The sequence below is a fragment of the Gadus morhua genome, chromosome 15 (assembly GCF_902167405.1).
Source record: "Gadus morhua chromosome 15, gadMor3.0, whole genome shotgun sequence".
In the NCBI taxonomy this organism is placed as follows: Eukaryota; Metazoa; Chordata; class Actinopteri; order Gadiformes; family Gadidae; genus Gadus; species Gadus morhua.
The window spans coordinates 2,632,931-2,776,361 of record NC_044062.1 but is presented as its reverse complement, the minus strand read 5'-3'; the positions used below and the strand labels follow the sequence as shown (position 1 = coordinate 2,776,361).

Genomic DNA, 143,431 nt, shown 5'->3' with positions numbered 1-143,431 from the left:
CTCAACTGTGCTACACCCAGTCACTGACCTGCTCAAGAAGGACAGTGCGTGGGCATGGGGTGACCTCCAGGAGAGAGCGATGCAGAAAGCCAAAGACATGCTCTCATCAGCCCCAACACTGGCCTACTACGACTCCAACCGCCGCACCGTCGTCAGCGCTGACGCCAGCAGCTACGGCCTGGGCGCCACACTACTTCAGGAGTACAGCGGTGAGTTGAGACCTGTTGCATTCTGCTCACGCACACTCACAGAATCAGAGAAACGTTACTCCCAAATAGAAAAGGAGTGCTTGGCAGCGGTGTGGTCGTGTGAACGATTTGTACGCTATGTACAGGGGCTAGACAGTTTTTGCCTCCAGACAGACCACAAGCCGCTTGTCCCATTGATTAATGCATGCGACCTGGACAAAGCGCCGGTGCGGTGCCAGAGACTGTTAATGCGCATGATGCGGTTCAATGTTACAGCTGTGCATGTTCCAGGAAAACAGCTGATCGTGGCAGATGCGCTGTCCAGGAGCCCTCTGACTCAGGCCGGGTCAGAGACGGAGCGCCACATCGAGGCGTATGTCGATGCGGTGGTGACAAACAAGCCCATGTCATCAGAGAAGTTGGAGGAGATAAGAGGAGTAACGCAGACTGATCCAGACCTTCTGGCGGTCATCTCCAGCGTGCAGAACGGCTGGCGTAAGACTCACAACTTTCCCTCTTTCTCTGCATTCTACTCTGCCAGGCATCACCTCTCTGAAGCGAGGGGCCTAGTTCTGTATGACGACAGAATTGTGATTCCTAAAATACTGAGAGCAGACATTCTGAAGAAAATTCATGCTGGTCACCAAGGACTGACAAAGTGCCGCGAGAGAGCCAAGCTCTCCGTCTGGTGGCCCGGCATTGGTGGCGACATCAAGGCAACAGTGTCGCAGTGCAAGTTCTGCATAGAACACAAGCCCAAGCAGAGGCATGAGCCTCTCATCACAACAGCCCTACCGGGGGGGCCTTGGCAGAGGATCGCTGCTGACCTATGCGAGCTGGAAGGGAAGCAGTATCTAGTGGTTGTGGACTACTATTCCAGGTATGTCGAAATGGCACACTTACCTTCTACATCAAGCTTGCAGGTCATCACGCGTCTCAAAGCCATCTTCAGCAGATGGGGAGTACCTCTCGAACTAGTCAGCGACAACGGTCTGCAGTTCACTTCAGCAGAATTCACTGACTTTTGCAAAGAGTACGGGTTCACACATGCAACCTCAAGCCCCCACTACCCCCAGGCAAACGGGGCAGCAGAGAGAGCAGTCCAGACTGCTAAAAGACTGCTGAAACAGCCAGACCCGTACCTTGCTCTGATGAGCTACCTGGCCACGCCCATTGCTGCAACGGGAGCTAGTCCAGCTCAACTCATGCTGGGACGACAAATTCGCACCACAGTCCCCACATTGGAGCAAAGCTTGCAAAAGACTCCAATAAGCCCTGAACAAGTAAGAGTAAATGACTCTAATGCAAAAAAATCCTACGAGTACTTCTACAACCGCCGACACTCCACCCTCCGTCTCCCAGAGCTGCCGACAGGTCAGGCAGTCCGTGTCAAGCTGGACACAGACAAGGGGTGGAAGACCCCTGCGCAGGTGGTGGCGAGAGCAGAACAACCCAGATCCTACATGGTCAAGATGGACAACGGCACAGTGTTGCGGCGCAACAGGAGACACCTCCAGGCTGTTCCTGAGACCACCGGGCCTACAGAACCACAGCTACAGCCCGGGACCAGCCCAGCACGTCCCGTCAGCAGTCCACTTCCTGGTATGGTCACCAGGGGCCAAAGAGCATCACCAGGGCCCTCTGCACCAGAGGCTACACAGACACCGGCACGGCCTACTCTGTCTGGTGACACAGCCAGACTGACCTCCAGGGGCCGGGAAATCCGACCACCTCTCCGGTTCAGACTCAATGATTGATTTTTGACTGTTTTACTGCTAATGCCTAACCATTTTTTTTTTTTTCTAGGTTTCGTTACTGTCTTAACAGTGGGCTGATTTAGTTGAAAGAAAAAAAAATATCCTGACGAGAGTAAAAAAAAAAAAAAAAAAAAAAAAGAGGGGAAAGGAGAAGGATAAGGGAAAAACTGTTCCTGCGTTAATGTTGGTAATGCACTTACTGTGTTATGTTATGTGAATGTGTTACACATACTACAGTACAGTAGTATGGAGGTTGTGAGGTTTATGGGGGAAAAGAAGAGGAAATGCTTTTGGTAAAAATAGATTTAATTTTGAATAAGAAAAAGTTTGCTTACCTGAATCTGCAATTAGAGTAGGTATTGTTTATCCGAATGTATGTTTAGGATTCTCTGGATGGACTCAATACAGGTAAAGGTTACTTTTAGTTTATTGTCTTAAAAGGGGAGATGTAATGTGATTATGTATGGACGTATCAGTATATTACGGAGTGACGTAGTTCCGGTCACGGGTGGATGAGTCGAACCAGTTATGAAGACGCGCTCGAATGAGCCCTGTATTAAGATCTGTTAACCTTCTAATAAATACCACGACAAGTGACACAACGTGTGCGTATCGTGACAGGGGGCATCTTGCTCCATAGGATAAATCAGGTTAGGCTGCAGACATTGGGGATCAAACCCAGAACCTTTCAGCTTGGAGTTGAACTCGCTCACCACTACACACACAGGCATAGACACACACACACACACACACACACACACACACACACACACACACACACACACACACACACACACACACACACACACACACACACATACACACACACAATGTTGTGCCTTAATTATCCAATGTTGAAACATACCAACATTTATTGTATCTTCTTGTTATGAGTAGAACCTACCGATTTGCATGCGTTAACCTCTAAATCTCGTGGCCCTCTAGCGACCTGAGACTGCCACCTACTGTCATGCATATGTAATAGCCGATCTATGCACACACAACACAACCCAGTATAACGGTAGTGTTTTCCCCAAAGTGCATTCCGAGAGCGTTATCACAAAATGCTGCTGCAACTTAATCAATGCATTATATAGATTGGTTAGTGATATCATGATTTCTAATATTAATCCGGCTGCTATCTCTCTATCGAACTCATTCCGGAAAAAACGGCGTCACTGCCCCCAAGTGGCCTGCCTTGGACAGTTCCCGTTATTTTTTTATAATTATGACACTGATCTTTTTTTTCGGATGACAGAAGATGGAAAAATATTTAAGGTCTTTATTTTTCTTTCGAATTCGTTCTTTCTCTTATTTTTTGCATGCTTTTCTAGGGACATGTGTGGACAGCATGAATAAACTACCTCATGTGATCAAATATGAAACAATTACACCTCAAAAACGATATAAACTATCTCAAACAAGTACAGAACCTGTTTTGTTGTTGTTCACATTGTGTTTGTGACTGTTTAAAGCATACACGATGGCATCTGCCATAGTATATATTATACCACCAGGTGTGAGTGTGATTAGCCGTTACAAGCCGATTTGAAAATCTGCCCCATTCCAATATTTATCACACTCTTCTGAAAACACTGACACAACTCCCCTTGTTGTGCAACATTGTTATTTCAAAAGGCTTTTCTTGGTTATTTTTTTTCATGGCTTGTGCAGTGAACATGAAAACTAGACCAAAACAACCATACATGTGCAACTTTCATTTCATTATTTAGAAAAGCTCTGAGCAGATGAAGTTTCAGATCAGCAGAACCAGAACAGTGGATTGGTTCTGGTGGTGGACCATGCAGAGGTATGGTCGCTGTTCCTAACGTATTCTCATATCACTGTGATTATAACGGGTCACCCTCAATATTCATTCACGTTTTGTGCTTCATTTCTAGTACAAGAAGTACGGCAGCAGGAAGACTGTGGCAGCGAGGATGCTTGCGGTGGTGAACCACGTGGACGAGGTACCAGCTGGGGGCAGCAGGGCCCTCCGGCCCAGACCGTATGAGGGGCTTTCTACTGTTCACTGTGTAGTTGTTGACAGTTATTAATCCACAGCGTCTTACAGTAAATTCAGAAACGGGATTATGGATTGACTTGAACTACAAGTAAACTGGCGTCCGGGGGCTGCTGGTTGAGGAGGTGGACCGGTAACCGGAGGGTGACCAGGTCGAGTCCCGACCGGTAGGTGAGCTATGTGGATGGGGGGAGTAGTTGTGCAGCACTCTCCTACGTCCTCGTCCACGGATGAGGTGCCCTTCAGCAAGGCACCTGAAGCCCCCACCTGCTCCCCGGGTGCTGCACCACGGCTGCCCACTGCTCCGGAGTGCCGGTGTACCCCCATGTGTGTACCCCCATGTGTGTGGACCTCTGTGTGCGCCCCCATTTGTGTACCCCCATGTGTGTGCCCCCATGTGTGTACCCCCATGTGTGTACCCCCATGTGTGTGTATGTGTTCACCGGCTACCCGGATGGGTCAAAAGCAGCGAAGAATTTCCCCCTGAAAGGGTTGGGATAACTTAACTTAACTTAACTTAACTTAAACCAAAGGAAAGTGGTCAGAAAATGGCCCCTAAAGCAGTACATGAAGACGTTCACATTCAGCCTGGGGCAGAATTACAGCCTCTATGAGCCAGTCCCACAGTGAGCTCTCCACAAGCCGTTTTTAGAGGCGGGTCAAGGTGGAGGGTGGGGGGGGTGGAGGGTGGGGGTGGGGGTGGAGGATGGGGGTGTGGAGGGTGGGGGTGTGGCCCTGAGCAGCTTGAGGCCCCGGGACCATGCGCTCTGTTTACAGTGGATGGATCTTAATGGCGAGGCGCACCCAGCCTTTGGCCGTGTTCTGTAAATATTCTAGAACACTCCGGGTGCTCCGGCGGGAGTCCAGGAGCTCTATATCTAAATAATATCATTATACATAGATATCTATATCATATGATATATATTATCACGGCCAATAGCTGTGTGCGGCTAAAGACGATATTATGGATCTCAAACGACTGCCGAGGCACCACCGCCTCCGAAGCGGGCAGCGGGCAGCGCCGAGGCACCACCAACACCACCACCACCACCGCCGTGGTGGAGGTGGTGGTGGTGGTGGTGGTGGTGGTGGTGGTGGTGGTGGTGGTGGTGGTGCCTCGCGGGCAGCGCTGAAAACCAATCCATGGTTTTCATAGCAGAAGTGCAGTCAGGATTTCCACTGCTATTTACTTTACATGGCTAATAATTATCCAAAAGGTTGCACTTTAATTTATGCAAGATGTTAAAATTCTTCTCAATAGTAGGATATTAATATTAGCGGCAAAACGCTTAGCAATTTGGAATATAGGCGGTTTAGATTCTGCCTGCTTGTGGCATTATTTATAAAAATATGCAGTGCTTGGCCTTTCATGTTGGACACAAATAGCCTCAAAACATTTAGATTTCAAGCCTCAGGTTTTGCGAAGGTGTTTAACGGGGGCCTCAGAGGTCAGGTGGGGGTCCGCTCTGACCCCGAGGTGGGGGCCTGAGGAGGAGGGGTGGATGTCGGGGCCGCAGAAGGTGGTGCTGGTGACGGTGGGTGACCGGGTCGGGCGTGGAGGGCCAACAAGGATGGCTTCCGTTCTGGAGCTATTGAGCTGCAGGAGGTGAGCTGTCATCCAGGCCTTTGTCTCCTCCAGGCCGGCGCAGAGTGTGGATAGGGCCGCAGAGGGGGGGGGCTTTGTTTTGACGTGGAGTTGGGTGTCATCAGCGTAGCAGTCGAAAGACATTCAATGCCGACGTGCGCGTCCGATTCATGGAGACGCGGCGGTAGTTGGCAGGTGCTGCGGGGTCAGAGCTGGGCTTTCTGGGTAGTGGCCTGATGGAAGGAGTTCTCAGAGGCGTGGGGTCACGGCCGGGCCGGAGGGACTGGTTGATGGTTTGGGGGATCATGGGACTCATTGCAGTGACTTCCTATCAGGGCTGAGGGAGAGGGGTCCAGGTCCCAGGGGGAGGGCTTCGTCTTCCTTAGGACGGGTGAGGGTTCGGGTTCTGAGTGATGTCCGTGGAACAGCAAAGGAGCTGAGTGGTCCCGGACTGAGGGTCTGCGGATGAGACTGGAGATGTAGGAGGGGGGGAGGGGGGGGCTGGGGAGAGGAGGGGGGGGGGGGGGGGTAGAGGGGAGGCCTACAGCGAGCCCCTCAGTGACACACGGCCCCGGTTCTACCCCCACATGATCATCCACAGCCCTGGTGACTCCAAGCAGCTTTTCTCACCCGTAAATCGTCTCCTCAAACCTCAGCCCCCTACAGTCAGCGACAGGGCCTTCTTCTGAGGCTTTGTCTGCTGTGCTCGTCAGAAACACATGTACTGGAGGCCCTCATTCAGGCTCAGATGAAAGCCTCTTCTTTATATCCAACACAAACCAGTCCACCTCTGGCCACACCATCCTCCATGGCGGCATTATTGGATATACCACTGTTGGACTAAGCTTCAATTCACCCACACCAAACTCTTTCGCTATATCATTCCCCACCCGACCAAAATGATTCCTCTCACACTTCCCATAAACCCAGCACTCTTTCAACACTCCTTTTGTAGGGTGAGACTCACTGTGCCCTCGCAGATTAGCCCAATAGTTCCCCATCAATTGTTTCCTTCTCAACTCCAGTGGCATGTCCCCCATGTCTACCTGCAGAGCAGGCACTGGTGATGGTTTAAAGCCCCGCTGCATACCCTTAATGCCTTGGCCTGGATCACGTCCAGCTGTCTCAAGAGAGACACTGTGGCTGAACCATACACTATACACCCATAATCAAACACAGATCTGATCATAGCTACATATATGGTCTTAAAGCTGAACAGCTCGCTCCCCAACCCCTACCAGTCAAACATCTCATCACATTCATTACCTTTTTGCATTTATCCTCTATCTTCCTAATATGGTCTGCCCATGTTACCCTAGAATCAAAAATAACTCCCAAATATTTAAATGAGCCAACTCTTTCCAACTCTTTCCCATACATCCTCAATTTCATCCCATCCTCAATTCTTTTCCTGGTGAAAAATACAGTTTGAGTTTTCTCTACCGAAAATCTGCACCCCCAGTCAAATCCCCACTCTGTCACCCCATCAATGGCAGACTGGACTTTACTAATAATATGCATCACATTTCTTCCCCTTTTCCACAAAGCCCCATCGTCTGCAAACAGAGAACTTCCTGTATCCTCTGGTACCTTTGAAAAAACATCATTTATCATTTTATAAACAATAAAGGACTAATTACACTTCCTTGGGGAGTGCCATTCCCCACCATATACTTATTTGACAATTCAGACCCAATCCGGACTTGTATTTTTCTGTCAAACAAAAAAATCTTTATCCAGTTAAAAACCCTTCCACCTACCCCCATCTTGTACAACTTAATTAACAAACCTTCCTTCCACATCATGTCATATGCTTTTTCGATATCAAAAAACACTACCACCACCGACTCTTTGTTTGCCTGTGCTTTCCGTATCTCATTTTCAAGCCTTACCACTGCATCCATTGTATGTCTCCCTTTTCTGAAACCACTTTGACCACTTGTCAACAACCCTTTCTTCTCAAGCTCATACGTTAACCTTTCTGTCACCAATCTCTCCATTATTTTACATACGTTCGACGTTAACGCTATTGGCCTATAACTAGAAGGTTTACCTGGATCTTTCCCTGGTCTCCTAATCTGAATCACCACCGCTTCCTTCCATACACTTGGTAACTTTCCCTCCACCCACACTCTATGATATAGTTCTAACAGTTCTTCCATTCCTCTTTCTCCTAAATGTTTTAACATTACATAGCTCACCTGATCTCCCCCTGGAGCTGAGGGCTTTGCTTTTTTAATTGCTCTCACAAGCTCTGCCATTGTAAATCCATCATCTATTTTCTCCCTAGTATCTACTCTCCTAACTAGCACATCAGGATAATTACTCAAAGTATCTTCTCTTCTCCTTCTCCCTTCCACTGTCAACTGATCAACACTATGCACCTCAGCAAAAGACTTGGCCATCAAATCAGCCTTATCTTTATCCCATATTGCAGTTTGCTCCTCTAACGTAATCACTGGGTACTCCCACTCTCTTCTATCTCCTCCCATCTTCCTCATCATTCCCCACACTTCTCCTATCAGTGTAGTTCTTCCTATCTTACCACTAAACGGTCTCCAGCTGTCCCTCTGTGTTCTCTTAGTAGCTCTCTTTACCAGTGCCTGTGCCCTCTGATACTCCACCACACTTACCACTAAACTGTCTCCAGCTTACCCTCTGTGTTCTCTTAGTAACTCTCTTTACCAGTGCCTGTGCCCTCTGATACTCCACCACACTTTGTGTATTATGCTCTCTTTTAACTTTCTTAAATGCTTTGTTTCGGGCTTTAACTGCCTTGGATCACTCCTCTGTCCACCAAGGAACTAACTTCCTATCCCTTCTACTTTTACTTCTTGGAATGGATTTACTTGCTGCAGCAATAATTGCTGATGTAACACTGTTATTTACTGTATCTATATCTCCACTAGTAACAACTGAAACCATAACTTCTTCACTGACCAACTTAAATGTATCCCATTCTGCTTTACTATACACCCATTTCTGAATTCCATTTCCAACATTCACTTCTCCTCTTCCTCCTACTGAACAAACTAACACATCGTGGTCACTACCTAAAGATTTACCTGTCAAAACCTCCCAGTTACTGATCCCTGCCAAACTTACTGACACCAATGTCAGATCCAACACTGACTCATTACTTGTTCTTATATCCATCCTTGTCCCCCTCCCATCATTCAAACAAACAAGATTCTTGTCCTCCATTAACTCTTCAATCACTTTTCCATTCGTGTCTGTGTGATTCCCTCCCCACATTGTGTTATGAGCTTTGAAGTCTGCACACCATATTATCCTGTGCCTATCTATACCTTTAATCTTAACTAGTTTATCATTCTCTAACCTTTGACCTGGATTATAGTAATTAACAACAACAAACTCCTCCCCCCCTCCCATACCTCCACCACTACACACTCTTGTTCCGTTCCAATATCTAATACCCTGTATGATATACCTCGCTTAATAAATGTTACCCACCCTCCACCAACCCCTTCACCTTCACTCCTGTCTCTTCTTATACCTACATATCCATATATAACAAAATCTAACACTGGTTTCAAAAACGTTTCTTGAATGCATATTACTTGTGGTTTTCCTTTCATTTGACTTAAAAAATATTTAACCTCCCGGCCATTTGCCACCCAGCTCCTAGCATTCCACTGTAGAGTTCTCACCATGGTTATGTTTTCTCACCGGCTCCTGACTACTCTGTGTATTTATCTCGGCTACCAAAGCCTCCCATTTTAACCCTTCCATCCCCAAATAATCCTTGGCTGCCTTAGCTATCGTCTGTATGCTCGTTGTCCTTGATGTGGAGTCTCTAGTTGAGTTTTTCACTGCTGCAACAAACATCACCACCTGCTTCTTATCTCCCCACACTTTATTCCTATCGTGCTGCTCTCCCACAGACTCCCTTGTCACTTCCCTTCCGCCCCCCCAGGCTGCTACCAACCCCTGACTCTTAGCACCTTGCCTCTGTTTAGCCACTTTCACTGCTTCTGCATAGGTCCCTTAGTCCAACACTTTTACCTTCTGAACTGCAACTTCCTCTTTCATTATTTCACAGCCTCCAAAAGTGACGACATGTTCACCCCCACAACTACAACATTTTAACTTGGCCCCCTCACACTTCCCATACTCATGATCCCCTGAGCATTTCGCACACCTCCTCTTTTCCTTACAGATTTTAGCGATGTGCCCAAATCTTTGACACTGAAAGCACCTCATTGGCTTAGGAATGTAAGCCCTCACATAGAAACACAGGAACCCTAGAAATACTCTATCTGGTAATACTTCTCATTTAAGCTCCAACAATACAGATTCACACTCATTTCCTGTTCAGGGCCCCTTGTCATCCTCTTAATACTAATCACTTCTATGCCTTTGGCCACCAAGTTCTCTTTAATCTCCTGCTCCTCAATATCCAGAGAGATTCCTGTTATCACCCCTTTGCAACGTTTCTCTCTCTGCAATCCAACCTGCACCACCTTCACCACTTTGTTAACACCAACCATCGTTAGTTGCTTTGTCAGAACTATGAAGCTCATCCGAGCAACCAATCAACAGATTTCCATCTCCTAAAACCCTAGCAAACTTTATATCACCGCACTTTCCTGTCAACTCCTTTGTTAGCTTTAACGGGTTCATTTTCCCTATACCTCCCTCCTCAGCAAACCGGACTATCATTTTGACATCTACCTTTTTCTCAACCCCCTCCTCCTCACTTGAGTCACTCACCATCTCCGTTTCGATACCATCTACACTATTAAATGTTCTCGCTCTTTTAACATCTTTTCCTTCTCTTCCCTGAATCTCCTCTTCTCTTCCTTCCTCGCTACTACTACTGCCTCTTCCCCTACACTGCCCCTTTTCTCCTACCTCCCTTTCCTCCCTCCCCCTACCTTTACTCCCTTTAGTCATCCGATAGAAAAGACGGGAACAATTATAAAAGAGAAAGAAAAGAAACGGGCACCTTTCCGGACACAGGTCGTCGGTCGGAACCCGCCTCTAGAAGACCACCTAACTCTAACCCCCACCCAGTCATACCCTTTTCCTTTATTTCCTATGAACCACAATCACACAAGTGCAACAAAAAAGCTCAAAAAAGTTTGTCTCTACAACCGGAGCAGCAGGTTCTCGAGCAGCGACCGACCGCGTTCCCCCCCCCCCCCAACAATCGTTCCGGACCCCCCCCCCCCCCCCGTCAACAATCGTTCCGGACCCCCCCCCCCCCCCCCCCCCCCCCGTCAACAATCTGGCGCAGGGGGTCCATCAGTACCGATAGTATAGGGGCCCAGGATTTGGTGCTACGGCCCTGGGGGTGACCTTTGACATTGTCGTACATCACTTAATGCATAATGTACGACAATAATGAACACAATCCTAGATGAGCTAGAGAGGAGAGCAGAGAAGACAAAGTCACAGTGCTCACACACACGGGGAGTATCTTTACATGTAGTCACTGTGACCTTTGTGTAAGTGTGTAACACATGGTGGGTTGTTGTGTATTGGAGATTAATTTACTGGTTCATCAACAACAAACTTACATTTCTTCAATGATTTAAAACGTTCCATCAATCTCGAAATAATCAAAACAAGGGTTTTAGAAATAAACAATTTTATTTTTTGTATCACACTTATTTTTACAGAAACAGCATTTATACTGAACACTATTTGACTGGAATGTATCTATTCCCCTGAAATGATCCATTACAATGATAATGTAGGCCTACGCATTATAATATTTGCCTTTTCTATTTATTAAAATCACAAGTGCAAGAACATTGAATTGTTTTGTCATTCAATATTCAGAAGTTAAAACCAATAGAAATGTTAAAAAATATTATTATTTATAAATGTTTATCCTCTAAACATGTTCTACATAACTGCAACTAATTTTATATCTTTAATCTTTTATATCTTTAAGAGTAAAATAAATAAAGGGAAAACAGACACATAAATGCAGTGTAATATAACCCTTTATAAAGGGTTATGTTACACAACAACAGGGTTAATTCTTAAAGATATTCTTCTCGTTAAATGACAGCAGTATGACATTAATGCAGTTCTCTCAGATCTCACATAGTAGAGATTCTAATTCTATTCTCATTCAGGAAACAACACAAGTTGTTTTGGTCGTTTGATTGACAGGTGAGATGATCAGGGGGGCAGAGTTTCTACCTTCTTTATGTAAATCTGTGCTGAGGATTGGATGGAGAGGCTCAGTGAAGGTGCAGCCAGTAGCAGAGTAGATATGAACCCTGGCTTCCACATCATAGAAGGAGACCAGACCCTCATCATAATCAACAAACACCCCCACCTTCTGGAGCCCAGCTCTCCGAGGGAGACGGACAGAAGGGTTATCTTTAAATACCAACACATCATTGTTATAGGAAAGAGTCCAGTAACCCATCTCAGGGGTCCACACTGTCAGACCTTTTCTGTCGATGGACTCTCTGGCCACTCCTAAACCCCATGCAGTCTTGTCTTTAACCTGGACCTCAAAGTAAAATCTCCATGAGGAGAAGCTCTGCCTCGTGAGAACAAATGTATACCTTGTAAATCTCTTAGGGTTGTCTGGGAGTTTCTTCCTCACACCTCCATCATGTACTTGTTTCCCATCCTTAGACAGGATGAGCTGGGGATGAGCTGTATCAGGATCCAGAGTCACATCTACTTCATACTGCTGGACCCTCTTCAGTTCAGCATCATCACGCAGCTTCTTCATCTCCATGTTCAGTGTCTCCTCCAGCTGATCCAGGGATCTCCTCAAGGTCCCTAGGTACGACGGAGGACGGACCTCCACTGTGGTCCAGTCCCTGGTGGGTGGAGGATCCTTCAGGGATCTGAAGGCCTGGAGGAAGTGGAGGTGGTCTTCAGTGTGTGAGAGCCGCTTCACCTCTGAGCTTCTATTGGTCAGATCTTCTATTTCCTGCTCCAGCTCTTTGATGAGGTCTTCAGCTCGTTTCACTGTGGATTTCAGTTTCTCTTTAACCGTTTGGTTGAATTCATACCGGCCCTTTCTAACACAGCTTATCAGAGCAGTGAAGACCTTCCCACCAATGGCTATCTCTCTGTCTGCGTCTTTGTTGCTCAGTTCTACTCTGTCTTTGATCTCCTTAATCTTTAGTTTTCTCTCCTGGATCATCTGCGGAACTTCAGCCTCTATCTTCCCCAGCTGGGCCGTCTTCACTTCATATTCCTCCTTTAGAGGTACAACAGGATGGGACTTGTGATCTGCCTCTGTGCAGAACTGACACACACACACCTGTTCAGTCTGGCAGAAGAGCTCCAGAAGTCGTTCGTGTTTCTTACACATCCTGTCTTCCAGACGGTTCATAGGCTCGACCAGCCGATGTTTCTGCAGGTGAGCGACTACCTGATGTGGCTCCAGGTGGGTTTGGCAGTAAGAGGCAAAACACATTAGGCAGGACTTCACAGCCTTCTGCTGGGTCCCAGTACAGAAGTCACAGGGAACTTCTGCTGGTTCAACACAAGGCTGCTCTTTTACTCGTACAGTTGTTCTAATCTGAGCAGCCAGCTCTGATAAGAAGGTATTGACCCGTAAATCAGGTCTTGTATGGAAAATCTCATTGCAAACAGGACATTTGTACTGGACTTGTTCATCCCAGAACTTTGTAATACAGGTTCTGCAGAAGTTGTGTCCACATGCGGTGGTAACTGGACTGCTGAACACATCCAGACAGATGGAACATGAAAAGTTCTCTTCAGACCAGGAAGTGTTAGCACAGGCCATTCCTAGACACAGACGACAAGGTTTATGTATTGAGCAATTATACATTTCTAATTCAATAACAGGAAGAGACGTTTTAACTACTCCTAAAAGTTGTGTGCTTTTACTTACCTAGTTGTTACTGTCTGTCAGACTATTTTTTACAAAAATGCGTTTTATTTTTCTCCTGAAGAGAGAACTGCTTCCACGTCGGTTGGCTTTGGTCTCTATGAACCGTAAGTTTCGTTTCCTCAACATGACGTCCTCTCCTCTCCTTCCCTAACACCTGGCTCCTCCCCTAACACCTGGCTCCTCCCCTAACAACTGGCTCCGCCCCCACGGTACACACCCTGAATGTTGAAGCATTCTGTAAAGGCTGCGTTGATACGTTCTCTTCTTTGCAGCATTCAAATATGTTCAACCTTAAAAAGACTGGACACAGTGAGTCCGGGAAAAAAAATAAGTTTGTGGGTTATTTCATATTAAGTTAACACTGGTAGTGATATAAGGCTTCTCTCTCAGATTCTACCGTCATAAAACCTCTGAGTCATGTGACTCGGGGTATAGGGCAGACGAACCAGACCGACGAGTTCACCTTCACGCCTAGTTTCCACATACGTATGTTTTTCGTGTCCGTGCTTCCGTAAATTTACGGAAGGAGTCGCTAGTGTTTTACGTACGGGCATGAATTTATTTACGGACAAAAGATGTTAGGAGAAATCAGCGGATTGCTTACTCCGGGTAGGAAATGAGTGCCCAAATGAAGGAGTTCAAGTACCTCGGGGTCTTGTTCGCGAGTGAGGGTACTATGGAGCGTGAGATTGGCCGGAGAATCGGAGCAGCGGGGGCGGTATTGCGTTCGCTTTACCGCACCGTTGTGACGAAAAGAGAGCTGAGCCGCAAGGCAAAGCTCTCGATCTACCGGTCGATCTTCGTTCCTATCCTCACCTATGGTCATGAGGGCTGGGTGATGACCGAAAGGACGAGATCGCGGGTACAAGCGGCCGAGATGAGTTTTCTCAGAAGGGTGGCTGGCGTCTCCCTAACTCGGATTAGAGCCGCTGCTCCTTTACTTAGAAAGGAGTCAGCTGAGGTGGTTCGGGTATCTGGCAGAGCTATAGAGAGAGAGAGTTGCGACACGCTATGATCTCGCAGACAGGGTGGTCACGTGGTTGTCACGTGGTTCATGTAAGCCTCAATAGTTCCAAACACGCCGCGCTTTCAATGTTATTCTATGGGACGACAGCAGAGATTTCAATATTAAATGGTAAATATGAATGAAAAAATCACATACAAGTATTTGTCTGACTGTTATTGCATTATTGCATATTTGTAAATGTCAGGGTAACACTTTATAATAAGGTGCCATAATAAATAGCAAACTAGTCATTACCTAACCCTTTATTAATATTTGTTAATTATTACAAAAATATCTATTTGCCACTAGTTAATCGTTTTTTTCCACTGACCGCAGAGTGTCGCGGTTAGGGTTAGGGTTAGGGCTGTGTGTTAGGGTTAGGGCCGTGTGTTAGGGTTAGGGTTAGGGTCGTGTGTTAGGGTTAGCGTTAGGGTTAGGGTCGTGTGTTAGCGTTGGGTTAGGGTTATGCAAACAACTAATATTTAATTAATGATGAAAAAACTATTAACTTGTGCCAAATAGATATTTTAGTAACAATTAACAAATATTAATAAAGGGTTAGGTAATGACTTAGGGTTAGGCTGTTTATTATGGCACCTTATTATAAAGTGTTACCAATGTCAGTTTTACATTTAGAGCGGTAGGGGGGCAACTGAAAGCTATCTATAAGTACTATTACTTAGATACGTTTTTAAGTTTTGGAGGGAAAGCTTCACGTTCGTGTTAGCATACTGGCCTAACCTTAACTTTTACCTTACATCTGTGTTGAAATCAAAGTATTCAAGATGTTCTACCATGATCATTTAAAGATATAAGCCACACAAAGTATCAAATATGAAAGAATAACAACTCATTACGCCTGGATGAATGAAATTGTATTTTTTTTTATTAAACAATTAGTGTGACAAGAACAAGTGATTGCGATTGTGTGAACAGATTCAACAATGGACACAGCAGGGAACACTATATACTTAGGGCAAACCATTAACACATAACGTTGCAAATATACTATACTTTATGCCATTACAATACTTAGAATAGCCCTGAGCAAATTCAAAATGGGTTTAGGAGGGAGGATCCTCGTTTGGTCATGAACTCTGACCTCTAACCTATTCTCAAAAGTCGGGGCATAAGTGGTTGAGGAACAGTTGTTACCCGCTCTGTGATCTTCAATGGTGTCATGGTTCATTGGTTACAACTAACATTTTATAGATCAATGGTCATACCATGGTTGGCTGTGCAGCATTTGGATGCTCCAATCGGTCCGAGAAGGGTTATCACATGTACGGCTTCCCCAAGGACCAAGAGCGCAGGGAGAAATGGATGGCAATGGTCAGCCGTCAAAACTTATTAACAGTCAGCAACAGTCAAAAACGATGTAACGTAATGTTCAGATCACTTGCTAGCATTTCAAAGGGCATAATAATTCTAAGTGTAGAGAATTATGACTTTCCAATGATATTTGAAGTGCAATGGAAACTGATCTTACAAGCCTACCTACAGGTACACTTTGAAAATGACCAATTCAAAGCCACAAAAGTAGATAGGATGTTGAAGTTGAGGCCCGATGCAGGCCCAACAGTTTTCATCCATCGCCCTAAACCGAAGAGGAGGAAACCCCCTTCTGTGAGGGTGCCTCCGGAACCAAGTGCAACGGACCACACATATTGCGCCCAATTAAACTTCGGTATGATCCATGCAGCTAACAATATTCCCCATTTCATTTAATTCAAGGATAGACTACACTCCTAATGAGATTAAATAATTAATATTTGTACATTCAGTTTAAAAAACAACCAGAAGGCAGGGATTCTCTGAGGATTTGCACACAATGTAGATAATCGACACATTTAACAATTGCCGGTAGATCCATTTATAAATTGTATTGGTTTCTGATTGTGGCAGAAGATTTAATTCACATTACATAAATGTTCTGCTTTAATTCATTTTCTTACATTGGAGATGACAGTAGTTGCAAATGCAAAGGCAAAATACATATAACAGCAACATTACCTTGTAATTGTTACAGAGATTGAGGGAGAAATTTAGGTGGATTTCAAGAGCGTTGAAAAGGACATCACAGGAGACAGAGAGAGCAATCAAGAGGCCACATTGCCAGGGGCAGGTGATTCAGGGGCAGGTGATCCAGTGGCGGGTGATCCAGGGATTTGTGTGCCGAGGGCCAGTCAGTCAGGGGTCAACAGTGAAGGAATAACTTTTGCCAGGGCCAGCTGCTCCAGGGACCAGACTGCCAGGGACTGATGGGGCGACTGTGGAGGACCTAATAGGCCTATGTCACGGAACAATTGAAGACCGGAAGAAGCTCGCGGAGTAGGGTAACTGCTCTTCCGCTTAGCTTAGCTAAGCTGTTTACCATGGCGGAGGCAGATCGATGCCTTTGGACCAAGTCTCTCCAACCTTCCTAAATTGTCCTACGACGACGTCCTAAGGATAGTAAATCAGCACTTACGTGTCGAAACATCTAAACTACGCAAAGGATATAAGTTATTCTGGGAGAAGTACATTTTTAATTACATAGGTAAGTGTTTCAAATCTGTTGACACTGTGTAGCTTGACTGTGACAGATAGCATTAAGTGTAATACATGTCAGTTAAAACGTATCCTTTTTAATTAATCGCAAAATATTATTTACACTGGTAGGAATACATATTTAGTTTGAGTGTCTCTGAAACTTTGCCTGACGAACCCCAAGAGGTTTGGTATAGGTAGGTAGCCACTGCCTACCGTACATGTAAGTGTCGATAGTATGTCAGATTAGCTCCAGGCTACTGTCAGAACATAGTGGCTGGGTGGCTGTGATAAGCTACCAATGCCCATACATTTTGGTGTATGGTGTGTTAATCTTTCCCTCTCTTACTGCAGTGTCAGATTTAGTTAATTTGGAAGTAGCAGTTCGGGCGAACTGCTACTGTTCCCAGAAGAAAAACGCTTTTCATAGTCTTTTGTGAATCAATGGGACTGTTACTTAGGCCTACCTTTCTGACCACTTTAATTAGATTTACATTTTGTGATTCAAACAACAGGCCCGCCTCGTAATATGTAGCATAATGGATAGCCTAGAGCATGGTTTCAGACCTTCAGATTTAGTTTTATGTTCAGTCTGTGTGTGTTTTTATTATTATGGTTTCTTGTTGCTGTTCCAAAATGCTCTCTCTTTCTCCAGATCTGCTGTTGCAGATGATAATGTTTTGTTTCATGTCTGCTGTTGCAGACACATGACTACCAATTCACAGGGGAGAAAAGCGTGCCATCACCTCTGTCGTGCACCAGTGTTCTGCAGTCGTGAACCAAGGACACAGGTTTATGTGTATACCTCAGGTCTAGCCAAACATCCTGTATAGTCTACTCAATAATAGCATTCGAAGTTCTTGTATATAGACAGACGCGACTAACACTGACTTAAGTGTTGCTACACTGACAATATGATTTATGTGCTGACATATTTTTTCTTTTTGCTCCAGGGGATTCGCCCGGAACCCATTGACCAACTTGTGGTCAGGAAACCTAAGGTTTGGGTTAGGTGTTTTATTTTAGCACATACATGGACACATACCTCCTGAATGCCAAGTAAATATGGCCGAGGGATACACACACCCCATTCCATTTATTTATTTCTGTTAAATGTATACATGTAAATATTTTAATCAAAGAATTGGAAACGAACATTCCTGAACATTTGTTTAAGGTAACACACTCTGAGCACCTTTAAAACAAGCCTGAAGACTTTCATGTTTGCATTAGCTTTCTGCTACATCTTAAATACATTGCACTTTCTAAAAAGCTTTTTTAACTTTGCCTTTATTTTCTATTTTAATACTAAAATGCCTTTAACTTTCTATTTTACTCATTTCTCTGCATATGTTTTCTTTTACTTATCTATTTTATTGTATGACAATGTTTATATGTGAAGCACTTTGAGTCTTCCCTTGTGTATGAAAAGTGCTATATAAATAAAGTTGCCTTGCCTAACACACACAGAACATTTCATTTCTTTCTGTTAAATATGTATATATGTAAATTTATATTTAAAAAAAGAACTGGAAACGAACATTAAATAAACATTTGAAAAGGACGGACGGACACAAACACACCATTTTAATTTCTTTCTGCTAAATGTAAACAAAGAACATTAATAAACATTTGAAAATAGTCATGTGATGTCATGTGTGTTTTAATGTGTAACACTGGGACATCACCCTTAACATCTAAAGGACCTTGATAGTTAGACATCAAGCAACAATTTACCCACAGCTGATTGACGGAGCCTGAAAGAGTCAGAGGAATGGTCGGGTCCCAGATATGATATTCTTTGACCCTTCTGATGGCCCTCTCCACCAAGATTCTAAATTGGGCGATACTCACTGGTTAACCTAGCGCCTCTTTTAAATGGCGGCATTATGAGGGTGGCCCCAACTTCAGAAAGAATCTTGTCGATACCAAAGCCTTTGCCAGCCATGCATGCATCTCCTGGCTGAAGTAGACTAAGGATTCCTGACTGCTGTGTGATTTCTCTATCTGATATGGAACCAGTGTACAGCTTAGAAATTAAGGTGATAACTCCACATGAAGCAATGCCAATCAGACCTTTGAAGGTGTTGGTATTCTTGTAGTGGGAGAATGTTTCAGACTGGAGGGTGAGTGATGAGGGTGCCTCACACCTGATTTCTGCGCAGTCTAGAATCACTCGCACGTTAGGACAGTACTGGGCAAAAAATTATCTAAACCAAGATTTATTTTGTCCTTCGGGAAAGCGTGGAAGCTGAGGTATGGCTGTATACGTCCTGATGCAGAGCAACACGGTACACTACAAGAACAACTGCGAACGGGAGCTGCCATTGTTGTTGCTGCTAGACGCGACCGGAAGTTGGATTACCCTACTACGCGTTCCGGAAGCAGGAAGTGTGACATAGGCCTATAAGGCAACTAGAAAAGGAAAAATTAATGAGAAGGAGAGCAGAGAGGGCTATTGCAAAACAAAAAAGAATCAATTTGGCACTAAGAAAGAGAAACAATTCAGTCAACAAGAAGTTAAAACGAAAAAGCCATACAGGTTAAATTGACCGCCCATCATAATCAGCATTGTTGAATCGGCGGCATCTGTAGGGCTTCATGTGCTGAACATCACCCTTTCCAGGATATAATTAAACAAACACTGTTATTTCTACTAGCTATCGCATCATAAAACCTGTCCTTAAATCAACCTAAATTATCCTAGTAATCCAACATAAATAACTAACTAAATAAAAGTTAGATTCACTAGTACTGAACTTTGTAATTGTTGGTGTAGATACCATCACATGGTGCAGTCGAGCTAACAAACTAGCAGGCAATCGGTCGTCTACCAAGATAAAAATATATATAATTACGCTGTGCATATACAAATAAATATCAATATATGCATCATAAAGGTCCTGATACAATATAGACAGTTGACAATTCAAAAGAGGTAGCTATTTAATCAATTTACCCCTGGAGATACCTTCACAGGTGGTGAAGTTGAGCTAACAAACTAGCAAGCAATCTGTCGTCTACCAAGATAAATATATATATAATTACGCTGTGCATTTACAAATAAAGATCAGTATATGCATCATAAAGGGCCTCTGATACAATATAGACAGTTGACAATTCAAAAGAGGTTGCTATTTAATCAATTTACCTCAGAAGTTACTCGGCGGCCAGCAATGGAAATGAACGGTCTCCTACGCCGTAAAATGGTTGTTTGGAACTATTCGAGGCTCCATACCCCGGAAGTAGGCGCTACAACGGAGTCCAATGGAAGTGTCGCAACTCTCTCTCTCTATAGCTCTGGTATCTGGTAAGGATGCCCACTGGGTGCCTTCCTTGGGAGGTGTTTCAGGCACGTCCAGTGGGGAGGAGACCTCGGGGAAGACCCAGGACTAGTTGGAGAGATTATATCTCAACACTGGCCTGGGAACGCCTCGGGATCCCCCCGTCAGAGTTGGTCAATGTGGCCCGGTAAAGGGAAGTCTGGGGCCCCCTGCATGAGCTGCTCCCCCCGCGACCCGACCCCGGATAAGCGGATAGGAGACCGGTACTTTGGAACATGAGGATCGACATATACAGAGATAAAAACAAAACCAACAGGCTTGGAAAGAGATCGCTGAGGAGTTTGGCCTGCAAGGTACTTAGCCTACAAGTTTTGTGAAAAACATAAAAACTTTCATACGGTATCTCCGTAAAACGACGGCGAAAGTTAAATTTTTTGAACGTATATTACGGACATACCGGACAGAAATTTTACGGAGGGGAGGAGTCTCGGAGGAAAAACGGACATTACGGAGAATCACATACGAATGAATGGACTTTCGGTCGGAGACGGTTGGATCGCATGCGAGAATGTACGTATGTGGAAACGAGGCGTCAGTCAGAGCCAACTAACGCTTGCAGCCGTGCGGCAGTTAATTCCACTGAATTAAAAATAGGTTTACCTAGAAAATTTTCAAATTATAAGGAGGGCAGGCCCCCCCCTTCCTGCCCTCGGGGTCCGACCGGGCCAAGTTTCGGTGTGGAGGTCCCAGTTAGGCCCTAGAATAAGGTATTAAAATTTCAGGACGGTAGGACCTTCCTATCTCAAAAACTGTTTTTCCACCACATTCTGAACCATTAGGTCTTGCAGGCTACACTTCTGAGGGGCTTTGTCAAAATGACACTCCATTTGGGAAACTTTTTTTCTCTAAGGGCTAGAACTCCAAATCTCGGATATGTCGTTCACGGGGCCCCGGGAAATGTGTGTAAACATTTTAGCATCCCTAGCTATCTCGAAAAGGTCGGCAAAGAGGCGTGACCTCCAACAGTACAGTACATGTACATAAGACAGAGGTTAGTTTCTAGTCCCCATTTTTTGTGGGATGGAGGTGTACATTCGTGGCTAAAGGTGTGTAGACACAGCTGGCCTGTGGCCACGTTTTTGAAGTCGGGGGTCAAAAGGTCAAAAGGAAAAGGCACCACGCCGCTTATGAGATAACAAAAAGTTAATGTGTGTTTCTCTCATAACTTTTTGTCATTATTAAAGAGAGGCCTGATTCTCAGATATGCATGTTGGATGGCTAGGGTGTAGGTCTGGGAAGAACTTCAGGCCAAAATCTTGCAAGCGAGCCGCTGGGTGAGTTGCAACGAGATGGAGCACTTGCTGAGTCATTTCCTGTAGTGCTGGAGCCACAGGTTGAGCGTATGCGTCCTTTGAGACCCCCTTTGATATATAAGAGACGCTATACAGCTTACTTAAATGTTGTCGACTCAGTCACCTATTGCATCACTTCCTTTAGGGCTTCGGCCTCCTAATTGATCATTGCAGTAGGCTATAATCGAATGCCCTCCTTCATATATATATGATACCTCCACCACTGGGACGTGGCAACAATTCTCCAAATCCATATGGGGAGGGGGGGGATGCTTGTAAATAGGAAGTAAAATCAGGAGAAGGAATGACCTCTCACAAATATTTATTGAATAAATTGTTTCAAATAACCCTCCCTCGTTAAATCAATGAGCTTGGTGTTTTGCTTTCAAAAAATAGTTATAGAAGAAGTCTAAACTGCAGAAAATAAACACATCCAAGCTGCCTTTTAAGGATACCTTGGAATATCTGTCTATTTTTCAACCATCGGACCCTAGTTTACGACAAAAACAACCCAATTGACGGCAGCTCCTTTGCCGCGTGGTTTTTAGAGTTATTAGAGGGGGAGGTCGATAGCAACCACCATAGCAACCATGACGGTCAAGTGACTGGATTCAGCCCCGTTGAAAAAAATAGAATACCTCCCTACACACTCAGTAGATTAATGATATTGAAATTATTATGACCATGACCAAGTCTTTATTTGCATGGGTTTACATTTCGTTGTGTAGCATGGAAAAATCGGAGAAACACTCCCATTCAGAATGCATTGGTTTACACTTCGTTCTTTGGAGCACGGTTATTTTTATTTATTTATTTATTTTCCGTTTTTGAGGAGTTGAGGATTTTTCTGCAATAATCCAAAATCCAATGGAAAACCCGTTGGCTTTTTGTCAAGGGAACCGAGGGCGACGCTCACTTCCGGGTTTGATGACATACGTCATCCCTCTCCACCACTCTATACTGTAAAAACACATGTTCAAGTTGAATGATAATGCATGAATTTATTCCTTATTCTGCCATAGTAACACGGTAAATAAATGGCAAAAATAGGCTGAGAACGAATTCGTATTTACGATATTGTAGCGACCCTGGGACAGTTAAATTGTTTGTGTGTTATGTGTTGCATTGTATTTCGTTGTCCGTTATGCCAGTTGTTCTGTGTGCATGTATTGTAATGTTCTTCTTGTCAATCAGTTGCCCCTTTCACACCGCCGCAAAATCGGGGCCGGTTCCGGGCCAGTTCGGAGCTAGGGCCAGGGCTTTGGTTTCACACCGCCAAAGAACCGGCTCCGGCCCCTAAAAACCGGTTCAACTCTGGCCCCACTTTAGAGCTGGGCTAGAACTAGAACCGCTTTTACGCCGGGGGCAGGGGGCGGAGTTATCCGTACCTTCATAAACAGGAAGACCAACGAAGACCGGCATTTTTTAAAACACCGAAGTAAACAATGGACGTGAATCCGTGTATGGTTCTTTTGTTTTTTCTGATTTTGTTTTAAATCGGAATATTCAAAGAACGAACCATACACGGATTGAATCGAAGACGAAATTGTTGTTGTTGTGTTTGAAACTGGCGCAAGGGTTCTTCTGCGCGCCTATTGTGTGGTGGTTCAACGCGTCAACGCGCAACGGAGCGTTCCCTCTTCGTCATAACTATCAAACCAAACATCCTTCACATTCACCGAGCGAACATTATGAAAGTAAAATGCACATTTCTCGCTAAAAATGTTTCCATAAACGCATTTGATGGCGTTACTATGTTACTATTTCCACCCAGAATAAAGAAAGATGTCGGCCGTATGCTTCTGTCCAAGCTCACTAGCCGAGACGTTTGCAGTGACGTCATGACGTTGCTCACGCCGGCTCCATGGCTGGCTCTGGCCGGTGTGAAACCAACCGGTTCTTAACTGGGGTAAGGCTGGAACCAGTTTGGAACTGGCCCTAGCACCAGCCCGGAACTGGCTCTCGGTTCTTTTTGGTGTGAAAGCGGCAAGTGTGGGGGCGAATCATTAGGTCAGCTGGGGGGAGGGCCTTGGAAGAACACGAGGGTGGGGGCCTGCACGTGAGTGAGACCGTGTTGGGGGTTGCCGGGGTAACCGGGGTTTGTTTTGGGTGGGATTTCTGCCGTTGGTTACGGGTTTCAGTGATCTGGTTTTGGTCCATTAAAAGTTCATTCAATTACTAATGACTCGACGTCGTTATGTCACCGGCGAGGTCATTACAATATGTTCAATAAAACGTAATCACGGACAAAATAAGTTTTTTAGACAAACGTAATTGAGAATGCCGAATAGTTCTCTGGGAACGTAATTTTGATGAGAAAGGGTTGCCCGCACATGTAGAGGGCCTCGTTCGCTCGTTTTGGATAAATTCCAATGGGTCGTAATCTGTGGCGGAACAAACCACCTACGTGGTCTTATTTTCCGAGAGGACAGACTGATACTGGACATTGATTGTTTTGTAGGTGGGCGTGAGTCTGACGTCACCGTTCACCGGTATAGCCTTCATGAATGAATGAAGAAACGTGTGAACATAATTTCCTGCAGCTCAGTTCAAGCAGCCGCCCAGACAACGCACACTTCCCGCTTTGACCACAGCTATAGCCCTAGATAAAGAAATCAACAAAGCAACCCCCGCTCCTACAGTTACCCCGTCAGCAGCTAATTTCTCCTCTTGTGACATGTTGATATAACGTTGGACTATTAACATTACAATCAAACGTACGCTTCCCCGAGAGGTAGACCTATGCCTATATGCTGACAATAATGTGTTATCGAAATTTAACGTAGCCTATTAAGGATACGTTTCAATTAAATGTAGCCTATGTAATCCAAGAGGTAGCTTAAATAAAGAACAACAAAAATGTTGAGAACGAACCTATTTGCAATATGTTCAATAAGACGTAATCAGGGACAAAATAACGTTAAATGAAACGTTTCCCGAAAGGGAAATATGCCTTAATGACAATAATGTGCTACACGTTGACATTTAACATATTTGGGATACGTTTCAACCAAACATAATCCTAGAGGTAAATGAATGGCAAAAAATAGGTTGACAACGAACGTATTTGCGATATGTTCAATAACACGTATCCACAGCCAAGATACGTTTTTCAGACAAAATACGTTAAATGAAACGTTCCCTGAAAGGGAGATATGCCTTAATGACAATAATGTGCTATACGTTGACATTTAACCTATCTGGGATACGTTTCAACCAAACATAATCCTAGAGGTTAATAAATGGCAAAACAATAGGCTGACAACGAACGCATTTGCGATATGTTCAATAACACGTATCCACAGCCAAGATACGTTTTTCAGACAAAATACGTTAAATGAAACGTTCCCTGAAAGGAAGATATGCCTTAATGACAATAATGTGCTATACGTTGACATTTAACCTATCTGGGATACGTTTCAACCAAACATAACCCTAGAGGTTAATAAATGGCAAAAAATAGGCTGAGGACGAACGTATTTGCAATACGTTCAATAACACGTAATCGCGGACAAAATACGTTTTAGGACAAACGTAATTGAGAACGCCGAATAGTTCTCTGGGAACGTAATTTTGACGAGACAGGGTTGCTCATAGAGGCTGTAATTCTGCACCAAGGCTGAATGTGAACGTCTTCATGTACTGCTTTAGGGGCCATTTTCTGACCACTTTCCTTTGGTGTAAGTTAAGTTAAGTTAAGTTATCCCAACCCTTTCAGGGGGAAATTCTTCGCTGCTTTTGACCCATCCGGGTAGCCGGTGAACACATTGTTACGTATTTTAAGAATCTAAGCTACCCACACATAGACCCAATGATGCAGGACCAAACATATAAGCTGCGTTACCCTCACATAGCCACAAGGGGAGCATGATGTTATTGAAGGCTGCTCCCTCTTCATCTTTAATTAAGTGAAGAAGCCGAAGCCATAACGTCAACCCGGCCACGCCCACTAGGCAACGCCCACTGCATAGGCCACACCCACTTGACGTCCTGTACGGAGGACGTCGAGTGAACAGGCCAGAGATCAATAGGTAGACGGCGCAGCAAGCCACCCGGGCCTTAGCCCGGGGGGCTTGAAGTAGATCACGGTATTTTCCTCTCACTCGCGTTAGAAACAATTCCCTCCGTATAGCTTCAGTTACCATACCGAAACATGCCGACGACTTTATAATAAATGAAGTGAGTTAAAGCAACCCGGGATTGGACAACTTTCTTCGAGAATATGCAACAAGATGGTGACCACCGACGTTTGGAAGAAAGTCCCTAGATTCCCGGCGGGCGCGACGCTAAAACAACTTCAACAGGCCACACACGTCTGAGGTAAGTATAAATCATTGTTTTAAAGATTAAATCTGAAATAGGATTGGTTATAAGAACACTTAGGTGTAAGTTTGTTTTAGCCACCAAAGATGCTGCTGCAGAGGCCTAGCATAACAGCACGTGTAGATCAATGGTTGCAAGGAACTCTGAAAACCCAACCTCCCCCCTTCATAACACTTGAGTTGTTTTGAGTACTCGTCGTTAACGATCATTCTTGGTAGGCTACTGGTTGAGAGGTGAAGCCCTCCACTATCGGTCTCTGTATAGATCGGGCCAAAATAGTATATTAACAAGTTATCTTTAACTTCTCCGCTGAGGCCGGCACGGTCTGCGTCCACCATAGCGGACGTTCGGAGTGTATACTATCTTATCTGCCGATCCGCTAAATGCCACCCAAGACTGCATGCTTCATTTTACATTCAAGTCTATTGGTATTTTGTTATTAAAGACGATGAATTATTAAGGTAAAATACCCCCTGACCCCCTGGACACGTGAAGTCCCCCCCCCCCCCCCCCCCCCCTCTCCCCATCCCTTTGTTTACCTGGGCGCTCCTGGCTGTTTGATAAGGCAATGGTAGCCTGCACAAAGGGACCCCCGGTGTGTTATGTCTGTCTGTCTCTGTCTCTGTCTGTCTCTGTCTCTGTGTCTGTCTGTACCTCAGGTAATACGTGGGAGAAGTTGTACCTGTGTTTTTTGTTTTATATGATGAATGTCTCGAAGTTAAGCCGAGACCATCATAAGGTAATTGGTGAATGTCTCGAAGTTAAGCCGAGACCATCATAAGGTAAATAGTGAAAGCGCCGAAGTTAAGCCGGGCCACTATAAGGTTTATTTATTACCGGCCACAAACTTCCAAACTCTTTACGGTGGGGGGAGGAAAGGTCAGGTTTTTAACGTTAATCTAGCTTAGTTGCATATTAAAACGGAGGCTTGGCCAAGGAGTTCAAATTGGATTGATTCCTCCCGGTTCATTTCAAATCTAATGTGCAATTTTGATTAGTATACAACGCAGCCGTAGAGTGTAACCACGTGGTGTTAAAGAGACGGCGCGTCTTCGTGACGTGGGTTTCCTTTGTCCAGACGTCCGCCATCTTGGGTCTTGCAGAGACCAAGAGCAGCGGGGAGCCTAACTACAGTGTTACATTCTCTCCCACCCTCCCTCTCTCTCCCTCTCTCTCCCCCCCCCCCTCTCTCTCCCTCCTCCTCCCCCCCCCTCTCTCTCCCCCTCCACCCCCCCCCTCTCCCTCCCCCCCTCTCCCCCCCCCCCCCCCCCCCCCTCTCCCTAGAAGATCCTATCGTGAAACTCCCCCACTCCCTTTGTCCAAGTCTTCACAGGTCCAGTAGTCAGACCCCCCCCATCCCCCTGTCCACAGGTCCAGTCGTTGGATCCTCCCCTCCCCACCCTTTGTCCCTGCAAACATTCTCTTCCCCTACCCTTCCTTATTCACATTGCTTAAAGAAGATCGGGAACGGTGGGACGGGGGCTTCGATTTAACTAACAATAGAGAGGCAAGTGGCCTCGCTGTTGTTGGTTGGGTTGAGGTTCTTGGTTGGGTTGAGGGGGGCAAGGGGAAGTTCTTTCTTCCCCTTGCCCCCTCCCACCCTCACACCTAGCCATGTGTTGGAGGCAGGATGTAAATTTAGTGTTTGTATATTTGAGGGTCTGTGTGTCTAGGTGCTGAAATACAGAGAGCCACTCCCTAGTTGATATCGGCAAAACACGCAAATGTTTGTGTGGGTTGTAATCAATGTTTTTTGATTCACCAACATTAATAGTTTAAACGATCTGTAAATGTTCACATTTGTACTAAATTTGTTCTTCCTCTTCAGGCCTTTGCAACCCAAGCAGTGATGGATGCCCGGCATTCATGGTTTTAACCGGTGCCCAAGGCGGGAGTTAGCTCAACTGCTGTAGTTCAATTACAATAACATTTGTTTCATCCGATAACTTCTGAATTTTTCTTTTAGGTTCAGTTTTTGTTTTTTTATAGAATATCACCATATATTTGATACCCAGATGTGCATAATTGTTGTAGGTTTGGATGACTCTTTGTTCTGCCTAGTTTAGACGGTTTTGATTGACCTAGCTCAAGATTCACCGGGTGTCAGACGTAGGATTGTGGCACTTCCTGGGAGCCTCCTCCAAGCCACACGTTAATCGACTAATCGTTCCTGCAGTGTTCTGAGGTGGTAACGATGGGGCTCATGGGGAGGCCCCGGGAGAGTTGTCATTCGCGGGCTCACACGGGGAGAAATCGGGTAGGTCGGTAAGTCAGAAGGATGAATTAATGTATCGATTTGATGTTGACCAACCAAAAACTAGATAATTATAATAATAAATACTGTTCATGTAATGGTATAGTTAGGTCTGGGACCTGCGTAGCTAAAAAAACTGTTTTGGAAATAGTAATGAACGTGTCCGGGACATGTGTAGCTATAAAATAAGTAAAGATAAAACTGAGTTTTACTTTACTTCACTTTGCTAAGACATATTCACGTTTGATGTGGTATGCAGAAAGTGGCGCAATAGGATATTGTGCAGAGAATAAGGCGTATTCACGTTTGATGTGGTATGCGATGTACATAGGAGTGAATCAAAGTGTGGACAACATCAAATGCGAGCAATAGGTAGAATAAATGAAGATTAGGTCATCCAATATGCATAGTTAGTGTAGGACAATCGGGTAGTATGATGAAGGTAACTGTTATTATGAGATACGGTTAACACAGAAGTGATATTGAACATGCAAATTTTAACATTGTTAATTCCCTTTTACATCTTTTTGGTTATAGCAACTTGGTTGAACTACGGTGTTTTTAACTTTGGTTGTCATTAATGCACATGGCTGAAGCAATGCGCAAGGAGGGATGTAGTGTGAAATTAAATCAAAGTAGATCTGTAAAACAATTAAAATTAGAATTAATGGAAATATGTTTTTGAACAACTAACTGCTGTACATGAGTTTGTATTTCTGCAATAGAAACAAAAGTTCCAGAACCAGATGCAGACACACCCGGAGCCTACAAACTACCACCGCCGAGCAAGGACTAACAGTCACATGAGGAGATCAAATAACAGCAGGATTTGAATCGGTTCTGTTTTGGTTGTCCACCATTAGAAACAAATTTTAAAACAACCATATCAGACTATGTTTGTTCTGAATCGCTGCATACAGTTGATCTTTGAGACGGTTGTTTTACAGGCCACCTGTTACTGACACGACGACGACGGAGAACCTGTTTGGAGGCTCCCATGATGTAGGAGTAACCTCTCTGAGTTAAGCCCTTGACAAGGAGGGACGAGTCTTGGGTTCATGAATTACAGGCCCGACGGCGACAGAAGAAACAATGGCTACGATAATAACAACGCCCAAAACCACCCACATGCAACAGCGAACCAATGCACGAAGATCACCTGAACCACCCGAATCCATGCTAGGCTATCAATAATCTTGAATTTTTTAAAAATTGTATTATGACTACCAATTTTTACTTTTGCACATGATGAAAATTGTATGACCTTGTAGCACATGACCAAAAGTATTAGCTCAGGATTTCTATTGATAGTTTTGTTTGTGTGCTGTTTGGCCATGTGATTGTATGATAACAAGATTCATGTTCATTGTTGTATTGTTAAATAATGACCTGTATTTCCAATGAGACCCACAAGGTGAATGCCGTCTCAGTATTATGGGGACGCGTAGTGGTTTTTTCTCTTTTCGATAGAGTTGTTTCCACTCCGGTTGATGGTGTTGATGATTGATCCTAATTTGACTATGTTTTCGGTGTGGTTAATGGTGTTTATGATTTAAAATATTATTGTATGGTCATCTAAGATGACCAAGGAGGGATTGTTACGTATTTTAAGAATCTAAGCTACCCACACATAGACCAAAATGAAGCAGGACCAAACATATAAGCCGTAAATACTATACATAGCCACAAGGGGAGCAAGACCTTATTAGAGGCTGCTCCAGCCACAGATGGCAGCGCCTTTTAAATATATGAAGAAGCCGAAGCCATTACGGCACCCCGGCCACGCCCACTAGGCTACGCCCACTTGGCGGTCTCTACCTGAGGACACGAGGTGGGGATCGCCAGAGATTTTCAGCGACACCCGCCCCGTAGTAGCCAGAGTTATTATCTCTCACTCGTGTTAGATACAATTCCCTCCGTATAGCTTCAGTTACCATACCGAAACATGCCGACGACTTTATAATAAATGAAGTAAGTTAAAGCAACCCGGGATTGGACAACTTTCTTCGAGAATATGCAACAACATACACACACATGGGGGTACACACATGGGGGCACACACATGGGGGTACACACATGGGGGCGCACACAGAGGTCCACACACATGGGGGTACACCGGCACTCCGGAGCAGTGGGCAGCCGTGGTGCAGCGCCCGGGGAGCAGGTGGGGGCTTCAGGTGCCTTGCTGAAGGGCACCTCATCCGTGGACGAGGACGTAGGAGAGTGCTGCACAACTACTCCCCCCGTCCACATAGCTCGCCTACCGGTCGGGACTCGACCCGGTCACCCTCCGGTTACCGGTCCACCTCCTCAACCCGTAGCCCCCGGACGCCAGTTTACTTGTAGTTCAAGTCAATCCATAATCCCGTTTCTGAATTCACTGTAAAACGCTGTGGATTAATAACTGTCAACAGCTAAACAGTGAGCAGTAGAAAGCCCCTCATACAGTCTGGGCCGGAGGGCCCTGCTGCCCCCAGCTGGTACCTCGTCCACGTGGTTCACCACCGCAAGCATCCTCGCTGCCACAGTCTTCCTGCTGCCGTACTTCTTGTACTAGAAATGAAGCACAAAACGTGAATGAATACTGAGGGTGACCCGTTATAATCACAGTGATATGAGAATACGTTAGGAACAGCGGCCATACCTCCGCATGGTCCACCACCAGAACCAATCCACTGTTCTGGTTCTGCTGATCTGGAACTTCATCTGCTCAGAGCTTTTCTAAACAATGAAATGAAAGTTGCACATGTATGGTTGTTTTGGTCTAGTTTTCATGTTCACTGCACAAGCCATGAAAAAAAATAACCAAGAAAAGCCTTTTGAAATAACAATATTGCACAACAAGGGGAGTTGTGTCCGTGTTTCATAAGAGTGTGATAGATATTGGAATGGGGCAGATTTTCAAATCGGCTTGTAACGGCTAATCACACTCACACCTGCTGGTGGTATAATATATACTATGGCAGATGCCATGGTGTATGCTTTTAACAGTCACAAACACAATGTGAACAACAACAAAACAGGTTCTGTACTTGTTTGAGATAGTTTATATCGTTTTTGAGGTGTAATTGTTTCATATTTGATCACATGAGGTAGTTTATTCAGGCTGTCCACACATGTCCCTAGAAAAACATGCAGAAAATAAGAGAAAGAACGAAATAGAGAGAAAAATAAAGATCTTGAATATTTTTCCACCTTCTGTCATCCGGAAGAAAAAAAGATCAGTGTCATAATTATAAAAAAATAACGGGAACTGTCCAAGGCAGGCCACTCGGGGGCAGTGACGCCGTTTTTTCCATAATTTGTTTGATAGAGAGATAGCAGCCGGATTAATATTAAAAATCATGATATCACTAACCAATCTATGTAATGCATTGATTAAGTTACAGCAGCATTTTGTGATAACGCTCTCCGAATTTGGGAAAACACTAGCGTGACACGTGGGTTTTGTGTGCATAGATCGGCTATTACATATGCATGACAGTAGGTGGCAGTCTCAGGTCGCTAGAGGCCCACGAGATTTAGAGTTCAAGTTTTAACAATGTAGTCAAAGTTGTGTTCTCAAGGTTAACGCATGCGAATAGAGAGGTTCTACTCATAACAAGAAGATACAATAAATGTTGGTATGTTTCAACATTTGATAATTAAGACACAACATTGTCTGTGTGTGTGTGTGTGTGTGTGTGCGTATGCGTGTGTGCGTGTGTGTGTGTGTGTGTTTGTGTTTGTGTGTCTATGCCTGTGTTTGTAGTGGTGAGCGAGTTCGACTCCAAGCTGAAAGGTTCTGGGTTTGATCCCCAATGTCTGCAGCCTAACCTGATTTATCCTATAGAGCAAGATGCCCCCTAACCCCTCCCTGTTCCATTACCACATATATCCTTAAACACTGTCTAACCCCTCCCTGTTCCATTACCACATATATCCTTAAACACTGTCTAACCCCTCCCTGTTCCATTACCACATATATCATTAAACACTGTCTAACCCCTCCCTGATCCATTACCACATATATCCTTAAACACTGTCCAACCCCTCCCTGATCCATCACCACATATATCCTTAAACACTGTCTAACCCCTCCCTGTTCCATTACCACATATATCCTTAAACACTGTGTAACCCCTCCCTGTTCCATTACCACATATATCCTTAAACACTGTCTAACCCCTCCCTGTTCCATTACCACATATATCCTTAAACACTGTCTAACCCCTCCCTGATCCATTACCACATATATCCTTAAACACTGTCTAACCCCTACCTGTTCCATCACCAACTATATCTGTCACAACTTCAGCAAGGCTTTAGTTTTTCAGTTGTCTGTTTCCTGTTTTGCCACACTAACTCCTGTCATTTCAGACTCTGCCATCCCCTCCTGCTCTGCATTACCTGCTGTTTTCATTCACCTGGCCGGCCCCACCCCCATACTCACCTGCTCCTCATCAGCTAATCAGCCCCTCAGTATATGGACCGGTCCATTTCCCTCAGTTCTTTGCCAGATTGTCTAGTGTGTTACCTAGCTCTCCCGTGTCTTCTAATTCTGATTCTGAACCTGCCTGCTCGTGTATCGACCTGCCTGTTTGGACTGTAAATGTAAATGTGACTTTGGACCTTCCCTTTTGCCTGCTCCTACTGGATTTGTTTGCTACACGGATTGACTACCTGGTTTGATCTCTGCTTGGAATAAACACTGTTCCTTCACCTGAACTGTTTCTCTTGTCGTGCTATTGGGTTCTCGTCTGCCATTTTGTGAAACCTGACAATATCCTCCAACACTGTCCAACCCTTCCCTGCTGCTGTTAATTTGCATGCAAATGTAAAACACAAGGATGGTTTACATATGAGTGCGGGCCGTCGGTCCACAGCCACAACAACAAAAAAAAAGTTAGAATATTTATTTATTTCTCTCTTAATATTATGACTTCATTATCATTAATATTATGCATTTTGATTTCTCCATACAGTTATTAAGGACTGCAATATGACAAGTGAAGGAATATTAGTATCAGGAAGGGGGGGGCGAGGTTATATCCCCACCATACTGTTATAAACAATACATTAAGTCTTCCATCTTATAATTTATGAATTTTCTAGGTAAACCTATTTTGAATTAATTGGAATTAACTGCCGCATGGCTGCAAGTGTTTGTTGGCTCTGACTGAAGGTGAATTCGTCGGTCTGGTTCGTCTGCCCGACCCCAAGTCACATGACCCCGAGGTTTTATGTGGTTAGAAACTGGGAGACGCAGGCAGTCAAAGTCAAATGTATCAAACTGTGTCACAAATCACCACTAAATCACAAACTACTTTTTTTCCCGGGCTCTGTTTAAAATATTTTAATGCAGCAAGAGAGAACATATCAACGCATTTTAAGCGGCCTTTACTGAATGCTTCAACATTCAGGGTGTGAAAGTTTGAAACGTCAGTGAACAGTGGAGGCGGAGCCAGGTATTAGGGGAAGAGCCAGGTGTTAGCGGAGGAGCCAGGTGTTAGGGGAGGAGCCAGGTGTTGGGGGAGGAGCCAGGTGTAAGGGGAGGAGGAGAGAGGACGTCATGTTGAGGAAACAAAACTTAACATTCAAATAAACCAAAGCCACCTGATGTGGAAGCAGTTCTCTCTTTTAGGCGAGAAATTAAAACGCATTTTAGAACAAATAGTCGGACAGACAACAACGAGGTGAGTAAAACAACACAACTTTGAGGAGTAGTTAAAACCTCTCTTCCTGTTATTGAATTAGAAATATATAATTGCTCAATACATAAACCTTGTCGTCTGTGTCTAGGAATGGCCTGTGCTAACACTTCCTGGTCTGAAGAGAACTTTTCATGTTCCATCTGTCTGGATGTGTTCAACAGTCCAGTTTCCACCGCATGTGGACACAACTTCTGCAGAACCTGTATTACAAAGTCCTGGGATGAACAAGTCCAGTACAAATGTCCTGTTTGCAACAAGCTTTTCAACACAAGACCTGATCTACAGGTCAATACCTTCTTATCAGAGCTGGCTGCTCAGTTTAGAACAACCGTACAAGTAAAAGAGCAGCCTTGTGTTGAACCAGGAGAAGTTCCCTGTGACGTCTGTACTGGGACCCAGCTGAAGGCTGTGAAGTCCTGCCTAATGTGTTTTACCTCTTACTGCCAAACCCACCTGGAGCCCCATCAGAGAGTCGCTCGCCTGCAGAAACATCGGCTGGTCGAGCCTATGGACCGTCTGGAAGACAGGATGTGTAAGAAACACGAACGACTTCTGGAGCTCTTCTGCCAGACTGAACAGGTGTGTGTGTGTCAGTTCTGCACAGAGGCAGACCACAAGTCCCATCCTGTTGTACCTTTAAAGGAGGAATATGAAGTGAAGACGGCTCAGCTGGGGAAGATAGAGGCTGAAGTTCCACAGAAGATCCAGGAGAGAAAACAAAAGATTAAGGAGATCAAAGACACAGTGAAACTGAGCAACAAAGACGCAGACAGAGAGATAGCCCATGGTGGGCAGGTCTTCACTGCTCTGATAGGCTGCGTTGAAAAGGGCCGGGATGACTTCAACCAAACGGTTCAAGAGAAACTGAAATCCACAGTGAAACGAGCTGAAGACCTCATCAAAGAGCTGGAGCAGGAAATAGAAGATCTGACCAATAGAAGCTCAGAGGTGAAGCGGCTCTCACACACTGAAGACCACCTCCACTTCCTCCAGGCCTTCAGATCCCTGAAGGATCCTCCACCCACCAGGGACTGGACCACGGTGGAGGTCCGTCCTCCGTCATACGTAGGGACCTTGAGGAGATCCCTGGATCAGCTGGAGGAGACACTGAACATGGAGATGAGGAAGCTGCCTGATGATGCTGAACTGAAGAGGGTCCAGCAGTATGAAGTAGATGTGACTCTGGATCCTGATACAGCTCATCCCTATCTCATCCTGTCTGAGGATGGGAAACAAGTACATGATGGAGGTGTGAGGAAGATACTCCCAGACAACCCTAAGAGATTTACAGCGGATCCATGGGTTCTCACGAGGCAGAGCTTCTCCTCAGGGAGATTTTACTTTGAGGTCCAGATTAAAGACAAGACTGACTGGTGGTTAGGAGTGGCCAGAGAGTCCATCGATAGAAAAGGTCTGACAAAGTGGACCCCTGAGACGGGTTACTGGACTCTTTGGTGCTACAACAATAGTCGGTTCTTATTCAGAGATAACCCTTCTGTCCATCTCCCTCTGAGAGCTGAGCTCCAGAAGGTGGGGGTGTTTGTTGATTATGATGAGGGTCTGGTCTCCTTCTATGTTGTGGAAGCCAGGGTTCATATCTACTCTGCTACTGGCTGCACCTTCACTGAGCCTCTCTATCCAATCCTCTGTCCACATTTACATTATGAAGGTACAAACTCTGCCCCCCTGATCATCTCACCTGTCAATCAAACAGACTAGGACCTTTGTTTGATAATAAAATAATCAAACGACCAAAACAACTAATGTTGTTTCCTGAATTAGAATTAGAATCTCTACTATGTGAGATCTGAGAGATCTGCATTAATGTCATACTGCTGTCATTTAACGAGGAGAATATATTTAAGAATTAACCCTGTAGTTGTGTAACATAACCCTTTATAAAGGGTTATATTACACTCATTTATGTGTCTGTTTTCCTTTATTTCTTTTACACGTTTAAAGATATACAATTTTTTTGAGTTATATAGAACATGTTTAGAGGATTAACCTGTATAAATAATAATTTGAAAATTGAATATATATCAGAATATTGAATGACAAAACAATCCAATGTTCTTACACTTGTGATTTTAATAAAAAGAAAAGGCAAATATTATGATGCATAGGCCTACATTATCATTGTAATGGATCATTTCAGGGGAATAGATACATTCCAGTCAAATAGTGTTCAGTATAAATACTGTTTCTGTAAAAATAAGTGTCATACAAAAAATTCAATTGTTTATTTCTAAAACCCTTATTTTGATTATTTCGAGATTGATGGAACGTTTTAAATCATTGAAGAAATGTAACGGTTTGTAGTTGATGATCCAGTAAATTAATCTCCAATATACAACAACCCAACATGTGTTACACACTTACACAAAGGTCACAGTGACTACATGTAAAGATACTCCCCATGTGTGTGAGTACCAGAACTTTGTCTGGTCAGCTCTCCTCTCCTCTCTCCTCTCTCTTCTCTATCTCTCCTCTCCATCCTTTCCTCTCATCTCTTCCTCCTCTCCCTTCTCTCCTCTCTTCTCATCTCTTCTCCTCCTCTCTCTTATCTCTGCTCTCCTCTCTAGCTTATCTAGGATTGTGTTCATTATTGTCGTACATTACACATTAATGTTTATGTTTATCATTCATTAATGTTATGGAGGAACAACAGCTTTTTGTATCTCTTTGATCTTACAAGGCATGGTTAACTAATAAATACAATCAAATTAAAACATAATCTCCTTAATCCAGGAAACGCAAAACCTTTATGGATTTCTCGCTGTTGGAAAATGCCTTGTAAACTCTCTGTTGGCATGTTTAGAACATGAATCTTTAGAGTTTACTTTTAGTTGAAAAAACTGTGGCGAACGGACGTTCTACCAATGAGAGGACAGAGAAGGTGGAGATGAGGAGGAGCATGTGTGAGTAGTAAATCACATGTTCACTTTCACTACTTTTGATTGTGTGTACTTCCGGACCCAGACAGGAAGTAGTGGGGCCTCTGTGCCGGATGTGTGTGTAAGCCATGCGTGCGTGAGTGAGATGAGGGTGAGGGGGGGGGGGGGGATGAGTAAGAGCCGACACATTCGGTCGTGATCCGGGGAGGGCAGAGGAAGAACAGTGCGGCACGGGAGAGCAGAGGAGGAAGCAGCGACAGAGGAGCTTGATGGGTCTGGTCTGGTCGGGGGGGCTGGTGACGTTGTTGTGCAATTAATTGTGCAATTACAATAATTGTTTTTAATATTGTTGTGGATTATCTGTTGCCAGTCTACAGCCCATTTAGAACATTGGAAACATATTCCTCAGATTTAAATGAAGTTAAGTTAAGTTAAGTTAAGGTATCCTTTATTCTCTTTCTCTACTCTTGACCCGTCCGGGAGCTGCTGAACACACACACACAGAGGAGTGACCTTGTCCACACACACGGGGGCACACACACACACGGGGGCACACACACACACGGGGGGTACCCCGGCGTTCCCGGAGCGGTGGACCGCCGCAGTGCAGCCCGGGGGCTTCAGGTGCCTTGCTCAAGGGAACCTCCTCTGTGGACGAGGACGGAGGAGAGTGCTGCACAACTACTCCCCCCGTCCACATAGCTCACCTACCGGTCGGGACTCGACCCGGACACCCTCCGGTTACCGGTCCACCTCCTTAACCAGTAGCCCCCGGACGCCCCGTGGACGTTCAGAGGGAGGGGCGGTATATAGAAACACTGAGGAGCCCTATCACAGATAACATGTTTAGGGAAGTGAAAGTCCTGCTCTGAGTGAGCTAGTGTGCTCCGTGTGCGGAGGGCTAGTGTGGGGGCAGAGGAGCAGAGAGGATCCCGAGGAAGGCCCAAGCCCCTCCAAGAGGTGGAGGACCACCACAGGGCAACACCCTCCCCATGTGGAGGCTGTGGGGGGGCCGGAGGACCCCTCTGAGGCCCGTGTAGACCCCGGGGGGGGCGGGACACAGACGGAGCTGACAGAGGACTCAGCTCGTCTGGAGGTGTTGAGCGCTCCGACCACAGCTCCCCCCGTATCTCCTCCTCCTGCAGGACCCGCCTGACGACCTGCAGCACAGGTCAGACAGATGGAGGGTTAGATATGAAGGGCTGAACGGAGGGATGGATGGGTTAATAGACTCACTAACGGTCTGTGTGGTCTCAGCCGACTTTGAAGCTCTGTACGAGGAGCTGCAGCAGCTGGGACAGGGAGGCTTCGGGAGTGTCTTTGTTGGCTGCCAGAAAGAGGACCGTCTGCCTGTAAGAGTGACGCCACAAAGCCACACTCTGTGGAAGCACATACGTGTCTGATTCACGGCATCCTCTGTTAAACACTAAAGCAGTGAGCTTGTGTCTTTGTTGCTCAGGTCGCTATAAAGCACATCCCCATGGCCAAGGTCTCAATGACACAGGAGGTGAGTAGCTTTAATGGTGTTATTACCTACAGTAATGTTACGACTCTGCTTTTGATGGCGAGCACATGCTCATGTTGAATCAATCAACCTGTTGGGAGGACTGCCGTTCTCCTGGTTTTGGCTCTGTAGCCGAGACCAGCTGGGTTTGAGTGTTTCAGGACTAGCTCCCTCTGTCTGTCTACTCTCTGTGGTTCAGACGGTTGAAGGGCGGCTGACGGACTTCCCGCTGGAGGTGTCTTTGTTGCTGAGGGCCGCTGAAGACCGCCCGGACCCGGGGGGCCCCGGTGCCGTGGTCCTCCTGCTGGACTGGTTCCAGCTGGACCAGGAGCTGATCCTGGTCCAGGAGAGACCCAGCGCCTGCGTGGATCTCCTCTCCTACATGGAGAGCAAGGGGGGCAGGCTGCAGGAGCAGGACGCTAAGGTGTGTGGGGCTCAGCCTGGACGGGGGTTCAGTTCAGCCTTCATGGGGCTCCAGGCAGGGGGCCGGGACCACCCAGCATGATGGACACATCCAGATAGTAGTGTGTTCAGGTGTGTTCACTGTTCAGGAGGATGACGTGTGTGTGTGTGTGTGTGTGTGTGTGTGTGTGTGTGTGTTCGTGTGTGTGTGTGTGTGTGTGTGTGTGTGTGTGTGTGTGTGTGTGTGTGTGTGTGTGTGTGTGTGTCTATGCCTGTTTGTAGTGGTGAGCGAGTTCGACTCCAAGCTGAAAGGTTCTGCAGTCTAACCTGATTTATCCTATAGAGCAAGATGCCCCCTAACCCCTCCCTGATCCATTACCACATATATCCTTAAACACTGTCTAACCCCTCCCTGTTCCATCACCACATATATCCTTAAACACTGTCTAACCCCTCCCTGTTCCATTACCACATGTATCCTTAAACATTGTCTAACCCCTCCCTGTTCCATTACCACATATATCCTTAAACACTGTCTAACCCCTCCCTGATTCATTACCACATATATCCTTAAACACTGTCTAACCCCTACCTGTTCCATTACCACATATATCCTTAAACACTGTCTAACCCCTCCCTGTTCCATTACCACATATATCCTTAAACACTGTCTAACCCCTCCCTGATTCATTACCACATATATCCTTAAACACTGTCTAACCCCTACCTGTTCCATTACCACATATATCCTTAAACACTGTCTAACCCCTCCCTGATCCATTACCACATATATCCTTAAACACTGTCTAACCCCTCCCTGTTCCATTACCACATATATCCTTAACCACTGTCTAACCCCTACCTGTTCCATCACCACATACAGGGCCGTAGCACCAAATCCTGGGCCCCTATACTATAGGTACTGCTGGACCCCCCTGCGCCAGGTTGTTGACGGGGGGGGGGGGGGGGGGTCCGGAGCGATTGTTGACGGGGGGGGGGGGGGGAAGCGATTGTTGACGGGTGGGGGGGGTCCGGAGCGATTGTTGACGGGGGGGGGGGGGGGGGGGGTGGGAGGGAAGCAATTGTTGACGGGGGGGAGGGATAAAGAAAAAAAAAAAAGTGAGATAAAATTTTTATTTTATTTTTTTTGGTCATGGGCCCCCCCTCTGCCTTGGGCCCCCCCACAACTGTCCCCTTTGTCCCCGCAGTCCGACGGCCCTGATCACATATATCCTTAAACACTGTCTAACCCCTCCCTGCTTCTGGCAGTTTGCATACAAATGTCAAACACAAGGAGGTTTAACATATGAGGGCGGGCCGTCGGTCCACAGCCGCAACAAATCATAAAGAAATGCCACATTTAAAACCCTTCAAATTCCTCACAGAGACACCTGGGGACAGGTTGAAGAAGAATAAGGCGGAGTTTGGATTTTTATTTGTTTCTCTCTTGATATTATGACTTCATTATCACTAATATCATGCAGTTTGATTTCTACATACAGTTATTAAGGACTTTAATATGACAAGTGAAGGAATATTTGTCTCAGGAAGGGGGGGGGCGATGTTATATCCCCACCATACTGTTGTAACCGGCCTCATTCAAGCAGCCTCCATTATGTGACGACGGAGAAGTAGGACACAGGGTTGATCTCCACACGAGCACTTTTATTTTCTCAGTGACCCACAGTGACCCACCTGTGTCACACAGAAACAGTGGGGGGCACAACCGCCGTCAGATTCACTTGTGGAAACCTGAACACAACGTGGTCGGATGAGATATATCAACGGGCATCCCACACATCAGCTGAAACTACCCCCCACCCTCGCAATGTACATTGTCATCCATCGTATAAAACACATTTCAATGACAGTATGGCGGCAATATGTACAATTAAACAGAATAATATCAACATATGACACAGGAGCCACGAGGAGCGCGACTTACCAATTATCCGGTTGAAGTTAGACAACCGGACGTTGCGTCAACCGGCGTTAGACACCGCGCGAACTTCAGCGCGAACTTCAAAATAAAAACACCACAATGGGTAATACAATAAAACTAAACCAATAAATGAATTGGGGCGGAATCTATAACACAACATACAACACTTGTTACATTCACCCCTCCTAGATTCCACCAAAATCACATCACACCACAGCAGACTCACGGACACCCGCACCCACCCGGCAAGGACATACGGCGGAACCACTGGTCCCACCCTCAAGCCCGAGGCCGCCTACACCAGTAGACCAGGGGAAGACCATAGCCAGTCACTACCCCACCTGTGAAATAATGTGCTGCCTGTTACACCACACAAAATGTCCCACCCTGCCTAGGTGCTGTATCCCATGCCAAGCCCACTGCCTGTGAGTGGATCACACCAACATCAAAAAGGAGAGAAAAACGCAACCATAACCTGTCCCATTGATTCTATCAGTCGGTGAACTGGTTTTCTAACCCTCCCCCTACGGGAACTAGCAACATCCTGCAACGTTGTGGAAATATCACAACCGTCACCCCCAAATGAAGGCATAGAACTGGACACAAAACGAGGGGCATGAACATTTAAACCACTCTGCTCTGCCTGTTGCGACTCTGACACTTCATCACTACTCATGTCCGACGTGTGCAAGCGACCACCAACCACCCCCACCAGCGCCTCAGACATGATAGATGACTCAGAGTCAGTTTCCACAGAGGAGTCCTCAACCTGACTCTCTTGGCTCACTGTCAAATCCACATCATTTACACTAGAGGAATAACTGTGTCCCTGATCTAATGGTCCGGACTGATTCGTCCCCACCCAGATCGACACTTGTGTCCCCTTGCTCCACATCTTCCCCCACAGGGAGAAAACTGATGTCCAAAATCAAATTGCGATGCACTACTCTGACAATGCCTTCGTCATTTTCCACCCGGTACGTGTGAGTTTGCAAATTCCTGTCCCTGACCGTGTACACCCTGGGGCTCCACTTATCAGCCAATTTCCTCTTTCCCAACACTCCCTTATTGGCAATAAGCACCTTAGCGCCCACGTCAATACAAGTTCCCTTGACTTTCCTATTGTAGCCCCTGGCCTGTCTGTCCTGTTCTTTCACTGCATGTTCTTGTGCAATACCAGCCGCCTCATGAAGATGTGAAACTAGAGTACGCACATAGTTCTTGTAGTCTACAACTACTGGGTCATGCAGTACTCGTTTGAACATGACATCCACAGGGAGCCTTGGGACTCGGCCAAACATAAGCTGGAATGGGGCATACCCTGTCGTTTCGTGCACCGTGTCGTTATACGCAAACGTAAGTGTTTGTTTCTGCTGTGGCCACTTGTCCTTCTCCCTAAAGGGAAGAGACCGCAGCATTGAGCCCAACGTGCGGTTGAAGCGTTCTGTCCCCCCGTTACCCATGGGATGGTAAGCAGTAGTACGAGACTTTGTGACCCCTGCAAGCCTAAGTAGCTCTGCGATAAGTTCGCTTTCAAAATTAGCCCCTTGGTCAGTATGTATACGCTCAGGAAACCCATACACACAGAAGACATGGTCCCACAGTTTCTTAGCCACTTGCTTTGCTGTCTGATTCATGCATGGGAATGCGTGTGCGAACTTGGTAAAATGATCCGTGACTACCAGAACATCTACTGATCGCTGTTTGTTGTCCTCCGCACTCCAGAAATCTAAACAGACTAGGTCCATAGGGGCAGAAGTCCTGAAACTTTCGAGCGGGGCGCGAGCCGAAGGCTCAGGGGTCTTAGCTAGGATACACCTTGGGCAACACTTAACGTATTCTTTAACATCATGCTCCATTTTGGGCCAAAAGAAACGTTGCCTGGCCAGGTGTAACGTTCTAGCCTGTCCCTGATGCCCTGCTGTGTTGTGCAAACCATGCAACGCCTTTTCTTTCAAACTCTCAGGTAGAACAAACTGTTGCCTTCTTTGCTTGGTAAACTGGTCCTTAATGACCCGGTACAGAACACCATCGTGCACTTTGAGCCTTTCCCACTGCTTCATTAGCGCTAGATCCCTAGCACTAAACCTGGCTCTCTCTCGCCTCGATGGGCGCCTCCTGCGGATGACAAACGGCACAATCTTAGAGATCGTATCGTCATGCTCCTGGCAACGCTGGAGCTCATCGAGTGTGAATACTGGCAGTGAGTCCTGTTCTGGCGGTACTAGTCCTTGTACCGACTGTGCCAACTCCACCGCCCTTGACCCCACAGCCACATCCCATTGATCATGACACTCTAAGACCGCCCTAACGGCGCCGCTGTCCCAACTCCCAGGTGACCCATGCCGGCTAGACACTTCACTACACTCTGGTTCCCCCGCCTGCTGGCACAGGGCTTTCAACCGGAAAGTATCTTGGATGCCATCATAATCAACATTCTCTGACTCTGTCAGTAAATGGTGATACTGTTCTGTGATGAGCCTATGACTCACTGGCCTAGCGAAAGGGTCCCTGCTGAGCGTGTCCGCGACAAAATTTTTCGTGCCCGCAATGTGTTTCAAGTCGAATGTGTACGGTGCTAGTTTGGACACCCACCGTTGCTCGCATGCGTCCAGTTTGGGTTTGGTCAAGATATAGGTGAGGGGGTTGTTGTCCATCCATACTGTAAAATGGGTTCCCCTCAACCAGTGACTAAACTTGTCACACACGCTCCACTTGAGTGCCAAGAATTCGAGCCGATGGGCCGGGTAATTCTTTTGCGAACTACTGAGGGTTTTACTTGCGAACGCAATGGGGCGTGCTTTCTCCTCGCCTTCTGGCACCTGTGACAACACGGCTCCTAGGCCATCTAATGACGTGTCAATCGACAAAATAAGGGGTCGGGTGAAATTTGGGTGCAACAGAACAACACAGTTTAGCAAACTGTCCTTCAAATTCTCCACTGCCCTGTCGCACTCATCAGTCCAATCAGCTGGGACAAGCCGGCGATATGACCCCACCTTCGAGTTCTTTTTCGTCCTCCCCCGCCTCTTTTGTCCACCCGTAAGTGCGAAAAGTGGTTTGGCTACAGCCGAGCAATTTGGGATGAAATGTTGGTAGTAAAATACCATGCCTAGAAATGACTTTATTCTCTTCACCGAGGGTGTGCAACCGTCATTCTCCATCAAATGTGCCTTGTTCATTTTTTGAATGGCCTCCACCTTTGCTGGGTCTACGGACACTGACTCCATTTCCATCTACAATATGTCCTAGGAACTTGATGGAAGACCGAGGTAAATAGCACTTTTTGGGGCTCAACTTCAAATGGTACTGCCTTAGTCGTTGAAAAACCACTTCCAGTCTGTCTAATGCTTCCTTCTCTGTCGGGGCAAACACAAGCAGGTCATCGAGGTAACACAACAGACTGCTGAAGTTCAAATCTCCAAAGATGCTAAGCATCATGCGCATAAATGATGCAGGGCTGTTGCAAAGCCCCATGGGCATCCTGTTGTACTCATAGAGCCCCATTGGAGTCGTGAATGCTGTGTACTTTTTGTCACCCTCCTCAACGGGAATATTGTAAAACCCGGAGGTCAGGTCCATTGTGCTAAAGTAGGCATTGCCGCCCAGCGCAGCTAAACAGTCGGCTTGATGCGGGAGCGGATGTGCATCCTTAAGGGTGCGCGCGTTTAGCCACCTAAAATCTGTGCACAACCTCAAACTCCCATCTTTTTTCTAAACCAACACTAGCGGAGACGCATACTCACTAGTAGACTTTTGGATAATCTCCTGCTCCTCCATCTCCGAGAGTACCTGCCGCAGCTTTTGGTACTGGGCCGGTGGCACCCGACGGTACGGCAATCGGAACGGCCTGTCATCTGTCAGCCGTATTCGGTGGGTAAAATCCTTGGCCTGGCCACAATCCAAAGTGTGTTTTGAAAAGACATCATTGTATTGTTCGAGCAGTTTAACTAACTTCTCCCTGCCTTCTGGACTTGCGTCACATCCGTCTATATCAACACCAGTGAGTCCGGCCTGCTGCAGACGCTCCTTGAGTTCCCCAACCTGGCTCTCAACGACTCCACCCTCGGAACTCCCTCTTTCAACCCTGCCGATGCCCTGGACAACATCAAAATCTTCCACTGCTAAGCAGGGGGACACATCTGCTAATTTGCAGTTCCTTCTCAGCACTATGGGTTTGTCAGCTAAGTTGGTAACCTTCATAGCCACCCATCCATCCCCCCACATGGACGCGAGAACGCGGGCAACCAGAATGTTACGAGGCATAGACTTGGACGTGGTCGGCTCCACAATAACTGCGCTACCCGGCGACATCGGAACATTTTTGGGTAACCTCCCCCAAACCAAATGCTCGGTCCTAGCCAATAACGTGACTGCCTGTCCCAACTTTAAGGTCCCTATTTTCTCCGGAGCATTCCCACCCCTCCAACGACAAGAGCTAGTCAGTAGGTCGAGGAACTGCTCACACTGCTTGGGTACACCGCCTTGGGACACCAAGCGCCAGTAGTCATCGGTCGACTTCAGCTGGTGGGTAAGGTACCGGATAACGTTCGATCCGATTATCAACTCGTCACGCTGGCCTGGTACTACAAGAATGGGCACTATGCATTTTACACCATAGAGTTCCATCTCTACCTCATACATGCGCTTCGCCGTAGTCCTTACTCCCCCACAGCCTACCAGCACTACCTCCTCTTTCATTGCAGTCTCCGCGGGCAGCAACTTGTTGACCAACATCTGCTGTTCCACTTGCTCACTGAGAGTACACGTCATGGAACCTGAGTCTAGCATACCCTTGACCTGATATTGGTTGATCATGACTGAGGCATAAAACAGCTCATCATAAGGCCCAATCCTCTGTGTGTTCTGTGCGATAATGTGTGCACCCGCCGGAGCCCCGGCGCATGCCTCCAGGTAGTGCTGTCTAATATCATTGATGGGGTTCTCGCTGACACCACCCGCACCTGTACCCCCGAGGCACGGGCCTACTAGTTTAACTCAGCCGAGTCATGTTGAGGCAAGGTATTCTGACCGCGGCGAGGGGGGCGGTTTGGGCAGTTTCGAATCAGGTGGTTTGGCTGAAAACACGACAAGCACAAGCGTTCTTTCCTTCAGTGCTCGGTGGTGGTATGCTCAGCGGACTTGAAGACTTTACATAACTGAGCCTGCATCTGATATGGGGCACCAGGTCAATGTGTCTGTGTGTTTATGGGCCTGTTGGTTTCTTGTTTGTTCTGAGAAAGAACTCGGTCTAAAATGTTGACCAGCATTTCCATACAGCCCTCATCACATCTCGACTTTTCCATCACCCCACTTTCCTTTTCCATGTTGCCGTTCCTGTCCTGCTGAGCATCCGAGCCATTGAACGCTGGTGCTTGGGTGTGAATCCCCACATGCCTAGTGTGTGGGGTCCCCATCTCAATGTGATGGCGGTCGAGGTGCTCTTGTATTTCACCGGCTGTCCATTGCTGGGGCGCTTTGAATTTATACACGGCGGAGAGCGCAGGGTCTGGGCAGTATTTAACAAACATCATTGGTAACTCCTGACATGGGTCGTGAGTACGTCGGCCCAATCTCTCAAGAGCCTCCGCGGCAGCATCAGCTGCTTTGTTCAACCTCAACCAGTAAGCCATTGGAGTTTCGCCGGCAACCGGAATTGTGTTTAAAAAATCGGCCATAGGCATAGCGGATGATGAGTACCCACCGAAATGTCGCTTAAGCACATCAAAAATTAGCTTTGGGTCGCTTTGTGTTTTTAACCCCACGCTGCTCCGCAGGGTTATTTTTACAACGTCTCTAGCTTTACCCATCAACCTGCACATTACTTCAGTGTGCTGCTCGGACAGGGGCACTGCTTGTCTCTGGAGATATACCTCCATCATCTCCTGCCAATCATCAACTGTGAATTTATCTGACCCATCTCCCCGGAACACGGGTGGTTCTTTCACATCCGCCTGCATGACCAACCGAGCACCAGTCAGGTTAACATAGGTGGGCTCACCGGCTGTTTGGTCCGCCCCATATTGTACCCGGGCGCCACTAGCTCCTCCCACCCCCGCACCGCTCAACTGGTCTCTGATTTCCTGGCCTACTTGCTGCGCAATATTTGAAATCAACACACCCATGGCCGGGTCCTATGCGTTGGGAACACATGACAATGTTGGTGGATTGCTGATTGGCAACTGGCCTCTAGCGCGCGTTGAACAAAAAGCTGGTGTCCCAACATCACATGTAGACACGACTCTATGACCCTGAGGAGCCCCACCACTCTCATCGAGCTCTCTGTCCCAGCCGAGATCACTTGAGCTACCGTTACCGTCCATGTCAATGAAAACACTCATTTGGATATATTCCACCAAGATCGATGATAATAATAAAATAAATAAACCATGTGAAAAACTGAATTTCTATCAAAAGATTATTCTTAAATCAGTATTTGAAATTGTCCACGCATCACAACAATGTTTCCTGAATGTTACCACACCTGGAGATCAAACAAAATTATATATAGTATCCCTTTAAGAGTCCTACTTCTTATCTGTGTTGTGTTTTTTTTTTTCTTCTATTGTACAACCTCCTGTGACCGAATGGCGTCAGTCCACCACTCTTGCGATGATGATGCTGAAGAGCAGCGACGATCCGGGTCACGGCACCACTGTAACCGGCCTCATTCAAGCAGCCTCCATTATGTGACGACGGAGAAGTAGGACACAGGGTTGATCTCCACACGAGCACTTTTATTTTCTCAGTGACCCACAGTGACCCACCTGTGTCACACAGAAACAGTAGGGGGCACAACCGCCGTCAGATTCACTTGTGGAAACCAATTATCCGGTTGACGTTAGACCACCGGAAGCATTTATAATATAAACGTTTACAAAATCTCAATAAAAAATACAGAAATAAAACATACAAAGAAACCCCTAATGGGAAATGTACATACAGTGACCCACCTGTGTCACACAGAAACAGTAGGGGGCACAACCGCCGTCAGATTCACTTGTGGAAACCTGAACACAACGTGGTCGGATGAGATATATCAACGGGCATCCCACACATCAGCTGACACTACCCCCCACCCTCGCAATGTACATTGTCATCCATCGTATAAAACACATTTCAATGACAGTATGGCGGCAATATGTACAATTAAACAGAATAATATCAACATATGACACAGGAGCCACGAGGAGCGCGACTTACCAATTATCCGGTTGAAGTTAGACAACCGGACGTTGCGTCAACCGGCGTTAGACACCGCGCGAACTTCAGCGCGAACTTCAAAATAAAAACACCACAACGGGTAATACAATAAAACTAAACCAATAAATGAATTGGGGCGGAATCTATAACACAACATACAACACTTGTTACACTGTTATAAACAATACAGTAAGTCTTCCATCTTATAATTTCTGAATTTTCTAGGTAAACCTATTTTTATTTCAGTGGAATTAACTGCCCCACGGCTGCAAGTGTTTGTTGGCTCTGACTGAAGGTGAACTCGTCGGTCTGGTTCGTCTGCCCTACCCCGTCACATGACTCGGCGGTTTTATGAGGTTAGAATCTGGGAGAGGCAGGCACAGTCAAAATCAAGTCAAATGCATTTGTACAGCTCTTACTCAGTTAGTCACAAATCACCACTGAATCACAAACTTCACTTTTTTTCCCTGGATGTCTGTGTCCAGTCTTTTTAAGATTGAACATATTTGAATGTCGTAAAGAAGAAAACATATCAACGCATTTTAAGCGGCCTTTACTGAATGCTTCAACATTCAGGGTGTGAAAGTTTGAAACGTCATTGAACAGTGGAGGCGGAGCCAGGTGTTAGGGGAGGAGCCAGGTGTTAGGGGAGGAGAGGACGTCATGCTGAGGAAACGAAACTTAACATACATAGAAACCAAAGCAACCCGATGTGGAAGCAGTTCTCTCTTTTAGGCGAGAAAACAAAACGCATTTTAGAACAAATAGTCGGACAGACAGTAACAACTAGGTGAGTAAAACAACACAACTTTGAGGAGTAGTTAAAACCTCTCTTCCTGTTATCAAATTAGAAATCTATAATTGCTCAATACATAAACCTTGTCGTCTGTGTCTAGGAATGGCCTGCGCTAACACTTTGTGGTCTGAAGAGAACTTTTCATGTTCCATCTGTCTGGATGTGTTCAGCAGTCCAGTTACCACCACATGTGGACACAACTTCTGCAGAACCTGTATTACAAAGTTCTGGGAAGGACAAGTCCAGTACAAATGTCCTGTTTGCAACAAGCTTTTCAACACAAGACCTGATCTACAGGTCAATACCTTCTTATCAGAGCTGGCTGCTCAGATTAGAACAACCGTACGAGTGAAAGAGCAGCCTTGTGTTGAACCAGCAGAAGTTCCCTGTGACGTCTGTACTGGGACCCAGCAGAAGGCTGTGAAGTCCTGCCTAATGTGTTTTACCTCTTACTGCCAAACCCACCTGGAGCCACATCAGAGAGTCGCTGGCCTGAAGAAACATCGGCTGGTCGAGCCTATGGACCGTCTGGAAGACAGGATGTGTAAGAAACACGACCGACTTCTGGAGCTCTTCTGCCAGACTGAACAGGTGTGTGTGTGTCAGTTCTGCACAGAGGCAGACCACAAGTCCCATCCTGTTGTACCTCTAAAGGAGGAATATGAATTGAAGACGGCCCAGCTGGGGAAGATAGAGGCTGAAGTTCCGCAGACGATCCAGGAGAGAAAACAAAAGATTAAGGAGATCAAAGACACAGTGGAACTGAGCAACAAAGACGCAGACAGAGAGATAGCCCATGGTGGGCAGGTCTTCACTGCTCTGATAGGCTGTGTTGAAAAGGGCCGGGATGAATTCAACCAAACGGTGAAAGAGAAACTGAAATCCACAGTGAAACGAGCTGAAGACCTCATCAAAGAGCTGGAGCAGGAAATAGAAGATCTGACCAATAGAAGCTCAGAGGTGAAGCGGCTCTCACACACTGAAGACCACCTCCACTTCCTCCAGACCTTCAGATCCCTGAAGGATCCTCCACCCACCAGGGACTGGACCACGGTGGAGGTCCGTCCTCCGTCATACGTAGGGACCTTGAGGAGATCCCTGGATCAGCTGGAGGAGACACTGATCATGGAGATGAAGAAGCTGCCTGATGATGCTGAACTGAAGAGGGTCCAGAAGTATGAAGTAGATGTGACTCTGGATCCTGATACAGCTTATCCCAGTCTCATCCTGTCTGAGGATGGGAAACAAGTACATGATGGAGTTGTGAGGAAGAAACTCCCACACAACCCTAAGAGATTTAAATTGTATGCACGTGTTCTCACAAGGCAGAGCTTCTCCTCAGGGAGATTTTACTTTGAGGTCCAGGTTAAAGACAAGACTGACTGGTGTTTAGGAGTGGCCAGAGAGTCCATCGACAGAAAAGGTGATACAGAGTGGACCCCTGAGACGGGTTACTGGACTCTGGACTACAACCTGGGTGTGATGGTATTTAGTGATAACCCTTCTGTCCATCTCCCTCTGAGAGCTGAGCTCCAGAAGGTGGGGGTGTTTGTTGATTATGATGAGGGTCTGGTTTCCTTCCATGATGTGGAAGCCAGGGTTCATATCTACTCTGCTACTGGCTGCACCTTCACTGATCCTCTCTATCCATTCCTCTATGATGGTGACATAAACTCTGCCCCCCTGATCATCTCACCTGTCAATCAAACAGACTAGGACCTTTGTTTGATAATAAAATAATCAAACGACCAAAACAACTAATGTTGTTTCCTGAATTAGAATAGCATTAGGATCTCTACTATTTGAGATCTCAGATATCTGCATTAATGTCATACTGCTGTCATTTAACGAGGAGAATATTTTTAAGAATTAACCCTGTAGTTGTGTAACAACCCTTTATAAAGGGTTATACACTCCTTTGATGTGTCTGTTTTCCCTTTATTTCTTTTACACGTTTAAAGATATACCATTTTTTACAGTTATGTAGAAAATGTTCAGAGGATTAACTTGTATAAATAATAATTTGAAAATGGAATATATATCTGGATATTGAATGACAAAAAAATCCAATGTCTTACACTTGTGATTTTAATAAAAAGAAAAGTCAAATATTGTAATGTGTGGCCTGTATTATCATTGTAATGGATCATTTCAGGGGAATAGATTGAAGATAGATTGGAGAGCTGAGCTCCAGAAGGTGGGGGTGTTTGTTGATTATGATGAGGGTCTGGTCTCCTTCTATGATGTGGAAGCCAGGGTTCATATCTACTCTGCTACTGGCTGCCCCTTCACTGAGCCTCTCTATCCAATCCTCGATCCATGGTCCAACTCTGCCCCCCTGATCATCTCACCTGTCAATCAAACAGACTAGGACCTTCGTTTGATACTAAAATAATCAAACTACCAAAACAACTAATGTTGTTTCCTGAATGAGAATATAATTATAATCTCTACTATGTGAGATCTGAGAGATCTGCATTAATGTTATACTGCTGTCATTTAACGAGAAGAATATCTTTAAGAATTAACCCTATAGTTGTGTAACATAACCCTTTATAAAGGGTTATATTACACTCCATTTATGTGTCTGTTTTCCCTTTGTTTATTTTACGCTTAAAGATATAAAAGATTAAAGATATAAAATTTGTTGCAGTTATGTAGAACATTAACATGTATAAATAATTATTATTTTTTTCTAACATTTCTATTGGTTTTAACTTCTGAATATTGAATGACAAAACAATTCAATCTTCTTACACTTGTGATTTTAATAAAAATAAAAGGCAAATATTGTAATGCGTAGGCCAACATTATCATTGTAATGGATAATTTCAGGGGAATAAATATTTAAAAAATTTCAGTGTTCAGTATAAATACTGTTTCTGTAAAAATAAGTGTAATACAAAAAATAAAATTGTTTTATTTCTAAAACCCTTATTTTGATGATATCGAGATTGATGGAACGTTTTAAATCATTGAAGGAATGTAAAAGTTTTAGTTGATGAACCAGTGAATTAATCTCCAATATACAACAACCCAACATGTGTTACACACTTACACAAAGGTCACAGTGACTACATGTAAAGATACTCCCCATGTGTGGGAGTACCGTGACTTTGTCCTGTGAGCTCTCCTCTCTCCATCCTCTCCTCTCTCCATCCTTTCCTCTCCGCTCTCCTCTCTCTCCTCCTCCTCCTCTCTCTGGTCTTCTCTCTAGCTCAGTGGCGGTTCCTTCGATAATTAGCTGTTTGTAATAAGAAATCAGGCATGTTATATTTCCTTCATTGTAACCCCGTTTGAGAAAAACAGAAAAGGCTGATTTGGAAAAATTATTCACAACACACCAAAAAATCTGTCCGTCTGCCTGCAGCCTAAGATTTCGTTAATTATATCGTAGTGAATACACATATTGTTATGTTGCAAGTAGTAATAAGCACAGGAGACCGACATACGTTGAAGTGTAATGATATTGAAGGTAAGCACGTAGCACAGTACTGTAGGCCTAGTTCCCTAGCCTAGCGCATGTGTTGTCTACTCCTTCTCTAGTACCACAACACACTACATAACAGTAGAGCCACCTAGTGGTGTAATCAGGTAGTGGACACAACATCCCCCCGCAAAGTAAAACAATTACTTCTCTCTGTAAGAACCTCTGAAGTAATACAATTATTCTTATGTAAATCTATACCCATAGAACATTAAACCAAGTGATAGAAATGAGAATAATATCATGGCTAGTATCAGACCGTACTAGTTAAATGCAAAATAATAATTGACTGTATTTATCAAACACATTTAGCAAGAACATTTAAGCTCAGAAACATGACTTAAAACGATACGGTAGAGTCCCGGGTTCTTGCATCTCCTGTATCATAGTCTTTTAACCAGTCCGGAGGTTTACGATCTCTGACAGGATGCACTCGGTCATGCATGGTTCTCTCAGGCGTGCAGGGTTGAGATGTTCCAGCCAGCGGCTGCCCTGTAGGCATCACTGGTGCATCAGCTGCTTGAGTGCGCTGGTCTGCAGGTATCACGGCTGCATCAGGTACGCGAGTGAGGTGAGAGGAATGCCAAAGTTTCCCATCAGAAAGTCTGTATGTGCAGGGACCCACTTGCTTTTCGATTTCAACTGGCTTTCTGAATCTGGGATGTCCTTTGGGCACATGAGTCTGCTTCTTCACTCTTACTTTGTCACCTACCTTGAGAGCAGGTGTTTAGTATACCTCCACCGTCTCCTGCAGCGTCCTCACAGCCCTCTCCTTCTCCTGCAGCATTAACCGGAGTGCAGGGTCCATCTCTGTGACGTCGCGCTCCAAGGCCTTGGGTTTGCTGTCCAGCAACAAAAGAAGCCCCAAGCACTGACGTTAGCGGAGCTAGTTGTTCTCTTCTGACCTAAAGGGATTCTGTTCAGTAAATACCTGCCATTCACCGGGAACCTTTGGATTCTTTTGCTGCCCTCCACGGCTTTCATCTGAGCCTGAATGAGGGCCTCCAGTACATGTGTTTCTGACGAGCACAGCAGACCAAGCCTCAGAAGAAGGCCCTGTCGCTGAGTCCGGGAACCGTCTCACAGCAGTTGGAACGTGGAATGACCAATTGGTGCACAGCAGGACGGCTGGACCCCCCCCCCCCGCTCCACACTACGGGGGCACCAGAGGAGCACTCTCCTTTGAGATGACCTATAGAAGAACCCCCGAACCCAACAACCAGGGCAGGCTAGAGAGGGGGGGGGGGGGGGGGTGAGTAAGAGCCGACGCATCCGGTCGTGATCCGGGGAGGGCAGAGGAAGAACAGAGCGGCACGGGAGAGCAGAGGAGGAGGCAGCGACAGAGGAGCTTGATGGGTCTGGTCAGCAATCTCTCGGTGCCCGACCCGGGCGTGTCCGACCATAAGGCCATCTCAATGGAGCCCCCCCCCCCCTCCTTCAGTCACTGAATCTGTAGATCTCTACAATTCGGGCATGTCCGAACATAAGGCCATCTCAATGGAGCCCCCCCCCCCCCCCCTCAATAAGCCCAACAGACAAATCAGTTTCAGGAACCTTAAAAACATCAACCCAGTCCCCATGACTACTGACCTCCTCCGTCTCTCGCTGCCAGCCCCCCTTCAGTCACTGAATCTGTGGATCTCTACAATCCATCCCTCAGCCCCCTCCTGGACCGCCATGCCCCAGTCCAGCCCAGAACCGTCCCCTTCCCACGCTCAGCCCCCGGTACACCAGTGAGCTACGACTGCTGAAGAGAACGGGGCGTGTCCTAGAGCGGCGTTTAAGGACTCAGGACCGGCTGTTCACAAACTAGCCAAGCGGGAACATCAGAAGGCCTACAGCGAGCCCCTCAGTGACACGGCCCCGGTTCTACCCCCACATGATCGACCACAGCCCTGGTAACTCCAAGCAGCTTTTATCAACCGTACATCATCTCCTCAAACCTCAGCCCCCTACACTCAGACAACACGCAGCAGCCGTGCAACAGCTTCATCTCCTTCTACACAACGAAGGTAGACAACATCCGCCCCCTTCTCTTCAGCCCCCCCCCTTTCTCCCAAGGCCCCCCCCCCCCCACATCCGTTGACTCCTCATTTTACTTTGTCTTCACATTTTTAGCATCCACTCCCCATATTTACCGTATGTAGTTTACTTTGTAGACCAATGTGTTTCAGTAACTGTGTAAATACAAAAAAGGGGGAATTCCTTCATCCAAACAGTCTTTTTTCCTTTCATCACTTTAGTGCAGGGGTACTCAAGTAGAAATGATGAGGGGCCACAATTTTTTTTTTCAGTGACTGAAGGGGCCGGTCGGTATACGTGTGACTGAGGCCGATATATGCTCTGTTTTAGACGTAACGCGTAAGCACGTAAGATACATAACCCCCCTTGCGCGGTAAAATATCCCCCCTTACGTGCTTAAGTGCGTCGGCCAAAATTCCTGACTATGCGACTAAAACACTACGGCCCTACGCAGCTCGCAAAGACTGTGATTGGCCAGCTAACCACATCCTTTCAGGAGTCTCACATTTCCGGTTTTACAGCATAATAGCGCCATTTTTAAAAGGCCGTGACAGAAGCGAATGAAGAATTTTGAAGAAGGAGAAGAAGAAAACACAAGAACGAATTATGATAATTATAAATATAAACAAGCCAGCGATTTCCACTTCCACGCCCACAGATTTGTTCGTTGCTCCACCTACTGTTCTGGCGGAGAATCCCCTTGCAACACGCGCAATCCTTAAGGAACCTTAAAGGAACCGTAAATCAAAACTTGTCTAAAACAAGTCCCTTGTGTAAATTACGTGCTTACGACTCTGCGTCTAAAACCACCCTAAATCGGCCTTGACTGCTGCTGAGATGGACTGTCTGCCTCGAGTTTGGGAGGGCTGGAGCGGTCTGTGGGCTGGAGTGCAATCTGTTTATCGTTGCAACCCCCAGCCTCGTATTGAGATCGCGGCGCGCGGTTTCAAAAAAGAGCACCCAGCACGATTTAATTAAAAAAAAAATTCAAAACAGCTCGAGGGCCATTAATAGACACCCCGCGGGCCACAAAAGGCCCGCGGGCCGCTACTTGAGTATGACTGCTTTAGTGGTTCAGAACTGCATTATTGAGCTCACACTGCCATCTATTGGCTCAGACACGCAACAGCATAGTAACTAAGAAAATAAAGGTCACAGAATCTTGGACAGGACAAAAGAAAAATCGTGAATAATATAATACTAAATAATACTACACTCACAACAGTGTTGTCTTTAACTCAAATGAAAAGGTTAAGTTATAAACAATTTATTTCTTCTTTAGAATAGAATAGAAATCTTTATTGTCATTGTACAAAGTACAACGAAATGCAATGAGCAGCTCCATAAAAGTGCACACATGTAATTGAATATATAATATATAATAATATACAAAAGCAATATATAATATAAATAAATAAATTTAAAAAAAATTAAATAAATACAATTTAAATACACAGTCAAACTTAAATACACAGTAAAGACCACAAACAGACAACAAACATCAGTGCAGATCTGAGTTCAGTATGGTGACAGGTTTGGGAGAGAAGCTGTTCCTGAGTCTATTTGTTCTGTCCTATATGGACCTGAAGCGCCTGCCAGTGGGCAACAGGTTGAAGAGATGGTAGCCGGGGTGGGGGGGTCCTTCAGGAGTCCTCTGGCCCTGCTGAGACAGCGGGAGCCCTAGATGGTGCTTCAGGAAGGCAGAGTGCGGCCAATGACTGCCTCTGCAGTCTCTTCCTGTCGGCCTCCGTGCAGCCTGAGGGCCACACTGACACAGCGCGGGTCAGCAGGCTCTCGACGGTGTAACGGTGGAAGGTCACCAGCGGCTGTGTGTTTAGATGCTCCCTCCTGAGCGCCCTCAGGAAGTGTAGCCGCCGCTGGGCCTTGTTGACCAGCGCCGAGGTGTTGACCGACCAGGAGAGATCAGCAGAGGACGTGGACTCGCTCCACACCGTCACCGTTGATGTACAGGGAGCAGGGGGGGCTCTGCTCCGTCGGGAGTCCAGGATGAGTTCCTTGGTCTTGGTGATGTTCAGTGCCAGGTTGTTAGAAACACACCGCTCACCAAGTTTAAACTTTAAGAGCTAGAGACGAGTTTAGCTGAGGTTAAACTGTTACAAAAGGTCTGTGCTTTTCTGATAATAAACCAGCAGACTGTTAAAATATATACAATTGATAAACGTGGATGGAGTAGCTCTTATTGTGGCTTCGCGTGTGGTGCTGAGGGCTCTGAGAAGGCAGGTGATCTCCCTACCCGTGTGACGGGGCCTTGATGCAGCCGCTCTGGGGCTGGGAGGACCGGCAGACGCAGCCTGGAGCATCATGAGACAGGCCCAGGTTGTGACCCATCTCGTGGGCAAGGGTGGTCGCCACCCCGATGGCGGTATCGGTACGATCCGTTATTTGGATAACCGTGCTGCTGTACTTCCACAACGAGACTCGTACCGGGGGTTATCTCAGCCATGGTGGAGAAGGAATAGGGGGAAAGGAACATTGGCTCTGGCTCCCTGAAGTACATGAACCGCGACATGGAGGAGAAAGGGATTGTTGCCCCGCGCTTGTCTCCCGCCGGAGCCCCGCTGCCCGCTGCCCACAGCGCGGCGGTGGTGCCTTGGCAGCGGGCAGCGGGGCTCTCTGCCCCCACGGGGCTCCGTGACCCCCGTGGGGGAAGAGAGGACACTGGAGGTCAGACTGAGATGCCCGTTTAGTGTCTGGGTGGGGTGTTAGGTCCCCCAGACAAAGGGCACTGGGTTCGATCTCCACTGTCTACTACCAAGCTGTAGGCGTCCCTTTGATAGACTCCTCAATCCTACCGGCCCCTTAATGACCTCATCAGTATTCAATAAGTTTCGTCTGAATTGCTAAATAGTAAAAAGTACAGACAATTCTCGTTCAATTTAATGAAAAACAAAAGTATAGATATTTTTTTCTTATGGTTCTATCCTATCCCTAACTCTGTTCACAACGATTGAGAGGGATTCATCAGAGTTCTTTGGTTTACTAAAGCAGTCCTCGTCAGAAGCCATCCATGCCTGGTCTCAGTGCCATCGCCTTGGCAACGTGAGCAGGTGATTGGGTCACAGATCTTCAGGCACGGTCCAACACAGACCTGACGGTCCTATCAGAGGTCGTCTGGCTCTCCCTTCATGCAGTAAACCAGGGATCCTGATCAGATGGGGATTTCCCCTGAACACAAGACACTTTGGGAACGCTGAACTCACTTGATTCCTGAGCAGAGGTCGATACTGGCAGTGTTATGTTATTGTGTGTGTGTGTGTGTGTGGTGTGTGGTGTGTGGTGTGTGGTGTGTGGTGTGTGTGTGTGTGTGTGTGTGTGTGTGTGTGTGTGTGCCATTACCACATATATCCTTAAACACTGTCTAACCCCTCCCTGTTCCATTACCACATATATCCTTAAACACTGTCTAACCCCTCCCTGCTCGATTACCACATATATCCTTAAACACTGTCTAACCCCTCCCTGTTCCATTACCACGTATATCCTTAAACACTGTCTAACCCCTCCCTGTTCCATTACCACATATATCCTTAAACACTGTCTAACCCCTCCCTGTTCCATTACCACATATATCCTCAAACACTGTCTAACCCCTCCCTGTTCCATTACCACATATATCCTTAAACACTGTCTAACCCCTCCCTGTTCCATTACCACATATATCCTTAAACACTGTCTAACCCCTCCCTGCTCCATTACCACATATATCCTTAACCACTGTCTAACCCCTACCTGTTCCATTACCACATATATCCTTAAACACTGTCTAACCCCTCCCTGTTCCATTACCACATATATCCTTAAACACTGTCTAACCCCTTCCTGCTTCTGGCAGTTTCATATAAATGTCAAACACAAGGAGGGTCTACATATGAGGGCGGGCCGTCGGTCCACAGCCGCAACAAATCATAAAGAAATGACACATTTAAAACTCTTGAAAATCCTCTCAGAGACACCTGGGGACAGGTTGAAGAAGAATAAGGCCGAGTTTGGATTTTTATTTATTTCTCTCTTTATAATATGACTTCATTATCATTAATATCATGCATTTCAATTTCTCCATTCAGTTATTAAGGACTGTAATATGACAAGTGAAGGAATATTTGTCTCAGGAAGGGGGGGGGCGAGGTTATATCCCCATCATACTGTTATAAACAATACATTAAGTCTTCCACCTTATAATTTGTTAATTTTCTAGGTAAACCTACCTAGAAATTAACTGCCGCATGGCTGCAAGTGTTTGTTGGCTCTGACTGAAGGTGAACTCGTCGGTCTGGTTCGTCTGCCCTACCCTGAGTCACATGACTTGGCGGTTTTATGAGGTTAGAAGCTGGGAGAGAAGCCTTATAATATCACTACAAGTGTTAACTTAATAGACTGTGGAGAAAATACCAGGCACAGTTAAAATCGAGTCAAATGTGTTTGTACAGCTCTTACTCAGTTACAATGTCACAAATCACCACTAAATTACAAACTTTATTTTTTACCCGGAGTCACTGTGTCGGGTCATTTTAAGGTTAAACATATTTGAATGCCGCAAAGAGAGAACATATGAAAGCATTTTAACCTGCCTTTACTGAATGCGCCCACATTCAGGGTGTGGAAGTTTGAAACGTCAGTAAACCGTGGGGGCGTAGCCAGGTGTTAGGGGAGGAGCCTGGTGTTAGGGGAGGAGCCGGGTGTTAGGGGAGGAGCCAGGTGGTACGGAGAGGACGTCTTGTTCAGGAAACGAAACTAAAGGTTCATAGAGACCAAAGCCAACCGACGTGGAAGCAGCTCTCTCTTTCAGGAGAAAAAGTTTGGAACAAATAGTCTGACAGACAGTATCAACCAGGTAAGTTAAAGCACACAACTTTGAGGCGTAGTTAAAACCTCTCTTCCTGTCATTGAATTCGAAATCTATAATTGCTCAATACATAAACCTTGATTTTATTATCTTGAGTTTGGATTTTTATTTATTTCTCTCTTGATATTAAGGCTTCATTATCACTAATATCATGCATTTCGATTACAGTTATATAGTACATACAGTTATTAAGTACTTTAATATGACAAGTGAATGAATATTTGTATGAGGAAGGGGGGGGGGGGGGTTATATCGCCACCATACTGTTATAAACAAGACAGTAAGTCTTCCATCTTATACTTTGTGAAATTTCTAGGTAAAACTATTTTTAATTCAGTGGAATTAACTTCCGCATGGCTGCAAGTGTTTGTTGGCTCAAACTGAAGGTGAACTCGTCGGTCTGGTTCGTCTGCCCTACCCCGTGTCACATGACTTGGTGGTTTTATGAGGGTAGAATCTGGGAGAGAAGCCTAATATCACTAGCAGTGTTAACTTAATATGAACTAACCATAATCGCACAGGTTATCTGGGCCCACATGGAGAGGGTTGTTTTTATATTAAGACTGTGGAGAAAATACCAGGAACAGTCAAAATCAAGTCAAATGTATTCTTACAGCTCTTACTCAGTTAGTCGCAACACAACTCACCACTGAATCAAAGTTTATTTTTTTCCGGGCTCTCTGTGTCCTTCTTCTTAAGGTTCAAGATATTTGAATGCCGCAAAGAAGAGACAACATCAACGCATTGAAGTAGCCTACACAGTGCATGAATTCACCGAAGTCTGAGTGTGTTCGTGGGGGCGGAGCCAAGAGTTAAGGGAGGAGCCATGTGTTAGGGGAGGAGAGGACGTCATATTGAGGAAACAAAACTTAACGTTCAAAACCAAAGCAGAGCCCGTCTACAAATATTAGACATTCTCTGACCAAAGCAACCGACGTTGAAGCTGTAAAATAAATCACATTTTGGAACAAAAAGTCTGACAGTAAGAAAAAGGTAAGTAAAACAGCACAACTTTGAGAAAGTTTAGAAACTCTCTTTCCGTTATCGAATGAGAAATCTATAATTGCTCAATACATAAACCTTGTCGTCTGTGTCTAGGAATGGCCTGTGCTAACACTTCCTGGTCTGAAGAGAACTTTTCATGTTCCATCTGTCTGGATGTGTTCAGCAGTCCAGTTACCACCACATGTGGACACAACTTCTGCAGAACCTGTATATCAAAGTTCTGGGATGTACAAGTCCAGTACAAATGTCCTGTTTGCAACAAGCGTTTCAACACAAGACCTGATCTACAGGTCAATACCTTCTTATCAGAGCTGGCTGCTCAGATTAGAACAACCGTACAAGTAAAAGAGCAGCCTTGTGTTGAACCAGGAGAAGTTCCCTGTGACGTCTGTACTGGGACCCAGCTGAAGGCTGTGAAGTCCTGCCTGATGTGTTTTACCTCTTACTGCCAAACCCACCTGGAGCCACATCAGAGAGTCGCTCGCCTGCAGAAACATCGGCTGGTCGAGCCTATGGACCGTCTGGAAGACAGGATGTGTAAGAAACACGACCGACTTCTGGAGCTCTTCTGCCAGACTGAACAGGTGTGTGTGTGTCTGTTGTGCACAGTGACAGACCACAAGTCCCATCCTGTTGTACCTCTAAAGGAGGAATATGAAGTGAAGACGGCCCAGCTGGGGAAAACGGTGACTGACGTTCCGCAGAAGATCCAGGAGAGAAAACAAAAGATTAAGGAGATCAAAGACACAGTGGAACTGAGCAACAAAGACGCAGACAGAGAGATAGTCATTGGTGGGCAGGTCTTCACTGCTCTGATAGGCTGTGTTGAAAAGGGCCGGGATGAATTCAACCAAACGGTTAAAGAGAAACTGAAATCCACAGTGAAACGATCTGAAGACCTCATCAAAGAGCTGGAGCAGGAAATAGAAGATCTGACCAATAGAAGCTCCGAGGTGAAGCGGCTCTCACACACTGAAGACCACCTCCACTTCCTCCAGACCTTCAGATCCCTGAAGGATACTCCACCCACCAGGGACTGGACCACGGTGGAGGTCCGTCCTCCGTCATACGTAGCGATGTTAGGGGAGCTGGAGGTGCAGGCAGGCAGGTAGGACCCAAACGCAGACGGTATTGAGGGAAAACGGCACTTTAATCAAACCTAAAGGCTAAGGCACAGGTATCAGGGAACTCGGGAGACAACTCGGAACTCGGGAGACAACAGGGAACTCGAAAGGGAACAAGGAACACGGAACACGCAGGACTACAACCAACACTAACCACAGCAAACCACACACAAACCACAATGACAGCACACCGAACAAAGGAAAGACGAGGGCTTAAATAACAAACACAACGAGGAACAGCTGAGACACATTAGGGGAGGGAACAGTAATCAACACAGGAGGGAAAAACACAGGGAGACACCCACACCCTGACAGTACCCCCCCCTTAAGGGTCGACTCCCAGGCGACCCACGACAAACAAAAAACAAAGAAAGTCAAACCCAAAACGGGTGGGTGGAGGGGCGCCAGGAGGGGGGAATCAAAAAAAAATGGACTGCGGCAGAGCCGAGGTACGTCAGGCGGGCGTCCAGAAAACTACCCCAGGGCATGGCAGGGAGCCTCAGGCGGACGGCCTGGGGGGCAAGCAGAGGCAGAGTGAAGGCGGAACCCTTCAGGAGGCCGGCGGCAAGGACGATGAGGGCTCAGTCCCTCAGGAGACCTGCAGCGGCACGGAAACCCCTCAGAAGGCCGGCAGCGGTGAAGGCGGAACCCTTCAGGAGGCCGGCGAAGGCGAGGTAGAGGGCGGGTCCCCTTAAGAGGAAGGCCAGGTAGAGGGCGGGTCCCCTCAGGAGGCAGGCCAGGTAGAGGGCGGGTCCCCTCAGGAGGCAGGCCAGGTAGAGGGCGGGTCCCCTCAGGAGGCAGGCCAGGTAGAGGGCGGGTCCCCTCAGGAGGCAGGCCAGGTAGAGGGCGGGTCCCCTCAGGAGGCAGGCCAGGTAGAGGGCGGGTCCCCTCAGGAGGCAGGCCAGGTAGAGGGCGGGTCCCCTCAGGAGGCAGGCCAGGTAGAGGGCGGGTCCCCTCAGGAGGACAGGGTAGAGGGCGGGTCCCCTCTTGTAGAAGGCCAGGCAGAGGGCGGGTCCCCTCAGGAGGCAGGCCAGGCAGAGGGCGGGTCCCCTCAGGAGGCAGGCCAGGTAGAGGGCGGGTCCCCTCAGGAGGCAGGCCAGGTAGAGGGCGGGTCCCCTCTGGTGGACAGGGTAGAGGGCGGGTCCCCTCTTGCAGAAGGCCAGGCAGAGGGCGGGTCCCCTCTGGTAGAAGGCCAGGTAGAGGGCGGGTCCCCTCTGGTAGAAGGCCAGGCAGAGGGCGGGTCCCCTCTGGTAGAAGGCCAGGTAGGAACGGAGGGCGTGCCTCCCCTGGACGGTCTGGAGGGCGGACCCCCTCCGGCAGGAGCAGAGGCCGGTCCCCCTCTGGAAGGAGCAGGGGGCGGGCCCCCTCAGGCAGGAGCGGAGGCCGGTCCCCCTCAGGCAGGAGCGGAGGCCGGTCCCCCTCTGGAAGGAGCAGGGGGCGGGCCCCCTCAGGCAGGAGCGGAGGGCGGACCACCTCAAGCAGGCGAAGAGGCCGGTCCCCCTCTGGAAGGCGAGGAGCGGGCTCAGGAACCGGACAGGGCTCGGGGACCGGAGTCAGTGCGGGAGCTGGAGTGCCAGGAGGAACCGGGTGGTACCCCAAACTCTCCCAGCGATCTATTGCCTTCATAATAAATAAATCCTCCCACTCACGGCTAACTTGATCGTCCGCTGGGTCCATTGTCTTATTTATTTTGGCTATCAAATCCTCCAACTTACGGTCAAATTGCGCGTCCGCTGGGTCCCATCGTGACGGTGCTGTCATTCTGTTAGGGGAGCTGGAGGTGCAGGCAGGCAGGTAGGACCCAAACGCAGACGGTATTGAGGGAAAACGGCACTTTAATCAAACCTAAAGGCTAAGGCACAGGTATCAGGGAACTCGGGAGACAACTCGGAACTCGGGAGACAACAGGGAACTCGAAAGGGAACAAGGAACACGGAACACGCAGGACTACAACCAACACTAACCACAGCAAACCACACACAAACCACAATGACAGCACACCGAACAAAGGAAAGACGAGGGCTTAAATAACAAACACAACGAGGAACAGCTGAGACACATTAGGGGAGGGAACAGTAATCAACACAGGAGGGAAAAACACAGGGAGACACCCACACCCTGACAAGCGACCTTGAGGAGATCCCTGGATCAACTGGAGGAGACACTGAACATGGAGATGAAGAAGCTGCCTGATGATGCTGAACTGAAGAGGGTCCAGAAGTATGAAGTAGATGTGACTCTGGATCCTGATACAGCTAATCCCAGGCTCATCCTGTCTGAGGATGGGAAACAAGTACATGATGGAGGTGTGAGGAAGAAACTCCCAGACAACCCTAAGAGATTTACATGCCATCCATTTGTTCTCACGAGGCAGAGCTTCTCCTCAGGGAGATTTTACTTTGAGGTCCAGGTTAAAGACAAGACTAGATGGGGTTTAGGAGTGGCCAGAGAGTCCATCGACAGAAAAGGTAGGACAGAGATGACCCCTGAGAGGGGTTACTGGACTCTTTACTACTACAAGAATATGTTGGTATTTAGTGATAACCCTTTTGTCCATCTCCCTCTGAGAGCTGAGCTCCAGAAGGTGGGGGTGTTTGTTGATTATGATGAGGGTGTGGTCTCCTTCTATGATGTGGAAGCCAGGGTTCATATCTACTCTGCTACTGGCTGCACCTTCACTGAGCCTCTCTATCCATTCCTCTGTCCATGTTTACATGAAGAAGGTAGAAACTCTGCCCCCCTGATCATCTCACCTGTCAATCAAACAGGCTAGGACCTTTGTTTGATAATAAAATAATCAAACGACCAAAACAACTAATGTTGTTTCCTGAATTAGAATAGAATTAGAATCTCTACTATGTGAGATCTGAGAGATCTGCATTAATGTCATACTGCTGTCATTTAACGAGGAGAATATCTTCAAGAATTAACCCTGTAGTTGTTTAACATAACCTTTTATAAAGGGTTATATTACCCTCCTTTTATGTGTCAGTTTTCCCTTTATTTATTTTACGCTTAAAGATAGAAAAGATTAAAGATATAACATTTGTTGCAGTTATGTAGAAGATGTTTAGAGGATTAATAAAATAATCAAACGACCAAAACAACTAATGTTGTTTCCTGAATTAGAATAGAATTAGAATCTCTACTATGTGAGATCTGAGAGATCTGCATTAATGTCTATTAATGATACTGCGGTCATTTAACGAGGAGAATATTTGTAAGAATTAACCCTGTAGTTGTGTCAAATATATATATATATATATATGTATATATTACACTCCATTTTTGTGTCTGTTTTCCTTTATTTCTTTTACACGTTTAAAGATATACAATTTTTTACAGTTATATAGAACATGTTTAGAGGATTAACCTGTATAAATAATAATTTGAAAATTGAATGTATATCAGAATATTGAATGACAAAACAATTCAATGTTCTTACATTTTAATAAAAAGAAAAGGCAAATATTGTAATGTGTAGGCCTACATTATCATTGTGACGGATCATTTCAGGGGAATAGATACATTCTAGTCAAATAGTGTTCAGTATTAATACTGTTTCTGTAATAAAAAAAGTGTGATACAAAAAATAAAATTCTTTGTTTCTAAAACCCTAATTTTGATGATTTCGAGATTGATGGAACGTTTTAAATCATTGAAGAAATCTAAAAGTTTGTTGTTGATGAACCAGTAAATTAATCTCCAATATACAACAACCCACCATGTGTTAGACACTTACACAAAGGTCACAGTGACTACATGTAAAGATACTCCCCATGTGTGTGAGTACCCTGCCTTTTCTTGTCAGCTCTCCTCTCTCCATCCTCGCCTCTCCTCTCCTCTCCCCATCCTCTCCTCTCAATCCTCTCTTCTCATCCCCCTCCCTCTCTTTTCTCCTCCTCCTCCTCTCTTCTCCAGTTCATCTAGGATTGAGTTCATTATTGTCGTACATCACTCATTAAGTGATGTACGACAATGTCAAAGGTCACCCCATTTAGATTGCGTGCGTGCGTGCGTGCGTGCGTGCGTGCGTGTGTGTGTGTGTGTGTGTGTGCCATGCCTGTGAGTATACCTCCACAGTCTCCTCCAGCGTCATCACGGCCCTCTCCTTCTCCTGCAGCATTAACCGGAGTGCAGGGTCCATCTCTGTGACGTCGCGCTCCAAGGCCTTGGCTTTGCTGTCGAGCAACAAAAGACGCCCCAAGCACTGACGTTAGCGGAGCTAGTTGTTCTCTTCTGACGTAAAGGGATTCTGTTCAGTAAATACCTGCCATTCACCGGGAACCTTTGGATTCTTCTGCTGCCCTCCACGGCTTTCATCTGAGCCTGAATGAGGGCCTCCAGTACATGTGTTTCTGACGAGCACAGCAGACAAAGCCTCAGAAGAAGGCCCTGTCGCTGAGTGTAGGGGGCTGAGGTTTGAGGAGACGATTTAAGGGTGAGAAAAGCTGCTTGGAGTCACCAGGGCTGTGGATGAATATGTGGGGGTAGAACCGGGGCTGTGTGTCACTGAGGGGCTCGCTGTAGGCCCCCCCTCTCCAGCCCCCCTCCCCCCCCCCGCCTCTTCTCCCCAGCCCCCCCCCTGCCCCCCCCCCCCCCCCTCATCTCCAGTCTCATCCGCAGATCCTCAGTCCGGGACCACTCGGCTCCTTTGCTGTTCCACGGACATCACTCAGAACCCCAACCCTCACCCGTCCTAAGGAAGACGAAGCCCTCCCCCTGGGACCTGGACCCCTCTCCCTCAGCCCTGATAGGAAGTCACTGCAATGAGTCCCATGATCCCCCAAACCATCAACCAGTCCCTCCGGCCCGGCCGTGACCCCACGCCTCTGAGAACTCCTTCCATCAGGCCACTACCCAGAATGCCCAGCTTTGACCCCGCAGCACCTGCCAACTACCGCCGCGTCTCCATGAATCGGACGCGCACGTCGGCATTGAATGTCTTTCGACTGCTACGCTGATGACACCCAACTTCACGTCAAAACAAAGCCCCCCCCCTCTGCGGCCCTATCCACACTCTGCGCCGGCCTGGAGGAGACAAAGGCCTGGATGACGGCTCACCTCCTGCAGCTCAATAGCTCCAGAACGGAAGCCATCCTTGTTGGCCCTCCACGCCCGACCCGGTCACCCACCGTCACCAGCACCACCTTCTGAGGCCCCGACATCCACCCCTTCTCCTCAGGCCCCCACCTCGGGGTCAGAGCGGACCCCCACCTGACCTCTGAAGCCCCCGTTAAACACCTTTGCAAAACCTGAGGCTTGAGATCTAAATGTTTTGAGCCTATTTATGTCCAACATGAAAGGCCAAGCGCTGCATATTTTTTTAAATAATGACACAAGCAGGCAGAATGTAAACCGCCTTTATTCCAAATTGCGAAGCGTTTTGCCGCTAATATTAATATCTTACTATTGAGAAGAATTGTAACATCTTGCATAAATTAAAGTGCAAGCTTTTGGATAATTAGTAGCCATGTAAAGTAAGTAGCAGTGGAAATCCTGACTGCACTTCTGCTATGAAAACTATGGATTGATTTTCAGCGCTGCCCGCTGCCCACTGCCCGCGAGGCACCACCACCACCACCACCACACTGTGGTGGTGGTGGTGGTGGTGGTGGTGCCTCGGCGCTGCCCGCTGCCCACTACGGGGGCGGTGGTGCCTCGGCAGTCGTTTGAGATCCATAACATCGTCTGGAGGTTGATAATATATATTATATGATATAGATAACTATGTATAAAATGATATTATTTAGATATAGAGCTCCTGGACTCCCGCCGGAGCACCCGGAGTGTTCTAGAATATTTACAGAACACGGCCAAAGGCTGTGTGCGCCTCGCCATTAAGATCCATCCACTGTAAACAGAGCGCATGGTCCCGGGGCCTCAAGCTGCTCAGGGCCACACCCCCACCCTCCACACCCCCATCCTCCACCCCCACCCCCACCCTCCACCTTGACCCGCCTCTAAAAACGGCTTGTGGAGAGCTCACTGTGGGACTGGCTCATAGCAACCCTGTCTCGTCAAAATTACGTTCCCAGAGAACTATTCGGCGTTCTCAATTACGTTTGTCCTAAAACGTATTTTGTCCGCGATTACGTGTTATTGAACGTATTGCAAATACGTTCGTCCTCAGCCTATTTTTTGCCATTTATTAACCTCTAGGGTTATGTTTGGTTGAAACGTATCCCAGATAGGTTAAATGTCAACGTGTAGCCCTGTGCTATATTTTCCTTTAATTTTCTTTAAGTTAAAAGGTGTTAATAAATGTTTAATGATTTTGAATGCGTTATGCAGAATGTTTCATTTTCCTATGGCCTGTATTTTATTTTCATTTGAGTATGTACGTTTTGGTTGTTTTCTTAATGTGACCTTTGAACCGGAGGGTTAAAAGGTTGGAAGCTCGGCAGCTGAGGAAGGGTGAACCAGGAAGAGGACGGACGGCTAGTGCGAACTCGTGAACCATTTATACCGGCTTAGATCTATGCATGCAATAATACTCTGTCTAGGATATAGACTAGAGGTATACTGTTTAGGTTGTCGGATAGATAACCACCACATCAGTGATCGTGTGTATTGATGTTCTTTCTGAGGTATACAGGAGATGCTGAACCTGCATCCAGACGTGGACGCGGCGAAGCCTGAGTGCGGTTAAGTGGGATGTGTGCCCAAATAAGGATCTTGCCGGTCGTTTGGATAAGACGCCAGCATAAGGATCTTGCCGGTCGTTTTGGATAAAACGCCAGCGTGGACCAATCGGCACGAGGACCGCGACTTTCCGCTCGCTTCCACACGCACGCACACACACTCCGCCAAGTGAGGTGAAAGGTACATTTGATTGTTTGTTTGTTTGCTCCTGTGAGTGAAGCGGCCGTTCTGTTTTTGGCCTCCACGTACCCAAGCGACGACACAGGCCTGCAACGTGGGGATAAATAGTTCGTGCCGGCATAGGACTGCATTTTGATTTCAACATTTCCAAAATGCATGTGATTTCATCTGTCAATTGATTTACCTGTTTCTTGTGTGAATTGATTTACCTGTGGGTCGATGCACTGAATGATTCTTGTTAACGTGTTAATCGAATGAAACCATCTTTCATAGTAACTTATGTGTTTTTATTGTCATTACCATGCAGTGATTCCGATACATTAGGGGTTTATTTCTACAAGACACTACAATACAACTAAACATAAAATCGGGTAGATTACCACATATAGCGTGTGGTCAGTTTAGTGTGAACTTGGGAGCGTCCCAATTAACTTTTGGGTTAATTAGAATATCATGTTCATAGCCATGGCATGGGGGCGCTACATAAAATGGAGGCTCTGCTGGGATTGTTGTGTTTGTATTGTTTTGGAATCCTTTTTGTTGTCGTAGTCTTATTGTCTTATTGTTAGGTAAGCACGTCGTTTGCGCTTAAAGAAGATTGTAATTTAGCTATGGAGGATCCATCAAATTATAAAGCCTGGCAGCAAACAGAGCTTCTGAAGTGGTGCAGTAGTGAGGGCATTAACCCTAAGCATGCCATATTGGTTATCGGTGTACGTGAAGATCTTGAAGTGGGCCAAATTGAAGATGTCCTACATACTGTGCGATGTTGGGGACGTGTCCGAGTACGGGGGAGGAAATTCAGCAGTGAGGCTGGTGGCCTTTTAGTTCTTTGTGAATGCAAAGAAGAGGTTGTTTCAAGTTGGGTTCCCCCGGAGGTGAGGCCTGCTGATGGTGACGATGTATGGAAGATTGTGAATGCTAATGGAACTCCTGCTGCTCCTGATGATTTTTCAGAGAAGTTGAAAATCTTCTTAGCAACTGAGGGGAAATCAGTAGCTGATTTAGAAGGTTTTTGCACTCCGTCAGTTCCCCCTGGCGGGACTTCAGATGCAGTTCTCCAGTCTTTAGCTGATGCTATCAGTCGAGCTAATAAAGGCCAGACTGAGAGTCATAGTTATCGCCGGTTTAGGATTTTCTCCGGTAGCATTCCCACCCCGGCTGGGGAGGAATCATTGGATTACTGGTTAGAACAGGCGACACTGATGGTCCAAGAAAGCGAATGGCCTGAGCAGGAAAAGAAACGCAGAATCATTGAGAGTTTGAGGGGTCTTGCTGTAGAGGTAGTGAAGTCCTTGCGCCTTAGTAGACCCCGTGCCAGCCCTGAAGAGTATTTGAATGCACTAGATAATGCGTTTGGGTCTGCAGAGTCTGGTGAGGACCTCTATTTCTCTTTTCGCCTCATACAGCAGAAGGCTGGTGAGAAGTTGTCTGACTATGTCCGGAGGCTTGAACCTATTCTGGCTAAGGTGGTTAAGAAAGGTGGTATTTCAGACCGAGACAAAGACCGAGTGAGGGTTGAACAGCTGCTTCGTGGGGCAATCGGTTCTGATTGGATGCTGCTAAGAATGCGTTTAAATGAAAGAAAGGTCTATCCTCCTAATTTCCTAGATTTATTTACCGAGATCAGAACGGAGGAAGAACATGACCGGACACGGCAAAGAGTGAATACCCGTGTTCGAAGTGTTGCTGCACGAGATGAATCTGCAGAGAATGACACTGACATTGTGGAGGAACTGAAGGCTGACTTCAAAGCTCTTAAAACCTATGTGTCTGAGATGAATAAGAGGCCATCCTTCGGTGAGGGGGAATGTGATGTTCATGCTTTAGCATCCCAGTCATTCCAGTCAGGCAAGGACGGAGCTGACGAGGTTGCTTTGCGAAAGAAAGGTAACAGATTAGAAAAGAAGTGGAAGGCTAAAGGCGGGGATGTAGCTGAGCAGCAGGTTGCAGCTGCTGCTGTTGGGATGAATACTGCTGAGCGTGGGTCTTCTGCACGACCGCAGAGGTTTAGGAGTGATGGTGACCGTTTCTGTTACCGGTGTGGGGAGGACGGTCATATCGCCACTAAGTGCTCGTCTCCTGAAAATGAGAAAAGAGTTATTAGGAGGCTTATTGCTTCACTTAATAAAGCCAAAAGAAACTGTTTTCCTGACAGTGATTTTAAGGATGACACAACGCACGCTTCAGTCAGAAAACAAGCTGTGCAATCCAAGACAACTGCTACGTTTCCTAAGGGGCTGATTGGTCCGTCGTCTACTATGCAGGTGAAGGTGAATGGGCACCCCTGTACAGCGATTCTGGATAGCGGGTCACAAGTGACGATCATTTTTGAGAAATGGTATGAGGAACACTTGTGGGATGTAACCATCCAACCAGTGTCGGGGTTGGCCATTTGGGGCCTTAGTGATAACAGCTACCCATACTTAGGATATGTTGTAGTCGATATGCAGTTCCCTAAAGAGCTTGATGGGAAACAAGAAACACTGTCAGTGTTGGCTTTGATTTGTCCTGGACCTGGCACGCCAGATCAGGTCCCTATGATTTTAGGCACCAACGCTAGCTTGTTTCACCGACTTGCTGCTGTGTGCGGCCATCAAAAGAGTGAAACTCTGACTAATACTTTTAACATCAGGGGGTTTGGGCTTGAGAAAGGGATGGTTTCACAGAGTGTTAGCGAAGGGGACCCAGATGAAACTGTCGGTTTGATCAGCTGGATGGGCCATGGGCAGCTAACCATACCCCCTCTAGAGAGCTGTTGTGTGCCGTGTCAAGTGGACTTATTTCAGTCAGAGCTTGAAGGCATAATTGTGGTGGAGGCGAGTGATTCCACGCCATTGCCTCAAGGTGTGATGTTGCAGCCTGTGATAGCCCTAGCTAAGGCTATTAATCCTAAATGTTTCTCTCTGCTACTGCAGAATGAGTCCAAGAAAGAGGTGAGGATACCTTCAGGCACACCGCTAGGGAAAGTGCAGGTGGGTGATTTGGCGATTTCGCCAGGGACTGGTGAGATATCAAGAGAGATGGACCCCAGTCAGATTGATTTTGGTGATTCTCCTATTCCTAGGGAATGGAGAGAGAGACTTACCCAGAAGCTGTGCCGGCGGCGCAAAGTGTTTTCACTCCATGAATGGGAAGTTGGCTTGGCCAAAGGAGTGGAGCATCGCATTCGACTGTCTGACCCCCGACCTTTTCGGGAGAGGTCCAGACGTTTGACGCCTGCTGACATAGAGGATGTGCGTAAGCACCTTAGAGACTTGCTAGCTATAGGAGTGATCAAGGAGTCACGGAGTCCGTACGCATCACCGATAGTGATCGCCAGAAAGAAAAATGGTAGTGTGCGTATGTGCATCGATTACCGAACTCTGAATACTAAGACTATTCCTGATCAATACACCACCCCACGCATCGATGATGCACTGGACTGCTTAACTGGAAGCCGATGGTTCTCCGTTCTTGATCTTCGTAGCGGCTATTATCAAATAGCCATGGCCGAGGAAGACAAGGAGAAAACTGCGTTTATATGTCCTCTCGGCTTCTATCAGTTCGAGAGAATGCCGCAGGGAGTAATGGGGGCTCCTGCGACATTTCAACGTTTAATGGAGAAGGCCGTAGGGGACATGAACTTGTTACAAGTCCTTGTCTACCTAGATGATTTAATTGTTTTCGGTGCGACTTTGGAGGAGCATGAGGAGAGGTTGATGAAGGTGTTAGACCGTCTCGAGGAAGTGGGTCTTAAGCTTTCAATGGATAAGTGCCAGTTCTGCCAGCCTAGAGTAAAATATGTGGGGCATATTGTGTCGGCTGACGGGATTGCCACCGACCCAGCTAAGGTGGAGGCTGTCACCAAGTGGCCGAAGCCTACTGACTTGAAGTCCCTGAGATCTTTTCTCGGTTTCTGCGGCTATTATCGCAGATTTGTAGCACACTACTCCTCCACAGTTAAGCCATTGACAGACCTGACCAAGGGTTATCCTCCAGTGAGGAAAGGAAAGAAAGTGAGTGTTAAAGACCAACAGCAGTACTTTAAAGAGTCTCAACCGTTTGGCTCAAGATGGACTAATGAGTGTACCAAGGCTTTCCATGAGATCATTGAGTGCCTCACCAACGCGCCTGTATTAGCTTTTGCGGACCCGAACAAGACCTATGTGTTGCACATTGATGCTAGCCTTAAAGGGTTAGGGGCTGTCTTAAATCAGGTGCATGATGAAGGCCTTAGGCCTATCGCGTTCGCCAGTAGAGGTTTGAGTGCTGCAGAGAAGAGGTATCATATTCATCAGCTTGAGTTTTTAGCCCTTAAATGGGCAGTGGTGGATAAGTTCCATGACTATTTATATGGGGTGAGATTCACTGTGATGACGGACAACAATCCGCTCACCTACGTATTGACAACTGGGAAGCTAAATGCGACAGGGCATAGGTGGCTTGCGGCCCTAGCTACATATGATTTTGAGATCAAATATCGCCCTGGTAAAACTAATGTTGACGCCGATTTGCTTTCCCGGATTTGGATTGACGAGGACACTGAGCCCTGGAAAAAGCTGTCACAGGGTGACGTGAGGGCCATCTGTGGTTATGCACACGTACTGGAGTCACCTGACGGGGAGGTGCGTGTAGCAGATAGACTAGGTATCCCTGCAGAAGGTGTTCCTGAGTTGTATGCTTTTGCAACTCATCTCAATCTGGGTAGTCTGGAACAGTTCACCCGAGAAGAATTGCGAAAAGCGCAACTGGAGGACAGTGTACTCAAGGTGGTTAGAGAGGCCCTGAACACTGGCCAGTGGCCAGCTAATTTAAGCCAGACTGACCCTGAAGTAGGTTTGCTGAAACGTGAGAGTCCGAAATTCAGTGTTGAAGACGGACTAGTGTACAGAATTACAAACAAAGCCTCCGGAAAAGAAAGACGTCAGTTGCTACTGCCCAAGGAGTTCAGATTGCCTGTGATTCGTGCTTCACATGATGATATGGGACACTTGGGGGTAGAGAGAACTGTAGACCTGGTAAGGGAAAGGTTTTACTGGCCGAAAATGTCTCAGGCTGTTGAGAGATACATAGGTAACTGTGGGAGGTGTGTAACGTGGAAGAGCCCTTGTTCCCGAGCTGCTCCGTTACATCAAATTACCTCTAATGGACCTATGGAGCTGGTTTGTATCGATTTCTTGTCTTTGGAACCAGACTCAAGTGGATATGGTAACATACTCGTCGTTACAGATAATTTCAGTCGCTACGCGCAAGCATACCCGACTAAAGATCAAAGAGCAATAACAGTGGCCAAAGTCTTGGTTGAAAGGTTCTTTGTGCATTATGGCCTCCCGGCTCGAATTCACTCGGATCAGGGCCGTGATTTTGAAAGCCGATTGATCAAAGAACTTTTGAGGACGTTGGGGATCCGAAAGTCCAGAACGACTCCCTATCATCCCCAGGGGGACCCCCAGCCTGAACGGTTTAACAGAACGCTGCTTACCATGCTGGGGACTTTGAGGGACACGCATAAGAGACAGTGGAGCCGTCATGTGAGTCAACTAGTGCATGCATACAATAGCACTAAGAGCGATGCCACAGGGTTTTCTCCCTATTACATTATGTTTGGAAGAGAGGCTAGATTGCCAATTGATGTGTGTTTTGGCACTGATAAGCAGGGATCGGTCAGTCATTCACGTTATGTAGAAGAGTTGAAAGAGGACTTACAGAGTGCATATGAACTTTCTGCCAAGTCAGCTACGCAAGTTCATTTGCGAAACAAAAGGAACTACGAAAAGGTCATGCGCAACCAAGTTTTAGCCAAGGGGGACAGAGTACTCTTGAAAAATTTGGGCTTGAAGGGAAAGCATAAGTTACAGAGCCGTTGGAACGCTCTACCTTATGTGGTGGTTGAAAAGCTACCTGACTTGCCTGCGTACAGAGTCAAGGCTGATAGTGGAATGGGGAAACTTAGAACCCTACACAGAGACAATATTTTGCCTATTGGTGAGCTGGTCCGGATAGCTGATGAGGAGCAGGATGCTCCATTGCCGGTCGCAAGATCTGTGACTAGGACTCAAAGAAAATCTGTTTCACCTAAGAGTCCTAGTTTGAGACAACCAGACCGCTACTTAGTTGATGAGGACACTAGTGATTCTGAATGTGAAATTAGACCCGTTTACAGATGGAGATCTGAACCTCCTGATTCCTGTACTCGTGGTTTTCAGAGAAGCAGGGACGATGTCATGCCAGTAGTGGACACTGCTGATGAACAACAAACTGCATCTGATCCAGAGGATAGTGAGGTTGAGTCTGAGGTGATATCAGAGCCTGAACATGTCCTTGCTAATGAGAGTGATGATATTGTTAATATTGGTAACGATGCAGATACCCCTGTTGGACAACGAGGTAGAACTGTATCTGATAAAGATCCAGTTGTATCAGCTGAGGAAGTTGAACCTCAGAGAAATTCTCCTCGACGAGGGAAGAGGTCAATTAAGCCGGTTATTAGGTTAACATATGATGAGGCAGGAAGATCTAAGGACCAGCCTTTGACTATAGTTCATAGGGGTGTAGTCATAAAAATTGGTTAAACTAATTTTTCATGCCAGAGTTGGGTCTCATGAGGGCATGAGGACATTTAAGGGGGGGGGAGAGTGTAGCCCTGTGCTATATTTTCCTTTAATTTTCTTTAAGTTAAAAGGTGTTAATAAATGTTTAATGATTTTGAATGCATTATGCAGAATGTTTCATTTTCCTATGGCCTGTATTTTATTTTCATTTGAGTATGTACGTTTTGGTTGTTTTCTTAATGTGACCTTTGAACCGGAGGGTTAAAAGGTTGGAAGCTCGGCAGCTGAGGAAGGGTGAACCAGGAAGAGGACGGACGGCTAGTGCGAACTCGTGAACCATTTATACCGGCTTAGATCTATGCATGCAATAATACTCTGTCTAGGATATAGACTAGAGGTATACTGTTTAGGTTGTCGGATAGATAACCACCACATCAGTGATCGTGTGTATTGATGTTCTTTCTGAGGTATACAGGAGATGCTGAACCTGCATCCAGACGTGGACGCGGCGAAGCCTGAGTGCGGTTAAGTGGGATGTGTGCCCAAATAAGGATCTTGCCGGTCGTTTGGATAAGACGCCAGCATAAGGATCTTGCCGGTCGTTTTGGATAAAACGCCAGCGTGGACCAATCGGCACGAGGACCGCGACTTTCCGCTCGCTTCCACACGCACGCACACACACTCCGCCAAGTGAGGTGAAAGGTACATTTGATTGTTTGTTTGTTTGCTCCTGTGAGTGAAGCGGCCGTTCTGTTTTTGGCCTCCACGTACCCAAGCGACGACACAGGCCTGCAACGTGGGGATAAATAGTTCGTGCCGGCATAGGACTGCATTTTGATTTCAACATTTCCAAAATGCATGTGATTTCATCTGTCAATTGATTTACCTGTTTCTTGTGTGAATTGATTTACCTGTGGGTCGATGCACTGAATGATTCTTGTTAACGTGTTAATCGAATGAAACCATCTTTCATAGTAACTTATGTGTTTTTATTGTCATTACCATGCAGTGATTCCGATACATTAGGGGTTTAAATTTTACAAGACACTACAATACAACTAAACATAAAATCGGGTAGATTACCACATATAGCGTGTGGTCAGTTTAGTGTGAACTTGGGAGTGTCCCAATTAACTTTTGGGTTAATTAGAATATCATGTTCATAGCCATGGCATGGGGGCGCTACAAACGTATAGCACATTATTGTCATTAAGGCATATCTTCCTTTCAGGGAACGTTTCATTTAACGTATTTTGTCTGAAAAACGTATCTTGGCTGTGGATACGTGTTATTGAACATATCGCAAATGCGTTCGTTGTCAGCCTATTGTTTTGCCATTTATTAACCTCTAGGATTATGTTTGGTTGAAACGTATCCCAGATAGGTTAAATGTCAACGTATAGCACATTATTGTCATTAAGGCATATCTCCCTTTCAGGGAACGTTTCATTTAACGTATTTTGTCTGAAAAACGTATCTTGGCTGTGGATACGTGTTATTGAACATATCGCAAATACGTTCGTTGTCAACCTATTTTTTGCCATTCATTTACCTCTAGGATTATGTTTGGTTGAAACGTATCCCAAATATGTTAAATGTCAACGTGTAGCACATTATTGTCATTAAGGCATATTTCCCTTTCGGGAAACGTTTCATTTAACGTTATTTTGTCCCTGATTACGTCTTATTGAACATATTGCAAATAGGTTCGTTCTCAACATTTTTGTTGTTATTTATTTAAGCTACCTCTTGGATTACATAGGCTACATTTAATTGAAACGTATCCTTAATAGGCTACGTTAAATTTCGATAACACATTATTGTCAGCATATAGGCATAGGTCTACCTCTCGGGGAAGCGTACGTTTGATTGTAATGTTAATAGTCCAACGTTATATCAACATGACACAAGAGGAGAAATTAGCTGCTGACGGGGTAACTGTAGGAGCGGGGGTTGCTTTGTTGATTTCTTTATCTAGGGCTATAGCTGTGGTCAAAGCGGGAAGTGTGCGTTGTCTGGGCGGCTGCTTGAACTGAGCTGCAGGAAATTATGTTCACACGTTTCTTCATTCATTCATGAAGGCTATACCGGTGAACGGTGACGTCAGACTCACGCCCACCTACAAAACAATCAATGTCCAGTATCAGTCTGTCCTCTCGGAAAATAAGACCACGTAGGTGGTTTGTTCCGCCACAGATTACGACCCATTGGAATTTATCCAAAACGAGCGAACGAGGCCCTCTACATGTGCGGGCAACCCTTTCTCATCAAAATTACGTTCCCAGAGAACTATTCGGCATTCTCAATTACGTTTGTCTAAAAAACTTATTTTGTCCGTGAGTACGTTTTATTGAACATATTGTAATGACCTCGCCGGTGACATAACGACGTCGAGTCATTAGTAATTGAATGAACTTTTAATGGACCAAAACCAGGTCACTGAAACCCGTAACCAACGGCAGAAATCCCACCCAAAACAAACCCCGGTTACCCCGGCAACCCCCAACACGGTCTCACTCACGTGCAGGCCCCCACCCTCGTGTTCTTCCAAGGCCCCCCCCCAGCTGACCTAATGATTCGCCCCCACACTGATTGACAAGAAGAACATTACAATACATGCACACAGAACAACTGGCATAACGGACAACGAAATACAATGCAACACATAACACACAAACAATTTAACTGTCCCAGGGTCGCTACAATATCGTAAATACGAATTCGTTCTCAGCCTATTTTTGCCATTTATTTACCGTGTTACTATGGCAGAATAAGGAATAAATTCATGCATTATCATTCAACTTGAACATGTGTTTTTACAGTATAGAGTGGTGGAGAGGGATGACGTATGTCATCAAACCCGGAAGTGAGCGTCGCCCTCGGTTCCCTTGACAAAAAGCCAACGGGTTTTCCATTGGATTTTGGATTATTGCAGAAAAATCCTCAACTCCTCAAAAACGGAAAATAAATAAATAAATAAAAATAACCGTGCTCCAAAGAACGAAGTGTAAACCAATGCATTCTGAATGGGAGTGTTTCTCCGATTTTTCCATGCTACACAACGAAATGTAAACCCATGCAAATAAAGACTTGGTCATGGTCATAATAATTTCAATATCATTAATCTACTGAGTGTGTAGGGAGGTATTCTATTTTTTTCAACGGGGCTGAATCCAGTCACTTGACCGTCATGGTTGCTATGGTGGTTGCTATCGACCTCCCCCTCTAATAACTCTAAAAACCACGCGGCAAAGGAGCTGCCGTCAATTGGGTTGTTTTTGTCGTAAACTAGGGTCCGATGGTTGAAAAATAGACAGATATTCCAAGGTATCCTTAAAAGGCAGCTTGGATGTGTTTATTTTCTGCAGTTTAGACTTCTTCTATAACTAATTTTTGAAAGCAAAACACCAAGCTCATTGATTTAACGAGGGAGGGTTATTTGAAACAATTTATTCAATAAATATTTGTGAGAGGTCATTCCTTCTCCTGATTTTACTTCCTATTTACAAGCATCCCCCCCCTCCCCATATGGATTTGGAGAATTGTTGCCACGTCCCAGTGGTGGAGGTATCATATATATATGAAAGAGGGCATTCGATTATAGCCTACTGCAATGATCAATTAGGAGGCCGAAGCCCTAAAGGAAGTGATGCAATAGGTGACTGAGTCGACAACATTTAAGTAAGCTGTATAGCGTCTCTTATATATCAAAGGGGGTCTCAAAGGACGCATACGCTCAACCTGTGGCTCCAGCACTACAGGAAATGACTCAGCAAGTGCTCCATCTCGTTGCAACTCACCCAGCGGCTCGCTTGCAAGATTTTGGCCTGAAGTTCTTCCCAGACCTACACCCTAGCCATCCAACATGCATATCTGAGAATCAGGCCTCTCTTTAATAATGACAAAAAGTTATGAGAGAAACACACATTAACTTTTTGTTATCTCATAAGCGGCGTGGTGCCGGCTCCTTTTGACCTTTTGACCCCCGACTTCAAAAACGTGGCCACAGGCCAGCTGTGTCTACACACCTTTAGCCACGAATGTACACCTCCATCCCACAAAAAATGGGGACTAGAAACTAACCTCTGTCTTATGTACATGTACTGTACTGTTGGAGGTCACGCCCCTTTGCCGACCTTTTCGAGATAGCTAGGGATGCTAAAATGTTTACACACATTTCCCGGGGCCCCGTGAACGACATATCCGAGATTTGGAGTTCTAGCCCTTAGAGAAAAAAAGTTTTCCCAAATGGAGTGTCATTTGGACAAAGCCCCTCAGAAGTGTAGCCTGCAAGACCTAATGGTTCAGAATGTGGTGGAAAAACAGTTTTTGAGATAGGAAGGTCCTACCGTCCTGAAATTTTAATACCTTATTCTAGGGCCTAACTGGGACCTCCACACCGAAACTTGGCCCGGTCGGACCCCGAGGGCAGGAAGGGGGGGCCCTTCCTGCCCGAAACTTGGCCCGGTCAGACCCCGAGGGCAGGCCCCCCCCTTCCTGCCCTCGGGGTCCGACCGGGCCAAGTTTCGGTGTGGAGGTCCCAGTTAGGCCCTAGAATAAGGTATTAAAATTTCAGGACGGTAGGACCTTCCTATCTCAAAAACTGTTTTTCCACCACATTCTGAACCATTATGGTGCGGCCACACCAGACGCGTATCTCGCGTACTTCGCGTATGAAATCGCCATTTTCTCCATAGGGAACCATTGGTTTAGGCGCGTATTACGCGTATTTCGCGTATTAAGCAACATTTTACGCGCGTATAGCGCGTATATTTACGCGCAATACGCGCTATACGCGCGTATATCGCGTATATCGCGTACATTTCAAAAGAGTTCAAAAAATTGAACTTTTTACGCGAAGTACGCGAGATACGCGTCTGACGAGACACGCATTGCCCAATCAGCGTTGAGCTTGACCCGACGTCACTGGCAGAGAGTAGTGAGCTTGGACAGAAGCATACGGCCGACATCTTCCTTTTTTCTGTGTGGAAATAGTAACATAGTTACGCCATTAAATGCTTTTATGGAAACATTTCTAGCGAGAAATGTGCATTTTACTTTCATAATGTTCACTCGGTGAATGTGAAGGATGTTTGGTTTGATAGTTATGACGAAGAGGGAACGCTCCGTTCACTTGCATGGACAGAGTCTCTGGTTACTAAGCAACCTCAACGTCTTGGCGGACTATTTCTCTGCTGGGAAACACACCAGACACACCATGTGAAGTTATTTAACCCGATTATTGTTATTTATATCCGAGATTATTTAATCTAACCCGATCTAAACTCTATCACCCAAACACGGCGGCGTTGGGGTTTCCTACCTCGGACTCCAGCGCAGCCACGGCCGACAACTTTCTTTATTCTGGTGGGTGGAAATAGTAACATAGTTACGCCATTAAATGCGTTTATGGAAACATTTTTAGCGAGAAATGTGCATTTTACTTTCGTAATGTTCGCTCGGTGAATGTGAAGGATGTTTGGTTTGATAGTTATGAGGAAGAGGGAACGCTCCGTTCACTTGCATGGACATGGACTCATCTAGGCGAGTGACGTAGGCGCGTATAGCGCGTATAGCGCGTATTGCGCGTATGCGACCATTTTTGACACAAAATGGTCAAGCAACATTTTACGCGCGTATCTCGCGTAAAAAGTACGCGAGATACGCGTCTGGTGTGGCCGCACCATAAGGTCTTGCAGGCTACACTTCTGAGGGGCTTTGTCCAAATGACACTCCATTTGGGAAACTTTTTTTCTCTAAGGGCTAGAACTCCAAATCTCGGATATGTCGTTCACGGGGCCCCGGGAAATGTGTGTAAACATTTTAGCATCCCTAGCTATCTCGAAAAGGTCGGCAAAGGGGCGTGACCTCCAACAGTACAGTACATGTACATAAGACAGAGGTTAGTTTCTAGTCCCCATTTTTTGTGGGATGGAGGTGTACATTCGTGGCTAAAGGTGTGTAGACACAGCTGGCCTGTGGCCACGTTTTTGAAGTCGGGGGTCAAAAGGTCAAAAGGAGCCGGCACCACGCCGCTTATGAGATAACAAAAAGTTAATGTGTGTTTCTCTCATAACTTTTTGTCATTATTAAAGAGAGGCCTGATTCTCAGATATGCATGTTGGATGGCTAGGGTGTAGGTCTGGGAAGAACTTCAGGCCAAAATCTTGCAAGCGAGCCGCTGGGTGAGTTGCAACGAGATGGAGCACTTGCTGAGTCATTTCCTGTAGTGCTGGAGCCACAGGTTGAGCGTATGCGTCCTTTGAGACCCCCTTTGATATATAAGAGATGCTATATAGCTTACTTAAATGTTGTCGACTCAGTCACCTATTGCATCACTTCCTTTAGGGCTTCGGCCTCCTAATTGATCATTGCAGTAGGCTATAATCGAATGCCCTCTTTCATATATATATGATACCTCCACCACTGGGACGTGGCAACAATTCTCCAAATCCATATGGGGAGGGGGGGGATGCTTGTGGACAGTAGGGGTTTACCCTAGACATAAATAGGAAGTAAAATCAGGAGAAGGAATGACCTCTCACAAATATTTATTGAATAAATTGTTTCAAATAACCCTCCCTCGTTAAATCAATGAGCTTGGTGTTTTGCTTTCAAAAATTAGTTATAGAAGAAGTCTAAACTGCAGAAAATAAACACATCCAAGCTGCCTTTTAAGGATACCTTGGAATATCTGTCTATTTTTCAACCATCGGACCCTAGTTTACGACAAAAACAACCCAATTGACGGCAGCTCCTTTGCCGCGTGGTTTTTAGAGTTATTAGAGGGGGAGGTCGATAGCAACCACCATAGCAACCATGACGGTCAAGTGACTGGATTCAGCCCCGTTGAAAAAAATAGAATACCTCCCTACACACTCAGTAGATTAATGATATTGAAATTATTATGACCATGACCAAGTCTTTATTTGCATGGGTTTACATTTTGTTGTGTAGCATGGAAAAATCGGAGAAACACTCCCATTCAGAATAAATTGGTTTACACTTCGTTCTTTGGAGCACGGTTATTTTTATTTATTTATTTATTTTCCGTTTTTGAGGAGTTGAGGATTTTTCTGCAATAATCCAAAATCCAATGGAAAACCCGTTGGCTTTTTGTCAAGGGAACCGAGGGCGACGCTCACTTCCGGGTTTGATGACATACGTCATCCCTCTCCACCACTCTATACTGTAAAAACACATGTTCAAGTTGAATGATAATGCATGAATTTATTCCTTATTCTGCCATAGTAACACGGTAAATAAATGGCAAAAATAGGCTGAGAACGAATTCGTATTTACGATATTGTAGCGACCCTGGGACAGTTAAATTGTTTGTGTGTTATGTGTTGCATTGTATTTCGTTGTCCGTTATGCCAGTTGTTCTGTGTGCATGTATTGTAATGTTCTTCTTGTCAATCAGTGTGGGGGCGAATCATTAGGTCAGCTGGGGGGGGGCCTTGGAAGAACACGAGGGTGGGGGCCTGCACGTGAGTGAGACCGTGTTGGGGGTTGCCGGGGTAACCGGGGTTTGTTTTGGGTGGGATTTCTGCCGTTGGTTACGGGTTTCAGTGACCTGGTTTTGGTCCATTAAAAGTTCATTCAATTACTAATGACTCGACGTCGTTATGTCACCGGCGAGGTCATTACATTATGTTCAATAAAACGTAATCACGGACAAAATACGTTTTTTAGACAAACGTAATTGAGAATGCCGAATAGTTCTCTGGGAACGTAATTTTGACGAGACAGGGTTGATCAGGTAGGGGTTAGGGGGCATCTTGCTCTAGGATAAATCAGGTTAGACTGCAGACATTGGGGATCAAACCCAGTACCTTTCAGCTTGGAGTTGAACTCGCTCACCACTACACACACATGCACACACACACACACACACACACACACACACACACACACACACACACACACACACACACACACACACACACACACACACACACACACACAATGTTGTCTTAATTATCAAATGTTGAAACACACCAACATTTATTGTAACTTCTTGTTATGAGTAGTACCTCTCTATTTGCATGCGTTAACCTTGAGAACACAACTTTGACTACATTGGTAAAACTTGAACTCTAAATCTCGTGGTCCTCTAGCGACCTGAGACTGACACCTACTGTCATGCATATGTAATAGCCTATCTATGCACACAAAACCCACGTGTCACGCTAGTGTTTTTCCCCAAAGTGCATTCGGGGAGCATTATCACAAGATGCTGCTGTAACTTAATCAATGCATTATATAGATTGGTTAATGATGATATAATGATTTATAACTTTAATCCTGCTGCTATCTGTCTATCAAACTCAATCTGGAAACAACGGCCTCACTGCCCTCGAGTGGCCTGCCTTGGGCAGTTCCCGTTATTTTTCTATAATTAAGTCACTAACATCATATTTATTTTTTTCGGATGACAAATAAAAAAATATTTAATATCTTTATTTTGCTTTCTAATTCGTCCTTTCTCTTATTTATTGCATGTTTTTCTAGGGACATGTGTGGACAGGCTGAAAAAACGACCTCAAGTGATCAAATATGAAACAAATACCCTTAAAAAACGATATAAACTATCTCCAACAAGTTGTTGTTCACATAGTGTTTTCATGGCTTGTGCACTTCCTTTATCACATTGTATTTTTTTAACAGCTGAATAATTTAAATAAATTATGACAGAACTTGAAAACTAGACCAAAACAACCATACATGTGCAACTTTCATTTTGTTATTTAGAAAAGCTCTGAGCAGATGAAGTTCCAGATCAGCAGAACCAGAACAGTGGATTGGTTCTGGTGGTGGACCATGCAGAGGTATGGTCGCTGTTCCTAACGTATTCTCATATTACTGTGATTATAACGGGTCACCCTCAGTATTCATTCACGTTTTGTGCTTCATTTCTAGCACAAGAAGTACGGCAGCAGGAAGACTGTGGGCCTCAGAGGTCAGGTGGGGGTCCGCTCTGACCCCGAGGTGGGGGCCTGAGGAGGAGGGGTGGATGTCGGGGCCGCAGAAGGTGGTGCTGGTGACGGTGGGTGACCGGGTCGGGCGTGGAGGGCCAACAAGGATGGCTTCGGTTCTGGAGCTATTGAGCTGCAGGAGGTGAGCCGTCATCCAGGCCTTTGTCTCCTCCAGGCCGGCGCAGAGTGTGGATAGGGCCGCAGAGGGGGGGGGCTTTGTTTTGACGTGGAGTTGGGTGTCATCAGCGTAGCAGTCGAAAGACATTCAATGCCGACGTGCGCGTCCGGTTCATGGAGACGCGGCGGTGGTTGGCAGGTGCTGCGGGGTCAGAGCTGGGCTTTCTGGGTAGTGGCCTGATGGAAGGAGTTCTCAGAGGCGTGGGGGCACGGCCGGGCCGGAGGGACTGGTTGATGGTTTGGGGGATCATGGGACTCATTGCAGTGACTTCCTATCAGGGCTGAGGGAGAGGGGTCCAGGTCCCAGGGGGAGGGCTTCGTCTTCCTTAGGACGGGTGAGGGTTCGGGTTCTGAGTGATGTCCGTGGAACAGCAAAGGAGCTGAGTGGTCCCGGACTGAGGGTCTGCGGATGAGACTGGAGATGTAGGAGGGGGGGAGGGGGGGGCTGGGGAGAAGAGGGGGGGGGGGGGGGGGGGGGGTAGAGGGGAGGCCTACAGCGAGCCCCTCAGTGACACACGGCCCCGGTTCTACCCCCACATGATCATCCACAGCCCTGGTGACTCCAAGCAGCTTTTCTCACCCGTAAATCGTCTCCTCAAACCTCAGCCCCCTACAGTCAGCGACAGGGCCTTCTTCTGAGGCTTTGTCTGCTGTGCTCGTCAGAAACACATGTACTGGAGGCCCTCATTCAGGCTCAGATGAAAGCCTCTTCTTTATATCCAACACAAACCAGTCCTCCTCTGGCCACACCATCCTCCATGGCGGCATTATTGGATATACCACTGTTGGACTAAGCTTCAATTCACCCACACCAAACTCTTTCGCTATATCATTCCCCACCCGACCAAAATGATTCCTCTCACACTTCCCATAAACCCAGCACTCTTTCAACACTCCTTTTGTGGGGTGAGACTCACTGTGCCCTCGCAGATTAGCCCAATAGTTCCCCATCAAATGTTTCCTTCTCAACTCCAGTGGCATGTCCCCCATGTCTACCTGCAGAGCAGGCACTGGTGATGGTTTAAAGCCCCGCTGCATACCCTTAATGCCTTGGCCTGGATCACGTCCAGCTGTCTCAAGAGAGACACTGTGGCTGAACCATACACTACACACCCATCATCAAACACAGATCTGATCATAGCTACATATATGGTCTTAAAGCTGAACAGCTCGCTCCCCAACCCCTACCAGTCAAACATCTCATCACATTCATTACCTTTTTGCATTTATCCTCTATCTTCCTAATATGGTCTGCCCATGTTACCCTAGAATCAAAAATAACTCCCAAATATTTAAATGAGCCAACTCTTTCCAACTCTTTCCCATACATCCTCAATTTCATCCCATCCTCAATTCTTTTCCTAGTGAAAAATACAGTTTGAGTTTTCGCTACCGAAAATCTGCACCCCCAGTCAAATCCCCACTCTGTCACCCCATCACCCCATCAATTGCAGAATGGACTTTACTAATTATATGCATCACATTTCTTCCCCTTTTCCACAAAGCCCCATCGTCTGCAAACAGAGAACTTCCTGTATCCTCTGGTACCTTTGAAAAAACATCATTTATCATTTTATAAACAATAAAGGACTAATTACACTTCCTTGGGGAGTGCCATTCCCCACCATATACTTATTTGACAATTCAGACCCAATCCGGACATGTATTTTTCTGTCAAACAAAAAAATCTTTATCCAGTTAAAAACCCTTCCACCTACCCCCATCTTGTACAACTTAATTAACAAACCTTCCTTCCACATCATGTCATATGCTTTTTCGATATCAAAAAACACTACCACCACCGACTCTTTGTTTGCCTGTGCTTTCCGTATCTCATTTTCAAGCCTTACCACTGCATCCATTGTATGTCTCCCTTTTCTGAAACCACTTTGACCACTTGTCAACAACCCTTTCTTCTCAAGCTCATACGTTAACCTTTCTGTCACCAATCTCTCCATTATTTTACATATGTTAGACGTTAATGCTATTGGCCTATAACTAGAAGGTGTACCTGGATCTTTCCCTGGTCTCCTAATCTGAATCACCACCGCTTCCTTCCATACACTTGGTAACTTTCCCTCCACCCACAGTCTATGATATAGTTCTAACAGTTCTTCCATTCCTCTTTCTCCTAAATGTTTTAACATTACATAGCTCACCTGATCTCCCCCTGGAGCTGAGGGCTTTGCTTTTTTAATTGCTCTCACAAGCTCTGCCATTGTAAATCCATCATCTATTTTCTCCCTAGAATCTACTCTCCTAACTAGCACATCAGGATAATTACTCAAAGTAACTTCTCTTCTCCTTCTCCCTTCCACTGTCAACTGATCAACACTATGCACCTCAGCAAAAGACTTGGCCATCAAATCAGATTTGATATATATTGCATATTGCAGTTTGCTCCTCTAATGTAATAACTGGGTACTCCCACTCTCTTCTATCTCCTCCCATCTTCCTCATCATTCCCCACACTTCTCCTACCGGTGTTGTTCTTCTTATCTTACCACTAAACTGTCTCCAGGTGACCCTCTGTGTTCTCTAACTCTCTTTACCAGTGCCTGTGCCCTCTGATACTCCACCACACTTTGTGTATTATGCTCTCTTTTAACTTTCTTAAATGCTTTTTTTCGGGCTTTAACTGCCTTGGATCACTCCTCTGTCCACCAAGGAACTAACTTCCTATCCCTTCTACTTTTACTTCTTGGAATGGATTTACTTGCTGCAGCAATAATTGCTGATGTAACACTGTTATTTACTGTGTCTATATCCCCACTAGTAACAACTGAAACCATAACTTCTTCACTGACCAACTTAAATGTACCCCATTCTGCTTTACTATACACCCATTTCTGAATTCCATTTCCAACATTCACTTCTCCTCTTCCTCCTACTGAACAAACTAACACATCGTGGTCACTACCTAAAGATTTACCTGTCAAAACCTCCCAGTTACTGATCCCTGCCAAACTTACTGACACCATTGTCAGATCCAACACGGACTCATTACTTGTTCTTATATCCATCCTTGTCCCCCTCCCATCATTCAAACAAACAAGATTCTTGTCCTCCATTAACTCTTCAATCACTTTTCCATTCGTGTCTGTGTGATTCCCTCCCCACATTGTGTTATGAGCATTGAAGTCTGCACACCATATTATCTTGTGTCTTTCTATACCTTTAATCCTAACTATCTTATCATTCTCTAACCTTTGACATGGATTATAGTAATTAACAACAACAAACTCCTCCCCCCTCCCATACCTCCACCACTCTACACTCTTGTTCCGTTCCTATTTCTAATACCCTGTATGATATACCTCGCTTAATAAATGTTACCCACCCTCCACCAGCCCCTTCACCTTCACTCATGTCTCTTCTTATACCTACATATCCATAAATAACTAAATCTAACACTGGTTTCAAAAACGTTTCTTGAATGCATATTACTTGTGGTTTTCCTTTCATTTGACTTAAAAAATATTTAAACTCCCGGCCATTTTCCACCCAGCTCCTAGCATTCCACTGTAGGGTTCTCACCATGGTTATGTTTTCTCACCGGCTCCTGACTACTCTGTGTATTTATCTCGGCTACCAAAGCCTCCCATTTTAACCCTTCCATCCCCAAATAATCCTTGGCTGCCTTAGCTATTATCTGTATGCTCGTTGTCTTTGATGTGGAGTCTCTAGTTGAGTTTATCACTGCTGCCACAAACATCCCCACCTGCTTCTTATCTCCCCACACTTTGTTCCCATCGTGCTGCTCTCCCATCGACTCCCTCGTCACTTCCCTTCCGCCCCCCCAGGCTGCTACCAACCCCTGACTCTTAGCACCTTGCCTCTGTTTTACCACCTTCACTGCTCCTGCATAGGTCCCTTTGTCCAACACTTTTACCTTCATGTTCACCCCCACAACTACAACATTTTAACTTGGCCCCCTCACACTTCCCATACTCATGATCCCCTGAGCATTTCGCACACCTCCTCTTTTCCTTACAGATTTTAGCGATGTGCCCAAATCTTTGACACTGAAAGCACCTCATTGGCTTATGTATGCCCTCACATAGAAACACAGGAACCCTAGAAATACTCTGGTAATACTTCTCCTTTAAGCTCCACCAATACAGAATCACTAATTTCCTTTTCAGGGCCCCTTGTCATCCTCTTAATACTAATCACGTCTATGCCTTTGGCCACCAAGTTCTCTTTAATCTCCTGCTCCTCAATATCCAGAGAGATTCCTGTTATCACCCCTTTGCAACGTTTCTCTCTCTGCAATCCAACCTGCACCACCTTCACCACTTTGTTAACACCAACCATTGTTAGATTCTTTGTCAGAACTATGAAGCTCATCCGAGCAACCAATCAACAGATTTCCATCTCCTAAAACCCTAACAAACTTTATATCACCGCACTTTCCTGTCAACTCCTTTGTTAGCTTTAACGGGTTCATTTTCCCTATGCCTCCCTCCTCAGCAAACCGGACTATCATTTTGACATCTACCTTTTTCTCAACCCCCTCCTCCTCACTTGAGTCACTCACCATCTCCGTTTCGATACCATCTACACTATTAAATGTTCTCGCTCTTTTAACATCTTTACCTTCTCTTCCCTGAATCTCCCCTTCTCTTCCTTCCTCGCTACTACTACGGCCTCTTCCCCTACACTCCCCCTTTTCTCCTACCTCCCTTTCCTCCCTCCCCCTACCTTTACTCCCTTTGGTCATCCGATAGAAAAGACGGGAACAATTATAAAAGAGAAAGAAAAGAAACGGGCACCTTTCCGGATACAGGTGGTCGGTCGGAACCCGCCTCCAGAACACCACCTAACTCTAACCCCCACCCAGTCATACCCTGTTCCTTTATTTCCTATGAACCACAATCACACAAGTGCAACAAAAAAGCTCAAAAAAGTTTGTCTCTACAACCGGAGCAGCAGCTTCTCGAGCAGCGACCGACCGCGTTCCCTCGCACACACCTCCTCCCAGGTTTTCCTCACCGGCTAGAAGTTATTCTATGATGAGAGAGAGAGAGAGAGAGAGAGAGAGAGGGAGGGGGAGGGGGAGGGGGAGAGAGAGAGAGAGAGAGAGAGAGAGAGAGAGAGAGAGAGAGAGAGAGCTTCTCTTGACTTTGTGAGTTTATTATGCAACTTGTTTTGCCTCAGATTGAAACAAAAGGTTTGATTATGGTTATTTCCTGGTTGAAGATTTTCACATTGATTTCAATTTCAAACATTTGCATATCTTTTAAGTTAAATTAACAGTTATGCAGGTAGGCTGAATTACAGGTCTGAATAGATATGCATTCTCATATACATGTGTGTGCACATGTATACATACATGTGCACATACACGTGTATGAGAATATGAGAAGTATATGAGAAAAAAAAATCAATTCTCTATTTATGGTTTCATAATGACTGAGTCACCGTTAAAACAAATTGGTTTCAGCTCTAATGCTGTTACTGTCTGTAATATGTTTCTATTTAGATTATTTGTCAGGAGATTTTGTTATTATTGTCGGAGTCTGGTTTTAACTAATGCTGGGCTTACACCAAACGATTTTCACAGTCACAGACTAATAACTGCAAGAGAGGATTTTGCGTTGGATCATGTGTGATATTTAACAAGGGTTTTGTATTAGATTTGGCGGGTGGAGATACAGCAACCACAGGATGTCTGTTAACTTCCTGTTCGGGTTTCACACCTTTCTTGTCAGCAGCACAAGAAAAACAAACTTGAAAAACAAAAAACTGTACTATTATTCGGATACAGGGTTCTTCCCGTTCATTTCGTCCCACCCCTAGTGCTAATAATGTAGTGGGCTGGTCTGGAGAGAAAATGCCAGGGCTGAATTTTCCTCCCAGTCCACCCCTGGGCTGGGTAGAAGGGGGTGGATGTTGTCTACCTTCGTTGTGTAGAAGGAGATGAAGCTGTTGCTCCGCTGCTGCGTGTTGTCTGAGTGTAGGGGCTGAGGTTTGAGGAGATGATGTACGGTTGATAAAAGCTGCTTGGAGTTACCAGGGCTGTGGTTGATCATGTGGGGGTAGAACCGGGGCCGTGTCACTGAGGGGCTCGCTGTAGGCCTTCTGATGTTCCCGCTAGGCTAGTTTGTGAACAGCCGGTCCTGAGTCCTCAAACGCCGCTCCCCGTTCACTTCAGCAGTCGTAGCTCACTGGTGTACCGGGGGGCTGAGCGTGGGAAGGGGACGGTTCTGGGCTGGACTGGGGCATGGCGGTCCAGGAGGGGGCTGAGGGATGAATTGTAGAGATCCACAGATTCAGTGACTGAAGGGGGGCTGGCAGCGAGAGACGGAGGAGGTCAGTAGTCATGGGGACTGGGTTGATGTTTTTAAGGTTCCTGAAACTGATTTGTCTGTTGGGCTTTTTTAAACATACTCGCGTGACGTGTCGTTTGGAGGCGAGAGGATAATGACTAAAATAAACTAGACACCTAACAGTGTATCAGCAGAGTGCAATGCTTCTAAACTTTTAATCAAACGTGCAGACAAAGTTCAACTTCATAAAGTAAAGTTCATTCATGGTGCGTGCTGCTTAAATGTAATGCATGGCAGCGTGCAGGGTCAACGACACGTATCTCCCAATCATATAAATATAATATTGTGGAAATCGCATTAAATGGAAAGAGACAATTTCTCACGTTGAGCACACAAATGCGTGACTCGTTTATTTTCGTTAGAAAACGAAAACCTTAAACTAACATTTAATGGGACAGCGATCCCTGAACAATCAAGACAGAGTAAACGATATGCATACAACAGTGTAGATTCTAGAACAACACTTAACAACATAGGTGAAGGTGAATTATGATATATGTATTCACTACTATATAATTAACGAAATCATAGGCTGCAGGCAGTCTGACAGATTTTTTTGTGTCTTGTGAACAATTATCCCAAATCAGCCTTTTCTGTTTTTCCCAAACGGGGGTACCATGAAGGAAATATAACATGCCTGATTCTTATTACAAACAGCTCATTATTTTCCTCTGAGGAACCGCCACTGAGCTAGAGAGAAGACCAGAGAGAAGAGAGAGGAGGAGGAGAAGAGAGAGGAGAGGATGGAGAGAGGAGAGCTGGCAAGACAAAGCGACAGTACTCACACACATGGGGAGTATCTTTACATGTAGTCACTGTGACCTTTGTGTAACACATGTTGGGTTGTTGTATATTGGAGATTAATTTACTGGTTCATCAACTAAAACTTTTAGATTTCTTCAATGATTTAAAACGTTCCATCAATCTCGAAATCATCAAAATAAGGGTTTTAGAAATGAACAATTTTATTTTTTGTATTACACTTATTTTTACAGAAGCAGTATTTATACTGAACACTATTTGACTGGAATCTATCTATTCCCCTGAAATGATCCATTACAATGATAATGTAGGCCTACGCATTACAATATTTGCCTTTTATTTTTATTAAAATCACAAGGGTAAGAACATTGAATTGTTTTGTCATTCAATATTCAGAAGTTAAAACCAATAGAAATGTTAAAAAAAATTATAATTATTTATATATGTTAATCCTCTAAACATGTTCTACATAACTGCAACAAATGTTATATCTTTAATCTTTTATATCTTTAAGCGTAAAATAAATAAAGGGAAAACAGACACATAAATGGAGTGTAATATACCCTTTATAAAGGGTTATATTACACAACTGCAGGGTTAATTCTTGCAAATATTCTCCTCGTTAAATGACAGCAGTATGACATTAATGCAGACGTCTCAGATCTCACAGTAGAGATTCTAATTCTATTCTAATTCAGGATCCAACATTAGTTGTTTTGGTCGTTTGATTATTTTATTATCAAACAAAGGTCCTAGTCTGTTTGATTGACAGGTGAGATGATCAGGGGGGCAGAGTTTCTACCTTCTTCATGATCACATGGATCGAGGATTGGATAGAGAGGCTCAGTGAAGGTGCAGCCATTAGCAGAGTAGATATGAACCCTGGCTTCCACATCATAGAAGGAGACCAGACCCTCATCATAATCAACAAACACCCCCACCTTCTGGAGCTCAGCTCTCAGAGGGAGACGGACAGAAGGGTCATCACTAAATACCAACTCATTATTGAAGTACCAAAGAGTCCAGTAACCCGTCTCAGGGATCCTCGAGGTCGGATCTTCTCTGTCGATGGACTCTCTGGCCACTCCTAACCCCCATGCAGTCTTGTCTTTAACCTGGACCTCAAAGTAAAATTTCCCTGAGGAGAAGTTCTGCCTCGTGAGAACAAATGTATCCTCTGTAAATCTCTTAGGGTTGTCTGGGAGTTCCTTCTCTTCACCTCCATCATGTACTTGTTTCCCATCCTCAGACAGGATGAGACTGGGATGAGCTGTATCAGGATCCAGAGTCACATCTACTTCATACTGCTGGACCCTCTTCAGTTCAGCATCATCAGGCAGCTTCTTCATCTCCATGTTCAGTGTCTCCTCCAGCTGATCCAGGGATCTCCTCAAGGCCCCTACGTATGACGGAGGACGGACCTCCACCGTGGTCCAGTCCCTGGTGGGTGGAGGATCCTTCAGGGATCTGAAGGTCTGGAGGAAGTGGAGGTGGTCTTCAGTGTGTGAGAGCCGCTTCACCTCTGAGCTTCTATTGGTCAGATCTTCTATTTCCTGCTCCAGCTCTTTGATGAGGTCTTCAGCTCGTTTCACTGTGGATTTCAGTTTCTCTTGAACCGTTTGGTTGAATTCATCCCGGCCCTTTTCAACACAGCCTATCAGAGCAGTGAAGACCTGCCCACCATGGGCTATCTCTCTGTCTGCGTCTTTGTTGCTCAGTTCCACTGTGTCTTTGATCTCCTTAATCTTTTGTTTTCTCTCCTGGATCTTCTGCGGAACGTCAGTCACCGTCTTCCCCAGCTGGGCCGTCTTCACTTCATATTCCTCCTTTAGAGGTACAACAGGATGGGACTTGTGGTCTGTCACTGTGCACAACAGACACACACACACCTGTTCAGTCTGGCAGAAGAGCTCCAGAAGTCGGTCGTGTTTCTTACACATCCTGTCTTCCAGACGGTCCATAGGCTCGACCAGCCGATGTTTCTGCAGGCCAGCGACTCTCTGATGAGGCTCCAGGTGGGTTTGGCAGTAAGAGGTAAAACACACTAGGCAGGACTTCACAGCCTTCTGCTCGGTCCCAGTACAGACGTCACAGGGAACATCTGCTGGTTCAACACAAGGCTGCTCTTTTACTCGTACGGTTGTTCTAAACTGAGCAGCCAGCTCTGATAAGAAGGTATTGACCCGTAAATCAGGTCTTGTGTTGAAAAGCTTGTTGCAAATAGGACATTTGTACTGGACTTGTTCATCCCAGAACTTTGTAATACAGGTTCTGCAGAAGTTGTGTCCACATGTGGTGGTAACTGGACTGTTGAACACATCCAGACAGAGTGAACATGAAAAGTTCTCTTCAGACCAGGAAGTCTTAGCACAGGCCATTCCTAGACACAGAGGACAATGTTCATGTATTGAGCAATAAAAGATTTCTAATTCGATAACGGGAAGAGAGGATTTAACTTTCTCAAAGTTGTGCTGTTTTACTTACTTGTTCTTACTGTCAGACTTTTTGTTCCAAAATGCGTTTTATTTTCTCCTGAACGGTTGAACAGCTTCGACGTGGGTTGCTTTGGTTTCGTTTCCTCAACATGATGTCCTCTCCTCCCTAACACATGGCTCCTCCCTTAACCCTTGGCTCCGCCCCCATGAACACACTCAGACTTTGGTGCATTCAGGCACTGTGTAGGCTACTTCAATGCGTTGATGTTTTCTCTTCTTTGCGGCATTCAAATATGTTTAACTTGGGCTTGGGCCTTCCTCGGGATCCTCTCTGCTCCTCTGCCCCCACACTAGCCCTCCGCACACGGAGCACACTAGCTCACTCAGAGCAGGACTTTCACTTCCCTAAACATGTTATCTGTGATAGGGCTCCTCAGTGTTTCTATATACCGCCCCTCCTTCTGAGCGTCCGCGGGGCGTCCGGGGGCTACTGGTTAAGGAGGTGGACCGGTAACCGGAGGGTGACCGGGTCGAGTCCCGACCGGTAGGTGAGCTATGTGGACGGGGGGAGTAGTTGTGCAGCACTCTCCTCCGTCCTCGTCCACAGAGGAGGTTCCCTTGAGCAAGGCACCTGAAGCCCCCGGGCTGCACTGCGGCTGCCCACTGCTCCGGGAACGCCGGGGTACCCCCCGTGTGTGTGTGTGCCCCCGTGTGTGTGGACCTCTGTGTGTGCATGTGTTCACCGGCTACCCGGATTTCCCCCTGAAAGAGTTGGGATAACTTAATTTAACTTAAACCAAAGATATGTGTTCCGAAAATGGCCCTTAAAGCAGTACTTGAAGACGTTCACATTCAGCCTTGGTGCAGGATTACAGCCTCTATGAGCCAGGCCCACAGTGAGCTCTCCACAAACGGGACGTTTTTAGAGGCGGGTCAAGGTTGAGGCTGGGGGTGGAGGGTGGGGGGGCGGCCCCCAGCAGCTTGAGGCCCCGGGACCATGCGCTCTGTTTGCAGTGGATGTATCGCAATGGCGAGGCGCACACAGCCTTTGGCCGTGTTCTGTAAATATTCTAGAACACTCGCCACGGTGTGGTGGTGGTGGCAGTGGTGGTGGTGGTGGTGGTGGTGGTGGTGGTGGTGGTGGTGGTGGTGGTGGTGGTGGTGGTGGTGGTGGTGGTGGAGGTGGTGGTGGAGGTGGTGGCTGTGGTGGAGGTGGTGGTGGTGGTAGTGATGGTGGTGGAGATTGTGGTGGTGGTGGTGGTGGCGGTGGCGGTGGAGGTGGCGGTGGTGGAGATGGTGGTGGTGGTGGTGGAGGTGGTGGTGGTGGTGGTGGTGGTGGAGGTGGTGGTGGTGGTGGTGGTGGTGGAGGTGGTGCCTCGCGGGCAGTGCTGAAAACCAATCCATGATTTTCATAGCAGAAGTGCAGTCAGGATTTCCACTGCTATTTACTTTACATGGCTACTAATTATCCAAAAGCTTGCACTTTAATTTATGCAAGATGTTACAATTCTTCTCAATAGTAAGATATTAATATTAGCGGCAAAACGCTTAGCAATTTGGAATATATGCGGTTTACATTCTGCCTGCTTGTGGCATTATTTAAAAAAATATTCAGCGCTTGGCCTTTCATGTCGGACATAAATAGGCTCAAAACATTTAGATTTCAAGCCTCAGGTTTTGCGAAGGTGTTTAACGGGGGCCTCAGAGGTCAGGTGGGGGTCCGCTCTGACCCCGAGGTGGGGGCCTGAGGAGGAGGGGTGGATGTCGGGGCCGCAGAAGGTGGTGCTGGTGACGGTGGGTGACCGGGTCGGGCGTGGAGGGCCAACAAGGATGGCTTCGGTTCTGGAGCTATTGAGCTGCAGGAAGTGAGCCGTCATCCAGGCCTTTGTCTCCTCCAGGCCGGCGCAGAGTGTGGATAGGGCCGCAGAGGGGGGGGCTTTGTTTTGACGTAGAGTTGGGTGTCATCAGCGTAGCAGTCGAAAGACAATCAATGCCGACGTGCGCGTCCGATTCATGGAGACGCGGCGGTAGTTGGCAGGTGCTGCGGGGTCAAAGCTGGGCATTCTGGGTAGTGGCCTGATGGAAGGAGTTCTCAGAGGCGTGGGGTCACGGCCGGGCCGGAGGGACTGGTTGATGGTTTGGGGGATCATGAGACTCATTGCAGTGACTTCCTATCAGGGCTGAGGGAGAGGGGTCCAGGTCCCAGGGGGAGGGCTTCGTCTTCCTTAGGAAGGGTGAGGGTTCGGGTTCTGAGTGATGTCGGTGGAACAGCAAAGGAGCTGAGTGGTCCCGGACTGAGGATCTGCGGATGAGACTGGAGATGCAGGAGGGGGGGGGGGGGGGTGGGGAGAAGAGGGGGGGGGGGGGGGGGGGGGGAGGGGAGAAGAGGGGGGAGGGGGGGGGGGGGAGAAGAGGGGGGAGGGGGGGGGGGGGGGGGGGGCAGGGGGGCTGGGGAGAGGGGGTGGGGGGAGGGGGGAGGGGGGCTGGGGAGAGGGGAGGCCTACAGCGAGCCCCTCAGTGACACGGCCCCGGTTCTACCCCCACATGATCATCCACAGCCCTGGTGACTCCAAGCAGCTTTTCTCACCCGTAAATCGTCTCCTCAAACCTCAGCCCCCTACAGTCAGCGACAGGGCCTTCTTCTGAGGCTTTGTCTGCTGTGCTCGTCAGAAACACATGTACTGGAGGCCCTCATTCAGGCTCAGATGAAAGCCGTGGAGGGCAGCAAAAGAATCCAAAGGCTCCCGGTGAATGGCAGGTATTTACTGAACAGAATCCCTTTACGTCAGAAGAGAACAACTAGCTCCGCTAACGTCAGTGCTTGGGGCTTCTTTTGTTGCTCGACAGCAAACCCAAGGCCTTGGAGCGCGACGTCACAGAGATGGACCCTGCACTCCGGTTAATGCTGCAGGAGAAGGAGAGGGCCGTGATGACGCTGCAGGAGACTGTGGAGGTATACTCACAGGCATGGCACACACACACACACACACACACACACACACACACACACACACACACACACACACACACACACACACACACACACACTTCCGGTTCACACACACATCCAGCACAGAGGCCCCACTACTTCCTGTCTGGGACTGGAAGTACAAGCGATCAAAAGTGAAAGTGAAAGTATGGTTGATGTTGGGTTGTTGTATATTGGAGATTAATTTACTTGATCATCAACTACAAACTTTTACATTTCTTCAATGATTTAAAAAGTTCCATCAATCTCGAAATCATCAAAATAAGGGTTTTATAAATAAGGAATTTTATTTTTTGTATTACACTTTTTTTATTACGCTTTTGGAATGGAATCTATCTATTCCCCGGAAATGATTCATCACATGATAATGCAGGCCTACACATTACAAATATTATCCTCGTTAAATTGCAACAGTATGACATTAATGCAGATCTCTCAGATCTCACATAGTAGAGATTCTAATTCTATTCTCATTCAGGAAACAACATTAGTTGTTTTGGTCGTTTGGTTATTTTATTATCAAACAAAGGTCCTAGTCTGTTTGATTGACAGGTGAGATGATCAGGGGGGCAGAGTTTCTACCTTCTTCATGTAAATATGGATTGAGGAATGGATAGAGAGGCTCAGTGAAGGTGCAGCCAGTAGCAGAGTAGATATGAACCCTGGCTTCCACATCATAGAAGGAGACCAGACCCTCATCATAATCAACAAACACCCCCACCTTCTGGAGCCCAGCTCTCAGAGGGAGGTGGACAAGAGGTTTATCTCTGAATACCAACCCATCCTCGTCGTAGTAAAGAGTCCAGTAACCCGTCTCAGGGGTCACCTCTGTCCCACCTTCTCTGTCGATGGACTCTCTGGCCACTCCTAACCCCCAGTCAGTCTTGTCTTTAACCTGGACCTCAAAGTAAAATCTCCCTGAGGAGAAGCTCTGCCTCGTGAGAACACATGGATACTCTGTAAATCTCTTAGGGTTGTCTGGGAGTTTCTTCCTCACAACTCCATCATGTACTTGTTTCCCATCCTCAGACAGGGTGAGCCTGGTATGAGCTGTATCAGGATCCAGAGTCACATCTACTTCATACTGCTGGACCCACTTCAGTTCAGCATCATCAGGCAGCTTCTTCATCTCCATGTTCAGTGTCTCCTCCAGCTGATCCAGGGATCTCCTCAAGGTCCCTACGTATGACGGAGGACGGACCTCCACCGTGGTCCAGTCCCTGGTGGGTGGAGGATCCTTCAGGGATCTGAAGGTCTGGAGGAAGTGGAGGTGGTCTTCAGTGTGTGAGAGCCACTTCACCTCTGAGCTTCTATTGGTCAGATCTTCTATTTCCTGCTCCAGCTCTTTGATGAGGTCTTCAGCTCGTTTCACTGTGGATTTCAGTTTCTCTTTCACCGTTTGGTTGAATTCATCCCGGCCCTTTTCAACACAGCCTATCAGAGCAGTGAAGACCTGCCCACCATGGGCTATCTCTCTGTCTGCGTCTTTGTTGCTCAGTTCCACTGTGTCTTTGATCTCCTTAATCTTTTGTTTTCTCTCCTGGATCATCTGCGGAACTTCAGCCTCTATCTTCCCCAGCTGGGCCGTCTTCACTTCATATTCCTCCTTTAGAGGTACAACAGGATGGGACTTGTGGTCTGTCACTGTGCACAACAGACACACACACACCTGTTCAGTCTGGCAGAAGAGCTCCAGAAGTCGTTCGTGTTTCTTACACATCAAGTCTTCCAGACGGTCCATAGGCTCGACCAGCCGATGTTTCTGCAGGCGAGCGACTACCTGATGTGGCTCCAGGTGGGTTTGGCAGTAAGAGGTAAAACACATTAGGCAGGACTTCACAGCCTTCTGCATGGTCCCAGTACATACGTCACAGGGAACTTCTGCTGGTTCAACACAAGGCTGCTCTTTTACTCGTACGGTTGTTCTGATCTGAGCAGCCAGCTCTGATAAGAAGGTATTGACCTGTAGATCAGATCTTGTGTTGAAAAGCTTGTTGCAAACAGGACATTTGTACTGGACTTGTTCATCCCAGAACTTTGCAATACAGGTTCTGCAGAAGTTGTGTCCACATGCGGTGGAAACTGGACTGTTGAACACATCCAGACAGATGGAACATGAAAAGTTTTCTTCAGACCACGAAGTGTTAGCACAGGCCATTCCTAGACACAGACGACAAGGTTTATGTATTGAGCAATACAGATTTCTAATTCGATAACGGGAAGAGATGTTTTAACTTTCTCAAAGTTGTGCTGTTTTACTTACTTGTTCTTACTGTCAGACTTTTTGTCCCAAAATGCGATTTATTTTCCATTGAACGGGAGAACAGCTCTTTGGTTTCGTTTCCTCAATATGACGTCCTCTCCTCCCCTAACAAACCCTTAACCCTTGGCTCCGCCCCCACGAACACGCTCAGACTTTGGTACATTCATGCACTGTGTAGGCTCCTTCAATGCGTTGATGTTTTCTCTTCTTTGCGGCATTCAAATATGTGCAACCTTAAAAAGATTGGACACAGAGAGCCCGGGAAAAAAATAAACTTTTTGATTCAGTGGTGAGTTGTGTTGCGACTAACTGAGAAAGAGCTGTAAGAATTCATTTGACTTGATTTTGACTGTGCCTAGTATTTTCTCCACAGTCTTAATATAAAAACACGAAACAAACGGAGAAGGGAGGGGGCGCGGGAGCAACTGTTAGGGCGCACCGATACCGTCACCGTAGTACCCACGGCAAAGCAATGCACGGCAGTTAATTCCATTGATTTAAAAGTAGGTTTACCTAGAAAATTCACAAATTATAAGATGGAAGATTTACTGTATTGTTAATAAAAGTATGGTGGGGATCGCATGGAGCAGCAACATGTGAGAACTGTGACTCAAATAAGCACATAAGATGCAATATCTGCACATAGTCAAAAGGGAGGAGCACCAAACATATAAGCTGTAATAACCATAGAGTAATAACTGCTCATGACAACCAGATGGCAGCATCATTACACATATGAGGAGACCGGAGGCGGGCTCTCAAAACCATAGCCAATCAGAGGACGTAGGACGTCATATAGGCCACGCCTACTCTATACAGAGCAGGACTCAGAAGAGGAGAGGTCAGAGATACTAGAGGCAGGTTACCTTGGATGCTCCGCTAAGCGTCGCTCCGCGTGTATATACAATTCCCCTCCTATTGTTTCATGTTTACCACACCGAAACCAGGCCAAATGAAGTGAGCTAAAAGCGATCCTGACTGGAGTACCTTTTCTGAATAACGCAACACGACGCGTTTCCTCGAGCTCTGAACGTGGAGAACTTTATTCACAAATAATTGATATTAACCCTCCCACCCCCATACACATATTCCTTCACTAGTTATGTCCTTAATAACTGAAGGGAGAAATTGAAATTCATGATATTAATGATACTGAAGTCATAATATTAAGAGAGAAATAAATAAAAATCCAAACTCTGCCTTATTCTTTTGTTTAAATGTGACCTTTTTTGATTTGTTGCGGCTGTGGACCACGGCGCCGGGGCCCCCCGGGTCCGGGCGGTCTTCAGCGGCCCTCAGCATTAAAGATACCTCCAGCGGGAAGTCCGTCAGCCGCCCTTCAACCGTCTGAACCACAGAGAGTAGATAGACAGAGGGAGCTAGTCCTGAAACACTCAAACCCAGCTGGTCTCGGCTACAGAGCCAAGACGAGGAGAACGGCAGTCCTCCCAACAGGTTGATTGATTCAACATGAGCATGTGATCGCCATCATAAGCAGAGTCGTAACCTTACTGTAGGTAATAACACGATTAAAGCTACTCACCTCCTGTGTCATTGAGACCTTGGCCATGGGGATGTGCTTTATAGCGACCTAAGCAACAAAGACACAAGCTCACTGCTTTAGTGTTTAACAGAGGATGCCGTGAATCAGACACGTATGTGCTTCCACAGAGTGTGGCTTTGTGGCGTCACTCTTACAGGCAGACGGTCCTCTTTCCGGCAGCCAGCAAAGACCCTCCCGAAGCCTCCCTGTCCCAGCTGCTGCAGCTCCTCGTACAGAGCGTCAAAGTCGGCTGAGACCACACAGACCGTTAGTGAGTCTATTAACCCATCCATCCCTCCGTTCAGCCCTTCATATCTAACCCTCCATCTGTCTGACCTGTGCTGCAGGTCGTCAGGCGGGTCCTGCAGGAGGAGGAGATACGGGGGGAGCTGTGGTCGGAGCGCTCAACACCTCCAGACGAGCTGAGTCCTCTGTCAGCTCCGTCTGTGTCCCGGGATCCGGCCGGAGACCCCGCCCCCCCCCCGGGGTCTACACGGGCCTCAGAGGGGTCCTCCGGCCCCCCAACAGCCTCCACATGGGGAGGGTGTTGCCCTGTGGTGGTCCTCCACCTCTTGGAGGGGCTTGGGCCTTCCTCGGGATCCTCTCTGCTCCTCTGCCCCCACACTAGCCCTCCGCACACGGAGCACACTAGCTCACTCAGAGCAGGACTTTCACTTCCCTAAACATGTTATCTGTGATAGGGCTCCTCAATGTTTCTATATACCGCCCCTCCCTCTGAACGTCCGCGGGGCGTCCGGGGGCTACTGGTTAAGGAGGTGGACCGGTAACCGGAGGGTGACCGGGTCGAGTCCCGACCGGTAGGTGAGCTATGTGGACGGGGGGAGTAGTTGTGCAGCACTCTCCTCCGTCCTCGTCCACAGAGGAGGTTCCCTTGAGCAAGGCACCTGAAGCCCCCGGGCTGCACTGCGGCTGCCCACTGCTCCGGGAACGCCGGGGTACCCCCCGTGTGTGTGTGTGCCCCCGTGTGTGTGGACAAGGTCACTCCTCTGTGTGTGTGTGTTCACCAGCTCCCGGACGGGTCAAGAGCAGAGACAGAGAATAAAGGATACCTTAACTTAACTTAACTTAACTTCATTTAAATTGGAGGAATATGCCTCCAATGTTCTAAATGGGCTGTAGACTGGCAACAGATAATCCACAACAATATTAAAAACAATAATTGTAATTGTTGACACACCTGAACATCTTTGAAAACACACACACTCGCACAAACACACACACACGCACAAAATTAAGGGTTTAGAAATAAACAATTTTATTATTTGTATCACACTTTTTTTTATCACAGAAACAGTATTTATACTGAACACTATTTGACTGGAATGTATCTATTTCCCTGAAATGATCCATTACAATTATAATGTATGCCTACACACAATATTTGCCTTTTCTTTTCATTGAAATCCAAAATAAAAAAAATGTGTCGGAACATTGAATTGTTTGGTCGTTACATAATCAGAAATTAAAACCAATAGGATTGTTAAAAAAAAATATTATGTATACATGTTAATCCTCTAAACATGTTCTACATAACTGCAACCAATTTTATATCTTTAAACATGTAAAATAAATAAAGGGAAAACAGACACATAAATGGAGTGTAATATAACCCTTTATAAAGGGTTATATTACACAACTGCAGGGTTAATTCTTACAAATATTCTCCGCGTTAAACGACAGCAGTATGACATTAATGCAGATCTCTCAGATCTCACATAGTAGAGATTCTAATTCTATTCTAATTCAGGAAACAACATTAGTTGTTTTGGTCGTTTGATTATTTTATTATCAAACAAAGGTCCTAGTCTGATTGATTGACAGGTGAGATGATCAGGGGGGCAGAGTTTCTACCTTCTTTATGTAAATGTGGACGGAGGATTGGATAGAGAGGCTCAGTGAAGGTACAGCCAGTAGCAGAGTAGATATGAACCCTGGCTTCCACATCATAGAAGGAGACCAGACCCTCATCATAATCAACAAACACCCCCACCTTCTGGAGCTCAGCTCTCAGAGGGAGATCGACAACAGGGTCATCATAAAATAACAACAGACCATTGCAGTACAAAAGAGTCCAGTAACCCGTCTCAGGGGTCAACTCTGTCATATCTTTTCTCTCTATGGACTCTCTGGCCACTCCTAACCACCATCCAGTCTTGTCTTTAACCTGGACCTCAAAGTAAAATCTCCCTGAGGAGAAGCTCTGCCTCGTGAGAACAAATGTATACTTTGTAAATTTCTTAGGGTTGTATGGGAGTTTCTTCCTCACACCTCCATCATGTACTTGTTTCCCATCCTTAGACAGGATGAGCCAGGGATGAGCTGTATCAGGATCCAGAGTCACATCTACTTCATACTGCTGGACCCTCTTCAGTTCAGCATCACACTTCTTCCTCTCCATGTTCAGTGTCTCCTCCAGCTGATCCAGGGATCTCCTCAAGGTCCCTACGTATGACGGAGGATGGACCTCCACCGTGGTCCAGTCCCTGGTGGGTGGAGGATCCTTCAGGGATCTGAAGGCCTGGAGGAAGTGGAGGTGGTCTTCAGTGTGTGAGAGCCGCTTCACCTCTGAGCTTCTATTGGTCAGATCTTCTATTTCCTGCTCCAGCTCTTTGATGAGGTCTTCAGCTCGTTTCACTGTGGATTTCAGTTTCTCTTTAACCATTTGGTTGAATTCATCCCGGCCCTTTTCAACACAGCCTATCAGAGCAGTGAAGACCTGCCCACCATGGGCTATCTCTCTGTCTGCGTCTTTGTTGCTCAGTTCCACTGTGTCTTTGATCTCCTTAATCTTTTGTTTTCTCTCCTGGATCTTCTGCGGAACGTCAGTCACCGTCTTCCCCAGCTGGGCCGTCTTCACTTCATATTCCTCCTTTAGAGGTACAACAGGATGGGACTTGTGGTCTGTCACTGTGCACAACAGACACACACACACCTGTTCAGTCTGGCAGAAGAGCTCCAGAACTCGGTCGTGTTTCTTACACATCCTGTCTTCCAGACGGTCCATAGGCTCGACCAGCCGATGTTTCTGCAGGCGAGCGACTCTCTGATGTGGCTCCAAGTGGGTTTGGCAGTAAGAGGTAAAACACATTAGGCAGGACTTCACAGCCTTCTGCTGGGTCCCAGTACAGACGTCACAGGGAACTTCTGCTGGTTCAACACAAGGCTGCTCTTTTACTCGTACGGTTGTTCTAAACTGAGCAGCCAGCTCTGATAAGAAGGTATTGACCCGTAAATCAGGTCTTGTATGGAAAATCTCGTTGCAAATAGGACATTTGTACTGGACTTGTCCATCCCAGAACTTTGTAATACAGGTTCTGCAGAAGTTGTGTCCACATGTGGTGGTAACTGGACTGATGAACACATCCAGACAGATGGAACATGAAAAGTTCTCTTCAGACCAGGAAGTTTTAGCACAGGCCATTCCTAGACACAGAGGACAAGGTTCATGTATTGAGCCATTATATATCATTATTTCATATTAAGTTAACACTGGCAGTTAAAAAAGGCTTGGCTCCAGACCTTAACCTCATAAAACCACCAAGTCATGTGACTCGGGGTCGGGCAGACGAACCAGGCCGACGAGTTCACCTTCAGTCAGAGCCAACAAACACTTACAGCAACGCGGAAGTTAAGTCCACTGAATTAAAAATAGTTTTACCTCGAAAATTCACAAAGTATAAGATGGAAGACTTACTGTATTGTGTATAACAGTATGGTGGGGATATAACCCCCCCCCCCCCCCCCTTCCTCATACAAATATTCATTCACATGTCATATTAAAGTACTTAATAACTGTATGGAGAAATCTAAATGCATGATATTAGTGATAATGAAGTCATAATATCAAGAGAGAAATAAATAAAAATCCAAACTCAAGATGATAAACTCAAGGTTTTAACTACGCCTCAAAGTTGTGTGCTTTAACTTACCTAGTTGATACTGTCTGTCAGACTATTTGTTCCAAACTACTTTTCCTGAAAGAGAGAACTGCTTCCACGTCGGTTGGCTTTGGTCTCTATTAACCTTAAGTTTCGTTTCCTGAACAAGGCGTCCTCTCCGTACCACCTGACTCCTCCCCTAACACCCGGCTCCTCCCCTAACACCAGGCTCCTCTCCTAACACCAGGCTCCTCTCCTAACACCCGGCTCCTCCCCTAACACCCGGCTCCTCCCCTAACAACCGGCTCCTCCCCTAACACCTGGCTCCGCCCCCACAGTTCACTGACGTTTCAAACGTTCACACCCTGAATGTGGGTGCATTCAGTAAAGGCTGCTTAAAATGCGTTGATATGTTCTCTCTTCTTTGCGGCGAACAGGGAGGGGTTAGACAGTGTTTAAGGATATATGTGGTAATGGAACAGGGAGGGGTTAGACCGTGTTTGAGGATATATGTGGAAATGGAACAGGTAGGGGTTAGACAGTGTTTAAGGATATATGTGGTAATGGAACAGGGAGGGGTTAGACAGTGTTTAAGGATATATGTGGTAATGGAACAGGGAGGGTTTAGACAGTGCCTGTATCACTGCCAGTATCGAACTCTGCTCAGGAATCAAGTGAGTGAAGCGTTCCCAAAGTGTCTTGTGTTCAGGGGAAGTCCCCATCTGATCAGGATCCATGATCAGATGGGGATCCATGATCTGCATGAAGGGAGACCCAGACGACCTCTGATAGGACCGTCAGGTCTGTGTTGGACCGTCCCTGAGATCTGTGACCCAATCACCTGCTCACGTTGCCAAGGCGATGGCACTGAGACCAGGCATGCATGGCTTCTGACGAGGACTGCTGTAATAAACCAAAGAACTCTGATAAATCCCTCTCAATCGTTGTGAACAGAGTTAGGGATAGGATCGAATCAAAAGAAAAAATATCTATAATTTTAATTTTCATTAAATTGAATGAGAATTGTCTGCTTACTATTTAGCAATTCAGACGAAACATATTGAATACCTATAAGGTCATTTAGGGGCCGGTGGGAATGAGGAGTCTATCAAAGGGACGCCTCCAGCTTGGTAGTAGACAGTGGAGATCGAACCCAGCGCCCTTTGTCTGGGGGACCTAACACCCCACCCAGACACTAAACGGACATCTCAGTCTGACCTCCAGTGTCCTCTCTACCCCCACGGGGGTCACGGAGCCCCGTGGGGGCAGAGAGCCCCGCTGCCCGCTGCCGAGGCACCACCGCCGCGCTGTGGGCAGCGGGCAGCGGGGCTCCGGCGGGAGACAAGCGCGGCCAACAATCCCTTTCTCCTCCATGTCGCGGTTCATGTACTTCGGGGAGCCAGAGCCAAAGTTCCTTTCACCCAATTCCTTCTCAACCATGGCTGAGATAACCCCCACTACGAGTCTCGTTGTGGCAGTACAGCAGCACGGTTATCCAAATAACCGATCGTACCGATAACGCCATCGGGGTGGCGACCACCCTTGCCCACGAGATGGGTCACAACCTGGGCCTGTCTCATGATGCTCCAGGCTGCGTCTGCCGGTCCTCCCAGCCCCAGAGCGGCTGCATCAAGGCCCCGTCACATGGGTAGGGAGATCCCCTGCCTTCTCTGAGCCCTCAGCACCACACGCGACGCCACAATAAGAGCTACTCCATCCACGTTTATCTATTGTATATATTTTAACAGTCTGCTGGTTTATTATCAGAAAAGCACAGACCTTTTGTAACATTTTAACCTCCGTTAAACTCGTCTCTAGCTCTTAAAGTTGAAACTTTGTGAGCGGTGTGTTTCTAACAACCTGGCACTGAACATCACCAAGACCAAGGAACTCATCCTGGACTCCCGACGGAGCAGAGCCCCCCCTGCCCCCCTGTACATCAACGGTGACGGTGTGGAGCGAGTCCACGTCCTCTGCTGATCCCTCCTGGTCGGTCAACACCTCGGCGCTGGTCAACAAGGCCCAGCGGCGGCTACACTTCCTGAGGGCGCTCAGGAGGGAGCATTTAAACACACGGCCGCTGGTGACCTTCCACCGGTCCACCGTCGAGAGCCTGCTGACCCGCGCTGTGTCAGTGTGGCCCTCAGGCTGCACGGAGGCCGACAGGAAGAGACTGCAGAGGCAGTCACTGGCCGCCCTCTGCCTTCCTGAAGCACCATCTAGGGCTCCCGCTGTCTCAGCAGGGCCAGAGGCATCCTGAAGGACCCCCCCACCCCGGCTACCGTCTCTTCAACCTGTTGCCCTCTGGCAGGCGCTTCAGGTCCATATAGGCCAGAACAAATACACTCAGGAACAGCTTCTCTCCCAAAGCTGTCACCATACTGAAATCACATCTGCACTGATGTTTGTTGTCTGTTTGTGGTCTTCACTGTGTATTTAAGTTTGACTGTGTATTTAAATCTTTATTTAATTACATTTTTATTGATATTATATATTGCTTTTGTATATTATTGTATATTATATATTCAATAACATGTGTGCACTTTTATGGAGCTGCTCATTGCATTTCGTTGTACTTGGTTCAATGACAATAAAGCTTTATATTCTATTCTATTCTATTCTAAAGAAGAAATAAATTGTTTATAACTTAAAGGGGGCCCAGGGCCGTTGCACCAAATCCTGGGCCCCTATACAAGGGTACTGATGCCCCCCCCCCCCCCCCCCTGCGCTGAATTGGGGGGGTAGAGAACAATTGTTGACGGGGGGGGGGGGGGTAGGGAACAATTGTTGACGGGGGGGGGGGCCGTGTGCGACTCCGAACACTATGGGCTGGTGGGTGATTCGATTTATTTATTTTTTTATTTTTTTGGCCAAGGGCCCCCCCTCTGCCTTGGGCCCCCCCACGACTGCCTCACTTTCCCCATCAGTCCGTCGGCCCTGCACACACACACACAATGCATTTCGCTGCTAAAACAACAACTTGGGCTGCTTCTGGGTGGATTTTGACTGGGGTGTGGGCAGGACGCAGGGTTGCCAGGTCCTGCCTGCAAAAAACGTCCTGCCCACATCCCGTTCAAAATGTTGAACGATGTTGATTTAACGAGGCAGGGTTATTTGAAACAATTTATTAAATAAATATTTGCGAGAGGTCATTCCATCTCCTGAGTTTGCTTCCCAATTATGTCTAGTGTACACCCCTACTGTCCACAAGTACCCCCCCCCCTTCCCCATATGGATTTGGATCATTGTTGCCACGTCCCAGTGGTGGTGGTATCATATATATGAAAGAGGGCATTCAATTATGATCATTTAGGAGGCCGAAGCCCTAAAGGAAGTGATGCAATAGGTGACAACATTTAAGCAAGCTGTACCTTGGCGTCTCTTATATATCAAAGGGGGTCTCAAAGGACGCACATACGCTTTAACCTGTGGCTCCAGCCATACAGGAAATGACTCAGCAAGTGCTCCATCTCGTTGCACCTCACCCAGCGGCTCGCTCGCTCGCTGAAGTTCTTCCCAGACCTACACCCTAGCCATCCAACATGCATGTCTGAGAATCAGGCCTCTCTTTAATAATGACAAAAAGTTATGAGAGAAATACACATTAACTTTTTGTTATCTCATAAGCGGCGTGGTGCCGGCTCCTTTTGACCTTTTGACCCCAGACTTCTGGGGGAATAGCTGAATCAATTCATTAGTCAATAAGAAGTATGTGAATATCTTCCCGGTGGCGTAAGAGGGCGAACAAGGTGTCCATCAGCATCTATGCTTCCAGGCGATTGCAACGGTGCCACACATGAGCATATTCGAACATGTTTAATGAGCAGCTATTGATTTGCTTCCCGATAGAAATATGTGAACAATTACATGTTATTTAGCATCTACACGTTGAGCTGAGTCCAATGACACCAAGCATGACACTCTAGCAAATGGTAACATGTATTTGACATGGTACACCTATGGTCTGGGGCATGATCTCGGTGTGGCAAGAGGGCGAGCTTGATCTCATTGGACTCAGCTTAACGTGTAGATGCTAAATAACATGTAAATCCCCATCGGGAAGCAAATCTATAGCTGGTCATTATTGATAAAGGCCTCCAAAATCGACAGCTAATTACTGCCCCGAAACATATTCAAATATGATCATGTGTGGCACTGTTGCAATCGCCTCGAAACTTTCTAATTCAATAACAGGAGGAGAGCTTTTAACTACTCCTCAAAGTTGTGTTGTTTTACTCACCTCGTTGTTACTGTCTGTCCGACTATTTGTGCCAAAATGCGTTTTATTTTTTTCGCCTAAAAGAGAGAACTGCTTCGACATCAGGTGGCTTTTGTTTCTATGAATGTTAAGTTTTGTTTCCTCAACATGACGTCCCCTCCTCTCCTCCCCAAACACCTGGCTCCTCCCCTAACACCTGGCTCCTCCCCTAACACCTGGCTCCTCCCCGAACACCTGCCTCCTCCCCTAACACCTAGCTCCACCCCCACGGCTCAATGACACATTCAGTAAAGGCCGCTTAAAATGCGTTGATATGTTCTCTTCTTTACGACATTCAAATATGTTCAACATTAAAAAGCCTGGACACAGAGAGCCAAGAACAATAGAGAAGAAAGATGATATCAAGACATTTATAGAATGTTCCCATTCACATTATGATTCTTCGTCATTACTATCCAACCAAACATCCTTCACATTCACCGAGCAAAGATTATGAAAGTCCTGCCCTCGGTCGGACCCCGAGGGCAGGCCCCCCCTTCCTGCACTCGGGGTCCGACCGGGCCAAGTTTCGGGGTGGGGGTACCAGGTAGGCCCTAGCATAAGGTATTCAAATTTCAGGGGGGTAGGACCTTCTTATCTCAAAAAAAATTCTCTTAGGGCTAGAACTCCCAAACCTGGATATGTCGTTCTCGGGGCCCCGGGAAATGTGTGTAAACATTTTAGCATCTCTAGCTATCTCGAAAAGGCCGGAGAAGGGGCGTGACCTCCAACAGTACAGTAAATGTACATAAGACAGAGGTTAGTTTCTAGTCCCCGTTTTTTGTGTGATGGAGCTGTACATTTGTGGCTTAAGGTGTGTAGACACAGCTGGCCTGTGGCCACGTTTTTGAAGTCTGGGGTCAAAAGGTCAAAAGGAGCCGGCACCACGCCGCTTATGAGAGAACAAAAAGTTAATGTGTATTTCTCTCATGACTTTTTGTTATTGTTAAAGAGAGGCCTGATTCTCAGATATGCATGTTGGATGGCTAGGGTGTGGGTCTGGGAAGAACTTCAGCGAGCGAGCGAGCCGCTGGGTGAGGTGCAACGAGATGGAGCACTTGCTGAGTCATTTCCTGTATGGCTGGAGCCACAGGTTAAAGCGTATGTGCGTCCTTTGAGACCCCCTTTGATATATAAGAGACGCCAAGGTACAGCTTGCTTAAATGTTGTCACCTATTGCATCACTTCCTTTAGGGATTTGGCCTCCTAATTGATCATAATTGAATGCCCTCTTTCATATATATGACACCACCACTGGGACGTGGCAACAATGATCCAAATCCATATGGGGAAGGGGGGGGGGGGGTACTTGTGGACAGTAGGGGTGTACACTAGACATAATTAGGAAGCAAACTCAGGAGATGGAATGACCTCTCGCAAATATTTATTTAATAAATTGTTTCAAATAACCCTGCCTCGTTAAATCAACATCGTTCAACATTTTGAACGGGATGTGGGCAGGACGTCCTGCCCACATCCCGTTCAAAATCCACCCAGAAGCACCCCAAGTTGTTGTTTTAGCAGCGAAATGCATTGTGTGTGTGTGTATGCGTGTGTGCGTGTGTGCGTGTGTGCCTAACACGCTATTTTATGTTGAAATGCGACGTAATCCAGTGTTCACTAAAACGTACACTGTCAACGTATGCTTTTGGCGACTGGGCTGGCTCTACATAACTGCAACAAATTTTATATCTTTAATCTTTTATATCTTTAAGCGTAAAATAAACAAAGGGAAAACAGACACATAAATGGAGTGTAATATAACCCTTTATAAAGGGTTATATTACACAACTGCAGTTATATTACACAATCGCACTGTTAATTCGTCTGTGGAGTTTCTTCCCGTGTGTGTGGACAAGGTCACTCCTCTGTGTGTGTGTTCACCAGCTCCCGGACAGGTCAAGAGCAGAGAAAGAGAATAAAGGATACCTTAACTTAACTTAACTTAACTTCATTTAAATTGGAGGAATATGCTTCCAATGTTCTAAATGGGCTGTAGACTGGCAACAGATAATCCACAACAAAATTAAAAACAATAATGGTAATTGCACAATTACAATTATTGTAATTGTGCAATTACAATAATTGCATAATTAATTGCACAACAACTTCACCAGCACCCCAGACCAGACCAGACACATCACGGCCCTCTGTCGCTGCCTCCTCCTCTGCTCTCCCGTGCCGCTCTGTTCTTCCTCTGCCCTCCCCGGATCACGACCGGATGCGTCGGCTCTTACTCCCCCTCCCCCCTCAGCGACAGGGCCTTCTTCTGAGGCTTTGTCTGCTGTGCTCGTCAGAAACACATGTACTGGAGGCCCTCATTCAGGCTCAGATGAAAGCCGTGGAGGGCAGCAAAAGAATCCAAAGGTTCCCGGTGAATGGCAGGTATTTACTGAACAGAATCCCTTTAGGTCAGAAGAGAACAACTAGCTCCGCTAACGTCAGTGCTTGGGGCTTTTTGTGTTGCTGGACAGCAAACCCAAGGCCTTGGAGCGCGACGTCACAGAGATGGACCCTGCACTCCGGTTAATGCTGCAGGAGAAGGAGAGGGCCGTGATGACGCTGAAGGAGACTGTGGAGGTATACTCACAGGCATGGCACGCACACACACACACACACACACACACACACACACACACACACACACACACACACACACACACACACACACACACACACACACACACACACACACACACACAAACAATCTAAATGGGGTGACCTTTGACATGGTCGTACATCACTTAATGAGTGATGTACGACAATAATGAACACAATCCTGGATGAGCTAGAGAAGAGAGCAGAGATAAGAGAGAGGAGGAAGAGAGAGAGGAGAGAGGCGAGGATGGAGAGAGGAGAGCTGACGAGACAAAAATCAGTCAAAGAAAAGTCAAAATCTTTACATGTAGTCACTGTAACCTTTGTGTAAGTGTTGTGTTTGTGTCAATACTCAAAAGGCATTGCACATGCATACGCACGCACGCACACACACACACACGCACACGCACTCACTCACACACATGCACACACACAACGCACACCCGCACGCACTCACACAAACGCACAAACACAAACACTACTTACTGTCTGGGACCGTAAATGCACGCAATCAAAAGTAGTTAAAGTGAAAGTATGTGATTTACTACTCACACATGCTCCTCCTCCTCTCCACCTTCTCTGTCCTCTCATTGGTAGATCATCCGCTCGCAACAGCTTCTTCTACTAAAAGTAAACTCTAAAGATTCATGTTCTAAACATGCCAACAGACAGTTTACAAGGCATTTTCCAACAGTGAGAAATCCATAAAGGTTTCGCGTTTCCTGGATTAAGGTGATTGTGTTTAAATTTGATTGGATTTATTAGTGAACCATGTTCCTCAAACCTTGTAAGATCAAAGGGACACATAACATGCAAGGTGTGCAGCTCCCCCAGTGGGCGTTCTGTTGTACTACATCTATTTTAGATTCACAGATCTAAATGGGGTGACCTTTGACATGGTTGTACATCACTTAATGAGTGATGTAAGACAATAATGAACACAATCCTAGATGAGCTAGAGAGGAGAGCAGAGATAAGAGAGGAGGAGGAGAAAAGAGAGGGGATGAGAAGAGAGGATGGAGAGAGGAGAGGATGGAGAGAGGAGAGCTGAAAGTCACGGTACTCAAACACATGGGGAGTATCTTTACATGTAGTCACTGTGACCTTTGTGTAAGTGTGTAACGCATGGTTGGTTGTTGTAGAATGGAGATTAATTTACTGGTTCATCAACAACAATCTTTTAGATTTCTTCAATGATTTAAAACGTTCAATCAATCTCAGATCATCAAAATGAAGGGTTTAGAAATAAATAATTTTATTTTTTGTATCACACTTTTTTTATTACAGAAACAGTTTTTATACTGAACACAATTGGACTGGAATGTATCTATTCCCCTGAAATGATCCATAACAATTATAATGTAGGCCTACGCATTATAATATTTGCCTTTTCTTTTTATTAAAATCACAAGTGTAAGAACATTGGATTGTTTTGTCATTCAATATTCTTATATATATTAAATTTTCAAATGATTATTTATACAGGTTAATCCTCTAAACATGTTCTATATAACTGCAAAAAAAATTATATCTTTAAACGTGTAAAATAAATAAAGGGAAAACAGACACATAAATGGAGTGTGATATAACCCTTAATAAAGTGTTATGTTACACGACTACAGGGTTAATTCTTAAATACATTCTCCTCGTTAAATGACAGCAGTATGACATTAATGCAGATCTCACAGATCTCACATAGTAGAGATTTTAATTCTATTCTAATTCAGGAAACAACATTAGTTGTTTTGGTCGTTTGATTATTTTATTATCAAACAAAGGTCCTAGTCTGTTGGATTGATAGGTGAGATGATCAGGGGGGCGGAGTTTACATCACCATCATAGAGGATTGGATAGAGAGGCTCAGTGAAGGTGCAGCCAGTAGCAGAGTAGATATGACCCCTGGCTTCCACATCATAGAAGGAGAGCAGACCCTCATCATAATCAACAAACACCCCCACCTTCTGGAGATCTGCTCTCAGAGGGAGACTGACAGAAGGGTTATCACTAAATACCAACCCATCCTTGTCGTACTCCAGAGCCCAGTAACCCGTCTCAGGGGTCCACACTGTCAGACATTTTCTGTTGATGGACTCCCTGGCCACTCCTAACCACCATTCAGTCTTGTCTTTAACCTGGACCTCAAAGTAAAATCTCCCAGAGGAGAAGCTCTGCCTCGTGAGAACACATGCATAGTATGTAAATCTCTTAGGGTTGTCTGGGAGTTCCTTCTCTTTAATTCCATCATGTACTTGTTTCCCATCCTCAGACAGGATAAGACTGGGATGAGCTGTATCAGGATCCAGAGACACATCTACTTCATACTGCTGGACCCTCTTCAGTTCAGCATCACATTTCTTCATCTCCATGTTCAGTGTCTCCTCCAGCTGATCCAGGGATCTCCTCAAGGTCCCTACGTATGACGGAGGACGGACCTCCACCGTGGTCCAGTCCCTGGTGGGTGGAGGATCCTTCAGGGATCTGAAGGTCTGGAGGAAGTGGAGGTGGTCTTCAGTGTGTGAGAGCCGCTTCACCTCTGAGCTTCTATTGGTCAGATCTTCTATTTCCTGCTCCAGCTCTTTGATGAGGTCTTCAGCTCGTTTCACTGTGGATTTCAGTTTCTCTTGAACCGTTTGGTTGAAGTCATCCCGGCCCTTTTCAACACAGCCTATCAGAGCAGTGAAGACCTGCCCACCATGGGCTATCTCTCTGTCTGCGTCTTTGTTGCTCAGTTTCACTGTGTCTTTGATCTCCTTAATCTTTTGTTTTCTCTCCTGGATCTTCTGTGGAACTTCAGCCTCTATCTTCCCCAGCTGAGCCGTCTTCACTTCATATTCCTCCTTTAGAGGTACAACAGGATGGGACTTGTGGTCTGCCTCTGTGCAGAACTGACACACACACACCTGTTCAGTCTGGCAGAAGAGCTCCAGAAGTCGTTCGTGTTTCTTACACATCCTGTCTTCCAGACGGTCCATAGGCTCGACCAGCCGATGTTTCTGCAGGCGAGCGACTCTCTGATGGGGCTCCAGGTGGGTTTGGCAGTAAGAGGTAAAACACATTAGGCAGGACTTCACAGCCTTCAGCTGGGTCCCAGTACAGACGTCACAGGGAACTTCTCCTGGTTCAACACAAGGCTGCTCTTTTACTTGTACGGTTGTTCTAAACTGAGCAGCCAGCTCTGATAAGAAGGTATTGACCTGTAGATCAGGTCTTGTGTTGAAAAGCTTGTTGCAAACAGGACATTTGTACTGGACTTGTTCATCCCAGAACTTTGTAATACAGGTTCTGCAGAAGTTGTGTCCACATGCGGTGGAAACTGGACTGTTGAACACATCCAGACAGATGGAACATGAAAAGTTCTCTTCAGACCAGGAAGTGTTAGCACAGGCCATTCCTAGACACAGACGACAAGGTTTATGTATTGAGCAATTATATATTTCTAATTCAATAACAGGAAGAGAGGTTTTAACTACTCCTCAAAGTTGTGTTGTTTTACTCACCTCGTTGTTGTCTGTCCGACTATTTGTTCTAAAATGCGTTTTAATTTCTCGCCTAAAAGAGAGAACTGCCTCCACATCGGGTGGCTTTGGTTTATTTGAATGTCACGTTTTGTTTCCTCAACATGACGTCCTCTCTCCTCCTCCCCTAACACCTGGCTCCTCCCCCAACACCTGGCTCCTCCCCTAACACCTGGCTCCTCCAATAACCCCTGGCTCCTCCCCTAACACCTGGCTCCTCCCCTAATACCTGGCTCCGCCTCCACTGTTCACTGACGTTTCAAACTTTCACACCCTGAATGTTGAAGCATTCAGTAAAGGCCGCTTAAAATGCGTTGATATGTTCTCTCTTGCTGCATTCAAATATTTTAAACAAAGCCCGGGAAAAAAAGTAGTTTGTGATTTAGTGGTGATTTGTGACACAGTTTGATACATTTGACTTTGACTGCCTGCGTCTCCCATTTTCTAACCACATAAAACCTCGGGGTCATGTGACTTGGGGTCGGGCAGACGAACCAGACCGACGAATTCACCTTCAGTCAGAGCCAACAAACACTTGCAGCCGTGCGGCAGTTAATTCCAATTAATTCAAAATAGGTTTACCTAGAAAATTCATAAATTATAAGATGGAAGACTTAATGTATTGTTTATAACAGTGGTGGGGATATAACCTCGCCCCCCCCCCTTCCTGATACTAATATTCCTTCACTTGTCATATTGCAGTCCTTAATAACTGTATGGAGAAATTAAAATGCATAATATTAATGATAATGAAGTCATAATATCAAGAGAGAAATAAATAAATATTCTAACTTTTTTTTTGTTGTTGTGGCTGTGGACCGACGGTCCGCCCTCATATGTAAACCATCCTTGTGTTTTACATTTGTATGCAAATTAACAGCAGCAGGGAAGTGTTGGACAGTGTTGGAGGATATTGTCAGGTTTCACAAAATGGCAGACGAGAACCCAATAGCACAACAAGAGAAACAGTTCAGGGCCCCGTTTCCCGAAAGCGTCGTTAGCCTAAGTGGATCGTGAAGTGCGTCGAAAGGGCATCGTAGAGTTTTCACCGCGTTTCCCGAAAGCATCGTGGGGAACGAACGTCTTGAAAACGCTCGTAGCTAACGAGTACTCCAGGGGTGCTCGTAGGTACTCGTAGGACTCTAAGAGAATCGTCAGCTATAGCCTCAGTGGCGACACCATCGGACATTCCGTCTATTGGATGCGTTTTAGTAAAACGCATTGCGCCTTTATGTTCTTAGTTTGGTAATTAATAAAGATTATTAATTAATTTATTAATAAAGATGTTAAAATGGCCAAAATAAAACGGGACAGTCCAGAAAATGTTTGCGCAGGCAGGGCACTCAAAATGTGTGAGAGAAAGTGGGGGGATTTGTGCAGACTGACATAGGCTACTCATAAAACGTAGCATAAAATAATGTACAAAATAAAATACAATTAAAAAAATTAAAAATAAAGAAATAAAATAAATTATAAAAAACAAGCAAAGGAGCAGGCAAAAGGCTGGGATATGGTGGGGATTGGTCACGTTGACGGGAATGTTTAGTGACATGTGGGAGGGTGGAGGGGGTTAAAAAAAAGTCTCAATCACTCTTCGACGCGCATGAAAACCAGCCGCGTAGTTATGAGGGAGGCCGTCCTCACACCGATCTTCCTCGTCGTCATCGTCCTCAGCGTCCTCCGGTTCAAGCAATGCCACCCCAGCCTTAGCTGCAATGTTGTGCAACATAGCCGTCACACATATCACGGCGCATGACTTGGCCGGCGAAAACTGGAGCCCTCCGCCTGACTTGTGAAGGCATCTAAAGCGCAACTTCCACCTCCCGATCGTGCGCTCAACGATGCACCGGGCCAGACGGTGGGCTTCGTTGTATTCCTCATCAATACATACCTTACCCTATTTCCGGAGGGGCTTTTATAGCCAATCAAATTATCAATCAAGGAAACCCTTATGCGGAATCAGATTAAGTCGGCTCTCTTTGCTGCGCAAAGCATGTTTCAGAAATCAGCCCATTAAGATAAATGTAGTTGTCACACAAGCTATTTTTAATTTTTTGTCATATGGAATTATTTCAGGGGGGAAAATGCCGTGAAACGCACAGTGCATTCAGGATTAGGATTGATATATGTCGGTTTAAGCCTAATCAATTGTGTTTTAATGTCTTTAGCATTCATATAATTGCAGTCTATTTTTTTCGTAGGCTACTCTGCTGTTGTCCTTGATGGGGATATATTTTAACCCTTTTTAACACAATTTTCCTGCGACATTCCTGCGTCTCCCCCTCCTACAGAGCCCATTTAAGCACCGTGTCAGTAGACAGTTACAATCCTACGACGTCGTGAGTGCAGCGAATGCGCGTTCACGTTAAGAGGAGTTTCGGGAAACGCTCCAAAGAAATTATCGATGGATCGCAAGATCCATCGGGAGAATGATCGTACGAGCGAAGATCCATCGTTATCGGGAAACGGGGCCCAGGTGAAGGAACAGTGTTTATTCCAAGCAGAGGTCAAACCAGGTAGTCAATCTGTGTAGCAAACAAATCCAGTAGGAGCAGGCAAAAAGGAAGGTCCAAAGTCCAAAAAGGCAGGTCGATATACAAGCAGGCAGGTTCAGAATCAGAATGAAAAGATGCGGGAGAGCTAGGTAACACACTAGACAATCTGGCGGAGAACTGAGGGAAATGGACCGGTCCATATACTGAGGGGCTGATTAGCTGATAAGGAGCAGGTGAGTATGGGGGTGGGGCCGGTCAGGTGAATGAAAACAGCAGGCAATGCAGAGCAGGAGGGAATGGCAGAGTCTGAAATGACAGGAGTTAGTGTGGCACAACAGGAAACAGACAACTGAAAAACTAAAGCCTTGCTGAAGTTGTGACAGATATAGTTGGTGATGGAACAGGGAGGGGTTAGACAGTGTTTAAGGATATATGTGGTAATGGATCAGGGAGGGGTTAGACAGTGTTTAAGGATATATGTGGTAATGGAACAGGGAGGGGTTAGACAGTGTTTAAGGATATATGTGGTAATGGATCAGGGAGGGGTTAGACAGTGTTTAAGGATATATGTGGTAATGGATCAGGGAGGGGTTAGACAGTGTTTAAGGATATATGTGGTAATGGATCAGGGAGGGGTTAGACAGTGTTTAAGGATATATGTGGTAATGGAACAGGGAGGGGTTAGACAGTGTTTAAGGATCTATGTGGTAATGGAACAGGGAGGGGTTAGACAGTGTTTAAGGATATATGTGGTAATGGAACAGGGAGGGGTTAGACAGTGTTTAAGGATATATGTGGTAATGGGACAGGGAGGGGTTAGACAGTGTTTAAGGATATATGTGGTAATGGAACAGGGAGGGGTTAGACAGTGTTTAAGGATATATGTGGTAATGGAACAGGGAGGGGTTAGACAGTGTTTAAGGATATATGTGGTAATGGAGCAGGTAGCGGTTAAACAGTGTTTAAGGATATATGTGGTAATGGAACAGGGAGGGGTTAGACAGTGTTTAAGGATATATGTGGTAATGGAACAGGGAGGGGTTAGACAGTGTTTAAGGATATATGTGGTAATGGAACAGGGAGGGGTTAGACAGTGTTTAAGGATATATGTGGTAATGGAACAGGGAGGGGTTAGACAGTGTTTAAGGATATATGTGGTAATGGAACAGGGAGGGGTTAGACAGTGTTTAAGGATGTATGTGGTAATGGAACAGGGAGGGGTTAGACAGTGTTTAAGGATATATGTGGTAATGGAACAGGGAGGGGTTAGACAGTGTTTAAGGATATATGTGGTAATGGATCAGGGAGGGGTTAGACAGTGTTTAAGGATATATGTGGTACTGGAACAGGGAGGGGTTAGGGGGCGTCTTGCTCTATAGGATAAATCAGGTTAGACTGCAGACATTGGGGATCAAACCCAGAACCTTTCAGCTTGGAGTCGAACTCGCTCACCAATACACACACAGGCAGACACACACACACACACACACACACACACACACACACACACACACACACACACACACACACACACACACACACACACACACACACACACACACCCACAAGTCATCCTCCTGAACAGTGAACACACCTGAACACACTACTATCTGGATGTGTCCATCATGCTGGGTGGTCCCGGCCCCCTGCCTGGAGCCCCATGAAGGCTGAACTGAACCCCCGTCCAGGCTGAGCCCCACACACCTTAGCGTCCTGCTCCTGCAGCCTGCCCCCCTTGCTCTCCATGTAGGAGAGGAGATCCACGCAGGCGCTGGGTCTCTCCTGGACCAGGATCAGCTCCTGGTCCAGCTGGAACCAGTCCAGCAGGAGGACCACGGCGCCGGGGCCCCCCGGGTCCGGGCGGTCTTCAGCGGCCCTCAGCATCAAAGACACCTCCAGCGGGAAGTCCGTCAGCCGCCCTTCAACCGTCTGAACCACAGAGAGTAGATAGACAGAGGGAGCTAGTCCTGAAACACTCAAACCCAGCTGGTCTCGGCTACAGAGCCAAGACCAGGAGAATGGCAGTCCTCCCAACAGGTCGATTGATTCAACATGAGCATGTGATCGCCATCACAAGCAGAGTCGTAACATTACTGTAGGTGATAACACGATTAAAGCTACCCACCTCCTGTGTCATTGAGACCTTGGCCATGGGGATGTGCTTTATAGCGACCTAAGCAACAAAGACACAAGCTCACTGCTTTAGTGTTGAACAGAGGATGCCGTGAATCAGACACGTGTGTGCTTCCACAGAGTGTGGCTTTGTGGCGTCACTCTTACAGGCAGACGGTCCTCTTTCCGGCAGCCAGCAGAGACACTCCCGAAGCCTCCCTGTCCCAGCTGCTGCAGCTCCTCGTACAGAGCGTCAAAGTCGGCTGAGACCACACAGACCGTTATTGAGTCTATTAACCCATGCATCCCTCCGTTCAGCCCTTCATATCTAACCCTCCATCTGTCTGACCTGTGCTGCAGGTCGTCAGGCGGGTCCTGCAGGAGGAGGAGATACGGGGGGAGCTGTGGTCGGAGCGCTCAACACCTCCAGACGAGCTGAGTCCTCTGTCAGCTCCGTCTGTGTCCCGCCCCCCCCGGGGTCTACACGGGCCTCAGAGGGGTCCTCCGGCCCCCCCACAGCCTCCACATGGGGAGGGTGTTGCCCTGTGGTGGTCCTCCACCTCTTGGAGGGGCTTGGGCCTTCCTCGGGATCCTCTCTGCTCCTCTGCCCCCACACTAGCCCTCCGCACACGGAGCACACTAGCTCCCTCAGAGCAGGACTTTCACTTCCCTAAACATGTTATCTGTGATAGGGCTCCTCAGTGTTTCTATATACCGCCCCTCCCTCTGAACGTCCGCGGGGCGTCCGGGGGCTACTGGTTGAGGAGGTGGACCGGTACCCGGAGGGTGTCCGGGTCGAGTCCCGACCGGTAGGTGAGCTATGTGGACGGGGGCAGTAGTTGTGCAGCACTCTCCTCCGTCCTCGTCCACAGAGGAGGTTCCATTGAGCAAGGCACCTGAAGCCCCCGGGCTGCACTGCGGCTGCCCACTGCTCCGGGAACGCCGGGGTACCCCCCGTGTGTGTGTGTGCCCCCGTGTGTGTGTGTGCCCCCGGGTGTGTGGACGAGGTCACTCCTCTGTGTGTGTTCACCAGCTCCCGGATGGGTCAAGAGCAGAGGAGGAGAATAAAGGATACCTTAACTCCATTTAACTTTGAGGAATATGCTTCCAATGTTCTAAATGGGCCGTAGACTGGCAACAGATAATCCACAACAATATTAAAAACAATTATTGTAATTGTTAAAACACCTGAACATCTTTGCAAACACACACACACACTCCTTTGCACACACACACACACAACCGGATGCTTCGGCTCTTACTCACCCCCCCCCCCCCCCCCCCCCCCACCCCCCCCCGACCTGGCCTGGTTGTGGGGTTCGGGGGTTCTACTATAGGTCATGTCAAAGGAGAGTGCTCCTCTGGTGCCCCCGTAGTGTGGAGCGGGGGAGGGGGGGTCCAGCCGTCCTGGTGTGCACCGATTGGTCATTCCACGTTCCAACTGCTGTGAGACGGGCCGGTTCCCGGACTCAGCCACAGGGCCTTCTTCTGAGGCTTTGTCTGCTGTGCTCGTCAGAAACACATGTACTGGAGGCCCTCATTCAGGCTCAGATGAAAGCCGTGGAGGGCAGCAGTAGAATCCAAAGGTTCCCGGTGAATGTCAGGTATTTACTGAACAGAATCCCTTTAGGTCAGAAGAAAACAACTAGCTCCGCTAACGTCAGTGCTTGGGGCGTCTTTTGTTGCTCGACAGCAAACCCAAGGCCTTGGAGCGCGACGTCACAGAGATGGACCCTGCACTCCGGTTAATGCTGCAGGAGAAGGAGAGGGCTGTGAGGACGCTGCAGGAGACTGTGGAGGTATACTCAAAAGGCATGGCATACACACGCACACACAAGCTCACTCACTCACTCACTCACTCACTCACTCACTCACTCACTCACTCACGCACACGCGCGGCTTACACACACATCCGGCATGGGCCCCACTACTTCCTGTCTGGGACCGTAAATACACGCAATCAAAAGTAGTGAAAGTGAATGTATGTGATTTACTACTCACACATGCTCCTCCTCATCTCCACCTTCTCTGTCCTCTCATTGGTAGATCATCCGCTCGCAACAGCTTCTTCTACTAAAAGTAAACTCTAAAGATCTAAGCTCTAAACATGCCAACAGAGAGTTTACAAGGCATTTTCCAATAGCGAGAAATCCATAAAAGTTTTGCGTTTCCTGGATTAAGGAGATTATGTTTTAATTTGATTGGATTTATAAATTAACCATGTTCCTCAAGCCTTGTAAGATCAAAGAGACACATAGAAGGTGTTGTTCCTCCATAACATCCAAGGTGTGCAGCTCCCCCAGAGGGAGTTCTGTTGTACTACATCTATTTTAGATTCACCAATCTAAATGGGGTGACTTTGGACATGTGAACGCACTTAATGCGTAATGTACGACAATAATGAACACAATCCTAGATGAGCTAGAGAGAAGAGTAGAGATAAGAGAGAGAAGGAGGAGAAAAGAGAGGGGGATGAGAAGAGAGAGGAGAGATGAGAGGATGGAGAGGAGAAGAGAGGAGAGGATGGAGAGAGGAGAGGAGAGCTGACAAGACAAAGTCACGGTACTCACACACATGGGGAGAATCTTTACATGTAGTCACTGAGACCTTTGTGTAAGTGTGTAACACATGTTCAGTTGTTGTATATTGGAGATTAATATACTGGTTCATCAACTACAAACTTTTACATTTCTTCAATGATTTAAAACGTTCCATCAATCTCAAAATCATCAAAATCATCAGGGTTTTAGAAGTAATTTTTTTTATTTTTTGTATTACACTTCTTTGATTACAGAAACAGTAGTTATACTTATATTTATACTTGTTCAACCAGCCACAGGGGAGAAGCCAGCTTGGTGATTGGCTCCCGCAAAAACGTACCGGAATGTATTGCTCTTCTCCATCTCCGGCAGAATGGGTGCGGCTACACAGTCGATCTATTCCCCTGAAATGATCCATTACATGATAATGTAGGCCACACGTTACAATATTTAACCTTTTCTTTTTTATTAAAATCACAAGTGTAAGACATTGGATTGTTTTGTCATTCAATATTCAAGTATATATCACATTTTCAAATTATTATTCACACATATTAATCCTCTAAACATGTTCTACATAACTGCAGAAAAATGTATATCTTTAAACATGTAAAATAAATAAAGGGAAAACAGACACATAAATGGAGTGTAATATAACCCTTTATAAAGGGTTATATTACACAACTGCAGGGTTAATTCTTAAAGATATTCTTCTCGTTAAATGACAGCAGTATGACATTAATGCAGATCTCTCAGATCTCACATAGTAGAGATTCTAATTCTATTCTAATCCAGGAAACAACATTAGTTGTTTTGGTCGTTTGATTATTTTATTATCAAACAAAGGTCCTAGTTTGTTTGATTGACAGGTGAGATGATCAGGGGGGCAGAGTTGAACCATGGATCGAGGATTGGATAGAGAGGCTCAGTGAAGGTGCAGCCAGTAGCAGAGTAGATATGAACCCTGGCTTCCACATCATAGAAGGAAACCAGACCCTCATCATAATCAACAAACACCCCCACCTTCTGGAGCTCAGCTCTCCGAGGGAGACGGACAGCAGGGTTATCTTTAAATACCAACTCATTATTGTAGTAGTAAAGAGTCCAGTGACCCCTCTCAGGGGTCCACTCTGCCTGAACTTTTCTGTCGATGGACTCTCTGGCCACTCCTAACCACCATGTAGTCTTGTCTTTAACCTGGACCTCAAAGTAAAATCTCCCTGAGGAGAAGCTCTGCCTCGTGAGAACACATGTATGGTATATAAATCTCTTAGGGTTGTATGGGAGTTCCTTCCACCCACCTCCATCATGTACTTGTTTCCCATCCTCAGACAGGATGAGACTGGGATGAGCTGTATCAGGATCCAGAGTCACATCTACTTCATACTTCTGGACCCTCTTCAGTTCAGCATCATCAGGCAGCTTCTTCATCTCCATGTTCAGTGTCTCCTCCAGCTGATCCAGGGATCTCCTCAAGGTCCCTACGTATGACGGAGGACGGACCTCCACCGTGGTCCAGTCCCTGGTGGGTGGAGGATCCTTCAGGGATCTGAAGGACTGGAGGAAGTGGAGGTGGTCTTCAGTGTGTGAGAGCCGCTTCACCTCTGAGCTTCTATTGGTCAGATCTTCTATTTCCTGCTCCAGCTCTTTGATGAGGTCTTCAGCTCGTTTCACTGTGGATTTCAGTTTCTCTTGAACCGTTTGGTTGAATTCATCCCGGCACTTTTCAACACAGCCTATCAGAGCAGTGAAGACCTGCCCACCATGGGCTATCCCTCTGTCTGCGTCTTTGTTGCTCAGTTCCACTGTGTCTTTCATCTCCTTAATCTTTTGTTTTCTCTCCTGGATCATCTGCAGAACTTCCGTCTCTATCTTCCCCAGCTGGGCCGTCTTCACTTCATATTCCTCCTTTAGAGGTACAACAGGATGGGACTTGTGGTCTGCCTCTGTGCAGAACTGACACACACACACCTGTTCAGTCTGGCAGAAGAGCTCCAGAAGTCGGTCGTGTTTCTTACACATCCTGTCTTCCAGACGGTCCATAGGCTCGACCAGCCGATGTTTCTGCAGGCCAGCGACTCTCTGATGTGGCTCCAGGTGGGTTTGGCAGTAAGAGGTAAAACACATTAGGCAGGACTTCACGGCCTTCTGCTGGGTCCCAGTACAGACGTCACAGGGAACTTCTCCTGGTTCAACACAAGGCTGCTCTTTTACTCGTACGGTTGTTCTAAACTGAGCAGCCAGCTCTGATAAGAAGGTATTGACCTGTAGATCAGGTCTTGTGTTGAAAAGCTTGTTGCAAACAGGACATTTGTACTGGACTTGTTCATCCCAGAACTTTGTAATACAGGTTCTACAGAAGTTGTGTCCACATGCGGTGGAAACTGGACTGCTGAACACATCCAGACAGATGGAACATGAAAAGTTCTCTTCAGACCAGGAAGTGTTAGCACAGGCCATTCCTAGACACAGACAACAAGGTTTATGTATTGAGCAATTATATATTTCTAATTCAATAACAGGAAGAGAGGTTTTAACTACTCCTCAAAGTTGTGTTGTTTTACTCACCTCGTTGTTGTCTGTCCGACTATTTGTTCTAAAATGCGTTTTAATTTCTCGCCTAAAAGAGAGAACTGCTTCCACATCGGGTGGCTTTGGTTTATTTGAATGTTAAGTTTTGTTTCCTCAACATGACGTCCTCTCTCCTCCTCCCCTAACACCTGGCTCCTCCCCTAACACCTGGCTCCTCCCCCAACACCTGGCTCCTCCCCCAACACCTGGCTCCTCCCCCAACACCTAGCAACCTCCCGTAACACCTGGCTCCTCCCCTAACACCTGGCTCCTCCCCCAACACCTGGCTCCTCCCCTAACACCTGGCTCCTCCCCCAACACCTGGCTCCTCCCCCAACACCTGGCTCCTCCCCCAACACCTAGCGACCTCCCGTAACACCTGGCTCCTCCGCTAACACCTGGCTCCTCCCCTAATACCTGGCTCCGCCTCCACTGTTCACTGACGTTTCAAACTTTCACACCCTGAATGTTGAAGCATTCAGTAAAGGCCGCTTAAAATGCGTTGATATGTTCTCTCTTGCTGCATTCAAATATTTTAAACAAAGCCCGGGAAAAAAAGTTGTTTGTGATTTAGTGGTGATTTGTGACACAGTTTGATACATTTGACTTTGACTGCCTGCGTCTCCCAGTTTCTAACCACATAAAACCTCGGGGTCATGTGACTTGGGGTCGGGCAGACGAACCAGACCGACGAGTTCACCTTCAGTCAGAGCCAACAAACACTTGCAGCCGTGCAGCAGTTAATTCCAATGAATTCAAAATAGGTTTACCTAGAAAATTCATAAATTATAAGATGGAAGACTTAATGTATTGTTTATAACAGTGGTGGGGATATAACCTCGCCCCCCCCCCTTCCTGATACTAATATTCCTTCACTTGTCATATTACAGTCCTTAATAACTGTATGGAGAAATCAAAATACATAATATTAATGATAATGAAGTCATAATATTAAGAGAGAAATAAATAAATATCCTAACTTTTTTTTTGTTGTTGTGGCTGTGGACCGACGGCTCGCCCTCATATGTAAACCATCCTTGTGTTTTACATTTGTATGCAAATTAACAGCAGCAGGGAAGTGTTGGACAGTGTTGGAGGATATTGTCAGGTTTCACAAAATGGCAGACGAGAACCCAATAGCACGACAAGAGAAACAGTTCCAGTGAAGAAACAGTGTTTATTCCAAGCAGAGGTCAAACCAGGGAGTCGATCCGTGTAGCAAACAAATCCAGTAGGAGCCGGCAAAAAGGAAGGTCCAAAGTCACATTTACATTTACAGTCCAAACAGGCAGGTCGATACACGAGCAGGCAGGTTCAGGATCAGAATCAGAATCAGAATCAGAATCAGAATGAGAATGAGAATGAGAATGAGAATGAGAAGACCCGGGAGAGCTAGGTAACACACTAGACAATCTGGCGGAGAACTGAGGGAAATGGACCGGTCCATATACTGAGGGGCTGATTAGCTGATGAGGAGCAGGTGAGTATGGGGGTGGGGCCGGCCAGGTGAATGAAAACAGCAGGTAATGCAGAGCAGGAGGGGATGGCAGAGTCTGAAATGACAGGAGTTAGTGTGGCAAAACAGGAAACAGACAACTGAACAACTAAAGCCTTGCTGAAGTTGTGACAGATATAGTTGGTGATGGAGCAGGGAGGGGTTAGACAGTGGTTAAGGATATATGTGGTACTGGAACAGGGAGGGGTTAGACAGTGTTTAAGGATATATGTGGTACTGTAACAGGGAGGGGTCAGACAGTGTTTAAGGATATATGTGGTAATGGAACAGGGAAGGGTTAGACAGTGTTTAAGGATATATGTGGTAATGGATCAGGGAGGGGTTAGACAGTGTTTAAGGATATATGTGGTAATGGAACAGGGAGGGGTTAGGGGGCATCTTGCTCTATAGGATAAATCAGGTTAGGCTGCAGACATTGGGGATCAAACCCAGAACCTTTCAGCTTGGAGTTGAACTCGCTCACCACTACACACACACACACACACACACACACACACACACACACACACACACACACACACACACACACACACACACACACACACACACACACACACACACACACACACACAATGTTGTGTCTTAATTATCAAATGATGAAACATCCCAACATTTATTGTATCTTGTTGTTATGAGTGGAACCTCTCTATTTGCATGCGGAAACCTTGAGAACACAACTTTGACTACATTGGTAAAACTTGAACTCTAAATCTCGTGGTCCTCTAGCGACCTGAGACTGCCACCTAGTGTCATGCATATGTAATAGCCGATCTATGCACACACAACACAGTATCACGCCAGTGTTTTCCCCAAAGTGCGTTTGGGGAGCATTCTCACAAAATTCTGCTGTAACTTAATCAATGCATTATATAGATTTGTCAATGATAAAATGATTTTTAATATGAATCCTGCTGCTATCTGTCTATCAAACTCAATCTGGAAAAAACGGCGTCACTGCCCTCAAGTGGTTTGCCTTGGACACTTCACGTTATAAAGTTGATCATGTTGGTGAATTCGTTTGGACGTTGATTTACATGATAAATCACAAGACAGTAGTAAAAAGAAAAAAATGGCGACCGGCAGAAACGCTGTTATCCGGAAATTGTGAGTAAGGGAGAAGGAAAGAGGCGTGTGCAGAAGGACGGGTTATTTCCCTCCCCAGGATTCAATGAAGCATTCAGCCAACGTTTCTGAACGGGACAAGATCTACAGTGTTTGGACTACTACAACATGCAATACTTGGTTATTTAATATGTCTATACATCTTCTTTGGGGGTAATTTTGTCATATTTTTTTCGCTCCGATTTGTGTTGGTGTGATTTATTATTATCTTCAGTGGCCACTCAAGTGGAAATTCATTGGTTTCACAGAAATACATAAACTTATAAACTAAAAAAAGAAATACACCCAAAAACTCATCTTTCATGGGAAACAATACAGGAGATAAACATAAAACATGAGGAAATGGACCTGAAATCAATAAACGTTTGGGATGAAAGAACATGTGTTAATTATAAATCGTCAAGACAGCAGCAGTAACTAATATCTTCTTTTTTTTCAGATGATGGAAAAATATTATCTTTCTTTTTCTTTCTAATTCGTCCTTTCTCATATTTATTGCATGTTTTTCTAGGGACATGTGTGGACAGCCTGAAGAAACTACTTCATGTGATCCAATATGAAACAATTACACTTCAAAAAAATATATAAACTATCTCAAACAAGTACAGAACAACAGGTATGCCTGCATTCTCTCCCTGCCTTCCACTTTTCTAATCTTTATTTTACTTTTGTATTTGTCTGTATTCTAATATTTGCTCTCAGGCTTGATGTCGCGGTGCAGAACGCCTCTGGAGTGGAGCCCTTGGATCCCTTCCACCACTTGGTGCAGAATCATCTGATACAGAGAGAGAGAGCACACACACACACACACACACACACACACACACACACACACACACACACACACACACACACACACACACACACACACACACACACACACACACACACAAGTCATCCTCCTGAACAGTGAACACACCTGAACACACTACTATCTGGATGTGTCCATCATGCTGGGTGGTCCCGGCCCCCTGCCTGGAGCCCCATGAAGGCTGAACTGAACCCCCGTCCATGCTGAGCCTCACACACCTTAGCGTCCTGCTCCTGCAGCCTGCCCCCCTTGCTCTCCATGTAGGAGAGGAGAGTCCGGGCGGTCTTCAGCGGCCCTCAGCATCAAAGACACCTTCAGCGGGAAGTCCGTCAGCCGCCCTTCAACCGTCTGAACCACAGAGAGTAGATAGACAGAGGGAGCTAGTCCTGAAACACTCAAACCCAGCTGGTCTCGGCTACAGAGCCAAGACCAGGAGAACGGCAGTCCTCCCAACAGGTTGATTGATTCAACATGAGCATGTGATCGCCATCATAAGCAGAGTCGTAACATAACTGTAGGTAATAACACCATTAAAGCTACTCACCTCCTGTGTCATTGTGACCTTGGCCATGAGGATGTGCTTTATAGCGACCTAAGCAACAAAGACACAAGCTCACTGCTTTAGTGTTTAACAGAGGATGCCGTGAATCAGACCCGTATGTGCTTCCACAGAGTGTGGCTTTGTGGCGTCACTCTTACAGGCAAACGGTCCTCTTTCCGGCAGCCAGCAAAGACACTCCCGAAGCCTCCCTGTCCCAGCTGCTGCAGCTCCTCGTACAGAGCGTCAAAGTCGGCTGAGACCACCCAGACCGTTATTGAGTCTATTAACCCATCCATCCCTCCGTTCAGCCCTTCATATCTAACCCTCCATCTGTCTGACCTGTGCTGCAGGTCGTCAGGCGGGTCCTGCAGGAGGAGGAGATACGGGGGGAGCTGTGGTTGGAGCGCTCAACACCTCCAGACCAGCTGAGTCCTCTGTCAGCTCCGTCTGTGTCCCGCCCCCCCCCCCCCGGGGTCTACACGGGCCTCAGAGGGGTCCTCCGGCCCCCCCACAGCCTCCACATGGGGAGGGTGTTGCCCTGTGGTGGTCCTCCACCTCTTGGAGGGGCTTGGGCCTTCCTCGGGATCCTCTCTGCTCCTCTGCCCCCTCACTAGCCCTCCGCACACGGAGCACACTAGCTCACTCAGAGCAGGACTTTCACTTCCCTAAACATGTTATCTGTGATAGGGCTCCTCAGTGTTTCTATATACCGCCCCTCCCTCTGAACGTCCGCGGGGCGTCCGGGGGCTACTGGTTAAGGAGGTGGACCGGTAACCGGAGGGTGACCGGGTCGAGTCCCGACCGGTAGGTGAGCTATGTGGACGGGGGAAGTAGTTGTGCAGCACCCTCCTCCGTCCTCGTCCACAGAGGAGGTTCCCTTGAGCAAGGCACCTGAAGCCCCCGGGCTGCACTGCGGCTGCCCACTGCTCCGGGAACGCCGGGGTACCCCCCGTGTGTGTGTGTGCCCCCGTGTGTGTGTGTGCCCCCGTGTGTGGGGACAAGGTCACTCCTCTGTGTGTGTGTGTTCACCAGCTCCCGGACGGGTCAAGAGCAGAGAGAGAAAATAAGGATACCTTAACTTAACTTAACTTCATTTAAATTAAGTACAATTTAAATGAACTGGGGTGCTGGTGACACATCAAGGCCCTCTGCCGCTCTGTTCTTCCTCTGCCCTCCCCGGATCACGACCGGATGCGTCGGCTCTTACTCACCCCCCCCCCCCCTGACCTGGTTGCTGGCTGTGAGACGGGCCGGCTCCCGGACTCAGCGACAGGGCCTTCTTCTGAGGCTTTGTCTGCTGTGCTCGTCAGAAACACATGTACTGGAGGCCCTCATTCAGGCTCAGATGAAAGCCGTGGAGGGCAGCAAAAGAATCCAAAGGTTCCCGGTGAATGGCGGGTATTTACTGAACAGAATCCCTTTACGTCAGAAGAGAACAACTAGCTCCGCTAACGTCAGTGCTTGGGGCTTCTTTTGTTGCTGGACAGCAAACCCAAGGCCTTGGAGCGCGACGTCACAGAGATGGACCCTGCACTCCGGTTAATGCTGCAGGAGAAGGAGAGGGCCGTGATGACGCTGCAGGAGACTGTGGAGGTATACTCACAGGCATGGCACACGCACACACACACACACACACACACACACACACACACACACACACACACACACACACACACACACACACACACACACACACACACACACACACACACACACACACACACGCAATCTAAATGGGGTGACCTTTGACATGGTCGTACATCACTTAATGAGTAATGTACGACCATAATGAACACAATCCTAGATGAGCCAGAGAAGAGAGCAGAGATAAGAGAGAGGATGGAGAGGAGAAGATGGAGAGAGGACAGCTGAAAAGACAAAAATCAGTCAAAAAAAAGTCAAAATCTTTACATGTAGTCACTGTGACCTTTGTGTAAGTGTTGTGTTTGTGTCAATACTCAATAGGCATTGCACATGCATACGCACGCAAGCACGCACACACACACACACGCACACGCACTCACTCACACACATGCACACACACAACGGACACGCACACGCAATCACACAAACACACACACACAAACACTCACACACACACACATCCGACTCAAACACACATCCGGCACAGAGGCACCACTACTTCCTGTCTGGGACCGGAAGTACGCACGATCAAAAGTAGTGAAAGTAAAAGTATGTGATTTACTACTCACACATGCTCCTCCTCCTCTCCACCTTCTCTTTCCTCTCATTGGTAGATCATCCGCTCGCAACAGCTTCTTCTACTAAAAGTAAACTCTAAAGATTCATGTTCTAAACATGCCGACAGAGAGTTTACAAGGCATTTTCCAACAGTGAGAAATCCATAAAGGTATCGGAAGCAGAAAGAAATGTATTGCTCTTCTCCATCTCCGGCAGAATGGGTGCGGCTACACAGTCGATCTATTCCCCTAATATGATCCATTACATGATAATGTAGGCCACACATTACAATATTTAACCTTTTCTTTTTTATTAAAATCACGACATAGGATTGTTTTGTCATTCAATATTCAAATATATATTACATTTTCAAATTATTATTCATACATATTAATCCTCTAAACATGTTCTACAGAACTGCAAAAAATTGTATATCTTTAAACTTGTAAGAGAAATAAAGGGAAAACAGACAAATAAATGGAGTGTTATATAACCCTTTATAAAGGGTTATGTTACACAACTACAGGGTTAATTCTTAAAGATATTATTCTCGTTAAATGACAGCAGTATGACATTAATGCAGATCTCTTAGATCTCACATAGTAGAGATTCTAATTCTATTCTAATTCAGGAAACAACATTAGTTGTTTTGGTCGTTTGATTATTTTATTATCAAACAAAGGTCCTAGTCTGTTTGATTGACAGGTGAGATGATCAGGGGGGCAGAGTTTCTACCTTCTTCATGATCACATGGATCGAGGATTGGATAGAGAGGCTCAGTGAAGGTGCAGCCAGTAGCAGAGTAGATATGAACCCTGGCTTCCACATCATAGAAGGAGACCAGACCCTCATCATAATCAACAAACACCCCCACCTTCTGGAGCTCAGCTCTCAGGGGGAGAAAGACATCTGTGTTATCATTAAATACCAACTCATCCTCGTCGGAGTAAAGAGTCCAGTAACCCTTCTCAGGGGTAAACTCTGTCTCACCTTTTCTGTCGATGGACTCTCTGGCCACTCCTAACCACCATGCAGTCTTGTCTTTAACCTGGACCTCAAAGTAAAATCTCCCTGAGGAGAAGCTCTGCCTCGTGAGAACAAATCTATACCTTGTAAATCTCTTAGGGTTGTCTGGGAGTTCCTTCCACACACCTCCATCATGTACTTGTTTCCCATCCTCAGACAGGATGAGCTGGGGAGTAGCTGTATCAGGATCCAAAGTCACATCTACTTCATACTGCTGGACCCTCTTCAGTTCAGCATCACGTGTCTTCTTCATCTCCATGTTCAGTGTCTCCTCCAGCTGATCCAGGTATCTCCTCCAGGTCCCTACGTATGACGGAGGACGGACCTCCACCGTGGTCCAGTCCCTGGTGGGTGGAGGATCCTTCAGGGATCTGAAGGTCTGGAGGAAGTGGAGGTGGTCTTCAGTGTGTGAGAGCCGCTTCACCTCTGAGCTTCTATTGGTCAGATCTTCTATTTCCTGCTCCAGCTCTTTGATGAGGTCTTCAGCTCGTTTCACTGTGGATTTCAGTTTCTCTTTCACCGTTTGGTTGAATTCATCCCGGCCCTTTTCAACACAGCCTATCAGAGCAGTGAAGACCTGCCCACCATGGGCTATCTCTCTGTCTGCGTCTTTGTTGCTCAGTTCCACTGTGTCTTTGATCTCCTTAATCTTTTGTTTTCTCTCCTGGATCATCTGCGGAACTTCAGCCTCTATCTTCCCCAGCTGGGCCGTCTTCACTTCATATTCCTCCTTTAGAGGTACAACAGGATGGGACTTGTGGTCTGTCACTGTGCACAACAGACACACACACACCTGTTCAGTCTGGCAGAAGAGCTCCAGAAGTCGTTCGTGTTTCTTACACATCAAGTCTTCCAGACGGTCCATAGGCTCGACCAGCCGATGTTTCTGCAGGCGAGCGACTACCTGATGTGGCTCCAGGTGGGTTTGGCAGTAAGAGGTAAAACACATTAGGCAGGACTTCACAGCCTTCTGCATGGTCCCAGTACATACGTCACAGGGAACTTCTGCTGGTTCAACACAAGGCTGCTCTTTTACTCGTACGGTTGTTCTGATCTGAGCAGCCAGCTCTGATAAGAAGGTATTGACCTGTAGATCAGGTCTTGTGTTGAAAAGCTTGTTGCAAACAGGACATTTGTACTGGACTTGTTCATCCCAGAACTTTGCAATACAGGTTCTGCAGAAGTTGTGTCCACATGCGGTGGAAACTGGACTGTTGAACACATCCAGACAGATGGAACATGAAAAGTTTTCTTCAGACCACGAAGTGTTAGCACAGGCCATTCCTAGACACAGACGACAAGGTTTATGTATTGAGCAATACAGATTTCTAATTCGATAACGGGAAGAGATGTTTTAACTTTCTCAAAGTTGTGCTGTTTTACTTACTTGTTCTTACTGTCAGACTTTTTGTCCCAAAATGCGATTTATTTTCTCCTGAACGGGAGAACAGCTCTTTGGTTTCGTTTCCTCAATATGACGTCCTCTCCTCCCCTAACAAACCCTTAACCCTTGGCTCCGCCCCCACGAACACGCTCAGACTTTGGTACATTCATGCACTGTGTAGGCTCCTTCAATGCGTTGATGCTTTCTCTTCTTTGCGGCATTCAAATATGTGCAACCTTAAAAAGATTGGACACAGAGAGCCGGGGAAAAAAATAAACTTTTTGATTCAGTGGTGAGTTGTGTTGCGACTAACTGAGAAAGAGCTGTAAGAATTCATTTGACTTGATTTTGACTGTGCCTAGTATTTTCTCCACAGTCTTAATATAAAAACACGAAACAAACGGAGAAGGGAGGGGGCGCGGGAGCAACTGTTAGGGCGCACCGATACCGTCACCGTAGTACCCACGGCAAAGCAATGCACGGCAGTTAATTCCATTGATTTAAAAGTAGGTTTACCTAGAAAATTCACAAATTATAAGATGGAAGATTTACTGTATTGTTAATAAAAGTATGGTGGGGATCGCATGGAGCAGCAACATGTGAGAACTGTGACTCAAATAAGCACATAAGATGCAATATCTGCACATAGTCAAAAGGGAGGAGCACCAAACATATAAGCTGTAATAACCATAGAGTAATAACTGCTCATGACAACCAGATGGCAGCATCATTACACATATGAGGAGACCGGAGGCGGGCTCTCAAAACCATAGCCAATCAGAGGACGTAGGACGTCATATAGGCCACGCCTACTCTATACAGAGCAGGACCCAGAAGAGGAGAGGTCAGAGATACTAGAGGCAGGTTACCTCGGATGCTCCGCTAAGCGTCGCTCCGCGTGTATATACAATTCCCCTCCTATTGTTTCATGTTTACCACACCGAAACCAGGCCAAATGAAGTGGGCTAAAAGCGATCCTGACTGGAGTACCTTTTCTGAATAACGCAACACGACGCGTTTCCTCGAGCTCTGAACGTGGAGAACTTTATTCACAAATAATTGATATTAACCCTCCCACCCCCATACACATATTCCTTCACTAGTTATGTCCTTAATAACTGAAGGGAGAAATTGAAATTCATGATATTAATGATACTGAAGTCATAATATTAAGAGAGAAATAAATAAAAATCCAAACTCTGCCTTATTCTTTTGTTTAAATGTGACCTTTTTTGATTTGTTGCGGCTGTGGACCACGGCGCCTGGGCCCCCCGGGTCCGGGCGGTCTTCAGCGGCCCTCAGCATTAAAGATACCTCCAGCGGGAAGTCCGTCAGCCGCCCTTCAACCGTCTGAACCACAGAGAGTAGATAGACAGAGGGAGCTAGTCCTGAAACACTCAAACCCAGCTGGTCTCGGCTACAGAGCCAAGACCAGGAGAACGGCAGTCCTCCCAACAGGTTGATTGATTCAACATGAGCATGTGATCGCCATCATAAGCAGAGTCGTAACATTACTGTAGGTAATAACACAATTAAAGCTACTCACCTCCTGTGTCATTGTGACCTTGGCCATGGGGATGTGCTTTATAGCGACCTAAGCAACAAAGACACCAGCTCACTGCTTTAGTGTTTAACAGAGGATGCCGTGAATCAGACCCGTATGTGCTTCCACAGAGTGTGGCTTTGTGGCGTCACTCTTACAGGCAGACGGTCCTCTTTCCGGCAGCCAGCAAAGACACTCCCGAAGCCTCCCTGTCCCAGCTGCTGCAGCTCCTCGTACAGAGCGTCAAAGTCGGCTGAGACCACCCAGACCGCTATTGAGTCTATTAACCCATCCATCCCTCCGTTCAGCCCTTCATATCTAACCCTCCATCTGTCTGACCTGTGCTGCAGGTCGTCAGGCGGGTCCTGCAGGAGGAGGAGATACGGGGGGAGCTGTGGTCGGAGCGCTCAACACCTCCAGACGAGCTGAGTCCTCTGTCAGCTCCGTCTGTGTCCCGCCCCCCCCCGGGGTCTACACGGGCCTCAGAGGGGTCCTCCGGCCCCCCCACAGCCTCCACATGGGGAGGGTGTTGCCCTGTGGTGGTCCTCCACCTCTTGGAGGGGCTTGGGCCTTCCTCGGGATCCTCTCTGCTCCTCTGCCCCCACACTAGCCCTCCGCACACGGAGCACACTAGCTCACTCAGAGCAGGACTTTCACTTCCCTAAACATGTTATCTGTGATAGGGCTCCTCAGTGTTTCTATATACCGCCCCTCCCTCTGAACGTCCGCGGGGCGTCGGGGGGCTACTGGTTAAGGAGGTGGACCGGTAACCGGAGGGTGTCCGGGTCGAGTCCCGACCGGTAGGTGAGCTATGTGGACGGGGGGAGTAGTTGTGCAGCACTCTCCTCCGTCCTCGTCCACAGAGGAGGTTCCCTTGAGCAAGGCACCTGAAGCCCCCGGGCTGCACTGCGGCTGCCCACTGCTCCGGGAACGCCGGGGTACCCCCCGTGTGTGTGTGTGCCCCCGTGTGTGTGTGTGCCCCCGTGTGTGTGGACAAGGTCACTCCTCTGTGTGTGTGTGTTCACCAGCTCCCGGACGGGTCAAGAGCAGAGAGAGAGAATAAAGGATACCTTAACTTAACTTAACTTCATTTAAATTGGAGGAATATGCTTCCAATGTTCTAAATGGGCTGTAGACTGGCAACAGATAATCAACGACAATATTAAAAACAATAATTGTGATTGTTGACACACCTGAACATCTTTGAAAACACGCGCACGCACGCCTGCGCAAACACACACACACACGAACGCACACACCCCTCCCCCCCGTCACCAGAGCCCCCCCCACTCTGTCCTGTCATAGATTATCCGCTCACAACAGCTTCTTCAACTAAACGTAAACTCTAAAGATCTATGTTCTAAACATGCCAACACACAGTTTACAAGGCATTTTCCAACAGCGAGAAATCCATAAAGGTTTTGCGTTTTCTGGATTAAGGAGATTATGTTTTAATTTGATTGCATTTATTAGTTAACCATGTTCCTCAAACCTTGTAAGATCAAAGAGATACAAAAAGATGTTGTTCCTCCATAACTAATGATAAACATAAACATTAATGTGTGAAGTACGACACTAATTAACACAATCCTAGATAAGCTAGAGAGGAGAGCAGAGATAAGAGAGAGGAGGAGAAGAGAGAGGAGAGCAGAGATAAGAGAGAGGAGAAGCGAGAGGGGACAGGAGAGAAGGGAGAGGAGGAAGAGAAGAGAGGAAAGGATCGAGAGGAGAAGAGAGGAGAGAGATGGAGAAGAGAGGAGAGGAGAGGAGAGGAGAGGGATAGAGAAGAGAGGAGAGGAGAGGAGATGATGGAGAGGAGAGGAGAGCTGACCAGACAAAGTCACGGTACTCACACACATGGGGAGTATCTTCACATGTAGTCACTGTGACCTTTGTGTAAGTGTGTAACACAAGTTGGGTTGTTGTATATTGGAGATTAATTTACTGGATCATCAACTACAAACCTTTACATTTCTTCAATGATTTAAAACGTTCCATCAATCTCGAAACCATCAAAATTAAGGGTTTAGAAATAAACAATTTTATTTTTTGTATCACACTTTTTTTATTACAGAAACAGTATTTATACTGAACACTATTTGACTGGAATGTAGCTATTTCCCCGAAATGATCCATTACAATTATAATGTATGCCTACACATTACAATATTTGCCTTTTCTTTTTATTAAAATCAAAAAAAAAAGTGTAAGAACATTGAATTGTTTGTTCATTCAATAATCAGAAATTAAAACCCATAGAATTGTTAAAAAAAATTATTAGATATACATGTTAATCCTCTAAACATGTTCTACATAACTGCAACCAAATTTATATCTTTAAACATGTAAAATAAATAAAGGGAAAACAGACACATAAATGGAGGGTAATATAACCCTTTATAAAGGGTTATATTACACAACTGCAGGGTTAATTCTTACAAATATTCTCTGTGTTAAATGACAGCAGTATGACATTAATGCAGATCTCTCAGATCTCACATAGTAGAGATTCTAATTCTATTCTAATTCAAGAAACAACATTAGTTGTTTTGGTCGTTTGATTATTTTATTATCAAACAAAGGTCCTAGTCTGTTTGATTGACAGGTGAGATGATCAGGGGGGGAGAGTTTCTACCTGCTTCATATGAAGTTAGATCGAGGATTAGACAGAGAGGCTCAGTGAAGGTGCAGCCAGTAGCAGAGTAGAGATGAACCCTGGCTTCCACATCATAGAAGGAGACCAGACCCTCATCATAATCAACAAACACCCCCACCTTCTGGAGCCCAGCTCGCCGGGGGAGATCAACATCAGGGATGTCACTAAATACCAACACATCCGGGTTGTAGTAAAGAGTCCAGTAACCCCTCTCAGGGGTCCACACTGTACCACCTGTTCTGTCTATGGACTCTCTGGCCACTCCTAACCCCCATGCAGTCTTGTCTTTAACCTGGACCTCAAAGTAAAATCTCCCTGAGGAGAAGCTCTGCCTCGTGAGAACAGATGTATACTGTGTAAATCTTTTAGGGTTGTCTGGGAGTTTCTTCCTCACACCTCCATGATGTACTTGTTTCCCATCCTCAGACAGGGTGAGCCAGGGATGAGCTGTATCAGGATCCAGAGTCACATCTACTTTATACTTCTGGACCCTCTTCAGTTCAGCATCACTCAGCTTCTTCAGCTCCATGTTCAGTGTCTCCTCCAGCTGATCCAGGGATCTCCTCAAGGTCCCTACGTATGACGGAGGACGGACCTCCACCGTGGTCCAGTCCCTGGTGGGTGGAGGATCCTTCAGGGATCTGAAGGACTGGAGGAAGTGGAGGTGGTCTTCAGTGTGTGAGAGCCGCTTCACCTTTGAGCTTCTATTGGTCAGATCTTCTATTTCCTGCTCCAGCTCTTTGATGAGGTCTTCAGCTCGTTTCACTGTGGATTTCAGTTTCTCTTGAACCGTTTGGTTGAATTCATCCCGGCCCTTTTCAACACAGCCTATCAGAGCAGTGAAGACCTGCCCACAATGGGCTATCTCTCTGTCTGCGTCATTTTTGCTCAGTTTCACTCTGGATTTGATCTCCTTAATCTTTTGTTTTCTCTCCTTGATCATCTGTGGAACTTCAGCCCCTCTCTTCCCCAGCTGGGCCGTCTTCACTTCATATTCCTCCTTTAGAGGTACAACAGGATGGGACTTGTGGTCTGTCACTGGGCACAACAGACACACACACACCTGTTCGGTCTGGCAGAAGAGCTCCAGAAGTCGGTCGTGTTTCTTACACATCCTGTCTTCCAGACGGTCCATAGGCTCGACCAGCCGATGTTTCTGCAGGCGAGCGACTCTCTGATGTGGCTCCAGGTGGGTTTGGCAGTAAGAGGTAAAACACACTAGGCAGGACTTCACAGCCTTCTGCTGGGTCCCAGTACAGACATCACAGGGAACTTCTCCTGGTTCAACACAAGGCTGCCCTTTTACTCGTACGGTTGTTCTAAACTGAGCTAAAAGCTCTGATAAGAAGGTATTGACCTGTAGATCAGGTCTTGTGTTGAAAAGCTTGTTGCAAGCAGGACATTTGTACCGGACTTGTTCATCCCAGAACTTTGTAACACAGGTTCTGCAGAAGTTGTGTCCACATGCGGTGGTAACTGGACTGTTGAACACATCCAGACAGATGGAACATGAAAAGTTCTCTTCAGACCAGGAAGTGTTAGCACAGGCCATTCCTAGACACAGACGACAAGGTTTATGTATTGAGCAATTATATATTTCTTATTCATTAACAGGAAGAGAGGTTTTAACTGCTCCTCAAAGTTGTGCTGTTTTACTTACTTGTTCTTACTGTCAGACTTTTTGTTCCAAAATGCGTTTTATTTTTCTCCTGAACGGGAGAACAGCTTCAACGTGGGTTGCTTTGGTTTCGAATGTTGAGTTTCGTTTCCTCAACATGACGTCCTCTCCTCTCCTCCCCTAACAACTGGCTCCTCCCCTAACACTTGGCTCCTCCCCTAACACCTGGCTCCGCCCCCACGGTTCACTGACGTTTCAAACTTTCACACCCTGAATGTGGGCGCATTCTGTAAAGGCCGTTTAAAATGCGTTGATACGTTCTCTTCTTTACGGCCTTTAAATATGTTCAACCTTAAAAAGACTGCACACAGAGAGCCCGGGAAAAGATTTGTGACTGAGTAAGAGCTGTACAAACACATTTGACTTGATTTTGACTGTGCCTGCGTCTCCCAGATTCTAACCTCATAAAACCTCAGTCATGTGACACGGGGTCGGGCAGACGAACCAGACCGACGAGTTCACCTTTAGTCAGAGCCAACAAACACTTGCAGCCGTGCGGCAGTTAATTCCACTGAATTAAAAATTGGTTTACCTAAAAAATTCACAAATGATAAGACGGAAGATTTAATGTATTGTTTATAACAGTATGGTGGGGACATAACCTCGCCCCCCCCCTTCCTGATACAAACATTCCTTCACTTGTTAATAACTGTATGGATAAATCAAAATGCATGATATTAATGATAATAAAGTCGTAATATAAAGAGAGAAATAAATAAAAATCCAAACTCCGCCTTATTCTTCTTCAACATGTCCCCAGGTGTCTCTGTGAGGATTTTCAAGAGTTTTAAATGAGGCATTTCTTTATGATTTGTTGCGGCTGTGGACCGATGGCCCGCCGTCATATGTAAACCCTCCTTGTGTTTGACATTTGTATGCAAACTGCCAGGACAGGTTGGGGTTAGACAGTGTTTAAGGATATGCGGTAATGGAACACACACTCACACTCTCACACTCACACTCACACTCACACTCACTCACTCACTCACTCAATCACTCACTCACTCACTCACTCACTCACTCACTCACTCACTCACTGACTGACTGACTGACTGACTGACTGTGTTGGACCGTCCCTGAAGATCTGTAAGCCAATCACCTGCTCACGTTGCCAAGGCGATGGTACTGAGACCAGGCATGCATGGCTTCTGACGAGGACTGCTGTGATAAACCAAAGAACTCTGATAAATCCCTCTCAATTATTGTGAACAGAGTTAGGGATAGGATAGAATCAAAAGAAAAAATATGTATACTTTTATTTTTCATTAAATTAAATGAGAATTGTCTGTACTTTTTACTATTTAGCAATTCAGACGAAAGTTATTGAATACCAATAAGGTCATTAAGGGGCCGGTAGGAATGAGGAGTCTATCAAAGGGACGCCTACAGCTTGGTAGTAGACAGTGGGGATCGAACCAAGTGCCCTTTGTCTGGGGAACCTAACACCCCACCCAGACACTAAACGGACATCTCAGTCTGACCTCCAGCGTCCTCTCTACCACCACGGGGGTCACTGAGCCCCGTGGTGGCAGAGAGCCCCGCTGCCGAGGCACCACCGCCGCGCTGCGGGCAGCGGGCAGCGGGGCTCCGGCTGGAGACAAGCGCGGGGCAACAATCCCCTTCTCCTCCAGGTCGCGGTTCATGTACTTCAGGGAGCCAGAGCCAATGTTCCTTTCCCCCAATTCCTTCTCGACCATGGCTGAGATAACCCCCAGCACGAGTCTCGTTGTGGCAGTACAGCAGCACGGTTATCCAAATAACCGATCGTACCGATAACGCCATCGGGGTGGCGACCACCCTTGCCCACGAGATGGGGCACAACCTGGGCCTGTCTCATGATGCTCCAGGCTGCGTCTGCCGGTCCTCCCAGCCCCAGAGCGGCTGCATCAAGGCCCCGTCACACGGGTAGGGAGATCACCTGCCTTCTCAGAGCCCTCAGCACCACACGCGACACCACAATAAGAGCTACTCCATCCACGTTCATCTATTGTATATATTTGAACAGTCTGCTGGATTATTATCAGAAAAGCACAGACCTTTTGTAACAGTTTAACCTCAGCTAAACTCGTCTCCAGCTCTTAAAGTTGAAACTTTGTGAGCGGTGTGCTTCTAACAACCTGCCACTGAACATCACCAAGACCAAGGAACTCATCCTGGACTCCCGACGGAGCAGAGCCCCCCCTGCCCCCCTGTACATCAACGGTGACGGTGTGGAGCGAGTCCACGTCCTCTGCTGACCCCTCCTGGTCGGTCAACACCTCGGCGCTGGTCAACAAGGCCCAGCGGCGGCTACACTTCCTGAGGGCGCTCAGGAGGGAGCATCTAAACACACGGCCGCTGGTGACCTTCCACCGGTCCACCGTCGAGAGCCTGCTGACCTACGCTGTGTCAGTGTGGCCCTCAGGCTGCACGGAGGCCGACAGGCAGAGACTGCAGAGGCAGTCATTGGCCGCCCTCTGCCTTCCTGAAGCACCATCTAGGGCTCCCGCTGTCTCAGCAGGGCCAGAGGCCTCCTGAAGGACCCCCCCACCCCGGCTACCATCTCTTCAACCTGTTGCCCTCTGGCAGGCGCTTCAGGTCCATATAGGCCAGAACAAATAGACTCAGGAACAGCTTCTCTCCCAAAGCTGTCACCATACTGAACTCAGATCTGCACTGATGTTTGTTGTCTGTTTGTGGTCTTTACTGTGTATTTAAGTTTTACTGTGTATTTACATTTTTTTTTATTTAAATGATTTATTTATTTATATTATATATTGCTTTTGTATATTATTATATATTATATATTCAATAACATGTGTGCACTTTTATGGAGTTGCTCATTGCATTTCGTTGTACTTGGTTAGGCAATAAAGCTTTCTATTCTATTCTAAAGAAGAAATAAATTGTTTATAACTCAACCTTTTCATCTGAGTTAAAGACAACACTGTTGTGAATGTAGTATTATTTAGTATCATATTATTCATGATTTTTCTTTTGTCCTGTCCAAGATTCTGGGACCTTTATTTTCTTGGTTACTATGCTGTTGCACGTCTGAGCCAATAGATGGCAGTGTGAGCTAAATAATGCAGTTCTGAACCACTAAAGTGATGAAAGGGAAAAAGACTGTTTGGATGAAGGAATTCCCCTTTTTTTTGTATTTACACAGTTACTGAAACACATTGGTTTACAAAGTAAACTATATATGGTAAATATGGGAAGTGGATGCTAGAAATGTGAAGACAAAGTCAAATTAGGATTCCCGAACTGAGAGCCAGCGGATGTGACTGGAGATGCAGGGGGGGGGGGGGAGGAGGAGAGGGGGAGGGGCTGGAGAGAAGGGGGGGGCGGGGGGGTTGGGGCTGAAGAGAAGGGAGCGGATGTTGTCTACCTTCGTTGTGAAGAAGGAGATGAAGCTGTTGCACGGCTGCTGCGTGTTGTCTGAGTGTAGGGGCTGAGGTTTGAGGAGGTGATGTACGGTTGATAAAAGCTGCTTGGAGTTACCAGGGCTGTGGTTGATCATGTGGGGGTAGAACCGGGGCCGTGTCACTGGGGGGCTCGCTGTAGGCCTTCTGATGTTCCCGCTAGGCTAGTTTGTGAACAGCCGGTCCTGAGTCCTTAAACGCCGCTCGAGGACACGCCCCGTTCTCTTCAGCAGTCGTAGCTCACTGGTGTACCGGGGGGCTGAGCGTGGGAAGGGGACGGTTCTGGGCTGGACTGGGGCATGGCGGTCCAGGAGGGGGCTGAGGGATGGACTGTAGAGATCCACAGATTCAGTGACTGAAGGGGGGCTGGCAGCGAGAGACGGAGGAGGTCAGTAGTCATGGTGACTGGGTTGATGTTTTTAAGGTTCCTGAAACTGATTTGTCAGTTGGGCTTATTGAGGAGGGGGGGGGGGGGGGAGGGGGGTAGCTCCATTGAGATGGCCTTATGGTCGGACACGCCCGTCGGGCACCCAGAGATTGCTGACCAGACCCATCAAGGCCCTCTGTTGCTGCTTCCTCCTCTGCCCTCCCCGGATCACGACCGGATGCGTCGGCTCTTACTCCCCCCCCCCCCCCCCCCCCGACCTGGTTGTGGGGTTCGGGGGTTCTTCTATAGGTCATGTCAAAGGAGAGTGCTCCTCTGGTGCCCCCCTAGTGTGGAGCGGGGGGGGGGGGGGGGGGGGGGGGGGGTCCAGCCGTCCTGGTGTGCACCGATTGGTCATTCCACGTTCCAGCTGCTGTGAGACGGGCCGGTTCCCGGACTCAGCAACAGGGCCTTCTTCTGAGGCTTTGTCTGCTGTGCTCCTCAGAAACACATGTACTGGAGGCCCTCATTCAGGCTCAGATGAAAGCCGTGGAGGGCAGCAGAAGAATCCAAAGGTTCCCGGTGAATGGCAGGTATTTACTGAACAGAATCCCTTTACGTCAGAAGAGAACAACTAGTGTGGTAGAAATTAACCTTACATTCTATGTTAAACTATGATTATTATTAGGCCTACATATCATATATATACTTTAATGGTGGAGAAGAGCTGATCACCTCTAACCTAGATGTTGTGTGCCGTGTGACACCAGTGAGTGGGTCCAGGATATTCTCACCTGATGGGCCAGGTGGCACACCAGTCAGAGAGTCCAGTGTACTCCCATATTGATGTACTCTCTGAAGACAATGCTTACATTCACACATGTGCATCATCTCTGTTTGTATAAGGATAATATATGTTCTAAGGTCACATTGAAACTCAGAAGACATAGGAGTATGCTGACATCCACACAGTATGACACTGATGAGAAATTCTATATTTGATGAAAGTCCAACTTTGTATTGTGTAAAAATCAGGGATATAAGGAGCTGTCCGGGATTCATTCAGTAGTGTGTATTCGAGGATACCACTCGGCTTTGTTGTCTCTCGTTTGCGGGTGACAATAAACTCTCCATCTATACTTGACCTGGACTCCCCGATTCCTCTTTGCTTATAGCTAGTTGAAGTGAATTAGATAAGTTGTTATTATTAATGCTACAACATTTGGCGTCACGACCAGGACTGAGGAACAGAGACGGC

The 143,431-nt window shown here is 46.5% G+C and overlaps 6 protein-coding genes, 3 long non-coding RNA genes and 1 pseudogene across 14 annotated transcripts; 6 read left to right on the top strand and 4 right to left on the bottom strand.

Moving 5' to 3' along the window:
- Positions 1-16,697: 16,697 nt before the first annotated feature.
- Positions 16,698-18,421, top strand: LOC115560174 (uncharacterized). The gene is made up of 2 exons (XR_003979693.1): positions 16,698-16,959; positions 17,653-18,421. It is a non-coding gene; the product is annotated as an uncharacterized LOC115560174 (long non-coding RNA).
- Positions 18,422-30,247: 11,826 nt separating this feature from the next.
- LOC115560179 (uncharacterized) lies at positions 30,248-32,866 on the bottom strand. The gene is made up of 3 exons (XR_003979700.1): positions 32,595-32,866; positions 30,807-30,883; positions 30,248-30,715 (listed from the first exon to the last, which is right to left on the bottom strand). It is a non-coding gene; the product is annotated as an uncharacterized LOC115560179 (long non-coding RNA).
- A 233-nt stretch (positions 32,867-33,099) lies between these two features.
- On the top strand, positions 33,100-36,067 carry LOC115560121 (E3 ubiquitin-protein ligase TRIM39-like). The gene is made up of 2 exons (XM_030379444.1): positions 33,100-33,837; positions 33,944-36,067. Exon 2 carries the CDS (start codon positions 33,946-33,948, stop codon positions 35,572-35,574), a length of 1,629 nt encoding a protein of 542 aa, XP_030235304.1. The 5' UTR covers positions 33,100-33,837; positions 33,944-33,945; the 3' UTR covers positions 35,575-36,067.
- A 1,124-nt stretch (positions 36,068-37,191) lies between these two features.
- Positions 37,192-65,553, bottom strand: LOC115560158 (uncharacterized). Of its 2 annotated transcripts, XM_030379487.1 has the most exons (4): positions 65,372-65,553; positions 65,177-65,282; positions 52,823-52,864; positions 37,192-37,912 (listed from the first exon to the last, which is right to left on the bottom strand). In XM_030379487.1, exons 1-4 carry the CDS (start codon positions 65,422-65,424, stop codon positions 37,460-37,462), a joined length of 654 nt encoding a protein of 217 aa, XP_030235347.1. In that variant the 5' UTR covers positions 65,425-65,553; the 3' UTR covers positions 37,192-37,459. The 2 variants fall into 2 exon arrangements, with proteins under 2 accessions (XP_030235347.1, XP_030235346.1); XM_030379486.1 differs by lacking the exons at positions 65,177-65,282; positions 65,372-65,553 and adding an exon at positions 53,018-53,153 and having other exon boundaries at positions 37,333-37,912; positions 52,823-52,928.
- On the top strand, positions 48,505-50,795 carry LOC115560131 (E3 ubiquitin-protein ligase TRIM39-like). The gene is made up of 2 exons (XM_030379452.1): positions 48,505-48,593; positions 48,700-50,795. The coding sequence occupies exon 2, from the start codon at positions 48,702-48,704 to the stop codon at positions 50,313-50,315; it is 1,614 nt and encodes a 537-aa protein (XP_030235312.1). The 5' UTR covers positions 48,505-48,593; positions 48,700-48,701; the 3' UTR covers positions 50,316-50,795.
- Positions 58,553-64,812, top strand: LOC115560129 (E3 ubiquitin-protein ligase TRIM39-like; annotated as a pseudogene).
- Positions 65,554-83,223: 17,670 nt separating the features above from the next.
- LOC115560151 (uncharacterized) lies at positions 83,224-101,311 on the top strand. 2 transcript variants are annotated; one of them, XM_030379478.1, is made up of 6 exons: positions 83,224-83,290; positions 83,382-83,421; positions 94,851-94,937; positions 95,991-96,096; positions 100,096-100,205; positions 100,286-101,311. In XM_030379478.1, exons 1-6 carry the CDS (start codon positions 83,229-83,231, stop codon positions 100,619-100,621), a joined length of 741 nt encoding a protein of 246 aa, XP_030235338.1. In that variant the 5' UTR covers positions 83,224-83,228; the 3' UTR covers positions 100,622-101,311. The 2 variants fall into 2 exon arrangements, with proteins under 2 accessions (XP_030235338.1, XP_030235339.1); XM_030379479.1 differs by lacking the exons at positions 83,224-83,290; positions 83,382-83,421; positions 94,851-94,937; positions 100,096-100,205 and adding an exon at positions 95,586-95,901.
- On the bottom strand, positions 96,157-104,005 carry LOC115560132 (E3 ubiquitin-protein ligase TRIM39-like). 2 transcript variants are annotated; one of them, XM_030379453.1, is made up of 3 exons: positions 103,889-103,991; positions 102,892-103,382; positions 96,157-97,801 (listed from the first exon to the last, which is right to left on the bottom strand). In XM_030379453.1, the coding sequence occupies exons 2-3, from the start codon at positions 103,378-103,380 to the stop codon at positions 96,665-96,667; spliced, it is 1,626 nt and encodes a 541-aa protein (XP_030235313.1). In that variant the 5' UTR covers positions 103,381-103,382; positions 103,889-103,991; the 3' UTR covers positions 96,157-96,664. The 2 variants fall into 2 exon arrangements, 1 of the variants encoding a protein (XP_030235313.1); XR_003979684.1 differs by lacking the exons at positions 96,157-97,801; positions 102,892-103,382 and adding exons at positions 98,134-98,292; positions 98,396-99,742 and having other exon boundaries at positions 103,889-104,005.
- Positions 104,006-110,340: 6,335 nt separating this feature from the next.
- On the top strand, positions 110,341-128,287 carry LOC115560177 (uncharacterized). Of its 2 annotated transcripts, XR_003979697.1 has the most exons (4): positions 110,341-110,480; positions 110,570-110,675; positions 120,573-120,614; positions 128,267-128,287. It is a non-coding gene; the product is annotated as an uncharacterized LOC115560177 (long non-coding RNA). The 2 variants fall into 2 exon arrangements; XR_003979696.1 differs by lacking the exon at positions 128,267-128,287 and having other exon boundaries at positions 120,573-121,704.
- On the bottom strand, positions 116,682-119,095 carry LOC115560165 (serine/threonine-protein kinase pim-2-like). 2 transcript variants are annotated; one of them, XM_030379495.1, is made up of 3 exons: positions 118,829-119,095; positions 118,408-118,632; positions 116,682-117,009 (listed from the first exon to the last, which is right to left on the bottom strand). In XM_030379495.1, the coding sequence occupies exons 1-3, from the start codon at positions 118,853-118,855 to the stop codon at positions 116,959-116,961; spliced, it is 303 nt and encodes a 100-aa protein (XP_030235355.1). In that variant the 5' UTR covers positions 118,856-119,095; the 3' UTR covers positions 116,682-116,958. The 2 variants fall into 2 exon arrangements, with proteins under 2 accessions (XP_030235355.1, XP_030235354.1); XM_030379494.1 differs by lacking the exon at positions 116,682-117,009 and having other exon boundaries at positions 117,968-118,632.
- Positions 128,288-143,431: the final 15,144 nt, after the last annotated feature.

Coding starts and splice junctions, on each gene's coding strand:
- LOC115560121 (XM_030379444.1), top strand. CDS start 33,946: ATGGCCTGTGCTAACACTTCCTGGTCTGAAGAGAACTTTTCATGTTCC.
- LOC115560131 (XM_030379452.1), top strand. CDS start 48,702: ATGGCCTGCGCTAACACTTTGTGGTCTGAAGAGAACTTTTCATGTTCC.
- LOC115560158 (XM_030379487.1), bottom strand. CDS start 65,424: ATGAAAGCCGTGGAGGGCAGCAGAAGAATCCAAAGGTTCCCGGTGAAT. Junction 65,283..65,371: donor AGGTTCCCGGTGAATGGCAG/GTATTTACTGAA, acceptor GTTGCTCGACAG/CAAAGCCAAGGCCTTGGAGC. Junction 52,865..65,176: donor CGCTGGAGGAGACTGTGGAG/GTATACTCACAG, acceptor TTAATGCTGCAG/GAGAAGGAGAGGGCTGTGAG.
- LOC115560151 (XM_030379478.1), top strand. CDS start 83,229: ATGAAGTTCCAGATCAGCAGAACCAGAACAGTGGATTGGTTCTGGTGG. Junction 94,938..95,990: donor AGAAGGTGGTGCTGGTGACG/GTGGGTGACCGG, acceptor GTTGCTCGACAG/CAAACCCAAGGCCTTGGAGC. Junction 96,097..100,095: donor CGCTGCAGGAGACTGTGGAG/GTATACTCACAG, acceptor TCACTCTTACAG/GCAGACGGTCCTCTTTCCGG.
- LOC115560132 (XM_030379453.1), bottom strand. CDS start 103,380: ATGGCCTGTGCTAAAACTTCCTGGTCTGAAGAGAACTTTTCATGTTCC. Junction 97,802..102,891: donor TCTTCTGCCAGACTGAACAG/GTGTGTGTGTGT, acceptor CAGACTGAACAG/GTGTGTGTGTGTCTGTTGTG.
- LOC115560165 (XM_030379494.1), bottom strand. CDS start 118,855: ATGGCCAAGGTCTCAATGACACAGGAG. Junction 118,633..118,828: donor AGGTCTCAATGACACAGGAG/GTGGGTAGCTTT, acceptor TCTGTGGTTCAG/ACGGTTGAAGGGCGGCTGAC.